We start from the raw sequence: 144,179 nt of genomic DNA on the forward strand, positions 1-144,179 counted from the left end.
AACCCCCAATGAGTATAAATCTAAAAAAATTTTCAGACCTGGGGTCCAGAAATTTTTAGGCATCAGCCCCTCTGGACTACTGCAGCTTAAACCATCTTCTAAAAAATTCCTTGGGTGTCCACCTCTTCTGTACTACATATCTACCATACTGCCCTCACCCCATTGATTTAGACACCTTTTTTCCAGGATGCTGAGCTTGCCTTTATCATAGAACTTAATCATAGATTATTTACCAACTGTCATTCCCACTAGGATCATTAATGATAGAAACTTTTTTTGGCGGGGGTACCACAGATTGAACTCAGGGACACTTAACCACTGAGCCACATCCCCAACTCTTTTTACATTTTATTTTGGGACAGGGTCTCGCTAAGTTGTATAGGGCCTTGCTAAGTTGCTGCCTCAGACTCCCAAGCTGCTGGGGTTGTAGGCATGCACCACTATGTCCAGCAGAAACAGTTCTTATTTGGGCTGTTTTCTCTAGTTGAGTGTCAGCTATATAGGGCATTTATTACAAGTATGCATAATGTAGATTTAGGTAATTTGGACCATTTGACCTTTGTCAGAAGCAAATGCAAATATTCTCCAGAGAAAAACACCTTCTAATAGGAGCTTTCACCCCAAAAATCTCTAAAATAAATAAGCAATCAGTCTCAGGGAAAAAAGTAAAAAGAAGCTAAAAATAACAGATTCTGGAATCCAAGACTACATATAAGAATGATCAGACACAGCCAGGCATGGTGGGGACACCTGCAATCTCATTGACTCAGGAGGCTGAAGCAGGAAGATTATATGTCTGAGGGCAGCCTCAGCAACTTAGTATGACACTGTCTCAAAATAAAATAAAAGGGCTGGGAGTATGGCTCAGTGGTAGAGGTCTTCTGGTTCAATCCCCACTACTGGAAAACAAAACAACTAGAATGATCAGTTAGACAAAAACTAATGATAAGCCAGGGTGGTGGTGGATGCCTATAATCCCAGGGGCTAAGAAGGTTGAGACAGGAGGATTGTAAGTCTGAGGCCAGCCTGGGCAACTTAGCAATGCCCTAAGCATCTTAGCAAGACACTGTCTCAAAAAAATATAAAGGGCTCAGTGGTTAAGCAACCCTGGGCTAAATCCCTAGAACAAAACAAACAAACAAACAAACAACAACAACAACAAAACTAATGACAAAAAAGAAAGAACAGGCAATTACAAAAACAGATCTGAAATAATAAGATTGAATCTTTAGAACTGAACAATATAATTATTAAAATTAAAATGTACTGAATTTGTTAGATAGCAAATTAGGCACCAGCTGAAGAGAGACTTAGAGAACTGAAGTAGTGTTTCTCAAATTTTAACATGCATAGAAATTACTTGGGAAAATTGCTAAAATAAAAAACGTGATTGGTAGGTTAAGGGTCCAGCTCTGCCTTTCTAAAAGATCCTGCAATGTTGATGCTATTAGCCCACAGACTGTGTAACAAAAGGACAAAAGAAAATAGACTTGAAGAAATTACCCAAGATAATCATAAAAAACAAAGGCAGAAAATACAATAGGCTAAGAAATAAGAAGCATGGAACAAGAAAGTCTAACATGTTTACTAAAGACCTACAAGTAGAGAATATTGAGAGAAGATCCACCCCTTACATTTTTAGGGCCTAGAATAAGCACAAATGGAGGCCTATATATATGTCTTAGTATTTAAAAGTTAAAAACAAAGTTAATAAACTCTTAAACTATGTTCTATCCTCCCACTTTCATAATTATACCTTTATGACAATGCAGAAAGCCAGGATCAAATTTAGACTACTTGGGCTTCTAAGAATCCTGTGCTAAATAATTCAAAAGAATAAAGCAATGCCTCTTAGGGCCTGTACCTCACCTTGTCTTGAGTTTTGTACCAATGAATGTAGACATTTCAGCCTATATATCCAAGCTATATCCATACATGACTTAGCACAGTGCTTTGACCACCCTGAGGAAATGTGGTACACATCCAAGCATATGCCTTACCTTTTAAGAAACCTGCCCACAGAAGGAACCCAGAGAGAATATGGAAGTGGGCTATGAAACAGCTGGGCAGGGAGATTCAGGAGGTCCTAAAATATGGTCTGGAAATGGGGAAGGAGGCTCTGGGAGGCATACTCAGTTGTCAGAGATAAGTGAATGGCTTGGTTCCAGGGACACCTTGTCAGATGTAGAAGAATGTTGGATGGATGAACAGAGCAGGACCTTCTATAAATGAGGTCCAGACCAGGAATCCAATTTGGGTTTAAGAGTGGCATTGGAAGAGAAAATGTTAGAGAATTTTCAGATCGGATAAAATAACTAACTTGCAAATATATGAAGTTCATCAAATATTTAGTTTAAAAAAAAATCCACAATTAGACACATCTTCATTGAAAATGCATAAAACAGAAGACCAAGAAAAGATCTTCTAAGCAGAAAAAGGAATTCACCCACAAAGTGACAAGTAGAATGACTCGTATCTTCCCAATAGCATTAATGAGCTATCTTTTAAGTGTTGAGAAAAAAACAATTCCGTTAAGTCAGAATTTTCTAAAAACAGCAACAAACAAAATTATTTGAAGAATCATCCACGGTGAAAACTAAAGGCATTTTCAGATAAACACAACTGAGAGTTTACAATCAGCAGACAATCATTCAAATAAGGAAGATCATTAAAGGAATAAAAAATGACTCCAAAAGGACAGTGTGATATGCAGGAGGAAGTAGTTAAGTGAATTGATAAATCTTTGCCCTCATCAGGTGATGATATCAAAATATTATTTTTGAAGTTAAAAAAACTAAAATACTACAGAACAAGTTAAAAGAAGGGTGACGAGAGCATACAAAGGTTTTTATACTGTTGGGAGGTAGAGTTAGGGTATTAACTTTAAATGTTTTTAAGTGGGCTGTGTATGTAGCTCAGTGGTAGAGCACTTGCCTACCATGTGTGAGGCCCTGAGTTCAATCCTCAGCACCACATTAAAATAAATAAATAAATAAAGGTATTGTGTTCATCTACAATTTTAAAACAAAAGAATTTAAAAAGTGATTTTAAGCATACAATGTAAATTCCAAAGTAGTCACAAAAATGATAGAATTATATATAGTCTGTAACTTATAAACCAGAAGACTAGGAAAAAAAATAGAATAAGGAAACAGATTATTAGAACATACATTTTTTTAAAAGGCAAGAAAGGCCAAAACAATAAGCATAGAGTTGAGCATGGAGGCTAATGTCTATCATCCAGTTAGGAGGGAGGTTGAGACAGGAAGATGCCAAGTTTTAGTCTATCCTGGGCAACTTAATAAGACTGTCTCAAAAACAAACAAACAAAAAAAAGTGGGGGTGTGTGAGTGAGTGAGTGAGTGTGTGTGTGTGTGTGTGTGTGTTATGTGTGTGCTGGAGGTGAAGCTCAGTGGTTCAGCTTATATGTGAAGGCCTTTGGTTCAATCCCTAATAATGCAAGAAGAAAAAAAATAACAGAGTTTAGAAAATGAATAACAAATACAAAGTAAAAAGTTAAATATAAGTCCAAATAAATAGTCACAATACATATAAATGGACTGAAGTTATTGGTTAAAAGTAGACAATAAAAAAAATCTGTTACTTTCTATTTATAAGACATTTTCTAAAACATAGGAAAGCTTAAAAGGTAAAATTGAAAGCTTAAAAGGTAAAATTGAAACAAACAAACAATCCCCTGGAAGTAATTACTAACCAACAGAAAACTAGGAAAATTACATTAATATCTAACAGAGGAGGCTTTTTGAGATAAAATACATTGTTGGAAACAGAAATAGTCCTTACCTAATGATAAAGGCTCAATTCACCAAAGAATCACCAAACAAGTTTAGATGCATTTAGCAAAGCAGTTCTAAATTATAAATGGGAAAATCAACAGAATGATAGGGAAAAATAATGAAGCTCATCATCATAGTTTGTCTCAATTATTGACAGTTCATGTGTATCAGCATATCAGGAATACTTCTAAAGGATGCTTAAGTGTGACCAGCTTTGGTGGCGCAAGCCTGTAATCCCAGCGATTTAGGAGGTCAGGCAGGAGGATCGCAAGTTCAAAGCCAGCCTCTGCTTCTTGGCAAAGACTTTGTCTCCCCCCACCTATATCCCGCAAAATTAAGAGGGTGGGATGTAGGTCAGTGGTCAAGTGACCTTGAGTACCAAATCCATAGTACCCCCCAAAACAAAACAAAACAAAAACCTTTAGCGTGGAAGACAACACACGAGAGAAAAAAAAATCAGAATTCTGTAGAAATCTCAATTTCTTTTTGGAAATAATATCTAAGTATTGTAATTACTAAGCACTTCGGGGAGCAGAAGGCAATACAGGAATGGACACTTACTACGTGCACGCGGGCATTCTAATTAACTGCCATTACACATCTTTTAAGCATTTAAAGAACAAATAGTTTCTTAACAGGGTTCAGATATTTCAACGTTACTTAAAACTGCTTCATATAAATCGAACTGACGGGAAAAGGTGAGCTAAAAATTTAAGACGCAGGCAATGAGGACACCTATGAGAAACCAGTGGGGTCCTAGAACAGCCAGGGAACTGCTGTGTCCTTCAGGCGGGCATATGGGCAGCTATGTCGGGTGTGGTGGGGGCCTCAAGGAAGCTACTGCGCAGGCGCGCGAATCATAAGTCTACGCAGGAGGTGGGTAGGTTCTCTCTTTTCGCTCTCAGACATGGTGAGTGTGGATGGTTCTTACGGGGCTTCTCAGAGTGGTCAGAAAAATAATATGTACTGTTGAGCAGTTAGTTGCTATAGGTTATCTGTCTAGTATTAGAGAATGGTTAGGTTAAGGCGCGGGCCTTGGGAACTTTCTGAGGGCTCAGGTTAAAGTATTACTCAGCGTTTTCTGCAAATTTCTCAGGCGCAATTGCCGCTTCTAATTTTACGTAGGCTTCATCCTTTTGGGCGGGCCTCTTTTGGGTTGAGCGGCCGCGTTTCTTGGTTCCTCTAAAAAAAGCCTCACTGATGGCTGACTTTCCCTCCGTGTTTATTAATTTCTCTGTACATACACACATTTTTCCGTGCTTGTTGTAATTAGTTTGGGGTTCGAGTAAATTTTAGAGATCATTAGCGATGAGGCCTCCCAATTTTTTGTTTCTTTTCCCTGGTCCTGGGGTTTGAATCTTGACCTTCGTGCATGCTATGCAAGCCAGTCCTTTCTAATTTTATTTTAAGACACGAGTGGAAAAAATTACCCAGACTCCCTTGTGCTTGAGATCCTTATGCTCACCCTCTTGGATAGCTGGAAATCTCCTAAATTTTAAATGGAATCCAAAGGAAATTTGCTACTCAGTTTTATTCTTGGTCATTTCCGTGGCATACTTCTGGTAACTACAGTTCAGTAGTAGATATATGAAAAGATGTAGATATATGGAAAAATTAATAACTACATTATTTGGGGATTGTTGGAAATACTCGGATTGAGCTTAACGGTGGTGAAGGAGTTAATGGGATTGCATACTTCATTATTGGAATGGTTTATTAGAGTAGAGGGTGCTTTGAAACCTGAGTTTGATTAAACGGGAGTGCAAATTATTTCCCACCCAGACGTTAAAAAAAATGTGCGTGCTTTCTGCCACGTGTTAAGTTTTCCTCATTTGATAAGCTTTTACTTAACTGAGTGAAAGACAGGAACAATAAATGCAAGTGGTAATTTTTGGGTCAATGATGAGCTGGCATGTATTCTGAATCAAAAGTTGATTATTAATACTTTAGCTCTAGAATTACTCTGAGACCTGAAAAATACCTGAATTTGACTGGTTGTTTAAAAAGTTACTTTTACAACAGATACCTGAGATTTTTTTAATTGGAAAATTTTCAGTGAGAAAATTCAGGTGTAAATTGAATATATTGCTAAGGGGCAGAGTAAACATTGATGAGATTGCTGCTTTTTTATTTTTGAAAGGGCACACCACAGAAGGATGTTATCATCAAGTCTGATGCACCTGTCACCCTTTTACTGGAGAAACATGCAGATTATATTGCATCCTATGGCTCAAAGAAAGATGACTATGTATGTATTAATTTTTATGTTCAAAAGTTTTAAAGAAGTCTGACATATCTAAGCAATATAGCAGTATTTATGTCTTGTTAAAGTGGTATCCTCCTCTGTGCAGAGGACTGAAGATTTGCCCTTACAGTTTAATATGTGTCTCTTGTATATCTGAGTTTGGTGGTTTGGCAGAATCAACCGTGATCTTACCCATAAGTAGAGACCTTGCCAGACAAAGAAGATAGAGTATAAGGTAAAAAATAGGCTTTCGTTTTTGTAAGTGAGGTATACATTCAAGGTCAATGATGTATTGGCATGTATTACCTGAATTTACTGCTGATGTGTAATACTTAGCTCTAGAATTACACTGAGACCTTGAGAAAATTTTGCCTCAATTTTTTTGTTTTTTTTTGTAACAGGGATTGGGGGGGACGTGCTTAATCGCTGAGCCACATCCCCAGTCCTTTTTTTAAAAATATCTTATTAGAGACAGGATCTCATTAATTTGCTTAGTGCCTCTAAGTTGCTGAGGCTGGCTTTGAACTTCCAATCCTCTTGCCTCAGCCTCCAAGGCCCCTGGGATTATAGGTGTGCGCCACCAGGCCCAGCATTACCTCAAGCTTTTTAACAATAATTTAAGTAGATTATCTGGCTCCGTGAGAATATTAGCAAGAAGTAGTGAACAATTTGGCTATGGTATCTGAACAGCTAGTTTTCTGCCATCTTGGGAAACAAACATCTGATATTAACTTTCACTCCTAAGTTTTAGGTTTTTAAACCCTGTAGTTTCACATTTCTTAATAGGATCATGAACTTAAGTCAGAACTTCAATTTCCCCAGTGTGACTTTAAGAGGCATGAAACTTGACTTGTTCCTTTTTAATGAATTGTCTCCTTTGAACCCTGGATTTGGTTTGGCAGCAAACTAAGATCCTCATCTGATTTACAATCTCTAAAATAATGCATTGTTGAGTGCAGCAAATTTTTGTTTGGGGCTGGGGTTATAGCCCAGTGGTAGAGTGCTTGCCTAGCACATATGAGGCATTGGGTTCTATCCTCAGCATCACATATAAATAAAATGAAGGTATTGTGTCCATTTATAACTAAAAATACTTTTTTAAAAAAATTGTTTCTGGAATCCATATTAATTTTTAAGTCTTCTTGATAGCTGGGCATCTATCTTCACATCTACTTTCTGTGTTTTTAGGTCATTTTTGTAAATTTATAGATAATAGATTTTGTGCTACATTCACATTAAAAGAATGGCTCTCTGATAAGTAGTATAGGTACTGTGAAAGATACACTGAACTTTACTGATATAAACAGATCTTTTTTTGTTGTTTTTTAAAGCTCTGGTTTGCCCTTAAGTTTTCAAAGAGGTGAATTAATGCTAGTTAACCCAGTTTATAAGCCAGCTATTAGTGTTTTTTTTTTTTTTAAAGAGAGAGTGAGAGAGGAGAGAGACAGAGAGAATTTTTAATATTTATTTTTTAGTTGGCGGACACAACATCTTTGTTGGTATGTGGTGCTGAGGATCGAACCCGGGCCGAACGCATGCCAGGCGAGCGCGCTACCGCTTGAGCCACATCCCCAGCCCAGCTATTAGTGTTAAATCTCTTTAACCTGTCATAAATTCAAACTGACACATTTAAGAAATTGTTGTTTTAGGAATACTGTATGTCTGAGTACTTGAGAATGAGTGGTATCTACTGGGGTCTAACAGTAATGGATCTCATGGGACAACTTGATCGGATGAATAGAGAAGAGATTCTGACGTTTATTAAGTCATGCCAACATGAGTGTGGTGGAATAAGTGCAAGCATTGGACATGATCCTCATCTTTTGTATACTCTTAGTGCTGTCCAGGTAAATTTTCAGATTCAATAGTCTCCATAATGTATTCTCTTTTCTCAAGAGTCAGGAATTGAAACTGTATTAGGAAGATGATTAGTATGTTAATGTTAAAAAGTCTTGTTCTGTTTAAGTGAAGTCATTCCCACAAGGTCAGTGATGTGATGGCATGTATTATCTGAATGCAAAGTGATGTGAATTCTAAAATTACACTGAGACCTTGAGGGTAAAATTTTTTCCTTCAGTATATGTAACATTGAAAATAATGAGAATTTAATATTGAAGTCTATTTATATTTAATAACAGGATAGTCTGCATGTTTTGAGAAAGGTTCATGTAGACAAAGGACATGATTGTTTAACATCTTAGAAATTACCTGCAAAAGAACATACTTGAAAGGTTACTTACCAGATTCATTTATCTTTCTTACAGATTCTTACTCTTTATGATAGTATTAATGTTATTGATGTAAATAAAGTTGTGGAATATGTTCAAAGTCTACAGAAAGAAGATGGTTCTTTTGCTGGAGACATTTGGGGTAATGTCAGATTTTGTCCATACTACCATAAATTGAATATCAATATATCTTGGTCTTGGTAGTAATCAGTTTATAAGGAGATTAAGTTTTTCATCTTTTCAGGTCCCAGTAAGCAGCTGGTCTAACTGGAGTTAATGGCCTGGAGGTTCCAGCATGCCCTGTGGTAGTTATATCAGCATACAGGAGCACTGGAACAGAGGGGCCCAATCTAAAAAGATAAGGTAGGTGACATTTTTTTCCCCCAGTATTTGGTGGTTTTGTAAAGTTTTAAAATTTTTGATGGAAAGAGAACCAAAAAAAAAATAACAAAATTTCTGAATATTTGAATGGAGGGAGGGAATAGTAGTTTATTTGATAAATGTAGATAATCTCTGCTTTAGGGCTGAACACAAGTGCAGACCAGAGAGACCAGCTGCTTCATGGGATATGAAAATCTACTTTTGTAAAATAGGGTAAGTTTATTGCATTTTAGAAATTACTAATCCTTTCAGTTCTGTGTAAGTAAATTAAGATAATTTACTCTTATTAGTTTTTGTTAGTTTCCTCAGTTTACTTCTGACTATACAACATAAAAGTTAAAGCTTAAACTTCTGGAAATTTTGAGATATTTGTCTGACATTGTTTTTAAGATAACTTAAACTGTTATGATCAGAAGCCTCTGGTAACATGTTGGTTTAATCCATTTTTGTTTTAGGAGAAAATGATACAAGATTCTCCTTTTGTGCAGTGGCAACTTTGGCTCTGTTGGTAAGATTTGACTATTGATATTGAAATGATTATAGACATTCTTGAATATTCTGGAATTTATATGGGGAAACTTGATGCTATTAATGTGGTCCCATGCTGGACAGGTAATTTATATGTGCCATTTGAAGACCATTTGTAGTAAATTGAATGCAAATGAAGTCCTCATAATGTTTTTCTGAGTGAGCAATTCCCAGAATATTTATATGTAATTACAAAATGGAGTTTAAACAGTTTGAATGATTTTTTTAATTGCTATCATGTCTTATGTCTGTAATTTTAGATCTATTGTTGCACAGGATTTTTTTAACCTTGAGCAGACACTGCTTCTTTGTCATCACATTTCAATATTGCTGTTGATTAATTATGAGCTTTACTTTGCCCCCAAAAATACAGTCCTTGGCAAAAACAAAGACCCTTCTAGAAGAAATTCTTAATGACCCTGGTATCTATTTTCAGAATTGTGTGTAATCAATCAGTCACCACTATTCCCCATCCCCCAATATAGCGCGCGTGTGATCTCGGCAGAATTGGCTCCTAGTAATAAAACTTAAATACAAAATGGAGTTTAAACAGTTTGAATGATTTTTTTTAATTACTTTTGCTATCAAGAAGTTATTATACACATGTACTTTATGTCTGTAATTTTAGATCTATTGTTGCACAGGATTTCTGGCTATTACTAGTCAGTTGCATCAAGTAAATTCTGATTTACTTGGTTGGTGGCTTTGTGAACGTCAGTTACCTTCAGGAGGACTCAATGGAAGGCCGGAGAAGGTATTGTTTCATAGCTGTGTTCTAGCATTACTAATTTTTTAACCTTGAGCAGACACTGCTTCTTTGTCATCACATTTCAATATTGCTGTTGATTAATTATGAGCTTTAACTTTGCTGCATTGTAATTTTAAATAATATCCCCCCAAAAATACAGTCCTTGGCAAAACAAAGACCCTTCTAGAAGAAATTCTTAATGACCCTGGTATCTATTTTCAGAATTGTGTGTAATCAATCAGTCACCACTATTCCCCATCCCCCCGTGTAAGTATTTATTGTCTTGAGTTTTTAGAAGGATCCCACCCCCCACACACACCCCATCTGAAGGCCTTGTATTCAGGCTTTGAAATGAAACCTTTTCTAAACCTTAGTTCTGGGACCTATACCAGGGTATCAGACATGCACTGAAGGGGTGAAAACTGATAGCCAAAGGCTTTACTGTGACACATTTTATACATAAGTCTCCATGCCCATATATTTGAAAGCACAATTGATTTTCCCAGTTTTGAGGTTTGAAAACAATAAGACATTTTTCTGGGAAAGCTCAAATTTTGACATTTTTAGAGGTAAAGTTACTGAAATTTTCCTACCGTTATGTTCTAAATCTTAAGCCTCTAAGGGCCATACTGAATGCAGGTTGAGTGAGTATCCATAATCTGAAATCCAGTATGTTCTAAAATCTGAAAGCTTCAGATCTATATGATGCTACAAAGTGTAAAATTCCACACTTAACCTATGTGACAGATTACCACCAAAACACAAGCACACTAAAATGGTGTGTAACATTACTTGTCCATATATGAAACATGTTTTTGAATGTTTTTGCAAATATTCTGAAATTTGAAACTGTTCCCAAGCATTTTGGATGTAGGATAGTCAGCCAGTGTTTTGATTTTGCTGGTATGCAGTTTTGCTTGCAGGACAACTTGTCCTATTGCAAATGCAGTCATAGAAATAAGAGTCTGGCAGTGTTCCAGTTAAAATTATTGTGGGATAACATTTGTATTTTATGATCTAAAAACTATGTACTGTTGTAAAAACTATTAGGTTATAGTCTCATGAACAAATCTAGGAACCATCTCCAGTACTAGCGTAAGACCACATTAAATGCACATAGTTTTAAGTTATTTATAGTCTCACATCTGAACTTTTGGGAGGTCTTTTCCCCATCTTTCTGAAGGTTTGCTGTGCCCCTGACCCATGAACTAGGGCATGATGGTGCATTTAATTTGATCTGATGTATTTTTAAACTTTGCTTTGTAAATATTTTTGGATAACATTAATGGCTAGGGAAATACCCACAAGTGATATGTAGATAAGGTCTGATTTTGAATCCTGGGGACCTCATTAAGAAAAATGGGTGGCTGTCAGAGCACCAAGAGCCTGCATATGAATCTGGAGCAGCCTTTAATGTACATATAAATCCTTATGGGAGTTCATTAAAAATGCAAACTGTTGTGTGTAGGATCTGCATTTCTTACACTCAGGTGACCACATTTTCAGGACTTAGGTGTGTAACCGCCTGGACCGTATTTGTTAAAAATGCTCTACCTAGGAAAGTGGAAAATGGGTTTTTGTGAGCCTTTACTACTAGACTAGGCCTGTTGGTTACGGTGCTAAGTTAGACATTGATAAAGATATATGTATGCTTATTCACTGAGAACTGAAATAGCATGGGTACGAGTGAGTTGGAGATTGGTCTTTTCCGGTGATCAATTTTTTGTGCCCTTTTCCCCTTCCAGTTACCGGATGTGTGCTATTCATGGTGGGTATTGGCTTCCCTAAAGATAATTGGAAGGCTTCATTGGATTGACAGAGAGAAACTGCGAGCCTTCATTTTGGCATGTCAAGATGAAGAAACTGGAGGGTTTGCAGATAGACCAGGAGACATGGCAAGTATATTTTGAACATTTTTGTTTGTATAACGTTTTTAAAATATTAAATGTCATGGTTCTTGGCATTTATGGTTGTAGAAATGATGGTACATCCAGTGTATGGTCCTAGTGTAGTTTTAAAAGTAGTGTGTGTTTTTAATAACTTAAAACATAGTGAATGATATGGATCCAAGTTTCTCATCACCAATTCTTTGCCTCTGTATATGACCTGCATTCTCCTTTGAGTCTGTATTCCTTGTTTTACCTCCAAAGTCAGCTTTCTTTTATAGCAGCCTATATTATTGAATGTGTAATTCTCTTTCCTGGTTTTGGAGGCTGGGGGCCTCAGTAAAATTTAGTATTATGTTATAAAGGTTAAGTAGTAAACAACAAGTTAGTCTGTTTCAGAAAAATTTTAAGCATAACTGACATTTTTAGTATTTTTAACTTTAGAGGCATTTTCATTTTGTAATGGTCTCAAATTTTTTTAATAGGTGGATCCTTTTCATACATTATTTGGCATTGCTGGATTGTCACTTTTGGGAGAAGAACAGATTAAACCTGTTAGTCCTGTTTTTTGCATGCCTGAAGAAGTGCTTCGAAGAGTCAATGTTCAGCCTGAACTAGTGAGCTAGATCACATTGTTGATGGAAAAGATCTTCCTTGAGTATTGCCATCTCAACATTTCTGGTTTTGAACCTAAAAATTACTGCTAATATTTTGTATATTGTTAAATTAATTTTAATAAATTATATAATTATACATATTATAAAATAAAGGCTTGTATTGCATTTTCTTTTAGATTCCTTTTTGAAATGCTGTTATGTTTTTTTGTGTAAATGTATCTGTTACTCTTATCCCCATATCAGGAAACTTAAGAATTTAATTTTCCTTGATTTTTTTTGAATGTGCTCCTGTATTCAAAAACCATAGTTAATGTTAATTGGTTTGTGTCAACAGAATGTTCACTGATGTAAATGGTAAACATGAATTAAAAGATGCACAAAATAATTGGCTTTTGAAATGTGGATATGGTTACTCTTAAGTTCATCCTAATTCCAAGTTTGAAAAGGTTTGCAATTTGGACCTGAGCTGATTTTTAGCATTTTATGGATCTGAATTGCCTGAGGGATAGTTTGAATTTTATCCCAGCGAGGAAAATTTTAACAGTTCAAAGCATAATAGTTTTTTCAAGACTAAAATGTTCATAACTGTTTGTCCAACCTTAACAGTTTAGGGGGGAGAATAAGAGGTGTTTTCAAGCATGTTTTTGTCATCACCAAGTAACATTGCATGTGGGTGAATTATTTTTGAGATGCTTAATGCAACTTAGTAGTGTATATTTAATAGCTTATGCATTAAGATGCTTTTCCTGGTATCCCTAGGAAAGTGATACTTTGGTTTTATCTGAAGAATATAATATCGCAAAGGTGAGCGTTTCTCCCCCTCCCCCCCCCCCCCCCCGCCAGAAAAAAAAAGCTGCTGTTTAAAGTTGTAGTCTTATGTGTGAAACTGCAATACTTCGAAATTGGTGGTGTTGGGACTGAAACAGCCCGAGATCTCACCCAGTCTTCTTTTGGGTCCCTAACATACCTATGGACACAGCCTTGTGCACGCCATAGCCTTCGTGATGATTTGAGTACAAGTCTTAATGTGTTGGACACTGGGCGCACCTAGGAACCAATGAAACCCCAGAGGTTGTGGAAAGCGGGCTTCCTGCTCTGCGCACCGTTCTCCCGCCCTTTTCGGTAGCAACTTCCGCCCTTGCCTAGCGACCAGGGGTTCACAAACGACCTTTCTGAGGCCCGGAGAGGCTTGTGAGAATGCTGAGACCTACTACTTCCGCTTCTGCGGCTTCCCCCTTACCCGGAGGGGTTCACCCGCGGTGTCCCCGAGGTCCCCGCTACGTTTTCGAACTTCTGGAGACTCCTCAGAGCCGCCCTTCCGCTCAGGGCTCGGCGTCCTCTACTCCTCCCGGCACTTCAGGAGCCGCGGGGGATCGCAGCTGCAGCAGCAGCCTCCCTCACCAGCCGCCAAGCTCTCTGCCAGCCCCAGGCAAGGAGTGCTTGATGGGGTGAAGGTGCACCCGCTGGGCTGGGCGGCCACCACAGAGGAGGGCAATGTGGTTCCTGGGGGGATGCAAAGAGGGTGTCCTGGGTATTGTATGGGTCAGGCCCATTAAAAGGCTGGATGCCTTTTCTCAGGTCTGAATAAGGCCGGAACAACACCCACTATAATGTCCTGTCTCTCCCCAGTTTGTGACAAATGACAGGTTGTGCATGAATAGTCTCCAGGTCATCAAATGGGACGAAAATAGGTTGATTTGAATATTTCATCTGATCCTAGTGAATATGTTTACTATTAAAAACCAAGTCCTTCAGGCTGAGGTTGTGGCCGCCCAATGGTAGAGTGCTTGCCTAGCATGTGTGAGGCAATGGGTTCGATTTTCAGCACCACATATAAACAAATAAATGATAAAGATCCATCAATAACTAATAAAAAAAAAAGTCCTTCAAGTTAAGTTCGACTTATTTAAAAGATAAAGATGACTCGTTAACTGTTATGAGTGAGGAAACACTTCTATACTTAAGTTTTCTATACTTAAGGTTAAGCTATCAGGTTATTGAGAAAAATACAAAAAGCAAACTAAAAAGCATCAGACTGAAATATTAATTATGATTTTGAGGTATCTATCCATCATTGGAAATTTTAAGAGATAGTCTGAAATAGAAATCTGGAACCAGATCAGATGCAAGCTGTGCATTGCAGTTGTATGTGAAAATGATGCTTTTACCACGAACTGAAAGAGGGTGACAGTATTCTGTCCATTTCCATCTCTGTGCTATTGCAGACTCTCATAATTCTATGTCTAATTTTATGACATAATTTTATGTCATATCCTTTCTTCTTCCAGGTTTACTTAGAGTACCACTAGAGTTATGTGGAAAATGCAAAATTCTTATATCCCATGCAACTTAAATCAGTGGCTCTGTATCAACAGGTACAAGGTCAAACTGTTTAAAAGACTGTCCATGGCCATTTTGGATCTGTTTCCAATCTTTATAGCTTTCTCACTGTTGTGACTAAAGGACCCAACCATCACAACTATAGAAGAGAAAGAATTTATTTGAGTGCCCACGGTTTTAGAGGTCTTAGTCCATACAAGGCCAGCTTCATTTCTAAGGGCTCAAGGTGAGGCAGGACATCATTGCAAAAGAGTGTGACAGAGAGAAGCAGTTCACATCATGGTGATCTGGAAGCAGAGAGAGAGACTGTACTCTCCATATACAAAATATATACCCCATAGCCACGCCCTAATTCCCACCTCCTCTAGCCACACCCTACCACTCTAATTACCACTCAGTTAATCCCTATCAGATGATTAAATTATTAATTGGAATAAGACTCTTACAACCCAATCATTTCTCCTCCTTCTTGCATTGTCTCAGCCTCAGCTTTTGGGGGACACCTCACATCCAAACCATAACATCTCCCATCCCTTCTTTAAAAAAAAATATATTTTTTAGTTATTGATGGACCTTTATTTTATTCATTTATTTATATGCAGTGCCGAGATTCGAACCCAGTGCCTCACACATGCCCGGCAAGCACTCTACCTGCTTCTTGATATTTACACTGCTTTAGAACAAAACATATTTATCAGTAGGAAAACCAAAGTGGGAAAAGAACTTATATAGAGTAAGTGCAACATGAATTGGTTTTAAAAGTAGGACAAAGAATACCAACTAAAAGGAAGTAGAAAAGAAACCAAAGAGCATTCTTGAGAAAGAAAAACGTGTGCAAAGGCACAGAAGCAGCAGATAAAACTGCAAATAATTTTGTGTCACTAGAACAGATGAGCTGATGTAGGTAAATTTAAAGTACTTATGGGAATTAGATCTGAGAAGCAGATTAGTTTTATTCTCCATGCCAACACCAGGTCTTCTCTGGCTTTGATAATTGAATAGATGGTCATACTCTTACCTGATATAGGAATTTTTTAGTAGAAACAACTTTTAGAGGGAAACTGATGAGTTCTGTTATGGACATTTTGAGTGTGAAGAGCCTCTGGTATGTCCATTTAGCTAGGGCTAAGAAGAGACATTTAGAAGAGATACAGATTTAAAACTTATGTATATTTGGGATCAGAGGAGAGAATATGAAGGAAATACAGCAAAACAGAGGTTAAAAAAAAAAGTTGGAGGAAAGCTGAGACAAGTGAACAAGTTTCAAGAAAGGACTCATAATCTAAAAGTAGCTTGAGAACAAGAAACAGTGGTCTCTGTCTTCAGTCTCTAGTACCTAGTTCCTTCCTTAATTCTTTTAAGCCTGGAGATGCTCATGAAGGGTATTTTGTCAGATTCTACACTTTTTATGATGATACCCCTGAATTATCCACACTGTTGTGAATATTTTCTGAGGAAGATACAGGCTTGAAATGTGCTGATAGGAGTGGACAGAGTTGGAAATTTTTCTAAGTTTAAAATAAACAAAAAGAATTACAGGACTTGGTAATTCTGATTAGCTGTTAGGATTGATAAAAGAGGAATTAAAAGTTACTACTGAGTTTATGACTTGGGTGTCAGGATCCAAGATGGCACAATTGACCATGACTGGTAATAAATATTGGGGGAAAGATAAAAAGCTCTGTTTTGGATTTAAGTTCTGGGAAAATATCTATAGGTTTATGTCCAGAAAGTAGTTAGATACAGTGATCTATACTACATCCTCTGATGGAATTTTCTGTGAGGATTAGTTCAGTGTAGTGGCACATGTCTCTGATCCCAGCAGCTAGGGAAGCTGAGGCAGGAGGATCACAAGTCCAAGGCCCACCTCAGCAAATTAGCAAGTCCCTAAGAAACTTAGTAAGACCCTGTCTCAAAATTAAAAAAAAAAAAAAAAAAAAAAGATTAAAAAAAGGTCTGGGAATTAGTGCAGTGTGGGGCCCTGGATAAACAGGACTTTAAGTCCAGATGCCCCAGGGTCCTGAACAATTATTGCAGTTTCTCAGTAACTTGGGCATTACCCAGCTCAGATAACAAGGCTGGCTCCAGGTGTAGTTATACTCACCTGTTTGTTCCTTTGTAATCCTACCCCTTCTGCCTTTTTTGAATAGAATGTTCTAAGAAACAGCAATCCCCCCCCCCAAATAAAGGCCCACTTCCAACCATTCGATGTCTCTCTCCCTCTCCCCCCCCCCCTTTCTCTCTCAACTTTGTCTTGTCCCCTTCTTGGGGAGCCTGAAGCTGAGAGACAGGGAAGCTGTCCTGAAGCTTATAAAAGGTATTTTGTGTCTGTGTGGTATTTTGCGTCACCCCAAATTCACATGAGTAACTTTAGTTCAGCTGCTTGCACTGGACAGGGGCAGCAGTACAGTAGTAAAGCACTCTTGGGTTCAATCCAAAAAAAAGAAGAAGAATTTTCTGTGAGGATAGAAATATTCCATATCTATGCTGTTCGTATGGTAACCAATTGACAAATGTCACTTTTCAGCATTTTAAATGTGGCGAGTATGACTGAGGAATTGAATTCCTAATTTTATTTAATTTTTATTTAAATAGCCACATGTGGCTAGTGGCTTCTATATTGAACAGTGCAGGTGAAGTAGTAAGAATGGTTTTTGCATTTTTTAAAAGGTTGAAAAATTTAAAAAGAATATTATTTTATGGCATGTGAAGATTTATGAAATTTAAGTTTTAGTATCTAAAATAAAGTTTTATTGAAATACATGCTTATTTACTAGTGTATTATCTATGACTGCTTTCCTACTGTGTCAGAGTTAAATAATTGTGACCATGATTATATAGTCCACAAAGCCTAAAGTATTTTCAGTCTAGTCCTTTATTAAAAAGGTGATCAAACCTTTGTTTACAGTATAGTAGAGGGATCAGACTGCATAGGAAGATTTGAGAGTTGTCAGGAAATAGAAGTTAACAGAAACAGATGAGATGCTTACAGAAAATGTATAATATTGATTTGTGAAAGAAGATTTAAAGACTAGAATTCTAAACTCCAACAGTTAAGAGGAAGACAGAAAAAAATGGATCTGGCAAAGGAAACTAAAAATAGTTTAAAGTGAATCAAGATAAAAAGTTGTCATGGAAATTAAAGGAAAGGAAATAGTAGAAAATAACTTTTTTAAACCTCCATATTTCAGGACACTATGCTAGGCTGTTTATACTTTGTTTCAGATTACACTGTAAAACAGGTAATTTGTCAATAGATAAATATCTAAAAAGGTAATTGAAGTCAAGTCTGAAACTTATAGTAACCTTTTACATGTGAAGAGAGAGTTTCAATGAGGAAGTTAACAGAGGAAAGAGGCTTAATATTTACTACAAAATTAAACATATTAAGTATATTTAAAGAAGGTAATTTATGATTTTAGCAAGAGTAGCCTCAGTGAACTTGTGGAAACAAAAGCCATATTAGCATATTTTAGTACAAGAAGACTACTTATAAAAAATGTAACTAAATGCCATAACTTGATATTTTAAAAAAACATCATTATGAAGTTTTATAGAAAGTAGACAATATGAATTATGAGGATTTACACATTGTTACATAATTCTAATCTTTAAGAATTAATACTTTTTTGTTTTTCAAATTTAGGTCCAAACTTTGGAAACAAAAGATCTTACACACCAAACCCTGTTGCAACAAATTTTGGTACAAGCTCATCTTCTTTACAGGAAACTTATCCTCGAATACTTAAAACTCCATTGTCTGCTGGAAATCCCCAGAAATCAGGTTATAAAAGTTGGACACCACAAATAGGATATTCAGGTAAAATGAGTGCAAGACTAACATTGATGACCTTCTGGCCTTTTGAAACTTTTTTTTTTTTTTTTTTTTTTTTTTTTTAGGAACCTCCTATCTCAGCTACATAAGATTCACCCAGCTTGAATCTTTTATTAGAGTTCTATAAATTATGGTGACTGAGTTTATTTGAAGTCATTTATTACTGATATGGATGATTGAAAAATAAATGTCAGTTGACCCATATTCATAATTTTTAGCTACATTACTATGGTTACACAGCTTCTGATATTGTTTGTTATCTGCATTTCTATGTAGTTTTATCCATCCTGACAAAAAATTACAAGGAAGAGAAAGCTCTGTTACTCCCATGACGTTTATTTAAATCTAAGTTAGTCCTGATAATACTATTGAATGTCTTTTAATATTCAAATTTTAATTTTTATTTAATCTACTTCTTTGGATAAATGGATGAAATAGGTTTTAATGTATAACAGTTCTATAAGGTACATACAAGAAAATTTTTGGTTATAAGATGTTGCCAAGTTGTTTTATAAAGTCTAAAATGATACATAATAATATTTCAAGACAGACTGTATGTGATGTTGTTCCTATAAGATTATGATGGAGCTAAAAATTCCCTATTGCCTAGTATTTTTACAATACCTTTCTGTGTTTAGATACACAGATACTTACCTTTATGTTATAGTATTCAATACAGTAGCATGCTATATAGATTTAGGACCAATAGTCTATACTATATACTCTAGGTGTCTAGCAGGCTATATCATCTACACTGAGTTAAGTGCACTCTTTGATTTTTGGACAGTGATGGAATTTGCTAATGATGCATTTCTCAGAATATATTCCCATTGTTAAATGGCACATGACTGTTTTCTTCCAATATACACTTTTCTTAACAATGTGAGAGAGTACTCGTCAGCATTCATATTGTTAGGTTCTAAATATTTGCCAACCTAGCAGTACAATCTATAGTCTCAACTTCCATTTTTTGATACTAATGAGGTTAATTTATTTTTTTGCATATTTTTGACCATATGTCTTTAATTTTCTTTGAAATGAATGTTCATATCCTTTGCCCATTATTCTGTAGTTTTTTTTTACCCTGAATTTTTTTTTTTAAAGATAGAGTGAGAGAGGAGAGAGAGAGAGAGAGAGAGAGAGAGAGAGAGAGAGAGAGAGAGAATTTTTTTTTAATATTTATTTTTTAGTTCTCGGCGGACACAACATCTTTGTTGGTATGTGGTGCTGAGGATCGAAATCGGGCCGCACGCATGCCAGACTGCTTGAGCCACATCCCCAGCCCTACCCTGAATTTTTTTAAAAAAAATTTTCAGTCAACAAATCATTTATAAAGGAGCAATCAATCCATAGATTGAGAAAAACATTTGCAATACACATACTTGTTTACAAAATATACAATGACTGGAAAACTCGACAATTAGCAAATAGTGCAATTAAAAATTAGCATAATAAACAGGTATTTCATTGAAGAAGATAATCAAATGGCAAATAAACTTATGAAAACATACCCAGTATTATTTGTTGTCAGAGAATTTCACATTAAAGCCATAATGGGATGACAAAGAGATTGCCTCTGCTTATGTGTGTGTGTGTGTGTGTATGTATGTATGTATAAATTTTTATTTGCAAAATAAAAAGTGTTAACGGGCTGTGGCTGTGGCTCAATGGTAGAGTGCTTGCCTTGCATGGATGAGGCACTGGGTTGGATCCTCAGCACCACATAAAAATAAATAAAGATATCGTGTCCATCTACAGTTTAATAGACAATAATATACATCTGTTGCTGTGCACCATATGATAAATGAGAGAATGAACATTTGCAATAAAAGCATTCCAACAATCTTCTCTCTGAGTCTGACAATGGGACCCATTTTATTCAACCCATTTTCCAAAATATTACATCATCAAACCTATCATTTACCCAATTTTCCACTGACCTTCATGTCAGGTGTTCTTTTTTTTCACACTATCAATAATTAATTTAAATATAAATGAACTAGATATTGTACTTGTATAAAAAAGCAAACAATAACTATATGCTCTATACATATCACAATTTAAATATCAATACACTAATAGGTTAAAAGCAAAAGAAGGGGAAAATAAGCATGAGAAATCTGAAATAGAGCTATTAATATAAAATAAGTTTCAAGAAAAAGCATTTTCAGAGATAAAGGGGAACATTTCATAACCATAATACAGTAACTTCTTCGAGAAAGTATAACAATCCTAATGTGTCTGTACCTAATAACAAAATTTCAAAATACATGAAGTAAAATTAATAAAACTAGAGAGACAAGTCACAATCATATTTGGAAATTTTTAGCCCTCTCATTTTGCTGGAAGGAGTAATGATATAGAAGGCTGAACAACATTATCAGCCAATTTGACCTATTATTTATAGAGAACTATACACAAAAATGACAAGTAGAAAATTAATAAGAATGGACTGTATTCTATCATAAAATAAGCTTTGAGAAATTTTAAAATTATGAAATCATACAAGCTGTGTTTCCTGCCTAATTTATTACATTAGAAATCAACAACCTTAAGATATATAGAATCCTACCCCCCCATCTCAACTACTTTAAATTTAAACAGCACTTATAAATATCACACAAATCAAAGAAGAAAGCACAAGAAAGGTAAATTAAAAGTGCTTTTTATCACTAAATGATAAAAATATCAGAATTTCTGGGATGAAATAGTACTCAGAGGAACAAAGTATTTATATCAGAAAGAAGCTAGATTAACAAATTATTTTCAAAATTACATAGAAGGAAGGAAAAAGTAAGAGTAGGAGCAGAAATACGTGAAATAGAAAAGAAATAATACAGCTTAAAGTTGATAAAAAATCTAACAAGTCTAATCAAGAAAAAATATCAGGAAAGGGAGCTATCAAAACACCCTTATAGATGCTAAAAATGTATTAAGGTAAAATTACAATTGTATGATTATAATTATATAGCTTACATAACTGTCTATTTTAGAGAACAGAAACCCCTTCTTGTTTATGCAGTCCATGTGAGTGATATGTTTTTTCGCATCCTTTCACCTTCAGTCTGTAAATGTCTTTGCTCATGAGGTCAGTCTCTTAGAGACAGCATATTGTTGGGTCTTGTTTTTTAATCCAATCTGCCAGTCTCTGTCTTTTGAGAAGAGTTTAGGCCATTAATGTTCAAAGTTATTATTTAGATATGATTTGTGTTCCCTTAGTAGAGTTCTTCCCTTCATTGGTTTTCACTTTTTTTTTTCATTTCATTTTTGTGGAGTATTTTCTTAAGAATATTCTAAAGTGCAGCTTCCCAATTGTGAATTCCTTTATTTTTTGTTTATCATGGAAAGTTTTTAGTTCATCTTCAAATCTGAAGGTTAATTTGGCTGGATATAGGATTCTTGGTTGGCATCCATTTTCTTTCAGAGATTGGTATGTGTTATTCCAGGACCTTCTAGCTTTGAGAGTCTGAGTTAAGAAATCAGCTGAGATCTGAATTGGTTTCCCCCATATGTAATCTTATATTTTTCTCTCACAGTGTTTAAAATTTTATTCTTATTCTGTATGCTAGGCATTTTCATTATGATGTGTCTTCACGTGGGTCTGTTGTAATTTTGCACGTTTGGGGTCCTGAAAGCTTCTTGTATTTGATTTTCCATTTCATTCTTTAGCTTTGGGAAATTTTCTGATATTATTTCATTGAAAAGATTATGCATTCCTTTGCCCAGCCAGAGATATCTCTCTTAGCAGGTCCTGGGGTGGGTTTCCAAAACCAGTTGTCCCTTGTGTAAACCTCTCTCCAGTTTTGATTTTCTTCTGGTCATTTAAGTATACTCTATATTGTTCAGCGTGTGCAGCGTGTGTTTACTGGACCTGTATTTCAGGCCCAAAGTGAGTTTGCCAGGAATTAACTTCTTCAGTTGCCGGCTTCCCCATTGCAGCTTCAAAATGGTTCCTTCCTTTGTCTTCCACAACCCGCCTGGAAAGATGGCAGTTTCATGTACAATATGTCCTTCAGGTTTGCTGGGCAATATCTTTGATCTCTAACTGCTCCATACCCAGACACACCTTGAGCTTCCCCAAAATTCAAGTTCCTTTAATTCCCTTATCCTCATGGAGGGACCTCTGGCTGGAGCTTCCAGCCCATCTGTGGCAGCTGCTGTGCCCCTGGGGATTTTTTCCTTATATTATCCAACCTGCTATGTCCCTGATCTGCTTTAAATGTTCAGTTTTAGGTTCCAGTAAACTACCACTCTGCCTTTTTTGTTGTTGTTGTTCACCCACCTTGTGGAGAAACTGCCTATTTGCTTTTTTGATTTCATGCCATGGAGCGGCCAGGAATGTGACCTCTATTCTACCATCTTGGATCTCTCCATTCTGTAGGTTTTTAAAATTTGTATCCATTCTTTATTCTGGATACTAAAACTTTTGATGATTTGTATATGTTTGTTTCAATATCTAGTTCTCTTTTAACTTGAGTAGGTCATTATGTCTATCTCTGTGCCATTATTACACCATCTTTAACTTTATAATAATTCTTGCTATCTAGTAGACTATCCTACTCACCCTTAATATTTATAAGCCACCTCCTTTTTTCCTCACATTTTTTGATGAACTATAGTTGCATATAATTCTTCTTTCTTTTTTGGTATCAGGTGTTGAACAGGGATGCTTAACCACTGAGCAACATCTTCAACCCTTTTTGTTGAGACAGGGTCTCTGTAAGTTGCTTAGGGCCTTGCTAAGTTGCTGAGGATAGCTTTGAACTTGTGATGCCTCAGCCTCCTGAGTCTTTTGGATTAGAGGCATGTACCACTGCACCTGGCTAATTCCTATTCTTTATGTAATAATAATTTTATTTTCTTTAAAAATTTTTGATGCAATAATAATTATAAATACTTATGAGTATAATATAATATTTTGATTCATGTATACATAGCACAATGATTAAATTGGATAATTACCATATCTGTCACCTTAAACATTAATCATTTCTTCATGGTGAGTATATATCAAATCCTCTCTTCTAGCTTCTTTGAAATATAGACTGCATTTTTCTTTTTTTTTTTTAATATTTTTTTTAGTTGTAGATGGACACAAGATCTTCATTTTATTTATTTATTTTTATGTGGTGCTGAGGATTGAAGCCAGTGCCTCATGCATTCCAGGCAAGCACTCAACCACTGAGCTACAACCTCAGCCCGCATTTTTCTTAACTATGTTCACCTTTGGGGCTTTGAAGTCTTATGTGAGAAAATTAGAAATGATCATTTGTAAGTTTATATATTTTCTTCATTTAAAACTTTTTTTTATAGCTACATCCTCTTCAGTTTCTGCACATGCCCCATCAGTTATTGTAGCTGTGGTAGAAGGGAGAGGACTTGCCAGAGGTGAAATAGGAATGGCAAGCATTGATTTAAAAAGCCCTCAAATTATATTATCCCAGTTTGCAGACAATACAACATATGCCAAGGTAAGTATTAATAATTCTAGAAAATGGTTGTTCTAGTAGGCAGTATGCAGATTTCCAAGTCAGTGTTTTTCTAATTAGTTTCTGTTTTGTACTTTTTGGTAGGATAAAGGTTATTCATGGTTATTCCAGTTACTGTGAATTAAAATAAAGTTGTTTTACATCTGATTTTTTAAAAAAATATTTTTTATTCTAAAAAGAAAATGTTTGGGCTGTGGCTGTGGCTCAGTGGTAGCGCACCTGCCTGGCATGTGTGAGGCACTGGGTTCAATTCTCAGTACTACACATAAATGCATAAAGGTCTATCAACAACTAAAAAAATATTAAAAAAAGAAAATGTTTTATTGTTACTTGGAATATTCCAAATTTATGTAACATTAGTGTCTAAAATTAATGTATTCAAATTAATAATACCTGGACTCATTCTAAAGGTAACATGATAATTGTATCTCTAGGAGGATTATTTCCATTGAAATAATATTTGTTTTTTTTTCCTAGAGTTAAGGGAAACTAGTATCTTAGATCATCATAATCTACTTCCTTAGCTTCTTGCCCTCACTTATTTTGCCCCTGTATTGATCACATGAATTTGGGCTACTGACCTGTGGTCATGGGAATTTGTGTGATATATCAGCTAGATGTGAACCTTTTCCTAATCCTTTCATTTAGAAAAGTTGTTGGTATTATTAATATTATTACTATTGTTAATTCCAGGAATTAAACACAAGGGTGCTTAACATCTGAACCACATCCCCAGCCCTCAGGACTTTTTATTTTGAAACAGGATCTCACTAGATTGCTTATAGTTTTGCTAAATTGCTGAGGCTGGCTTGAATATGTAATCCTCCTGCCTCAGCCTCCCCAGCTGCTGGGATTACAGGCATGTGCCACCATGTCTGGCTAAAGTTACTTGACAAAATTATAATTACTTTTAAAATATGATGTACTATGTTACTTTTAGTCTTTTATTGTTTAATCTTTTCAAGTTCCCCTTTATTGTTCCCCAGTATATATAGGCTTCATTTTCCTAATAATTTTTATTATTTTTAACAACCTAAATGATATTAATTCTGTATACTAACTTCATTCCTGGGTATTTAAAATTTTTTATATAATTTGAAAAGAATAGGGAATTTTTTTTTTTTAGAAAAACAGGAATGTTGGACATACTGATTAAGTTTGTGTCTTGAGTAGCTCCAAGAAATGCATCTTGTTAAAAAGCACAAGGCAGAAAGCAAATATTTCTCACTGCTTTTTGTACTTTTCAACTTCTGAAATGTACTGATGGGCTGTACTAATCCCATTGCCATGCTTACATGATTGGATATGTTCATGTTTTTAATGAAGATGGGTAAAATACTGAATAGAAGGATTTATTTTAAAATACCTTATTTTGGGAATATATATTTCATAAGTTCAAATTAACTTTTAAGTTATAATTATTACAAACTAATGTGAGTTAAATATAGCCTATGTTTATGATAATGTATATATGTGGATATATGTTTAATATATATCATTAGAAATTGATTTAAATGTAACTTGGGCCATTTGTAATTTTGTTATTTCTGAATTAATATTAAGTCATTATCTCAGAATATTGAATTTTTTTAAAGACTGTTATAAGATTACATTAATGAAATTATTTATACCAATAATTTTAGGTGATCACTAAGCTCAAAATTTTATCACCTTTGGAAATAATAATGTCAAATACTGCTTGTGTTGTGGGGAATTCAACGAAGTTGTTCACTCTGATCACAGAAAATTTCAAGGTAAACAATTTCATTCTCAAAAATAACATTTAAGGTTTAATTAGTTAGACTCTGTTTTGTAATATAAGGAAAAAATAATTTGAGTAACTGTATATTCAGAATCCTAAAATAGTCAATAAATGCAAACACTAATCTAAAACAAGAATAAAATAAAGAATTCACATTTGATTGGACATTCTTGATCTACTTTAAGTAAAAGAAAAAAATGTTTTAGGTAATAAGAGGTTTCTCAAGTATACAAGGGACAGCAGACTGTTAGTTAAAGCCCAGTTTTCTTTAGATGTAGCTTTCTGGAAACTAGTTACTGTTAAAATTGAAGTTCTCATCCTTCCAGGGGATAGCAACTATCAGTAAGTGCTTTTTTTTTTTCTCTAGGCAGGTTAGTCTGTGTTACAAAATTGTTTCAGCTTCCCCAAAGGGAACATGTACTGCCTTACAATTAGTCTACTAGTGTAGCCTCCGTCTGTGGGACTGTGACTTGTAAATGTTGTACAACCTATACAACAAATGCTTTGTCCCTCATATAGTTTCTCTCTTCTCTAGTAACTCTCCCTGTTTAGTGGAATTGGGACTGTGGTTCCAAGAAAGTAAGCAACATTGCAGTTGGAATAATTCCTGAGGAGTGCTAATTATTTTCAGAATATGGAATATTTTGTTATATTTTTAGACTTAGCTTTTATTTTAATACATTTGGAACCAACATGAGATTTAGGGTCTAATGAATTCTGCTCTTGTTCTTAATATATTCAGCATCTGTAGTCATATAAGTTCCCCCCCCCCCCAATTGGGGCTCTTAGAGGTACTACACAACTCAGCTGTTTTGTTTTATTTTATTGACTCATTGCCAGAAAGTCCCTATTCTAAATTTATTGTCTCTATTTTACAAGTTTCTTTCTCTCTGCTCTCTCATTCATTGGCTCATACTTCTTTTCATCATCCTTTTTACATATTTCTTTCTCACTTCTTGTTGTCCTGATTAGGCCTTTTAGGTCTTTTGGTAAGTAGCAGGAATCCAATTTAAACTAGCCAAAAATTTATTGGCTTATGTAACTGGGAAGTCAGTGGTTGGATAGATCCTATGTCAAAGATAAATCTGATCACATCTAGATAAGATGGTAAGGACAGATTTTTTTTTTTTAATTTTAGTTGTTGGTAGACCTTTATTATTTATTTATTTATTTACACGTGGTGCTGTGAATTGAACCCAGTGTCTCACACATGCCAGGCAAGTGTGCTACCCCTGAGCCACAGACCCAGCTCAAGGACAAATTTTTAATCAGAAATATATTATTGCAATAGGAAAAAGTGTCCAAATATATTATTGCAATAGGAAAAAGTGTGCCAGGCAAGTGTGCTACCCCTGAGCCACAGACCCAGCTCAAGGACAAATTTTTAATCAGAAATATATTATTGCAATAGGAAAAAGTGTCCAATGTGGAGTGAACTCAACTTTGCTCTGTTAGAGGTGACTGGGTATTTTAAAGGGAGAATGAGGAACTAGGGAGGGAAGTGAGAAAAGGGGCTCAGTAGAGTCAGGGAAGTGAGAAGGGGCTCAGTAGTTAGGGAAGTGAGAAGGGGCTCATTAGAGTCAGGGAAGTGAAAAATTACAAAAAGTAGGAAAGTGGAGTTGGTCCATGTGAAAACTATCTGGGTATTGAAGTTAGGCTCCTTCCCTCACAGAGAATGGGAGACAAGGACTCTTATCTTTAGGCATTGGCTAAAATAAATAGTAAGGATTTTTTGGCATCCTTTTGTTTTCTTAGGCAGGCACTTTAAGAGGGTTTAGAATCATCCTAGGGATGTACCCTTGAGCTTTTAGAAACCTTGTTAGTGTTTAGTTTGTCTGGATAGGTCAAAGTAGAGATCTACTGGCTAGAATTTAGTCAATGAAAGAATCTTTGCCTCTACCTTCTCCCCAGTATCATCTCTTTTCTACTGAAGATAGATTACCTCCATGAAGTTTAAGAAGATGATTGCTCATGGCTTTAGGCTGATGTAATCTCAGCATACCCAAACTAGAGAGAAAAGAATGTCTTTCTTCCAGTGTCCATATATGAATTCCAGGAAAGGATGCTGACTGGCCCTGCTTTGTTCATTTTCTCACATTAGACTAATCACTATTTCTGAAGGTAGAGGACTATGATTAATTACTCCTAGATCATGTTCTTTTTGCTGTGGGTCACAGAATACTGTAAATGACAGGCCTACTAGAATCACGTGAAATGTGGAACAGTTAGGTCCTCCAAAGGCAAAACAAAAAAAAATTCCATATGTTTGAGATGTAGTATAGCATAGTGCTTAAAAGAATAGAGAAGTCAACCAAATATATTGTTATATTGTGTGCATGTATGAATATATTGTGAGGAGCCATTCTCACACGTGACTGGGCAACTCCCGGTTTGGGTCTGAGGCGCTCTGGCTAAACTGTGTCGGAGCTTTCCCAGCCCTCTCCTCGTGCGAGAGCCTGTCTGTGTGGAGGTGTGACTGACCACTGACCCCGGGGGCCAATCACTGACCCTGACCTTGGAGTGCGGCCCCCCTCAACTTTTATTGGATGGAATTTTCCTCTGAATTTCTTGTTTCCCAATAAAAGGCTACTCCCTGGTGTGCTCCCTCTCTCTCTCTCTCCTGTTAGCCCTGAGTAATCCTTGCTGCCCTACCGGGTGGTTCCAGGTGAGAACCAGAGGGGGACCAAATCAGAGGGGGAGCCGTCTTGGACCTGGTTATAGAAAAAGGTAACTGAGTCTGTGTGTTTTATTACGATCTCACTAGCTAACTTTATGCCAAGAACCTCTTTAATGAAACCAGTGCTCTGGTCGCATGGTGGAATTTGTTGCCCACGAGGGGGGCATTCTAGATTAACTAGATTAAGTGGAAACACGCTATAAAGATAAAGATAAAGGAAGTGGTAACAATTTGGGTCACAAAAGTACCTGGAGATATTAAAAAAAAGAGACGTTAAATTAATTAAAATGAAAAATTCAACTTCTACAGATAAGAAAATGTATCTGACTATTTTAAACAGTATAATTAATAAAAAAAAAAAACAGATAAAAAAACTCAGTTTTTACAATTCTTAAAAATTGTAGACAAATATTGTCCTTGGTTTTGTGAACAAGAGTCTCCAAATTTACTTACTTGGGAGAAACTAAAAAAAAGTTACAAAAAGTTTGTCTTTCTAATAAAGTACCTAAAAACATAGATAATATTAAAAAAACTTGGACTGGCTCTAAAAGTTTGTCTTTTTAAATATATGGGCCAAAGTTCATGGCCCCCTAAAAACCTATTAAAAGATATTCAGAGAGCTATTAGGTCTATTCAAATGAAAAATCCGCCTGAGGCTAAGTTAATTCCCTTTCCCTTGAGCCGTTTAAAAACAAAGGCTCTAAGGGCCAAACCAAAGGTTAAAAATGTGACTTTAAATTTACAAGATCAGGCTAGCCCGCAGGGAGATTATAGAAAAAAAGGTCATAGAGGAAAAACCTCCGCAGTCCTAAAAGGTCCTCCGGAAGAGATAGACGATCTTCCTGGAGAGAAAAATCCATAAGAGATTCTTAGAGGGGCACAGAGTTCTTCTCCGCCACGTGGCTTAGAAGCCCACTTTCAAAATGGTGACAGCACAAAGTCTACCCACGACTCACAGTCCGAGGGAGAAAAATCAGACGTTAAAATTCAGGACTTACAGAGAAATTTTAACAGGCTGAATTTAACACCGCCTGCCCAGGCTATTCAAATTCGGCCATTACCTACTAAAAGGACAAAATTTAACAGGTACTCTAAATTAACAATGACTTTTCTTACCCCGTTCCAGAGGGGGAGCCCTCTCGGACCACCTGGTAGGATAACAAGGATTACTCAGGACTAGCAGGAGAGAGAGAGGGGGAGCACACCAGGGAGTAGCCTTTTATTGGGAAACAAGAAATTCAGGGGAAAATTCCATCCAATGAAGGTTGAGGGGGGCCGCACTCCAAGGTCAGGGTCAGTGATTGGCCCCCGGGGTCAGTGGTCAGTCACACCCCCACTCGGACAGGCTCTCAAACCAGGAGAGGAAAGCTCCAACACAGTTTAGCCAGAGCGCCTCAGACCCAAACCTGGAGTTGCCCAGTCACGTGTGAGAATGGCTCCCCACAATATATAACAATGAATTCCACAATTATGTATAATAATACACCAATTAAAAAGAAGAAAAATAAAAGAACAGAGAAGTTGGGTGTCTTAATTTCAAATCCTGACTCTAAATGAACTTCTGCAGGTTATTTAACATCTTTGAACTTCAGGTTTTTTTTTTTTTTTTTTTTGACAGAAAATTGAGGACAATATTAGTATCTACCACTAAATAATTCATATTTTATATAAAGTAATCAGAGGTGGCTTCATTCATAAGATCACATTTGGGCAAATTCATAAGATTATTCCTGGAATGGAGTGAGGGAGCAAGCCATGGGAAGAATTTGAAGAGAAAGTATTATACATAGATGGAAAAATAATAATAATTATTATCACTCTTGTTATTATTACTACACTTATCATTAAAAAAAACCTTCATTAAATCAGAATCAATATGAAGTAGAATAAATGTGGACTTCATAGTTAAAAGAAGTTTTACTTTGGACTGTGTATATCAGGAAAGTTACTTCAAAATTTTACTTAGAGGAAAATAAAACAGGGTTATTGTGATGATTAAATTGAATAACTTTTAAAACAATCCTGGCATATATATTACTTATCTGCTCATGTTTTTTTTTTTTTTCAGTCCTAACAGCTTTTTCATAGTTCATTGTTATTATACTATCTTTCTTACCCATTACTTTTATCCAGAGTAAGTAAACCTTTTACTGCACAACTACATGCCTTTTTTTCCCCTCTTCAAAAAGTCCTATTAGCTCTTTCTCTTTAATCTAAATAAATTAAATTCATTACATGTAAATAGCATTTTATAGAACAGGGAGTTGGGATTTTCATCTTTTCAACTAGCACATTATAAAGTTTACCCTTTCTCAATATGTTAGAGTATGGAAGACTGAGGTTAAAACCATGTGATGTTATAGAATTGTTATTATAGAATAAGATTAATAGAAGACAAAGACTTTCATGTTTATTTATTAATCTAAAAGTTATTTGGTACTGGGAAGTAAACCTAGGGCCTCATACATGCTAAGGAGGCACTCTACTACTGAGATACACTCCAGCTCTATTTTTTAAATTATCATATCTAATATATATTTAGTTAAATTTTATGAGAGTAATGCCTAATAAGAACTACAGACTACACTATAATTCGTTTAGCAAGATAAATAACCATTTTCTTTTTTCAATAATTAAGAAAACTTACTTTAAATGTTGAAAATATTAAAAGATAAACTTTAAGCAATATTGAAACCACCTACCCATGTACCAGGATTCACTTAAGAATAACAGTTTTGAGGTGGGTGCGTGGTGGCACATGCCTGTAATCTTAATGACTTGAGAAGCTGATGCAGAAGGCAAGTTTGAGGCTAGCCTGGGCAACGGTAGTGAGGTCCTGTCTTAAAATTAAAAAATAAAATAAAAAAGTCAGTATGTAGCTCAGTTGTAATGTTCCCCTGGGTTTAATTTCTGGTACCAAAGGAAGAAAACAAAACAAAACAAAACACTACAACAAACAAAAAACCAAGCAAGCAGTTTTTTAGTAACTGTGTGGCACTCAACAATTTTTACAGTTTTAAAATAAAAACTTTTTTTCAGAACGTTAATTTCAGTACTATCCAAAGGAAATACTTCAATGAAACAAAAGGATTAGAATACATTGAACAATTATGTATTACTGAATTCAGCACTGTCCTACTGGAGGTTCAATCCAAGTAAGTTATAATATAAAGGAAATTAATCTCTAGTATGAGTGTCACAAGGGCAAAGATTTTCTTTTGTTTTGTTATCTGTTATATCCCTACCACCTAGAAAAGTGCCTGATTTCATAATACATAGTAATTACTGAAGTAGAAAAATAATTAATGAAGTTTATATACAAGGCATATATTACTAATTTGATTTACATAGAATTTTTAAAATTAGTCATAATTTGTTGCCCTAAAGGTTGCTGCTTGCCATACTTTGGAGTTAAAAACACTCAAGTAGTTACCATATCCTAGAATTTTGAGTACCAGGAAATGAAAACAGTTAAGGTTGTGTTTCTGTTACTTCATACATTTATTCCTAAAAGGGTCAGCATGAAACAGTGATGATACTTTTAGAAAAAATATTTCTTTAAATAAGCTAAATAGATACTCTCTGAGCCAGTGGACCTCCTGTTTATTCAGTTAATCATAATGGCTGTGGGACCTCTTGACTATACCTATAAAGTCTCAACTTATTTGAATATTTAGAATGATATGTCAACAATTGATATAATATACTATTGAATGTTTTCTTCTAAGTAACTTATTGGAGTTTAATATATCCCTTAAGTAATGGGATTTTTTATGGATTAGAGGTTATTTACCTTGTTTTTAAAAATTAGGCATATTCAGTGTACCTTTTAGCTTTGAATTTAAGTGATCCTATGCAAGTACTTGTGATTTTCCTAATATTAAGGTGAAATAAATGTTTTCTTCTCTATCAATACCTTTTTTTCCCTAATTCTAAACACATAGTGCTATGTCATTGGTCACCTTACAGGTATTACTGCCTTGCAGCTGTTGCAGCTTTACTAAAATATGTTGAGTTTATTCAAAATTCAGTTTATGCACCAAAATCGCTGAAGATTTGTTTTCAGGGTAGTGAACAGACAGCCATGATAGATTCATCCTCAGCCCAAAACCTTGAATTATTAATTAATAACCAAGACTGTAGGTAAGAGCATCAGTTTTTTTCTTATAAAATATATCAGCATATTTTATGTCATATTTTATGTGAATACATGAAAGTTCTTTTAGTTTTTTGATAGAGAAATATTGAATAAACATTTTTAATCATTGTACCCTTGTTGGTGAACCACTCAGATGTTTTACAAAAGATAGGTTTTAAAACATATTTGTATGAAACAACAGAAAAACCCAGTTACTATCTGAGTAAAAGGACTTAAAAGACATTTCTTCAAAAGATATAACAAAGAACAACAAGTACATGAAAAGATAAACTAGCATTAGGGAAATGAAAATTAAAACCACATTGAGGTACTGCTTCACATATGTTATGGTGTGGGTTAAAATTATTATTGATTTTCTGTTATTCTTCTTATGTTATTATTATTATTATTTTAGTTGGACACAATACCTTTATTTTATTTATTTATTTTTATGTGGTGCTGAGGATTGAACCCAGTGCCTCACATGTGCTGGGTAAGTGTTCTACCACTGAGACACAAACCCAGCCTCATATGTTATTTTATTTTAACATAAAAAAATCAATGATCAACCCTGGTTATTGTTGTAAAGTGCAAGTGCTTTATATTCAGTTTTACCTCATGAAATTGCATACTTCATCATTGTTTATCATTGTCAAACATTGCTTGAGTTCCTGCTGTATATTAGGGATACACAAACTTAAAGGAATATCTGATCTCCAGAGTTTGTAGTATAATACAAAATGAGAAATTCAGAAGTCTTTTCACAGACTTGAATCAAAGAATCTCAGTTTAACAGATGGATATTCTACCTACTGAACTATCTGAATAGCTCCAGTGCTTATATGGACTTGTCACCTGTTACACCCATTAATTTCTGTAGCAAATGTCAGACTGTGTGTGTTGGTCACTTCCTTTGTTTCTGCAGAAATCAAGTCCTCAAAAGGTTAAAAAAAATTGTGCATGTGATGAGAGACCCCCCCATCAGTTAATCTGGATAGTTCCCTAAAAATTTGTTTAATTTGATCTGTCCAAAATCTAATAGTCTGACTACAAACTTAAGAGTCACTTTTATTTCCTCTCCTTTTAACATCCCAGATCTAATCCATTTGTAAATGCTCTGACTCAGGCTTGAGAGTCTATATAATTTTGTATCACTTCTCACCATTTGTAAGACTAACCCCTAACCCAAACCTCTGTTCTCTTAGACTGCACTAATATAATAGCCTACCAATTTATCTCTTTGCCTTTTCCTTATCCTTCTACAAGTAGTAGCCAAAGTGTGATATTTTTATTTTTATTATTTTTTTATTTTTTTAATGTATATTTTAGTTGTAGATGAACACCATACATTTATTTTATTTTCATGTGGTGCTGAGGATTGAACCCAGTGCCTCACGTGTGCTAGGCGAGTGTTCTACCACTGAGCCACAACCCCAGCCCCAGAGTGTGATATTTTTAATCTAGAAGTCAGGTTTTCTTTTTTAAAAATATTTTTAGTTGTAAATGGATCTTTTTTTTTTCCAATTTATTTATTTATTTATATGAGGTGCTGAGGATCAAATCCAGGGCCTCACACATACCAGGCAAGTACTCTACCACTGAGCACAACTCCAGCCCCTAGAAATCAGGTTTCCTGACTTTCTTGTATAAAACCCTCCAGTGGTTCCTATGACATTCAGAATAGAGTCCAGATTCTTTACCATGACCTACAGGACTTCTGTGTCCTGGTCTCTATCAACTTCTTTATTCATCTCTCTCATTCTTAGCCCACTTGTAAAGCTCAATCTTTTTTTCTGGTTCTAGAGCCAGAATTCCTGGGCTTAAGTTGGTATTCTACTACTTACTTAGAAACTTACTTGGAAACCTTGGATAAGTTAATCCTTGTGCTTCAGTTTCTTTAGTTGCAAAATGTGACTAATAATAGCATCTACCATATATCATGGTTTGTGGGAGACCATCCTTGCACATGACTGAGTCACACTTCCTGGCTGGGTGCTGAGGTGCTCAGTCACAGAAATGTGGTAGAGCTTTCCCCACCCTTCTTGGGTCCAAGGGTCCATGGGTATGACTTGCTACAGCCCCATGGGTGAAGCTATGCTCACCTGTTCCTTTGTAATATAACCCCTTGCCCTGTTTAGGATAGAATCTTCCATAGAAGTGCCTTGTGTGTGTCCTTACTGTGCCCTTGGGTGTGGTCTACCCAGATGTCAGTCAACCTGCTGACAGTGGACATCATGAAGATAGACTCAGCCCCCTGAAACCTTGTTGGGGATGCAATTCAAGTCAAGATAGCGCCTGGCAGTTTGCCAGGAGGAGCGGTTTGTGAAGCAACGCCAGCGAGCCATTAAGATGATGAAGATTCCTTATTGGCTGACTGCTGTATCTAGATAATGGTAATTGAGTCAAGCTGTGTGTAATTAGTTAGGTATATATACCTCTACTGTCCCGCAGAGAAGCGGTTCCGCTACTTTAGGAGCCTGCTACTTTGAGTTCTCACTCAGTTCCCGCTGAGTTCACTTGCAATACAGTAGTTCCCGCTTCAACCTTCAAGTTGCTTGTCACCTCCTGGTTATTTGCCCATCTGGACTGCTGCAAAACCTGACCCCTTGCCTCATTTAAATAACTTCTCCTCAATAAAAGGGGTCAGCGTGTGCTATCGCTCTCTCTCTTTCTGCTGACCCTTAAGGTCAGAGGAGCCTTCACAGCGACCCCAAAGAAAAAGGTATTTGTGTCTCTTATGTGGTTATTTTGTGCAGCCCAGTTAGCCCAGTTTATCTGGAGTGACCCCTGAGCCTTTTAGTCATGAGAACAGAAACCCGACAATGGTTGTTAGAAGTAAATGAGTCAAATACATGTAAAGTGATTAAAGCAATTACTGGTACATACCAAGTGTTCTTCGTATGTTAGCTATAATTGTTATAATTCCCATCCCATCATCCTCTTTGCATTGCTGCCTCCTTTTTTTGTCATTCAAGTCTTAAGTCAACTGTTGAATACACAGAGAAGTCTTTCTTAATCAACCTAACTAATCATCAACGTTCTAATCATTTTCTTATGCATTCTTATTTTCATTTTTTTGTTAGTAGTTTATATATGTGAAATGTTTTCCCTCTCCCCCTCCCTCTCCTCTCCCCCTTCCCCTCTCCTTCCCCTCTCCTTCCCCCTCCCTCTCCACCTTCCCCTTCTCCTCCCCTTTCCCCTTATCCTTCTTCTCTTTCTTCACCAAGGATTGAACCAGGGGTGCTTAACTATTGAGCTACATTCCCAAACTCTTTTATTTTTTATTTTGAGACAGGTTCTTGCTAAGTTGCTCAGGGCCTTGCTAAGTTGCTGAGACTGGCTTAAACTTGTGATCTTCCTGCCTCAGTCTCTCAAGCTGCTTGGTTTACAGGCATGTGCCACCATGCCCAGCTGTTTTTTTAAGATTATGTGTTTATTGTCTCTCTGTCCCCATTCAAATTGTTTTGTCTTCTGTCATGACTAATTAATGGATAAGCACTGGTTTTGATCCTCAGCACCACATAAAAATAAATAAATAAAATATAGGTATTGTGTTCACCTACAACTAAATTTTTTTTTTTAATTATTAGCCACTACACTATAAAGGCCATAGAAATTATATCTGTCTTATGTTCTTAGGACTTAGCATAGAGTTTTGAATACTGTAAGGACTCAGTAATTATTCATTAAAATTAGAATTAGGGGCTGGGGATGTGGCTCAAGCGGTAGCGCGCTCGCCTGGCATGCGTGCGGCCCAGGTTCGATCCTCAGCATCACATACAAAGATGTTGTATCCTCCGAAAACTAAAAAAATAAATTAAAAATTCTCTCTCTCTCTCTCTCTCTCTCTCTCTCTTTAAAAAACAAACAAAAAAATTAGAATTAACCAGATATTTTGCATATAATATAATTGTCTCATAAAAAGTCCAATGAAATGCATTCTTAATAATAGCTTATTTCTTTATAAGAATCACTTAGAAATTATGGAATTCTCTTTTGCTTATAATTCTGTAACTTCTTCAATTAGAACAAAATCAGTAGACTAAATACTCATTTTTAAAAAATCAATATAAATGCACCCCTTTTTAGGATATATTACTGATAATTTTGCTATTATTGATGAAATATCAGATTTAAAAACTTTATATTAGTCTGAATATTGTAATTGATCTGTGGAAAAAGTCGCTAAGGGTAAGGAGATACTATTGATCCTTGATAATCAAAATTTGGTTCATTGACTGACCCTATATTTGGGAGCTTGATAAAAATATAGATTCTCAGTCCTTTTCCAAGACATACTGAAGAATCTCCAAGTAGTTTGTATGCATACTAAAGTTTAAATATCACTGTTATAGATTATAAAATTATTTAATTACAAAGTTAAAATGGAATTTTCTTTGTATACTTAATGGAATTTTCCAACTTGTGTTTTCAAAGGAATAATCATACTCTTTTTGGTGTTTTAAATTATACTAAGACTCCTGGAGGGAGTAGAAGACTTCGTTCTAATATATTAGAACCTCTAGTTGATATTGAAACCATTAACATGAGATTAGATTGTGTTCAAGAACTACTTCAAGATGAGGAACTCTTTTTTGGACTTCAATCAGGTAAAAGAATATCATCTAATTTTGAAAATACAGTTGTTTTAGTTGAATTATTTTTTTCTAAGTTTTTGAAAGGCAGTCAGTGAAAGTGTAAATTCTTATATTCTTGTAATGAAGCTATTTTCCTGAAAATTTCCTTTAAATTTCACAGTAAATAATTTCAGAGGTATGTTTTTATTTTCTGGATGCTATTCTTTTCCTTTTTTCTATTCTTTTAATGAACACTTCGTAATTATGTTGCTCTGTGGTAATCTTCAGAGAGGGAAGATCTGTCCAAATTAGATAATTATTAACAGATGGGGTATATTAGTTTCCTAGGGTTTCTATTTAAAGAGAACCACATACTCCATGGCTTAAAAAAACTGAAAAAATTTGTCTTAAAGTTCTGGAAGCTAAATGCTGAAATCAAGGTGTTGGTAGGGCCATGCTCCCTCTAAAACTGAAGGGGAGAATCAATCCTTCTTTGTTTTTTTCAAGCTTCTGGTGGCGGCTATCCACAGAGTGCCTTGACTTTCAGCTCTATCAATCCAATCTTTGCCTCTGTTGGCATATTGTGTTCTTAATGTCTTCATGTAAAACATTAGTCATAATGGATTAGGATCTATCCTAATGACTTTATCCTAACTTGATTATATCTATTAAAAAAAAAACAACAGTTTACAAATTAAGTCATGTCACAGGTACTAGGAGTTAGGACTTTAAATTTTTTTTGGAGAATGCAGTTCAGCTCATAGCAGGGACAAGAAAATAACTCTTGAGAAATTCCTTATTTGTTCACTGGCATGATGGTGCAGTTTCCTTCTTCTTTATTTCTTTTTCTTTTTTAGCATTTTATATTTATTTATTTAATATTTCGAGTATCCTTCCTTCTTTAATGCATATAACATTTTGAATATCCTACTTTCTTTAATGCATATCTAAACTTCCATCTAGTATTATTTTTCTTCAACTAAAATAATGTCAATTTACATTATGAATAATGCTGATTTGCTAGCAACACTTTTATCTAGCTTCTATTTATCACTTTTTCTTTCGGAGAAGAAAGCATAATTGATTTTATTTCTTTTTAAATTTTAATTTGTTATATATGACTTTGCTTAGAAGAAGCTTTTTAATTTGAATCCATCCCATTTATTGATTCTTGATTTTAATTCTTGGACTATAGGAGTCTTATTAAGGAAGTAGGGGCCTAATCTGACATGATAGAGATTTGGGCCTACTTTTTCTTTTAATAGGTGCAGTGGCAGTTTCCTTCTTAAATCTATAGTTGGAAGGATAGTTTGTATACATTTCTTAGTCCAATTTCTGGTTGCTAGCAATTTGGCCAGACTTCCATATCTCTATTACCTTCACTACCCCACCTTCTGTTCTAATAGTCTAAATTGAAGTGGTACCTGAAAATGGAGAAGACATTTATAGCTTCAGTGAGTTTTTCTCAGTCTAATTCCAAATACCTTGTAATTCCTTTCAAATTTTGGTATTGGTTTGACTATTTCTGTATATTTCCAATGTTGTTGAATGTACTCCTTTCCCCCTGTATGTACCTGTGTATTTAGTGAGACAGTAGGAAAGGTAGAAAGAGGTCATTTTTAACTGGTGACCCTTATTGTTCACAGGAACATTTTGTTGACCTGTCTATACCTAGCATTTGGTGTAAAACTCAAGTGCCAGGAATATGAAAATCATTTAATCTTGTAATGTTGGTTATGCTCCCCTTTTGAATTTTTAAGCTTTCTGCTACCAAATATTGTACTCACCCACTTTGCTTTCCCCTTGTTTCAGTTAGAAGTAGTCATTCCTGTTCCTTTTATAGCTAATTCTGTCAACTATGTTCTGCATCCCATTCTTTCACTGGATTATTTCTTTTTCTGGGGCAGGGAGGGGAGATACCAGGGATTGAACTCAGGGGCACACAACATTGAGCCACATCCCCAGCCCTACTCTGTATTTTATTTAGAGACAGGGGCTTTTTCATACTATACTGGTTTTCTGTTGCTGGTGTAACAAATCACAAGAAATTTAAAACTGAATTTATTATCTGGAGGTCCCAAATCAGCTTTACTGGACTTAAAATCAATGTGTTAGCAGTACATTCTCATTCTGGAGGTTCTGGAGAAGAATCCATTTCTTTGTGTTTCCTTTTTCTAGGGGTCATCCAGTAACATAGTATCTTCTTTGTTTTTGACTTCTGCTTTTGTGCTTATATCATCTGTCTTTGACACTGATCCTTCTACCACTTGTAAGGACCCTTGTGACTTTATTGGGACAAACAGATAAAATCTAAAATAATCTGTTCATCTGTTCAAAATCCTTATCTTAATCCTATTTGGTAAATTCCTTTACCAGTTAACATAGTTATAGGTTCCAGGAGTTAGGAAGTGGACATCTTTGGGAGGTTATTTACTTTTAGAATAAAATTCAAACTCTTTTATGTATCTGTTTCTCTGTCATCTACCACACCATCTCTTTCTATTCCATACTTTCCATTTTGCTTTCTAGTCTAACGGAACTTCTTTAAGTTACTCAAACATATCTGCTCTTGTTTTCTAGCCTTGGTACACTATAAATTTTGCCTTTCTCTTTTCTGAAACCTCTTTCTCTCAAGCTGTTGTGTAGCTAGCTGCAGTACATGCTTTACCATTTTAATTTAAATGTCTCTATGACTAGAAGTCTGACTTCCTAGTCTGTGTTAAATGTCTTTTCTGCATGTTTCTATAATATAATTGTTATGTCATTTATCTTACTATTTTGTAAATGCATATTTTGTTGGGGAATGGTTCCTTTATATGAGTAGGACCTAATAGGTGTTCATATTTTTTACTTTATTTAATATTTTGGATATTTGAATATTTAATCCAATTTTTAAATTAATTTTTGAAATTTATATGTGACAGGAAAATGCATTACAATTTATATTACAAAATATAGAGCACAGTTTTTCATCCCTGGTTGTATACAAAGTATATTCACACCAGTTAGTGTCTTCATACATGTACTTTGGATAATGATGACCATCACTTTCCATCATCATTTCTAACCCCATGCCCCCTCCCTTTCCCTCTACCCCTCTGCCCTATCTAGAGTTCATCTAATCCTCCCATGCTCCCCCTACCTACCCCACTATGAATCAGCCTCCTTATATCAGAGAAAGTATTCGGCATTTGTTTTTATAGGATTGGCTAACTTCACTTAGCATTATCTCCTCCAACTCCATGCATTTACCTGCAAATGCCATGATTTTATTCTCTTTTATTGCTGAGTAATATTCCATTGTGTATGTATGCCACATTTTTTAATCCATTCATCTACTGAAGGGCATCTAGGTTGGTTCCACAGTTTAGCTATTGTGAATTGTGCTGCTGTAAACATTGATGTGGGTGTGTCCCTGTAGTATTCTGTTTTTAAGTCCTTCTTTGGGTATAGACCAAGGAGGAGAGGGACAGCTGAGTCAAATGGTGGTTCCATTCCCAATTTTCCAAGAATTCTCCATACTGCTTTCCATATTGGCTGCATCAGTTTGCAGCCCCACCAGCAGTGTATGAGTGTACCTTTCTCCCCACATCCTCGCCAACACTTATTGTTGTTTATCTTCAAAATAGCTGCCATTCTGACTGGAGTGAGATGAAATTTTAGAGTGGTTTTGATTTGCATTTCTCTAATTGCTATCGATGGTGAACATTTTGTCATGTATTTGTTGATTGATTGTATATCTTCTTCTGAGAAGTGTCTGTTCAGATCCTTGGCCCAGTTATTGATTGGGTTATTTGTTTTTTTGGTCCTTAGCTTTTTGAGTTTTTTATATACCCTAGAGATAAGTGCTGTATCTGAGGGGTAAAAATTTGCTCCAATTCTGTAGGCTCTCTGTTCACCTCACAGATTGTTCCTTCTGCTGAGAAGAAACTTTTTAGTTTGAATCCATCTCACTTATTGATTCTTGATTTTAATTCTTGCACTATAGGATTCTTACTAAGGAAGTTAGGGCCTAATTCCACATTATGGAGATTCGGGCCTACTTTTTTTTCTATTAGACACAGGGTCTCTGGTTTTATTCCTAGTCCTTGATCCATTTTGAGTTGAGTTTTGTGCATGGTGAGAGATAGGGGTTTAATTTCATTTTGTTGCAGATGGATTTCCAGTTTTCCGAGCACCATTTGTTAAAGAGGCTATCTTTTCTCCAATGTATATTTTTGGCACCTTTATCTAATATAAGATAATTGTAATTTTATGGGTTAGTCTCTGTGTCCTGTATTCTGTACCATTAGTCTATCAGTCTGTTTTGGTGCCAATACCTTGCTGTTTTTGTTAGTATTGCTCTGTAGTATAGTTAAGGTCTCGTATAGTGATGTTACCTGTTTCACTCTTCCTGCTAAGGATTGCTTTAGCTATTCTGGGTCTCTTATTTTTCCAGATGAATTTCATCACTGCTGTTTCTATTTCTGTGAGGAATGCCATTGGGATTTTGATCAGAATTGCATTAAATTTGTATAGTGCTTTTGGTAGTATGGTCATTTTGATAATATTAATTCTGCCTATCCAAGAGCAAGGTAGATCTTTCTTCTAAGGTCTTCTTTGATTTCTTTCTTTAGGATTCTATAATTTTCATTATATAGATCTTTCACCTCTTTCGTTGATTGCCAAGTATTTTATTTAATTTTTTTTGAGGCTATTGTAAATGGAGTAGTTTTCCTTTCTGAGGATTTGTTACTGATATACAGAAATGCATTTGATTTATGGTTGTTGATTTTATATCTTGCTACTTTGCTGAATTTATTTATGAGTTCTAGAAGTTTTCTGGTGAAACTTTTGGGGTCTTGTAGGTATAGAATCTGTCATCAGCAAATAGTGCCAATTTGAGTTCTTCTTTTCCTATGTGTATCCCCTTAATTTATTTTGTCTGTCTAATTGCTCTGGCCAGTGTTTCAAGAACTGTGTTAAATAGAAGTGGTGAAAGAGGGCATCCCTGTCTTATTCCAGGTTTTAGAAGGAATGCCTTCAATTTTTCTTAATTTAGAATGTTGGCTGGGGCTTAGCATAGATAGCCTTTACGATGTTGAGATATGTTCCTGTTATCCTAATTTTTCTGGTGTTTTGAACATGAAGGGGTTCTGTATTTGTCATTGTTTTTTTCTGCATCTATTGTGATGATCATATGATTCTTATCTTTTAAGTTTATTGATATGATGAATTACATTTATTGATTTCCGTGTGTTGAACCACCCTTGCATCCCTGGGATGAATCCCACTTGATCATGATGCATGATCTTTTTGTAATTGACTTGCTAGAATTTTATTGAGAATTTTTGAATCTATGTTCATTAGAGATATTGGTCTAAAGTTTTCTTTTTTTTTGATGTGTCTTTGCCTGGTTTCGGAATCAGGGTGATATTGGCCTCATAGGATGAGTTTGGAAATGCTCCCTCTTTTTCTATTTCCTGAAATAAATTGAAGAGTATTGATATTAGTTCTTCTTTAAAGGTCTTGAAGAACTTGGCTGTGTCCTGGGCTTTTCTTAGTTGATAGGCTTCTGATGACGTATTCTATTTCATGGCTTGAAATTGATTTTTTAAAACTGTGTATATCATCCTGATTCAATTGGGCAAATTATATGACTCTAGAAATTTGTCGGTGCCTTCTATATATTTTCTATTTTATTGGAGTACAAATTTTCAAAAATAATTTCTAATTATCTTCTGTATTTCTGTAGTAATTGTCGTGATATTTCTTTTTTCATCATCTATGTTAGTAATTTGAGTTTTCTCTCTCCTCTTTGTTAGCATGACTAAAGATCTGTCAATTTTATTTATTTTTTCAAAGAACCAACTTTTTGTTCTGTCAATTTTTTCAATTTTTTTTGTTTTAATTTCATTGATTTCAGCTCTGATTTTAATTATTTCCTGTCTTCTACTGCTTTTTGATGTAGATTTGTTCTTGTTTTTCTAGCACTTTGAGATGTAATGTTAAGTCATTTATTTGTTGACTTTTTCTTCTTTTAAGGAATGAACTTCATCCAATGAACTTTCCTCTTATAACTGCTTTCATAGTGTCTCAGAAATTTAATTATGTTGTATCTGTGTTCTCATTCACCTCTAAGATTTTTTAATCTCCTCCTTGATATATTCTGCAACCCATTGTTCATTCAGTAGCATATTATTTAGTCTCCAGGTGTTGGAGTAGCTTTTTTTCTTATTTTATCATTGATTTCTAATTTCATTCTATTATGATCTGATAGAATGCAGGGTAATAGCTCTATTTTTTATATTTGCTAAGAGTTCCTTTGTGGCATAGTTTATGGTCTATTTTAGAGAAGGATCCATGTACTGCTAAGAAGAAAGTGTATTCTCTCATTGAAGGATGAAATATTCTATATATGTTAGTTAAGTCTAAGTTATTGATTGCATTATTGAGTTCTATAGTTTCTTTGTTCAGCTTTTGTTTGGAAGATCTATCTAGTGATGAAAGAGGTGTGTTACAGTCAGCCAAAATTATTGTGTTGTGGTCAATTTGACTCTTGAACTTGAGAAGAGTTTTTTGATGAACATAGATGCTCCATTATTTGGGGCATATATATTTATAATTGTTAAGTCTTATTGGTATATGCTTCCCTTGAGCAGTATATAGTGTCCTTCTTTATTCATTTTGATTGACTTTTGCTTTATTTGATATGAGGATGGAAATCCCTGCTTGCTTCCGCAGTCCATGTGAGTGGTATGATTTTTGCCAACCCTTCACCTTCAGTCTGTGGATGTCTTTTCCTGTGAGATGAGTCTCTTGGAGGCAGCATATTATTGTATCTTTTTTTTTTATCCAATCTGCTAGTCTATGTCTTTTGATTGGTGAGTTTATGCCATACATTCAGTTTTATTATTGAGACATGATTTGTATTCCCAGCCATTTTTGTTTATTTTGGTAATTAATGTGACTTGGTTTCGCCTCTGATTAGATTTTTCCTTTAGTGTAATACATCTCTCTGCTGATTTTTATCCTTGTTTTTCATTTCCTCTTTGTGGATAATTTTGCTGAGGATGTTCTGTGATGCAAGATTTCTAATTATAAATTGTTTTAACTTTTGTTTATCATGGAAGGTTCTTATTTCATCATCCAACCTAAAGCTTAATTTTGCTCGATATAAGATTCTTGGTTGGCATCCATTTTCTTTCAGAGCTTGGTATATGTCGTTCTATGATCTTCTTCTGGCTTTGAGGGTCTAGGTTGAAAAACCTGCTAAGATACAAATTTGTCTCCCCCTTTATGTGATCTGATTTCTCTCTCTTGTGGCTTTTAAGATTCTATCCTTATTCTGTATGCTAGGCATTTTCATTTTAATGTACCTTGGTGTAGATCTGTTGTAATTTTGTACATTTTGTGTCCTGTAAGCCTCTTGTATTTGGTTTTCCCATTCATTCTTCACATTTGGGAAATTTTCTGATATTATATCATTGAAGAGATTGTGCATTCCTTTGGTTTGAAACTCTGTGCTTTCCTCTATCCCAATAACTCTTAGATTTGGTCTTTTGATGCTGTCCCATAATTCTTGGATGTTCTGTTCATGGTTTCTTACTATCTTCACCGTGTGATCAACTTTATTTTCTAGATTGCATACTTTGTCTTCATTATCTGACGTTCTTTCTTCCAAGTGATCTAGTCTGTTTGTTATGCTTTCTATTGAGTTTTTTATTTGATTTATTGTATCCTTTATTTCAAGGATTTCTTTTTTTTTTTCCCTGAGTCTCTATCTCCCCTATATTCTTGTAGTACCTGTGCAGATTGTCTGTACCTCACTTGATGTTGGGCTTCCAGATCCTGCTGGTGTCCCTCAATGTATGTTACTGCATTTAAAGATGGTGGCGAAAATAGTCAAGGTAACTTGAGACAATAGTTAAGATACCCCAAGATGCATGCAATATCTTACAGAGATGGGGATGAAAGGGTGGGCTTCACGCTCTCTTGGGATGCCTGCTCTGAGATGCAGCTGCTTCTAGGCACTGTCTGTTGTCAAAAAGTTAGGGGTTACTGCGTGGGGAAGGCTATGGTGATGACTGCAGTGTCCCAAGATGGAAGTGGGTTAGGCTTAGGCTCCCAAGTGGGGGGAGGGGTGAACTTTGACCTGCCTTGGACCTGGGTCCTGCGCAAGTCCTGGGGGCTGTGGGTGGATCTGGGCCAGGCCTGAGCCTGGGCCTGGGCCTGGTCAGAAGGGGCAGTGGTGTGCCAGAGGAGGCTGGGCTTCCGTGGGTACCTTCTGGTGGAGGAGTGGACCTGGGCCCACAGTGAGCCTGGGTCCTGCACAGGCCAGTGTGAGTGGATCTGATGCTATCCACATTGAAAAGATGAGAATATCTGAAGTTCAGAGAAGTTAGGTAACTTCATGGAAGGTTAATTACATGGTTAGTGGTTAAGCCATGCTGCTAAACTAAGCATTTTAAATATCAAAAAGAGAAGTAGAGATCAAAGTAGATAAAGAAAATTTTATAGGTAACATCCAAAAGACAGAGTAGCTTCAAGAAGAAAAGGGTTTTCAACGTGTCAAATTTTGAGAAAAGATGGGTGAAAAATAAAAATTAACAAAAGAACATTAGAATGTATTGTTTTATTCCTGGTAGAGAAAGAATAATATTAAAATAAGTAAGAGTTACAGGTAGAACTGTTCTGTTTTATTATTCAAGGGTTATATTTTACACGATATATATATTTTTGACTGTACCATAAAGGTTTTTGTTTTTTGTGGATTTTTTTTTGTACTAGGATTACCTAGCCCTTTTTATTCTAAGACAGGGTCTCACTAAATTACCTAGGGCCTCACTAAGAGGCTGAGGCATAAGCCACGATGCCTGGCTAGCCCTAGTTTAAATGCTCACATTTTGTCTGTTTATTTCAGTTATATCAAGATTCCTTGATACGGAGCAGCTTCTTTCTGTTTTAGTCCAAATTCCAAAACAAGACACGGTATGCTTACTTACACATCATGTTTTTATCATTATTGTTATATAACTTATCTTAATATAATGTAACAATGGTAAAATATAAAAAATGTTTGGGAAAATACTTCATTATTGATATTTAGAATATTTTAAGACCTCTTTAAAAAAATCTTTTAAAAATGTATTATCCCAGGCTCAGTGGTAAAAGCCCTTGCCTAGCACGTGTTTGGTCCTGAGTTCAATCCCCAGCAGCACCAAAAAAAAAAAAAAAAATTGTCTTTCAAATTAAAAAATGTATTATCCCATATGTTATGGCATAATAAAAAATTTCTTAGATCTTTCAGGAATTGGCATATTTAAGTTATTTAAAGATTTATATATAATTTTCAAAAAACCTTAAATTATAATAATATTTGCCTAATAAATAAAATTATATTAAATTCAAAGAGTATTTTTTATTCCTCTTTGAAAATTATTTTATTTATTATTTATTATTTTTATGTGGTGCTAAGGTTCAAACCCAGTGCCTCACACATGCTAGGCAAGTGCTGTGCCACTGATAGTCTTTAAATATGATTAACCTTTAAGAATAAAAATACTTCTTTGGATATTTTCCAAATTTAAGTAGTCTTCATAGATAAAGGAAATAATAAATTCTTCCTTTTAAGGTGAACTAAAGAATATTTACTTTAAGGAAATAAAATCTTGTACATCAGTAAAATTTGATTACTTTTAAAAATTCATTCAAACCTATTTTATATTTGGGAAATTATCCCATATTGTAGAAAAAAAACACCCTTTGAGGTTTATTTGTAATAAAAGCTCAATAGGTGGAAGAGCTTCAGCTGTTGGACAGGCACAGAACTGGAAGTTTCTTTAAGTCATTAAAATACCTTAAATTCAATATAAACAAATTGGAGATAACCTGAGATTACTGATAATTAAATGACTTTTGTAAAGTAAATTTGAAAGTATTCTTCTTACTCTTCAATTTTTCTGGTAGAGTTTATGTAGAACTGATATTATTATTTATATACATTTAGTAGAATTCACAAATGAAGTCATTAGAACCTGTACTTTTTTAGTAGGAAGGTCTCTAACTAAAAATTCAACTTTTTACATAAATATGGTTCTATTTATGTGTTTCTTCTTGAATGAGCTTTAGTAAGTTGTATCTCTCAAAGAATTTTTAATTCCACTGAAACCTTCATATTTACTGGCATAAATGCTTGTAGTATCCTCCTCATTGTCTTTACATGTCTGTAAAGTTTTCAGTGATGTGCTTTCTCATTACTGATACTGGTAACTTGAATATGATCTTCTTATCAGCCTTATTAGGGTTTGTCAATTTTGTTGCTAGTCTCAAGGAATCAGCTTGGGATTTCATCTGTTCTTTGTTTCATTGATTTTTTGTTTGTTTCTTTGTTTTACCTGTTTTATTTTTTCATTCTGCTTAATCTGTGCTTAGGTTTAACTTTTTTACCAACATTTTAAAGGTAAAAGCTGAAGTCATTGATTTGAGACCTTTTTTTCTTTTCTTATGTAAACATTTAGTATTATAAATTTTCTTATGAATATTGCTTTAGCTGTAATCCACAACTTTGTTTTCTTTTTAATTAAGAAATGTTCAAAATACTTTCTAAATTCCAAGTTTTATTTCTTCTTTGATATATGGGTTATTTAGAAGTGTTTTTTTTTGTTTGTTTGTTTCCAATGTTTGGGGACTCTCCAGATACCTTTCTGTTATTAATTTAAACTCCTAATGGGCAGAGAAAAAAGGTTGCATAATACAGATCCTTTTAACTTTATAAACACTTATTTTAGGGGTCAGAATAGGCCTATCTTGGTTAATGGTCCATGAAAAGTTGACAAAAATGTGTATTTTGCTGATGTTTCATAAATATCAGTTCAAGTTGATAGTGTTCTTCAAGTATCTTATTTTCATACTGGTTTGTCTATTTGTTCTTTTAGTTATTGAGAAAGGTGCATTGTAATCTAACTGTAACTGTGGATTGGCCTATTTTTTCCCTTGCAGTTTTATCAGTTTTTATCCAGCAGTTTGGAGCTCTGTTATTAGGTACAGAGATCTTTAAGATTGTTATGTTCTCTTGATGAGTTTTAACCTTTCTCATGAAATGATCCTCATTATCCCTACTAAAATGTTTGGCTCTGAAATCCACTGTTCTATTATTAATATAACCAGCTTGCTTTTAATTAGCATTAGAATGGGACATCATTACCCTCCTTTCACTTAAAGTGAGTTTTTTATAGGCAACATATATTTTGGGTCTTATTTTTTTGTATCTGATCAGAATGTATTGAGGTATCTTTCCCTTTACATTTACTGAAATTATTCATATGGTGGTTCCATTTAAATCTGCCATCTTGATTTTTTTCTATATTCCTCATCTATTTCCCTCTTTTTCTCTTTTATTTACCCCCTATCTTCTTTTGGATTGAGAACTTTCTATGATTCCATTTCATTTCTTTTGCTGACTTATTAGTTAGAACTCTACCACTGGGCTACATTCTTAGCTTACTTTGTTCTTAATATGTATGTTTATGGTACATTTTGCTTATTAATTTGTTAGTTGGTGAACATTTAGGTTATTTTCACTTTTGGCTATCATCAGTAATGCTGCTATGAATATTTGTGTACAAGTTGTTATACAGACATATGTTTTCATTTATTTTGATGTATACCTATGAGTGGAAATGCTAGGTCATATGATAACTTTATGTTTAATTATTTGAGGAAATACCATACTATTTTCCAAAGTGACTTTATCATTTTACATACCCACCAGTAGTGCTTGAGGGTACTGATTTCTCCACATCCTTGCTAAGACTTGTTATTATCACACTCTTTGATTGTTGCAATCCTAGTAGGTAAGAAGTATTATCTCATAGTTTTGATTGGTAGTTCCCTGATGATTAAAGTGCTTAGGCATTTTTTTTCATGTGCAATATTGGCCATTTGTGTAACTTCCTTAGAGAAATATTTATTCATATCCTTCATCACGGGGCAACCATCACCCCACCAGGGTAGTTTTCTGCTCAGGAGGTGATGAGCTGCCTGAGAAAATGAAAGTCTGAAATAATTAGTGAAGAATTAAGAGATAGAGCCAGAAATTAGTGCTAAAAAGCAGAGTGCCTAATAGCTCCTTCCTCCTGGTAGGAGCTGGAACTGAACAACTAGAAAGTGGCACTAATTGTTTATTTAAGAGAGAGTACATCAAAGGCAGGGATAAGGTTTCAACAGGTGTAGTCTTGCTTCATGGTAGCTTGCAGTCAACAGATTTGTTGGTACCTTGGCAAGTCACACCCATCTCTGAGAGGTTGTGTGGCTATGTGGCTCCAGTAGGTCACTCCATCTCCTGTTCTGTGCAGAACCTGTGACAGAGCTAAATGGGAATTCATGTGAACTGGGCAGTCTCAACAGCAGGAGTGCCTCTGTGAGTTTCCAGATACCAGACTTTCCTACCCAAAGGCTTCCATGCTAATTTTAGTTCATGCACAGTTCGTGAATGGCTCCCGGCAATCCTTTACCCATTTTAATGGGGGTTATTGTATTTTTGAATTTTAAGAGTTTATTCTGGGTACTAGTCCCTTATTGGATTTGCAAATAGTTTCTTTCATTCTGTGGGTTGTCTTTTCCCCCTTTTAAAAATTTTTTTTATTAGTTGCTCAAAACATTACAATGATCTTGACATATCATACATTTGATTCAAATGGGGTATGAATTCTTATTTTTCCACGTGTACAGATTGCAGGATCACATTTGTTATACAGCCACGTTTATACATACTGCCATACTAGTGTCTGTTGTTCTGTTGCCCTTCCTATCCCCCTCTCCCCTCCCTTCTCCTCCCATCACCTCTCTCTACCCCATCTATTGTAACACATTTCTCTCCATCCTAGCTTCCATGAGCTGAGAGGCTTTCCTCTACCATGTCCTTCTGCTGTTATGTCTCACCTCAAGTTCAAAGCAGTGGAGTCGGCCAACCATGAACTGAGACCTCTGAAACCATGAACCCAAAATAAATTTTTTCACCTCTAAGTTCTTCTTTCCAAGTAGTTTGATCAAAATAATGAACAACTAGGTGACTGACACAACTCATAAAAATGTTTCATATATGAAGAGTGATGAATTTATGTCATTTGGAAGTACACTCATTATTCTTTATCACTTTCTGGTATAATACAATGAATCAGGCTTTCCTTGTACTTTCTCTGCTCCAGCGTTTGAATCAGGTATTTCTCCAAGGAGTTCTTGTTCATTTTAGTAGAGAATTGTATCCACAAGTTAAGATTTGGAGAGGCAAGATGGCCCGCCTGCACTCACCTACTTTTCTGGAAGTTGGAATCAGAACAACTAGAGAGCAGCTTCTTATTAAAGTGATGACTATGGGAAGATGCTGGGGTTCAATACTGGACAGAGACTTGGATAAGACCAGGGACTCTAGAGAGTGGAACAGAATGAGAAAGAGTGTCCCAGTACTGAGTGTGCAACAATGTAGTGCATACAACAGTGTGACTAAGGGCAAGGGTAGCGGGGTGTGGGTGGTTATGGTGACAGGAGGGAGACCAAGTGAACACAAGTAGAACAGAAATTGGCACAGTAGAGAGAGCCAGTACTTCCAAGTGAACACAGCTGATCTGTTTGGTATCTGCATAGGAAGCTGGTGCTGGAGAGGTTCTCTGTACTTTCCAGTGTGTACTTGTGGTGCTGTACTAGAAGTAACTTGAGAAGGTTGCTGCTTCTGGGAAACAAAAGACCCTGCATTTTCCTGAACTTGGAGAACCCATAGAAAACATTACTAACTACACTGTCTCATCAGGAATCTCTCTTGAGATTTGACTTGACTCTGGAGGATCAGAGTTCCCCCTTTAAGATGGATGGCTTAGGCAACTAGCTAAAGAAGTTCAGGGAACTAATGAGATGAGCACAGGAGCTAGGAGCTAAGTCTTGGAAGGCCAGAGTCATGGGTAGTGGATTATGCAGGGTCTGCAACAGGCAACTCCCTCTCTCAGGCCCTCACAAAGTGCAAATTGTTGCCCTTCCAAGTGGATTTCGCAGAGGGTGTTGGTGAATCAGATGTACTAAAATGCAGTGGCTACACAGTCCTGGAATAACACTGAGCTAAATCTAATCTCCAGAGTAGATTTCTGCCAAGATATTGTCCTGTGCTGCCCTAGCTCACACTGATGAAAAGGCCAACTAAGTATTCTAACTGTTCCAAACTGATCCAGTCCTACTGGTCATCTGTGAAGCAACACAAGAGTAAGAAGGAAAGGGTGATAAACTCCAGTCTTTGCTCTCCCCAAGGGGTGCATAGCTAAAGAAGACAAGGGAAGAATGCTGATTTGCATAGGTAGCAAGCATTTACTCTTGCCCAGACAACTGATCACCTCAGTGGAGATGATTCTTTCATTCTGCATTAAGACTTTAAAAAATATTTACTATTTTGTCCAAATATTTATGTATGTACACACACACACAAATTCTTTTTAATTTTTCTTTACTCTTTTTTAAGATTCAAATTTTTGTCTTATTTTTTATTCTCGCTTTCAAAATTTACCATTTTTGTTCCTTTCTATTTTTAATTTTATTATGCTTTCCTTTTCCCTTTTTTACTTCCTCAATTTTATTTTCATCATTTTTAAATTATTTGGTTGATTCTGTATGATTTATGTTGTTGCCATTTCTTTGTTGTTATGAGTGTTTTGTATCTGATTTGTTTTTCTTAGAGTTACTTGTTTTCTTCTTTCTGCATGGTACTAGAGATTGAGCCTGACATTTTATGCATATTGGGTAGATCCTCTGCCACTGAGCTGTACTCCCAGCCCAGCTAAGAGATTGCACCTTACTTCACCCATGACTCAACCCTGCTTGAACCTAAGCAGATACTTCGACATAAAGAGTAGGGGAAATGAAAACTCCAAGTTAATAACATGCCCTCAAGCAGGCATAGCTGCCATCATGCTGAAGACCCACTCCTATAGCAACAACAGAGATAAATAACAACTGTTTTGGACACTGCACCTACAAGGGACCTCATTATAGGTCGCTATCATACCCTTGCAGACAGCACATTGTTGACAAGTCTGGAAGAGTGACCACAGATTATCCATATACTCTGCTGTCTATAACACACCTACCTAAACTACTAAAGGGACCCTCTCTTGCAAGATCTAAAGAGGAAGGGGGAGTCTCAGGCTCCAACACAGTATGCACTGTCAAAATTCATAATCATAGCCAGAGAAACCACAAGTAAACTTACACTACTAAGTCCATTTTGAATTAAATTCAACACTATGCAACAAACAATGGGCACATCATCATGAAAAGGCTCTTCCCAAAGAAGGCCTTCATATAAAAGTGGAATAGATACACATTCAACAAATGCACAAATCTCAAAAGAAATATAAGAAACATGGAAGAACAAGGCAACACAATTCTTCCCAAAGTTCATAACTATTTAGTAATTGATTCTAAAAAATGATTCTAAAAAGAGGATGAAATGCTGGGCAAAGAATTTAAAAGAATGATAATAAAAATAATGAATTCAAAGGGGATTCAAATAAACAGCTGAATTAATTAAGGAAGATAAAGAATAATATGAAAGAACAATTCAATAAAGGGAGATTCAAAAAGGCAAACAGAAATCTTGGAAATAGAAATCTCAATAAGTCAAATAAGAAACTCAGTTGAAAACTTTGCCAATAGACAAGATCAAGTGGAATAAATAATATCAGGGCTTGAAGAGAAGGTTGACAAATTATTACTTTCAGATAAAATAAGAATGAACAGAACATCCAATACCTTTGGGACATGATTAAAAGACCAAACCTGAAAATCGTAGGAGTAGACAATGGAGCATTGTCTACTCTTATTCAGTGGAAATAATAGCAAAAAATTTCCAAATATTGGGAATGACATGGATGTCCTATATGAGTCTGACATTTTATGCATATTGGGCATTTAGAACTGCAAGTAGAAATGACCAGAAAATAATTCTTCACATTATATTATAGTTATATTACCAAAAATTCAGAACAAAGAATATTGAAAGCTGCAAGAGAAGCAAAAGTCACTTATAAATGCAAACCCATCAGAATAACAATATGTTTCATAGAAGAACTATAAAAGTCTGGAGGGCATGGAATGATATATTTCAAGCCCTTGAAGGAAATATCTGCAAACCTAAATGACTATGTCCTGCACAATTATCTTTCAGAATCATAGAAGATCTTCTAAGATAAGCATAAACTAAAGGAATTATCACCATTAATCAACATTACAGAAGACACTTAAAGTAATCCTATTCACAGAAGAGGAAGCAAGATACACCGAGTAATGAAAGTCCAGGAAAGAATAAATGTCACTAGAAGAGTAGATATATAAATGAGAAAAAGGAATCTACATCATTGATTCAGTAAATCATCAAATCTCTAAGATGAATAAGGGAGAAAGTAATGAACAAAGATCATTCAAACAACTAGACAGAACAATCAGGCAAGAGAACAAAGTAAAAGGGATATAAATAAGAAAAGAGGAAATTGAATTGTATCTATTTACAGGTGATATAATTCTAAAAGACCCTAAAGAATCCATGTAAACACATATAACTGAAAAATTGAGCAAAGTAACAGAATACAAAATCAACACAAGCATTATTTTTTTTACAAAACAATAAGTATTTGCTGAGAAAAAAATCAGGAAAACATTTTCATTCACAATATCCTTAAAAAATAAAAGAAAATCTAGAAATAATCCTAAACGAGTAGGTGAAAATGTTTACAGTGAAAAATTTAAAATTCCTGGGGGAAGACATTGAAGAATACACTAAGAGATGGAAAAAGCCTTCCATTTTCATGGATTAGGAAAATTAATATTGTTAAAATGGCCATGCTACCCAAAATAATCTGTAGATTCAATACAATACATGTCAAAATATCAATGACGTTGCTCACAGAATTAGAAAAAAACAAAACTCATATGGAAGCACAGAGACCCTGAATAGCTATAGCAATCTTAAGCAAAAAAGTGCAACACTGTATCACAATGTCTGATTTCAAAATATTCTACAGAGCCCTACTTATAAAAAAAGCATAGCAATAGCATAAAAACAGACACTTAGACCAATGGAACAAAACAGAAGACCCAGAGTTAAACCCACATTATTTACAGCCATCTGTTTCTTGACTAAGTTGCCAAAAACATGTGCTGGAGATAAGACGGGCTCTTCAACAAGTGGTGCTATGAAAACTGGATAACCACTTGGAGAAGACTTAAACTAGGTTGCTATCACCCACCTTGTACAAAAATCAACTGAAAATACATAAAGACTTTAATGTAAGACCTGAAGCTTTGAAACTACTATAAGAAAACATATAGAAACCACTTCAAGGTATTGATATAGGCAACAATTTCTTGAATAGGACTCCAAAAGCTCAGGAAATAAAGGCAAGAGTTGACAAATGCTATTGCATCAAATTAAAAAGCCTCTGCACAGCAAGGAAAACAGACAACATTGTGAGTAAACAACCTACTCAATGGGAGAAAATTTTGTCAGCCATTCATCTGATAGAGAATTAATGTCTAAAATATGTAAAGAACTCAAAAATAAGTCAATGATAATCCAATCAATGGGCAAATGATCTGAGCAGACACTTCTCAAATAAGTATAAATGGCCAATAAATATGTGAAAAAAATGCTCAACACCTTTAGCCATCAGGTAATTGCAAATCAAAATTTCACTGCCATCTATCTCACTTTGGTCATAATGGCTATTATTCAAAAACAACAAAAAAAATAATTATGTAGGGGACAATGTGGAGAAAAGGGAAGCTTTATACATTGTTAAGCCAGCAGACAAAAGAAATTCCTGCATATCCACATTTATTGTGACACTATTCAGAATAGTCAAGTCACAGAATCCACCTGAGAGTGCATTGCCCATTGAATAGATAGGGAAGGTATGGTATATATACATAATGGAGTTTTATTCAGTAATAAAGAAAAAATCATGTAATTTGCAGGAAAATCGATAGAACTGGATATTGTCATATATGTTATACAAAATTAGCCAGACACAGAAAGATAATTGTCACATTGTCACATTTTCTCTTACGTATGGAAACTGGAAAAGAAAAAAAAAAAAAAAGACGACCTGAAATAGAAGACACACTGTTAAGGAAAGGGAAAGGGACTGGGAAGAGGAAGTAGAGAGGAGAAAATAAGAGGGAGGGTGAATAAGATCAAAGTATGCTAAGTGCATATATGGAAATATCACAGTGAAACCCACTAATATGTACAGTTAGCATGGTGGAATAATTATAATAATAGAAATAAATACATTTTCAAAAAAGATCTGAGCACATGTTGCTATTGGAGTATCACAACTCCTAACCCTCTCATGGCTAGGGAATAAATATGTATTTATATAAATAAGTATAGAAGTATATACATTTACCTCTATATATTTATTTCTATATTCATCTATACAACAGAAAATCATGAGTTCACACCAGTACCTCCAATTTCAGTTGGCCATCCCTGGGTATACTAGTTCTTTCCCTTTTCATTATTGTAACTCCCTTTTCTGCCAATGAGAAACCTGATGAGAAAGTCATTATCCTTAATACATTAAAATGTTTGGTCAATTTCTCCTATTATTCTCTCACTGCTGTCACTCCTTCCCCATGCAGGTACCATCCTCATTCTGCCTGTGTTCCAGTACCTGCTAATAAATTCTTCTGTATAGTAATTCTCTCCCTTCTCTCAAGCTGATATTCTGCATCAAGCTTGCTTCCTATGCAGAAACTTCTTCAGCCTAGTTGGGATCCAAAACTAATGCTAAACTATTCTTCTCCCTTTGCATAGATACTCTCCTGATCTTGTTCAAGCTCATATACACTGTGATGGCTGTGATGGCAGACCTCCAGTTTGGATGTCCTTATTACTATCCTGTACTGTACCATCTCTCCATCTTCCCTTACTCTGATTTTAACCCCCCTACAGCAGGAATGCTTTCTTCTTCCAGTTTCAATCCTAATAATTAATATTAAATTATAGTGATTATATTAAAATAAAAGGATTTATGATTATACAGAGAAAGTTCTTCACTTTATTTTTGAATATGTCATTGCTAACCTGGATCATTAATCTTTTTTCACTTTGCATTTAACAGTATTTTTGGAATCAGTAAATGTTTAAGGACTTTTAATTATGAATGTTAACACACAAAATATTATGATTAGCCTTTATGGCCTTTTGCAAAATGCCACTGCTTTGAATGATAATTTTAAATGAGAAATGTGTTAAAGAACAATTTTACTTATGAATTGCATGTTTTATCCAAAACCGTTAGGTTGCAAATAGTGCAGAACAAGTTAGAGTGCTACCATTGCATAGATTCTATGAGATCACACAATATTGTTAGGTCAGAGAGAAAGGACTTTAGTATCACAGCAGTAGTAATAACTAGAATATCATCATTTTCTTGCACTGGTTCCCAAAGGTCTATTTCTCACAGGATGATATGAAGAGGGCCTGGCAACACCTGCTCATTCAGTGTGTTGCAAGAGAGAATCACTGAGCTTAAGGAACTAGAATCTTTTATAAGGGACAGGAAGTATACCTTCCTGCCATTCTGAAGGGGGATAATATATTTATCTTCCAAAATTGTAGGTAAACCTCTTCTTTGCTCTAGGACACTATATCTTTTTTGGATGTTTATCCTTGGAAATATTGTCTAAAAAAAAAAAAAGGCAGGGGCTGGGGATGTGGCTCAAGCGGTAGCGCGCTCGCCTAGCATGCGTGCGGCCCGGGTTCGATCCTCAGCAGCACCACATACCAACAAAAAGATGTTGTGTCTGCCAAGAAATAAGAAAATAAATAAATGTTAAAATTCTCTCTCTCTCTCTGTCCCTCTGTCTCTAAAAAAAAAAAAAAAAAAAAAAAGGCAGGCAGTGCCACTCAAAAGATATGTGGAAATGCAAAAGACCAGTGGAGAATTGTCTCCTTATTCTTCATGGAGAGACTGTCCCTGTGGTCTCTGAAGAAGCAAACTGTGAAGAGAATCTGTGTGAGTTTTATATTGCTGTGTAATAAAGAACTGCAACATAACACCTACTTACTATTCAATAGTTTTTGTGGGTCAAGATTCTCTGCACATCTTAGCCTAGTCCTCTTCTAGGGTCTCACAAGTTGCAGTCCCAGTGTGTCTATTTTTAGTTTTTACTTTATATTTTTATCATCAAGAGTCAGTTGGAGCCCTACAATTTTTCCTGGTTCTATCAAGACTATTTTCTGTGCCAATCTTTGTTTTCAGTGTTTATGTGAACTAATGTTTGAATTGCTCTTTGCTTTTGAAACATCAATGATAATTTGTTGACCCTACTCCTGTTCATGTAAGTCAACAAGAAGCCCAATACTTACAACTACTTCTTATTTTGGACTATATAGCTCTGTCCCAAAAAGCTCAACTTCAACTTTGCTGTCTTTATTTCCACCCCTATCCATTCCATGATATTTCCATTTTCCTCTCTGGTTACTCAAGTTCAGTTATTACCAAATCTCCTTTATATTCTTTAACTTCTTCCTCAAACTGAAAATTACAGGTTGGTGACTCTTGTTTTGCAGACATCTTAGTGACAGTGGTTTTCCTTTGCATATTCCTCTTACTAGGGAGTTTAAAGCTGGTGTTCTAGTTCCTTATTGGTACTCAGATTATTATTCTCCATACTTTCTAAAATTCACTAGCTTTGACTCTCATATATTCACAGAGCCCTCAAGGCTACCCAATAGTCATTCTGTCTTTTTCTTGACTCTTCATATGAGCTCAGAAACCATTTCAGTTCATCTCTCTCCTTCCTTTAACCTTCAGCACCTCTTCAGCAGTGACTAACTACCATATGTTTAGTCAAATTTGTGGAGCAGGTGCTATTGGCATATCATCCACATCTTGACATTCACTTTTGTGCAAGGGAAGTTGCTTGCTGGAAGCAGATGTGATTACCTGAGAACTTTCCCTCACCACAGAAAAGGCCCTAGTGTATCAGGGAGTTGATGCCCCTGGCAATAGCTTTTTAACCAATACTGAATAGGAATTGGTGAACGAATACACCCTTTTCCTTATCTCTGGAGTAGATCCTGAAACTTGCCATAAAGCATCCCTCATAAATCTCCAGCAGGACTGAGCTGCATTGGTAACCTGATCATTAATGCATTCTACACTGCTATCATTCCTTTCCTTGTCTTACTCCCCCTGCATTGTCTATTCTTGCTGGAATTACTTTTCAAATAAATTATCTGCCTTCAAATTCTAGTTTCTCAAAGTTGACTGTTGGCAAACCAATCCTGGCTTAGTAGTGAATAGAAGTGCTTAATTTAAATGTCTGGATACATCAGTGTTTTTTCTTTATAGTTTATGCTTGCTGTGTCCTACTTAAGAAATATTTACCTATTCCAATATCATGATTTTACCCATTGTTATGGTTTGTATGTGAAGTGTCCCCCAAAAGCTTACATGTGACATAATGCAGAAGGGTTCAGAGGAGAAATGAAAGGGTCATGAAAGCCTTAACCCAATCAGTGAATTAATCACCTGATGGGATTATTGGAGTGGTAATTGAAGGCAGGTGAGGTGTGGCTGGAGGAGATAGGGCATTGGGGGTATGGCTTTGGAGTATATATTTGTATCTGGCAAGTGGAGTCTGCCATCTGATCATCATGTGAGCTGCATACCTCCACGATACTCTTACGCCATGATGTTTAGCCTCACCTCGAGCCCTGAGGAATGTAGCCTGCTGTCTATGGATTGAGATCTCTGAAACTGTGAGCCCTCAAGTAAACTTTTCTCCTCTACATTGTCAGTCCTTAGTCACAACAGTGAAAAAAAAGTTAACTAAAACACCCATGGATTTTTATTTATGGAGGTGACTAAATAGCAACATGGAGAAGTTAATGACACTGAAAGAGTTTTATTATTTATAATTCCCAAGAGGAGAGGGCAGGTTCACACTAGGAAGTACCAGGTCTGTTAGAGATGGGAAGAGCAAAGGAAAAGCATAGGAAAGTCCTTTATTACTATAGTACCAGGAAGTTGTTAGTTAGGTAGGAATGTTTTCTGTTTGGCAGAAAGCAAAACTCAGATGTTAAGGTTTGTGATTATAGGGTTTATAATATGATTTTTTGTACCTACAAAAGCCAGACCACAGGGAAGATGTACACAACTTTAGCTGTTAGCTTTACCAAGTGATTAATGGATGCCAAATTATCAATTACAAAGTTCTATAAAACTTAGAATACCCAAAGTCATATATATATTCTTTTGTTATAGTCCAGATGTTTTATTGTTTTACTTTTTACATTTAGATTTACAGTGCATTGGAATTAATTTTTATATTGGTGGGGTGAAGAAAGGTCCATGTTTCTTTCTTCCCATATAGATTCAGAATTGTATTATCATCATTTATGGAAAAGATTGTCTTTTTCCTATTCTTCTGCAGTTAGCCTTTACCATAAATCAAGTACCAATATATGCTTGGGTCTGTGTCTAGACTTTTTATTCTGTTTCTTTGGCCTCTCTGTTTCTTAATTTATTATAAGTTTATATTCAGTGCGTTAATCCTTCCACCTTGATCTTCTTCAGGGGAAGGTTGGCTATTTTTGGAATTATTTACATTTGGTGATAGGAAAAATAGTTGTCTTCTTTGTGGTGAATTTTATTTAGAATTAATTATCCTGTTACTTTCAGAGATTCTTCATAAGATAGTATGAACTGCTTTTTGGTCTGATGACTTCATTATGGTATCTTCTAAATTGGGCCAGATGGTCATAGAAGGGCTCAGATATTGTGCAGTGAAGATATAGGCCAAAAGGAAACAGCTCAATGTCAAGTACATTGTGTTATAACTGGGATATCCTAAAACTCTGTTTCTATCAATATTGATAAATTAGTCCATGCACAACAACATCCTCATTTTCCTAGGTCGGTACTACTACTCATTTGTAAAGACTGTAATTTCATTCACAGAAACTTTATTTACAAAATTTAGAATGTTGATATTATTGTATTTTGGAAAATTATAACTAATTTGGACCACTAGAATTATGAAAATGATTTTATTTGTCTAAACAGGAATATGTGGTGGGAATTTGTGTTGTTCTATACCTATCTGGGAGGTTCAGATTCAGTTTCAAAATACCATCTATCCACATATATTCTTGGTGCTTTTTAAAAATTAACCTTAGTCTCTTGGTGCCACTCAGGTTTAAACTATATCTACTTTTGTTATTACAATTTAAGTTTAGCTCAGGTGTTGAAATAGAAATGAAAATTAGGCACAATGAAGTAAACTCCTCCCATTGTCAATTTCCAGGAGACTAGTCTGCTTGGCTTATTATGGTATGTCAGTAACTTCTAATTATTTTCTAGACTGGCATCCTGAATAGACTGCTAAAATATTCAAGAGAAAAACCCATTCTTGCATTAAATATTTATGGTTCCACATTTAGATTTTTATCTTAACAGGTTAATGCAGCTGAATCAAAAATAACAAATTTAATATATCTAAAGCATACCTTGGAACTTGTGGAACCTTTAAAGGTAATTTATGTGTGTGTATATGTGTGTATGTGTATATATATATAATCAGTTATACATGACAGTAAAAAGCTCCTCATTTACATATGTGTATATTAATTGTATAACATGTTAGGCATTTATTTTTTCAACTTTGTGTTTAGGAAAAAATTTAAACTTAGAGAAATTACATGATTGTTTAACAAATTTGCATATCTTTTCTTAATACAAACAGCACATGCACACTCACACACATGTGTTTATTAATAACTTTCACTGAACCATTTGAAAGTAAGTTGAAGGGCTGGGGATGTGGCTCAAGCGGTAGCGCGCTCGCCTGGCATGCCTGTGGCCCGGGTTCGATCCTCAGCACCACATACCAACAAAGATGTTGTGTCCGCCGAGAACTAAAAAATAAATATAAAAAAAAAAAGAAAGTAAGTTGAAGTACCTAAATACTAGCTTGTGTATCTTCTACACAAAAGGATGTTCTCTTAAATAATGACAATATAATTATCAAACTCAGAATATTTAATGTTGATATAATACTATTATACAGTGTATACCCCATATTTACATTTTATCAAATTTTTAACCATATTTTTTATAGAATTTTTTTCTTGGTACAAGATCCAGTCTACCACCATACATTATATTTAATGTTTTAAACTAATTTAAACAGGAAAAAAGTTTTTTAGCCTTTCCATTCATGGTATGATTATTTTGGAAAAATGAGAGACCAATGAGATAGAAAACTTCTTAAATAGCTAGTATCAGTACAAATTGTACCTACTTTTTAGGAAACATTCGTAACATATATCTTTTGATCTTGCAATACTATGCCTACAAATCTGTTTGAAAAAAATTAACAAATGTTGACCAAGATTTACATCCAATGATGGTCAACATTATTTGTATTAGTGTGAAATTATACGTGGAATAATACTCAAATAATTAACTATTTGTTTCCCACAGGGTGGAATATAAATTATTAAATTTTTTGGAATGAAAAAAATCTCTAATACTTATATGTAGTATTAACTGTGGGGAGAAGGAACATACAATGGTGTATAAGTTTTGATTTCTGATAGGAAATATATTGTAATATTTAGAGTATCTTTAGAAGAGATATAATTATGAGTGATTTAATTTTCCTTTATGTTTCTATGAACTTTCTAGTTTTTATCAGTATGTATATATTATTTTTCTTTTCTGAAGCAAAAGAAAAATGTTTTTGCCATTGCCTTATATCAAACTAAAATAGATAAAGATCAGGTTAAGGAGGTATTCTCCTCATTTCTGTTTATTCAATTAGTGACCACTCATAATTTTCATTAAGCAAAACAAAATTCCTACTTTTGCCACTTAATAATAGAGAAATTGTTTTATTTACAAACATACCAAGCACTTTTCTAGTTTAATGTATTTATAATCCAAATTTTGTAATTATATGTTGAGAACTCTAAATGTACAACAGAGCTATATGACTACCTACCACTATATGTTGTTAAATCTTAACAATTAGGAGATAAGAAAAATAGAAGTCATGAAGGTGAAACAATGGATGACACTCATTAACTATGTGCTCTTTTTGGAAGGAAAAATCTGTCCTCACCTACATACCTAAAATATTTTTGGGGTGCATGAAAATGAGAAAGCAAGAAAGCACTTGGTAAACTATAAAGTATTAAACAAATATAAAATGCTGTATTTGAATAATGTCATAATTTGTTATCTTTAACTATTCTTTATTTTACTCTTTAATAGATTACTCTGAAGAACTGTAACACACCTTTATTAAGAGCTTACTATGGTTCCTTGGAAGACAAGAGGTTTTTGTCATTCAACTGTTAATAAAATATAAGATTATTCTTTTCTTCCTGATCATAACTTATTTTAAAGATTCCAATTGTAGTTGATAGAATAGTTACTTGAGTTTTGGTTAACAGAAACTTTAAACTATTCATTAAAATTCTAGCTATATATTTCATATTATGAGTATAAAAAATAGGGTAACAACACATTATTTATGCATCTGGCAGGTAGAATTGTATGAGAGATTAAAATCCATGGGTGATTTTTTTTTGGGGGGGGGAGGGGGGGGAGGAAGGAATACCAGGTATTGAACTCAGGTGCACTCTACCACTGAGCCACATCTCCAGCCCTATTTTGTATTTTATTTAGAGACAGGGTCTCACTGAGTTGCTTAGCACCTAGCTTTTGCTGTGGTTAGCTTTGAACTCACCATACTCCTGCCTCAGCCTCCTAAGCCTCTGGGATTATAGGCATGTGCCACTGTGCCTGGCCTATGGATGATTTTAATACTTCCCTTTTTAGTCATTCTCTATGGAAAGACTTAAAAATATAGAAATATATTCCTTTTCTTTATTAAATAAAAAAAGGCCTAATGCAAATAGAAATAATAGATATGAGTATGGAAAAAGATCTAAGTACAGTTTGATTTGAATATTGTTAAATTATTAGCAATAGCATTTTAATTCATGACCAAAAAAGATACTTAAAAATATTTTATTTATTCAAGTTTTATACACAGTGTGATGCCACAAACTGAAGTTAATAATAAAACCAGCTTAATTGCAAATAAAATACAGAGCAGAATAAAGGAAAATGTTAGGAAAATAGGTGTTACCAAGCTTCTCCACTCCACTAGATAACTGATAGTTATGAGGCTTCAGTTACACTGCCTCACAATATATGTTTAGTCTTCCTTATGAGGGCAGGGAACACATGTTATCTTTCTTTGAATCCTTGTACCTAGTACAGCTCTTGCTACATTGTGTAAGTATTTATTGAGTGAATGAGCATGAAGACAGAATTTTTATGACAGTTCTTTAGGAATATGTTTTGTACTCACAGGCACAGTCACTATGTATAATTTGGGAGATCTATATATTAGCAGATCTTAGAATTGTTCTTGGTGGCCTCACACTATTCTAGTTTTGACTGATGAAAAAATTTAGAATTTATTGAATCATAACTGTAACTTATGGAAAATAATTGTTGCATAACTATTTGAAAATAGCTTTCAATAAGTTTACTATTATTATGATCAAATTATACAAAAGCTGATTTATTACTTGTAATTTTTTAACCTTAACATTAGGTTTGAAATCATACTTGAAAAGATTAAAACAGTAATTAATGGTGATGCAAGATACATGAAAGGATGCTTGAATATGAGGACTCAGAAGTGCTATGCAGTGAGGTCTCACATAAATGAATTTCTTGACATAGCCAGAAGAACATATACAGAGATAGTAGATGACATAGCAGGTAATTTATTTCAGACTTTTTTTTTTAATTTTAAGGAATAAAACACACTTTTTAGGACATGCTGGAGTTTTTGCTGGTGATAACTAGTTATACATATTTTAAATTTATTTTTTATTTCAAAACAGATGATGTTAACATTTTACTGTATAAGGAACCCTTTTTAAAAAAGGACATGAAATTATTATATCTTTTTTCTGAACTTAAATATAGTTACTCTCATACAATATTGTATATAAGTTATAAGAAAAATGTAGGCTATTAATGCTAAAAATTTCAGCAGCAGAAACATCATTTTTTTTCAAGAGGAGGTGATTATTAAGTCAGTCCAGTAACCTTTTAACAAATATTTATTGATCTAATAATACCTTTGATACTGATCTGGGCACAAGGAATACATAGTGATCAAGATTAAGTCCCTGTCCTCACAGAGCTTATGTGGAGGCAGACAATAAAGTAAAAAACACACATACATAAATATGTATACATTATATATGTATATAAGTACTGGTGGATTTAAACCCTAAACATCATAACTTCACAAGACTATTAGGTGTATAAAGGAAAATGCAGCATTTGAGAGGAGTCAGAATAAATAGAGGATCTTCCCATAGATGATGGACATTTGTTGGTAGTTCGAATAGCCTAGGGAGAAATTCTAACCACTGGCAGTGGTATAAGCTGAAGCACAGAGGTTCAAGGAAATCCTCAAGGAATGAATGAGCAAAGGTGATAGGATGGAATAAGACATTCCCTCACAGTACTAGTCAAAGATAAATCCTAAATGTAGACTGGGAACCAGAATTTAGTCTTTGAGAGTTAGGAGTTTAAATGTTTTCCCCAAAGAGAATGAAGTACTGAGATGGTTTTGCCTTGTGAAATAAAATTTATTAAAAAATATATTTAGTAAAGTTGAGTAAAATGGAGTCAGGGAAACCAGTTTAAATTATTGCATGTTAATAATATTAATATTAATATTTAGGATGATAACAATGAATCTGAGTCAAGAAAAATACCGAGGTTAAAAGAAAATTTTATATAAGTTAATTATTAAGTAAATATGGCCTTGGTAAAGGGAAATGTGGCCATTAGTGCTTAATGAAATTTCTAATGTAAGAATGATGGTCCCATTGAGAAAAGCAGGAAAGTCAGGAGGAGTGATTGTTTTGAGCAATGTTCAAACAATGTTCAAGATTAATGGTCATAAAATAAAATATAAATTTAAAACTCTGTATTAGTATGAAGTTGATAGGAGGTTTAGATTTTTAGGGAATTTTGATGAATTAATTATTTCTTTAAAAAGAATATTTTGTGTTATAAAATATATTTTATAGAGGGACCTTCTTAATGATTGCAATAATTTATGTGATTGTTATCTTTTATTAAAAATTAGAATGGGGGCTGGGGCTGTATGTAGCTCAGTGGTAAAGCACTTGCTTTGCATGTGTGAGGCACTGGGTTCAATTTTCAGCACCACATATAAATAAATAAATAAATTTATTTATTCTGTCTGTCACAACAACAAAAAAGATGGCAAATGGATATCGTTAAATAAAATAATGCTAAGTGAAGTTAGGTAATCCCCAAAAAAACAAATGAGGAATGTTTTCTCTGATATAAGGGGAGTGACTCAAAGTGGGGTAGGGAGTGAGAGCATGGGAGGAAGATTATTTCAAGATAGGGAAGAGGGGTGGGAGGGAAAGGGAGGGGGAAGGGGATTAGCAAGGATGGTGGAATGTGGTGGTCATCATTATAAGAAATACATGAATGAAGATTTGAATTTGGTGTCAACATACCTTATATACAAACATAGATATGAAAAAATTGTGGTGAATATGTGTATTTAGAATTGTAATGCAAAAAAAAGAGTACATGTGTAATGACATAATTTGGCGTAAACATACTTTATATACAGTGTTATGAAAAATTGTGCTGTATATGGGTAATAATTAGTGTAATGCATCCAAAAAAAAAAAAAGAAAACATCTAGACTAAAGAACATATCCATCACTCCAAAATTACCATTTCTTTGTGGTGAGAACATTAAAAAATCTATTCTTTTAGCAATTTTGAAACACACAATGTATTATTGTGAACTATGGTCACCAGTAGAAATTATTCTTGTCTATTACTCATTTTCAACTACAATAAAATAAAACTGGAAAAAAATGTTTAAAAACTATTTATGGAAAAATATCTTGTGACTTTTTAAACAAAAAGCAACTCTCTTATTAAAATTCTTCCACTTTATTTTTGTTTTTCTTGTTTCTGGCCATTAGGAATGATAACGCAGCTTGCAGAAAAATATAGTCTGCCTTTAAGGACAAGTTTTAGCTCTGCTCGAGGATTTTTCATTCAGATGACTACGGATTGTACAGTGTTACCCACTGATCAACTTCCTTCAGAATTTATTAAGGTTCATTCAAGAGTGGTTAGGAAATTATTGTTCCTGATTTTATAGTACATTTACATATATTCCAGCACTCCTTAAGTTTACATGCCAATCTTCTGAATACTTTGTATATTGCTTCTTTTATTTTCCTCCCACTGTGTAAGAGTTATACTAGACTCAGAGTGATTTAGAAGCTTTTTTTTAGGAGAAAAATCAGTTTTGAGAGCTTGATGTGAGAAGAAAGGAAAACAAAGAGACTACCTAAAATAGAAAATGTTCCTCTATACATATTTTCCTATTTTGAAAAATCCTGAAGTAAAGAAATCTGCTTAAACTTTAAAACTTAACATCTACAAACCTTTGGACCATGGAAATCTTTTTTTTCTGCATGCTTATTAACTTTTCTTTCTCTGCTTCCAAGGAGGACCTTTTGACAAAAACAAACTCTTTAACTTTTAAATTTATTTGTATATTACCCACATACATACACATGCATGTACTCTGGGGTGTGTGTGTATAAGCAAACTGTGTTTCCAAGAAGTGAGGAAAGGATGAAGTAATAAGTGGGTTAAAGTCAGCAATGTGATTAGATTTTGAGTGAGGTTCAATTATGGGATAAGGGATAAGACAGGAGTCACACATGGCATGAATATCACTGATATCTGTCATGTGTGTCAGTTGGTAATAAAATGTAGTGTTTTAACATTTACACAGACTATTTAAAACCTGTCAAAATGGTCATGTTGGATAGAGCAGGTTAAAATAGACTGCTTTATCTTTTGAAGTTGTCTTCCTTTTATTTTTCCCAAACATTACTTAGAACTTTTTTTGTGATATCATTTCTCAAAAATTAAAGTGACTAACTTATATTTAAGTTGTATAAGTCCATTTTGTTTCATATGCATGTTCATATATCCTGTTTTTAAATTATTAACAGATTTCTAAAGTGAAAAATTCTTACAGTTTTACATCAGCAGATTTAATTAAAATGAATGAAAGATGCCAAGAGTCTTTGCGAGAAATCTATCATATGACTTATATGTAAGAGCATTTAAAGTATTTGAATTTTGAAATAAATTGGTTTAAAGAACTATGATAAATTTTATTAATTGACTTTTTGTCTGATTATAGACAATTATAAAATTATGAATGTTAGGAAAGAAAGTCTGTCATTATGGTGAGGGCCACTGAGCCTCACAGAAGCTTCAGGGCAGATCTAATTACACAAAAAATGCTATTATAACATTATAACCAATACTTCTGTATTGTACTTTCCACCATAAGTAGAGGAGGTTAGCATAGCATGGGCTTATCTTGAATTTCTTTTACTTTATTTTTTTCCTATGGTCCATAAGCCCTCAGTTTCTCATATCCTGACATTTCTATAGCAATATCGCAATGGTACCAGTTCTTTTGTTGTTCATGAAACAATAGCTACACTGTTAGAAGAAATAGAAAAGGGAAATTGCATGGAAATGGAAGGAGACCCTCATTGTTATACAAAATTACATATAAGAGGTTGTGAGGGGAATGGGATAACAAACATGGAGGGAAATGAATTACAATAGATGGGGTAGAGAGAGAAGATGGGAGGGGAGGGGAGGGGGGATAGTAGAGGATAGGAAAGGTAGCAGAATACAACAGTCACTAATATGGCAGTTTGTAAAAATGTGTACGTGTAACCGAGGTGATTCTGCAATCTGTATTTGGGGTAAAAATGGGAGTTCATAACCCACTTGATTCTAATGTATGAAATATGATATGCCAAAAGCTTTGTAATGTTGTGAACAACCAATAATAATAATAAAAAAGAAGAAATAGAAAATTTAGAATTGGTGTTCTGAGATAATAGAGTATGTTGGGATTTATAAACAGTTTCAAGACATGGACCACAGACATTATAAAATATAATAAGCTTTGGGTACATATTTATCTTGTAAGGGAAAAACTTTTATATTATATCAAAATACTGACACATAAATTCTTAAATGATTATGTTATTTGGATGTTGCATGTGTAAGAGAGAATGAAAGAAAAATATATAATAGATTTTGTGTTCAATCTAATGTGTGCAAAAACAGAATTATTAACAGATGGGATTAAAGTATTGTTAGGGCTTGATTTGACCTATATATGATGTTTTTATTAATAAAAGATTATTTTCTTAATAGAAACATCACTTTAAAAATGTAGTGTTAATACACCAAAAGATAGATTCTTTGTCATTAAGTAGATGTGACCTTAAGCAATCATTTCATTTCCTCATCTCTAAAATGAACAATAGGTTTGTGTAGTTGTGGTGTACACTTCACTATGAATATTACTCTACCTTAGGCAATAAATTTAGTAGTATTTGATAATTGTATTGTATGTGCTTTTTAAAAATAATTACGTTTCTTCCCCAACATGTACTTTCAGGATAGTGTGCAAACTGCTTAGTGAGATTTATGAATATATTCATTGCTTATATAAACTTTCTGACACTGTGTCAATGCTGGATATGCTACTCTCTTTTGCTCATGCCTGCACTCTTTCTGACTATGGTAAGTTACTTTCTTTGAAATAAGAATGTGGCATACTGAGATTTGTATTCCATTTAAATAATTGTGTTTAACATGAATAATTGTATTTAACATTACATGTTTTACATGAAATATAGATTCTTGCCTATGTCTTAGACTAGGACACAAAATAAAGTTGCCCCTAAAATTAATTTTAAAATCAAAAAAATTATTCACTCAGAAAATGGGAAATCAAAAAGAAAAAAACTGCAAGATATTTTAAAGGCTTACCAAATAAGACACTACAGAGACATTTCCTTGGTGAAAATGGCAATGATTGAAACGTATGAAGTTCAGATCTGAATACTCATTAGAAGCAGTGTGACAAATGCTAATAGAAATGAATCTCCAAAGTGAGCGTTTTTGTTCTTTAGATGTGAGCATATCATGAATACTAATGTTAAGTAATTTTCTAATGTTGAGTGAATACTTCACTCAAGATAGCCCTTTGAAATTTCTTATCCAACTTATTAGTAATAACCATACTCTAGCATGAGGATTTACAGAACCAGTATGTGATGGTTATGGTTCAATAATTGTGGACTTAGGCTGGGGTTGTGGCTCAGTGGTAGAGTGCTTGCCTAGCATGTGTGAGGCACTGGGTTTGAGTTTCAGCACTGCATGTAAATAAATAAATAAAGATTCATCAACAACTAATGAAAATATTTAAAAAAAATAATTGTGGACTTAATAACATTAAAACATTAAAATTTCTAATTAAAATCAATGCTAACATTTCAAAATTATGATGTTAAGTTGTTTTATGGGAAGAATCATAAAGTTTTTCATATTTCTCATGGAAATATTACTTTTGCTTTGGTATTTTATAGACTGAAACTTATTAATCTTTTATGTCTTTTGGGATCAAAACCTTACCTTAGGGTTTGGCCATCCTGACAATAGGGTTTTTTTTGTAACTCTTAAAGGATTTAATATTGTTCTATTTTGGTTTGAGAGGGATAATAATAATATTAATAATGAATAAATAATGAATTTTTGAAAATCCCTTAAAATTTTAAAATTAATCTCTGTTTTATAATGCATGCTTTCAAGTTTATGCATGCATTTCACCTAGAGATTATACAGCATTTTAGTTTTTACTCATACTTCCACCTTCTTCATCCTCCTTCCACCTTCAACTGGTTTCCATAGAGATCTGATCTTTATTTGTTTTTATGAAGTAACAAAACTTTTGTGTTATATTTTATTTGTGCTCTTAAATTTCTTTTTAGACAAATTTCTCCAGAGGCTAGGACAGAAAATTCTTTTTTCATTTGCTTTTATTCTATAATCATACCTTATTTCAAGTGCTAAGGATTCAAAATAATATTAAAGGTTGAAATAATGTTTAAGGTACAGTAAGTAAATATGCAATTCTGTAGTAATCACTTGTTATTTTAACAATATCACCAATGGATACCTTATTCTTTTTAATCTATACAATTTAATCTGAAAATTGAATGATCTGGAACCCAAGACAGTGACAAAGAACTAAATTGCAGAGTTCTCTGAAAGCGAATTAAAATGATTAGATATATCCATTGTAATTTAGAGGGATTTAGTTAGGGATTTGTGATAAAATAATATCAATATTAATGTCCCAAGTTGGCCCTGGTAAAATCACTAAGTTATGCACAGTAATACATATCACAAACTCTATATATAAATATACTAATCTTTAAAAACGTTATATTTTTCTCTTCAGTACGTCCAGAGTTCACTGACACTTTAGCAATCAAACAGGGATGGCATCCGATTCTTGAGAAAATATCTGTGGAGAAACCTGTTGCCAACAATACTTATATAACAGAAGGGAGTAATTTTTTAATCATAACTGGACCAAACATGAGTGGGAAATCCACATATTTAAAACAGATTGCTCTTTGTCAGATTATGGCCCAGATTGGTAAGTTATGCTTTTACTTTAGTGTTACCAATTATATTCCCTTTTGAAAATGTTTTGTGCCTAGATTTTAGCTCCACGTGCCTAATTAACTCAAGAAAAGTTTTGAGTAGATTCTCCTACCTAAAAGTATGGTAGTGAGGGTGGGGTTGTGACTCAGTTGTAGACTTCTTGCCTAGCATGTATGAGGCACTGGGTTCGATCCCTGGCACCACATACAATAAACAAATAAAATAAAGGTATTGTGTCTATAAAAAAAAGTATAGTAGTGCACCTATTATGTAGATCATAACTTTAACTCTTGGTATTCATTAAAATTCATTCGATTTGGATTGTATAGTGGAATATTCCATTTTGGAATATTACAAAATTAGAAACTTGCTTACTCCATTAATATTGTATCAATTATCATTGAATTATATAAGAATTTCAGGATCAAAAACACTTTTGTGAGAAAAAATGAAATGAGTAGGATAAGCTTTTGCCTTGAATAACCCATGTGAGTTTTTCCCAAAGTTATAATATTTCAGATAAAGAAATTTATCCTTTAATTAGAGGGTACCAATAGCAATTGGATGTTAGGCATACATATATGAACACACAACACTGTCACATATTCTTGCTGTCCAAACAAATACTATCTCTGAAAAATGAGTGTCCTTGAGGAATATATGGATCAGGGATGAAATTTTTGGCCCTAATGCAGGAATTGTCAAGCAGGCATGGTTTTGGTTCACTTTCCCCCAAGCCTACAAATTTGGTTTTGGTTCCAGATCCCTAACCCCCAAAACTAGGAATTTGGCAATGTCTGAAAATATTTTTTGATTGTTAACTGGTGGGAGTATAGAGTCCAGCAATGCTGCTAATATTCTATAATACAGGGCTCCCCTCTTTCTCCTTCCCTCCTTCACCAACACATAAGAAAAATATATTGATCCTGAGATGTTAGTAGCATGATGGGTGAGAAACCCTGGTCTAATGTAAAGGATTGCAAGGAACACAGCAATGGTAATATTGTTGATACAGAGAAAATTTACTCTTAGTTCTGGGAAAGAAAATCAGAGATTAACAAATAAAGGAAATTAAATATTTTATTTAGAGTTTTCCTGAAATTAAAAATACATCTTAACTAACTGATTTATATGTGACATAATCAACTACTTGAGTATTTATGAGGAGCTTTGTCTTTTAAAAAGGCTGTCCAATTATTGAACAGCCCTAATTGTTAAAGTATTCATTATACTAAATTCTAACTTTCTATAACTTGTATTTATTAGTCATAATTCTTTTATTTATCACAGAAAAATCTAGTCTTTCTGATATTAGTTCTTTAAATATTTAAAGATAATTATTTTCTGTTGTTGCCCATCTTAAACCTCTGAAATACCTCAAACTATATATAGTGTCTGTATAGTCTGAATAAAAGAAAGCTCTGGGACTTGAAAAGCTTGATAGTAAGAGCACAGACTTGGCAGGTAGATCCATTTATCCAGTTACTAGTTGTGTAATCTTAAGTAAATTCCTTAAATTCTCAAGTCTTAGTTTTCCTATCTGAAAATGAAGATTATAATATTAGGTACATACTTCTAAGAATCATTATTAGAACTGAACTAATATATACAAAATACTGTGAAGGGGAGGGTATGAGAAACAAAATGGACTTCCCAGACAGAGGTAAAAGCATTTTTCTAAAGCACAGTAGAAAAAAAAAATAGTATGATGTGCTCAAGGATTTACAAATAGTCCTGAGGTTTGTAGTTCTGTTGAGCAGAGTGACTGAATGGCAGGATATAACGCTGGAGAAATGGACAGGAATTAAATCATGAAGTGTCTAGATCCTTACTGGAGGAGACTGAACTTTATCCAGCTATCTTTAGGGAGCTATTTAGCAAGAGAATGGCATGATCTGATTTAACTTAGATAGATCACTCTTACTGGTTATAGACAAGAACCAGACCAGAAGCAAAATATCAGCTAGACAGCTTTTGTAATAATATAGATAAGCAATTTTAAGAATTTTGGGGGTGGAGGTTAGGAGAAAGGATAAAATACAAGCATGCCAATTAATAGCATATTCTATATTCTCTTTTTGGTACTTTTAACATTTATTTTTTCATTTAATTCTTCTGAAAACCCTATAGGAAATTTATATTTAAGAGATTAATAATTTATTCTCTCTGAGGGAAGGGCCCATGTCTGTGTTACTCACCCCAACACATAATAGCTTTTAATAATTATTTGCTAAATTTCTACATAACAAGGAAGATCAGGGCCAAAGATTTGCCCAATATCTCCCCATATCAGTTCTTTGCCTTAGTCTACCCAAATGGCCCTAATAGCTAATTCTGTTTCTCTGTACCTTCCATGTATTATCCTAATATATGTATTATTTATCTATTGCTTATAAAAATATAATGAGTATTATTATTAACTCCATGTTATAGATGAGTAAATCAAAGAATTGGGAAGTAATTTATCAAATATCACATAATTCCTATGAGGCAGATGTATATGTAGCTTGCAGATGTATTTTAACTATAGATTCAAACTCAGACAGCATGACCCTAGACTCTTAGCTCTAAATGGATAAAATGTCCCATCTTCTAGACTATTAAGAAAGAAGCAGTTAATTTCCAGTATCTTGAGAAAATAGAGGTTGTTTTTGTTTTGAGTCAGACAAATCTGATTGAAATTCTGCCTTCATCAATTCTTTATTTTCAGAAAACATTTATCATGAGATTATGATGTGTTAGAAGCTGCTCTAGGTTTATAGTAGCTGCTTTTAAGAAGATTAAAAATAGATTAATATGAAAGAGCTACATCTTACTAGCTTTGTAATTCTGAGGCTCCATGTTTTCAGTGGTGAAATGAGAAAAATTAGAACCTACTTCAGTGGATTATCTTGAGAATTGGAGAAAATAATTATAAAATGTCTAGCATGTGAAAAGTAGGTGCAATCATTATAATTGCCATCACTACTTTTAGTTTTATTATGCAATCATTATAATTGCCATCACTACTTTTAGTTTTATTAATAAAACTAAAAGTAGTGATGGCAATTATAATGATACCCCGATAATCTTGTTCTTCTGATCTAGGCTCCGTCCTTTATCCTTATCTTTGTTTTAAATGGCTATTTCTTTGCTCCCATTATTTCACTATTTTATCTATAAAGAATTTTATATGTGTAATACTTTCCCCACTCAACTATTGTATATTTATATTCTTATGATGTTAGAATGTCTTTTATATCCCATACTATGTAGAAAGATGGGCGCATCCTATCTGTAAATGAAGATTATAATATTATGTACATACTGTTAGATACATACTAATTAGATTGACTTGTTTTCAAAACATAAATGTTTTATATTAATTAGCATATTCATTTCTCAGATAAAAACAGTCTTGTGGATTAAAATTCACCTTTTTCATTTCTGATCCTGTCTGTTTCTGTATATTTATGATAATGTTTTCTAATATACCTTTCTATAGTTATTTTATCAACTTGAACTTTATAAACATTTCCTTCAAATTCTCATATTTTGAATGTGATTATCATTTAAGTATATTACTTAAAAATTACTCCATTTGAAATAATATTTGTATTATTAGAACGTCCAAATAACTTTGTACAACTATTTCCATTTTATATGTGAGGAAGATGATACTCAAGAGAGTTCAGTGCTGTTCAAGATTATGAAATAAATAATAGGACTGGGCTGTGTTTCTAACTCTATATCCATTGCTCTTTCCACCACATAATTCTAGTAAATGAGCCAAGAAGTATAAAATGTTGTTGGTACTTTGAGATGAAGTGTGAGCTCATTTATTTGTTGGTTTTTTCTTTTTTTGAGGAATGACCACCAGGCGATGAATTTTCCTCTTAAAACTGCTTTCATTGTGTCCCATAGATTCCGATATGTTGTGTCTGTATTTTCATTTATCTCTAAGAATTTTTTGATTTCTTCCTTTATGTCTTCTGTAACCCATTGATCATTCAGTAACATATTGTTCATTTTCCATGTGATGCAGGATTTTTCCTTCCTTCTTTTATCATTGATTTCCAGTTTCATTCCATTATGATCAGATAAAATGCATGGTATTATCTCCACCCCTTTATATTTACTGAGGGTTGCCCTATGGCATAATATATGGTCTATTTTTGAGAAGGATCCATGTGCTGCTGAGAAAAAAGTATATCCATTTGATGATGGTTGATATATTCTATATATGTCAGTTAAAAGGAAGAGCAAAACAACAGCAAATGTAGCAGAAGGCAAGAAATAATTAAAATCAGAGCAGAAATCAATGAAATTGAAACAAAAGAAACTATTGAAAAAATTAACAAAACTAAAAGTTGGTTCTTCGAAAAAATAAATAAGATCGACAGACCTTTAGCCATGCTAACGAAGAGAAGAAGAGAGAAAACTCAAATTACTAACATACGGGATGAAAAAGGCAATATCACAACAGATGCTACAGAAATACAGAAGACAATTAGAAATTATTTTGAAAACCTATATTCCAATAAAATAGAAGATAGTGAAGACATCGATAAATTTCTTAAGTCATATGATTTGCCCAGACTGAGTCAGGAGGATACACACAATTTGAACAGACCAATATCAATGGATGAAATTGAAGAAGCCATCAAAAGACTACCAACCAAGAAAAGCCCAGGACCAGATGGGTATACAGCGGAGTTTTACAAAACCTTTAAAGAAGAATTAATACCAATACTTTTCAAGTTATTTCAGGAAATAGAAAAAGAGGGAGCTCTTCCAAATTCATTCTATGAGGCCAACATCACCCTGATTCCGAAACCAGACAAAGACACCTCAAAGAAAGAAAACTACAGACCAATATCTCTAATGAACCTAGATGCAAAAATCCTCAATAAAATTCTGGCAAATCGAATACAAAAACACATCAAAAAAATTGTGCACCATGATCAAGTAGGATTCATCCCTGGGATGCAAGGATGGTTCAATATACGTAAATCAATAAATATTATTCACCACATCAATAGACTTAAAGATAAGAACCATATGATCGTCTCGATAGACGCAGAGAAAGCATTCGACAAAGTACAGCACCCCTTTATGTTCAAAACATTAGAAAAACTAGGGATAACAGGAACTTACCTTGACATTGTAAAAGCTATCTATGCTAAGCCTCAGGCTAGCATCATTCTGAATGGACAAAAGTTAAAGGCATTCCCTCTAAAATCTGGAACAAGACAGGGATGCCCTCTATCACCACTTCTATTCAATATAGTTCTCGAAACACTGGCCAGAGCAATTAGACAGACAAAGGAAATTAAAGGCATAACAATAGGAAAAGAAGAACTTAAATTATCACTATTTGCAGATGACATGATTCTATACCTAGAAGACCCAAAAGGATCTACAAAGAAACTATTAGAACTAATAAATGAATTCAGCAAAGTGGCAGGATATAAAATCAACACGCACAAATCAAAGGCATTTCTGTATATCAGCGACAAAACTTCTGAAACGGAAATGAGGAAAAACACTCCATTCACAATATCCTCAAAAAAAATAAAATACTTGGGAATCAACCTAACAAAAGAGGTGAAAGATTTATACAATGAAAACTACAGAACCCTAAAGAGAGAAGTAGAAGAAGACCTTAGAAGATGGAAAAATATACCCTGTTCATGGATAGGCCGAACTAACATTATCAAAATGGCGATATTACCAAAAGTTCTCTATAGGTTTAATGCAATGCCAATCAAAATCCCAAAGGCATTTCTTGAAGAAATAGATAAAGCAATCATGAAATTCATATGGAAAAATAAAAGACCCAGAATAGCAAAAGCAATTCTAAGCAGGAAGTGTGAATCAGGCGGTATAGGGATACCAGATTTCAAACTATATTACAGAGCAATAGTGACCAAAACAGCATGGTACTGGTACCAAAACAGGCGGGTGGACCAATGGTATAGAATAGAGGACACAGAGACTAATCCACAAAGTTACAACTATCTTATATTTGATAAAGGGGCTAAAAGCATGCAATGGAGGAAGGATAGCATCTTCAACAAATGGTGTTGGGAAAACTGGAAATCCATATGCAACAAAATGAAACTGAATCCCTTTCTCTCGCCATGCACAAAAGTTAACTCAAAATGGATCAAGGAGCTTGATATCAAATCAGAGACTCTTTGCCTGATAGAAGAAAAAGTTGGCTATGATTTACATATTGTGGGGTCGGGCTCCAAATTCCTTAATAGGACACCCATAGCACAAGAGTTAATAACAAGAATCAACAAATGGGACTTACTTAAACTAAAAAGTTTTTTCTCAGCAAGAGAAACAATAAGAGAGGTAAGTAGGGAGCCTACATCCTGGGAACAAATTTTTACTCCTCACACTTCAGATAGAACCCTAATATCCAGAGTATACAAAGAACTCAAAAAATTAGACATTAAGATAGCAAATAACCCAATCAACAAATGGGCCAAGGACCTGAACAGACACTTCTCAGAGGAGGATATACAATCAATCAACAAGTACATGAAAAAATGCTCACCATCTCTAGCAGTCAGAGAAATGCAAATCAAAACCACCCTAAGATACCATCTCACTCCAGTAAGATTGGCAGCCACTATGAAGTCAAACAACAACAAGTGCTGGCGAGGATGTGGAGAAAAGGGTACTCTTGTACATTGCTGGTGGGACTGCAAATTGGTGCGGCCAATTTGGAAAGCAGTTTGGAGATTCCTGGGAAAGCTGGGAATGGAACCACCATTTCACCCCGCTATTGCCCTTCTCGGGCTATTCCCTGAAGACCTTAAAAGAGCATGCTACAGGGATGCTGCCACATCGATGTTCATAGCAGCACAATTCACAATAGCTAGACTGTGGAACCAACCCAGATGCCCTTCAATAGATGAATGGATAAAAAAAATGTGGCATCTATACACAATGGAGTACTATGCAGCAATAAAAAATGACAAAATCATAGAATTTGCAGGGAAATGGATGGCACTAGAGCAGATTATGCTTAGTGAAGCTAGTCAATCCCTAAAAAACAAATACCAAATGTCTTCTTTGATATAATGAGAGCAACTATGAACAGAGCAGGGAGGAAGAGCAGGAAGAAAAGATTAACATTAAACAGAGACATGAGATGGGAGGGAAAGGGAGAGAAAAGGGAAATTGCATGGAAATGAAGGGAGACCCTCATTGCTATACAATATTACATATAAGAGGTTGTGAGGGGAATGGGAAAATTAACAAGGAGAGAAATGAATTACAATAGATGGGGTAGAGAGAGAAGATGGGAGGGGAGGGGAGGGGGGATAGTAGGGGATAGGAAAAGTAGCAGAATACAACAATTACTAATTGGGCATTATGTAAAATTGTGGATGTGTAACTGACGTGATTCTGCAATCTGCATTTGGGGTAAAATTGGGAGTTCATAACCCACTTCAATCTAATGTATGAAATATGATATGTCATGAGCTTTGTAATGTTGTGAACAACCAATAAAAAAATAATAATAAAAAAATGTTGTTGGTACTTATATAATTTTTTATAAAAAATTTTATAAAAGCATTTTAGTTTACTTTGATCTTATATTTTATAGGATCTTATGTTCCAGCAGAATATTCTTCCTTTAGAATTGCTGAACAGATTTTTACAAGGATCAGTACTGATGATGATATTGAAACAAATTCATCAACATTTATGAAGGAAATGAAAGAGGTATTCAAACAAAACATTTCTTGTGTTAAATATATTACATTTTCCCATTAATGGTCAATTATGCTAGAAAGTAATCTTGAAGTAAAACTTGCAAAGTGCTTATACTCCTTTCTGAGAGCCAGAGGGCAGTCAAAGACAGCTTCCTAATTTTTGTTTTAGGAAGAAATAGAAGTGAATATTTTATTGAAAAATATAGTTTAAAAGAAAATCTTGTTATTGAATGAAAAAATATGCTTACATGTTTTTATATGGAATGTATAAAAGACTTTTCAAAAAACAATATTTAGTATCATTCTGTATAATATCTATTATTCCTCTTAGGCTTGATTTTAAAATAAAAGGTAACTGTTAGAAGGATTTTTAAATCACCCTCACATTTGCCCTTATAGAATTTTCTTTTGCTGTATAAAATATGTAGCCTTCCCTATTTCCAAACCTATTTCAAGTAGGCTTGACAGCTAAACATAGCTCTTGAAATATCTATATTAGGTAGGAATTATTGGATCACTATAATTGGATAATTTTCTGTAAATAGATAGTGAATAAAGTTATCATTTGTCCCACAATTTATATAATTACTTAGTATATATTGAATGTCTTTGGAGGAGTATAGCAATATACCAGGTGCTTGAGGTGTTTCTTTAAATCATCCTAGCCTTAAAAAGCTTAGTCTCATTGAAAGAAATAATGTTCATAAAACTTATATTGTGTCATAATATAATATAGGTGGAATTCTATCTTCAGTGAAAGAAGATAATATTCTTTGGGGTAAGAAGCACTTCTGACAATTTAAGTCTTAAGTCTTTATTGATCAGGAATTCCATTTTTTTCTTAAACGAAGAATTAAGAATTGGGCACTTTTTTCCTAAATTTTTCTTTCCATCTTTATTGAATACAGAGTGATGGTAAAATAAATTTGTTAGATGATTTTAAGTACTTTATGACAGTGGTTAGTCATTTGTAGAGAAGAAAATGACTATCATGATGTTTTATTTGAACACTTAATTCACTGCTTTGTTTTATTTCACTATCTCTAAAGACATCAATATTTTAATTAATGATTATTTACTCTGTTGTCTCATACATATGCATATGTCTATCTCTTTATATATCAGCTATTCAATTGAAATTGTTAGTCATGAGATCTTGAGAAAGAAAAGCAATATGTTATTTTCTACTCAGCAGGATTTCTATATTAAAATACATTTCAGATGAACTAATAAAGAGATTGGGTTTCGTTCCATTTTTCTATGATAGTGACAGCTGTTTGGCTACAATGAATAATATTAAAATTATATTTTTCAGATAACATATATTCTACATAATGCTAATGACAAATCACTCATAATAATTGATGAACTTGGCAGAGGTACTAATACAGAAGAAGGTATTGGTATTTGTTATGCTGTTTGTGAATATCTGCTGAGCTTAAAGGTATACTTCTCTATTTAATGTAAATGTATTAATTTTGAGTCATTTTTGATATATTTATGATTGGATGTCACAGGCACCTCAAATAGCTTTGCAAACAACTTTGGGGTTGAAAATGTATATCATAGCATTTTATATTTTTGTTGCTTTATTTCTGATGGAAATGGGAATAATTAGTATGATAGCTGTAATATAAACAAGGAGAAAGTAAATACAAACAATGTAAAAGATGGTTGGCTTTAATCAATTTGAATAGAAAAATATGAAGACATTTTAATAATTATTTCCACATGTAATTATATTGTTTATGATGTCACAACATGAAGTAAACACTATCCATCTGAGGTCACTTGCAAAACTCTATTGACCTACTCATCTAAAATCTAATTCCTTTACAGAAAAGAGTTTGTAACAAATCAGCTATGTCAAACAGTGTCTTTTTTTTTTTAACTTCAGATACATTTTATTATAATCTTAATACAGTCTACATAAATTTCAACTTGTGGGCTGGGGATGTGGCTCAAGCGGTAGCTCGCTCGCCTGGCATGTGTGTGGCCCGGGTTCGATTCTCAGCACCACATACAAACAAAGATGTTGTGTCTGCCGATAACTAAAAAATAAATATTAAAAAATTCTCTCTCTCTCTCCCTCTCTCTCTCTCTCAAAAAAAATAAATAAATTTCAACTTGTATTTATTTGGGTTCAGTTATAACATAGCATAATGAAAATCAAAGCACTGGTTGTCTGAAATAAAGCAGGCAATCACCATTCAATAAACACACTTGATTTATTTTGTATAAAAGGGTTAAGTTTACAACTAAACTTTTATAAAAAGTTTAGCATGAAAAAGTAACATCATTACACTTTTAAACAGTGTTTTTTCTCTATTATTAGTCTAATTTTTAAAATGTCTTTTTAGATGATCATTCCAAATACTTTTTATATTTAGAATACCTTAAAATATTCCTAAGATGAACCTTAAATGAGAGTCTGTAATGATTTATTATATAAAATAAGAAAAAATTTCTTTTATACACAAAGGTATGTGATGAATTAAAAAATAATGTTCTAAGCACTCAGTGAGACCCTGTCTCTAAATAAAATACAAAATAGGGCTGGGGATGTGGCTCAGTGATAGAGTGCCCCTGAGTTCAATCCCTGGTCCCTACCCCCCGCCCCACAAAATAATAATGCTAATCGATAATTTTAGTTTCTATAATTCTAAATGTCAGTCAATTATAATTTCTCATATAAATAAGATATACTTATTACTTAAAACCAAAAGCTAATTAGTATCTATGGTGGTTGATTTTATGTGTCAACATGACTGGGCCAGGCATTTGGTCAAACATTATTCTAGGTGTGTGTATGAGGTTATTTCTAGAATGTGTTAACATTGAATTGTAGATTGAATAAAGCAGATGACCCTCCCTGATGTGAGTGGTCCCCTCCAATAGAACCTGAATAGAGCAAACAACCAGATGACTCAGAGTCTGCCTGCATTTGATTTGGAAAAGGACAGAGTTGGGAAGGAATGGAATACTGAAAGTGTGAATAGAGATGTATAGGAAGATCATAATGAAGTTGGAGATATTTAATCCTTAAATTCTGATGAATCTTTTTTGTCAGACCTCCCTACCCCTAGTGAAAGTAGCTTTCAATCTCATCTGAGGAGATTACCCAGCATTACCTAAGGAAACTATAATGACTGTCCTGAGGCAGTTTCCATGTAAGACAAAGCTGAGTATACTCCCCACTCCCCCATTCATCTTGGCTTCTTTTTCTAAAACCTATACAAATAGAAATCTAGGAAACATGGGTGGGGATGGGTATTAAGGGTATGGGATAATGATAAAAGGGAGATAAAGTGGGCTGGGGATGTGGCTCAAGCAGTAGTGCGCTGGGTTCGATCCTCAGCACCACATACAAATAAAGATGTTGTGTCCACCAAAAACTAAACAATAAATATTAAAAAATTTTCTCTCTCTCTCTTTAAAAAAAAGGGAGATAAAGTTGAATCAAGGTGATTTTATTGATATGGGCTGTAAGTAGAGTCTGTATTTAATATTGCAACTCTGTGAATTAAGAAGGGCTCTAACAGTTTGGTTGGCTGAAATATGGACCATAAGTGGCCCATCATGAGAGAGTTGGAAATACTGGGTATAATTCAAGGCAGAAGAAAAGCTTCAAAGCTAGGGAGGTTGGAATGTTAGAGTGTATTTGTCATATATGACCTATTTACCCATTCTGGGAAAGTTGAAAAGACATGCTTTTCACCATGTGTAAAGGAAATAAATTTATGAGAGAAGTCCTGGCATCCTTGAAATGGTCTGTTATCACTCTTTTCTATAGGCCAGACTTTATGGTGAGAACTGTGGTTTCTGAATTGGGAAACCTATAATAGGAATAATTGGATTTGTGGTGGCAAGGGCCAAACAGTGATACTCAATCACCAAAGTCAAAGTGGGCATAGTTACTACCATAATAAGCAGAAGAGTCAAAACAATAATCAGAATAGTTTGACTTGGGAGCTTGTGAAGATGACAGATTAAAGGAAGGGAGCACTTTCCAATTGTTATACAGCTTGAGATTCAAGCAGCACAGGAGTATTGCTTCTTAGCAAGGGGGGTACCTGAGGGAATTCACTTAAATTCAATACTGGATAGTAAAATAATCATAGAGACACAGAAATTCAGAAGCTTTGAACATAGAACAGGAAATAATATATTAGAGACATAGCAGCTTTGCTGGTGGTAGCAGCATTAGCACTGCCAGTTTACCACAGAGGGGAGGGAGAACACAGGCTGAAAGAGAAAAAGGTACTGTGAATAAATTTGGCATGAGAGAACCATAAAATGGAGAAGGAGGCTGATCTCAACTGACCCAGAGATATTGGAGAAAACTGATGATTGAAAGAACTAGAACCTCTTGGCAGTGAGAAGAGAGTTGAGACAAGAGACATTTGCAAGTGACTGGGTGGCAGCATTCAGTGGTGGAAGCTCTGGAGTTCATAAAATATATTGCCAACCTGTTCCAACAAATGCCTGGTGAGGTGTCCAGAGTGTACATGGCCCATTGCAACTGAAATAGGCATAAAGAGGGGTTGTGCACAAGGGAATCCAGGCTGAGGATACCAAGGGAAGAGAGGCTTGTGTTACCATTGTTTCTAGCAGTTCATGCACCAGCTGGGGAGAGATCCTCTTGAGAAAGAATCCTGGTACACTTTCAAATATTTATACAGTCATCTCTCAGTGTCTGTGGTACCTGGGTTCCAGGAACCCCCAAGTTTACCAAAATCTTCAGATTTTCAAGCTCTTACATAAAATGGTATCATATTTGAATGTAATATATGCATATCTCCCTGCATACTTTAAATCATCTCTAGATTCTTTATAATTCCTAATATAATATAAATGAAATGTAAGTAGTTGTTACACTATATTAAGGAACACGAAAAAAAAAAAAGATTGTCCATGCTAATACAAACCTATCTTTTCCCCATATATTTTCCATCTGTGGTTGGTTCCATCTATGGATATGGAGCCAATGGATATAGAGGGATAACTATTCAATTTATCCTCCTCCTACCCAATCCCCCAAAGGGATATATGGCCTTTCACCGGGATAATTGTGCACTGGGGAAAAGAAGCAGTCAAATTTTGTAAGGACTACTGACTGGTCCTGGCTTTGAGCTTTCTGTAATTTTAGGAGATCCAAAATGTTACTGTAGTCCTTAGTCAGAAAAGGGACTTATCAAGGTCAGGTGATCAATTAAATTTTAGTTTAAGTCTATCTCACAGTGGGCCCAGTGAGTTCCCAAACTAATTCTGTGGTAATTCCAGTACTGTAATGCCTAATTAAAATATGCTTAACAGCTGGAAAAATCCTTACATTGGTTCCCTGAATTGTGACTTGAGGGAAATTATCATTGCAAAGGCCAAGTAAAAGCCAACAGAACTGCCTGTATGCACAATATGCAGGTACCCCTAATGGTGGACAACTCTAGCACTATAATCCCTTTCTGGGACATATCTTAAACACAATTATGAAAGAAAATCCTCTCAGAAGGAAGAATTTCAAGCAGTGCACCAGGTTGCCCACTCTTCCTGGAAGGGAAAATGGCCAAATATGCAACTATATATTAATTTGTGGACTGTAGGCAGTGGTTTTGCTACATAGTCAGGAACTTGGAATATGATCAAACAATTGATGACAAGGAAATTTGGGAAGGAAAGATGTGAATAGACTTTTGAGGATAGACAAAAAAAGATATTTGTGTCCTGTTGAATGCCTACCAAAGAGTGATCTCAGCAGAGGAAGATTTTAATAATCAAGTGGATAGGAGATAGGATGACTTGTTATGTGGATACAAGTGATATGGTTTGCATATGTGGTGTCCCCCCAAAGCTTATGTGTGAGAGAATACAAAAACTTTCAGAAGTAAAAGATTAAAGAACTATAACCTAATGAGTGGATTAATCCTCTTGAATATATTAACTGAGTAGGAACTATAGGTAGATAGGATATGATTGGGGGAAGTAAGTCACTGGGGGCTTGCCTTTGGGGTTGATATTATGTCCCTGGTGAACAGAGCTCCCTCTCTTTCTTTCCTGGCTATCAAGTACTGAAATGTTTTCCTCCACTACCCTTCCAGCATTCTGTTCTGCTTTACCTCAGGCCCATAGCTATGGAGCTGGCCAACCATATACTGAATCTCTGAGAAATCATGAGCCAAAATAAACTTTCCTCCTCCAAGTTGTTCCTGTCAGATATGTTGGTCACAGCAATAAAAATCTAACTAAAACCTTCAACTAGCTTCTTTTCCCAGACATCTTTGTCATTATCACCCAAAGGGCTCATGAACAAAGTAGCAATGATAGGAGGACTGGAATTTATACATGGACTCAGCAACATGGATTTTTATTTACCAAGATCAACTCAGCTATGGCCACTATTGAGTGCTCTATCTTCCAGCAGCAGAGATCAACATGATATCCCCATTAAGGAACCATTCCCTGAGATGATCAACCAGCTCCAGGTTAATTACATTGGATAACTTCCATCATGTTCTTACTGAAATATATACTCTTGAGATGGATTTACTTTTTCTACATGTGATCCTTCTGCCAAAATTATCATCTGTGGACTTATGGAATGCCTTATCTACCATCACAATATTTCACACAGCATTGCTTCTTTTTTATTAATTATTTTATTTATATATGACAGTGGACTGAATTATAATTCTTATACATATAAAGCATAATTTTTCATATCTCTGGTTGTATACAAAGTATATTCACACTAATTCATGTCTTCATATATGTACTTTGGATAATAATGTTCATCACATTCCACCATCATTTCTAATCCCCTCCCTTCCCCTCCCACCCCTCTGCCCTATCTATAGTTCATCTATTCCTCCCCTCCCTACCCCACTATGAATCAGCCTCCTTCTATCAGAGGAAACATTTGGCATTTGGTTTTTTGGGATTGGCTAACTTCACTTAGCATTATCTTCTCTGACTCCATCCTTTTACCTGCAATTGCCATGATTTTATTCTCTTAAACCCCTATTTCTCATCATGCACAAAACTCAAAACAGATCAAGGACCTAGGAATAAAACCAGAGACCCTGTGTATAATAGAAGAAAAAGTAGGCCTGAATCTCCATCATGTGGGATTAGGCCCCAGCTTCTTTAATAAGACTCCTTTGGCACCAGAATCAAAATCAAGAATCAATAAATGGGATGGATTCAAACTAAAAACTTTCTTCTCAGCAAAAGAAACAATCTGTGAGGTGAATAGAGAGCCTACAGAATGGGAGCAAATCTTTACTCCTCACACATTTAGATTAGATAGAGCACTAATCTCTAGGGTATATAAAAAACTCAAAAAGCTAAGCACCAAAAAACAAATAACCCAGTCAATAAATGGGCCAAGGACCTGAACAGACACTTCTTAGGAGATGATATACAATCAATCAACAAATATATAAAAAAATGTTCATCATTGCTAGCAATTAAGAGAAATGCAAATCAAAACTACTCTAAGATTTCATCTCACTCCAGTCAGAATGGCAGCTATTATGAAGCCAAACAACAATAAGTGTTGGTGAGGATGTGGGGGAAAAAGTACACTCATACACTGCTGGTGGGACTGCAAATTGGTGCAGCCAATATGGGAAGCAGTATGCAGATTTCTTTCCAAAATTGGGAATGGAACCACCATTTGACCCAGCTATCCCTCTCTTCGGTCTATACCCAAAGAAGGACTTAAAAACAGAATACTACAGGGACACAGCCACATCAATGTTTATAGCAGCACAATTCACAATAGCTAAACTATGGAACCAACCTAGATGCACTTCAGTAGATAAATGGATTAAAAATGTGGCATATAAACACAATGGAATATTACAGCATTACTTCTGATCAACTCCCTTCACAATAAATGCAGTGTTGCAAATAGCTTTGGAATTGACTGTTTTTACCATGTTCTCCACCATCCAAAGTAAACACCTTCACAAAATCGTGGTATGGCCTTTTGAAGCACTCAGTTATAGCACCAGGTAGCAGGCAGTACCTTGTTATACTGGAGTAAGGTTCTCCAGAAGACTGTATATGTTCTAAGTCAGCTTTCAAAATATGATGCTATTTCTCCCATAGCCCAGATTCATGAGTCTAAGAATAAAAGAGTGGTAATGGAAAAGACATTGCTGGTAACCACCAAGCAACATTTTTGCTTCTTGTGCTTGAAAACTTGTACTCTGTTGGCATAAACATCTTAATTACAAAGGGACAATGCTTCCTCCAGGGGACACAATTACTTTGACTTGAAAGTTAAGGCTCCTCCCCAGCTACTTTAGGTTCCTTATGTCTCTAAATCAAAGAAGGGAATCACTATGCTGACAGGAGTGATTGATCTTGATTACCAAAGGGAAACAGCACTACTCCACAATGTGGGCATGAGGAGTCTGTCTGGAATACCAGAGATTCCTTAGGGTATCTGTTTATAAATTATCACATCTGTGATTAAGGTTGATGGAAAACTATAACAATTGGATATAGGAAGAACCATGGTTGACCAAGATCCTTCAGTAATGGAGATTTGAACCATGTTAGCAGGCAAAGAACCATGAGTAGCTAAGGTGCTTCCTGAAGACAAAAGGATTTTAAAATAAGTTCTAGAAGCAGCTATGACTATGTTACCAGTTACAATAATGAAGAGTACAAGTATGATTTCCCCTCCTTTTTATTATGAATATTTGTGCATAAAGACATATATTAAGTTAACATCTTTATTTTTTGCTATCAGGTGACCCAAATGTATTAACTTAATACCATAGGATTTAAATATTGCTAATTTTACATCATAGGTTTTTTTTTAAATTTTTTTTTTGTTTTATTGGTGCTAGACTCAGGGCTTTGTGCATGCTAAGAATACACTCTACTATAGAGCTACATCTATAGATAGTATCCATCATAGTTTTTAAAGTATAATACATCAAAGAGAAGAATGAACTCTCTGGAGGATTTTTACCTCCTCTTCTGGGGAATTAGTTAATGTATTCATGGTTGTTCTCAAGATAGTTGTATCATATTAGGTAAAATTATGACCTTATTGTTATCTTCACTTGGAGATGAAATATGGTATAAGGAGATATATATAGGTACCAAGTTGACAAGGAGTGGACTTGTGGATGGTTAGTTTCATATATCAACTTGATGGGGTCACAAGTTGTCATGACATTTGGTCCAACATTTTTCTGTGTGTGTCTATGCGGATATTTCTGGAGGAGATGAACATTTGAATTGTAAGCTGAATAAATCAGATGGCCCTCCCAAATGTGGCTAGGTCCCAGCTAATAAATTAAAAGCCTGAATAGAACAAAAATATTGACTCTCTCAAGAGTCCTGAGAAACTTCTGACTGCCTTCAGTCTGGAAGATGAGTTCTTGTCTGCCACCAGCCTCAAACTGAAACATCTACTTTTTCTGGATCTAAAATTTGCTTGCATTCAGACTAGAACTATAATTGGCTCTTCTGGATTATCAGCTTGCCAATCACAGTTCTTAGAACTTGTCCATCTCCATGATTATAAGTCAATTCCTATCTAAGCATGGTGTACATACCTGTAATCCCAGCTCCTTAGGAGTCTGAGGCAGGAGGATCACAAAGTCTCAGCAACAATGTGAAACCCCTGTGGTACTCTGTAGTATCTAAGAATAAAAACTTTAATGATAGGTCTGAATGTCTTTTTCTATTATAAGTAATTTAGTAAACATATAACATTGCTACTCACTTTTAAGGAGCTTAAAGTCAATTGTTATTTTTATAATTTACTATCTTCAGTTCCTAGCACAATGTTTGCAATAGAAAACATTGTGAATAATTATTTGTTAAATTGAACTAATGTGAAATACAGTTTACAAAGTTATTCTAGTATAGGTTAGACACATAATTTTTAAGAATATTGTTATTGACCATGGTCCCTAGCTTTTAAATAGTTTATTCCAGTAATCAAGGACTGCTCCCTTGTTCTTTTATATCAACTTGTTCTAAAGAACTCACTCCAGTAGACCGACATTGATTTCTTCTAGGAGCAGTGACCTAATTACCTCCACTAAGCCCTACCTCTTAAATGTTCCTTCACCTTTCAGCATTGCCAAACTGAGGAACAAGCTTTTAACAGCTCCTAAGAGGATGCACTCAATATCCAAACTATTAGCAAGTTATATACAAAACCTTTTCTTTCCTTTCTTGCTACCAGTCTTCCATGGTTGTACCATTTTGGCAACCATATCCATCCATCTATCTCTCTTTCTCTCCCTCCCTCCCTCCCCCCCTCCCCCCTTCTCTCTCTTGTTTGTGGTGTTGGGGCTAGAACCCAGAGCTTTGTGCATTCTAGGGAAGAGCTCTACCAGCTGAGCTACATCCCCAGCCCCCAGCCAAATATTTTCTTTTTAGACTATGTTAGTATTCTGTTTTCCATTGGTCATCTATTTCTTTTCTCATTGGTAAATATGTCCTAAAACATAATCAGTTATGCATACCTTTGCTTATTTTAGCAAAAGTAAAAACTTTGGTGGCTTTGCTTTTGATTTGATCCCTAGCACCACAAAACAAACAAACAAAAATCACATTTAGGGAATTTCGAATACCTAAAGGCAATCCATTGATTTCAATTACAGGAAGAGAAGCTACTTTCAAAATGGAGTTTTTAAAAGTTGAAGGAAATATTATGATTTTATCATGTGTGGGGGTTATCTCCCTACTAAGTGATTCCCTCAGTTAATAGTTTTGTTTCTGGCAAACATCTTTTTAATATCTTCAAATATATTTCTTATGATCTTAATTTTAGATTTGTTCTCTTTTCCATAAAGTACCATACACATATATATGAGGAAAAATAATAAAGATATTACTTCATTGGATGTAAAATTTCAAAATACTTTAAAATGGATTGATCATGTTAGCCTCCACATTATTGGTTTTGTTCTTACATCTCTGTCAAACTATTTGGAAAAAGAAATTAAATTTTTATGTTTAAATAGTTACAATTGAATTTTCTAATTCACTTTAAAAAGCACTAATATTCATTGTCTTTTATGTATCATAGGCATTTACACTGTTTGCTACACATTTCCTGGAACTATGCCATATAGATGTCTTGTATCCTAATGTAGAAAACATGCATTTTGAAGTTCAGCATGTAAAGAATGCCTCAAGAAATAAAGAAGCAATTTTGTATACATACAAACTTTCTAAAGGACTCACAGAAGAAAAAAATTATGGTATTGCATATATAAATTATAGATTAAAACACATTCTCTTCAGACAAACTGTTTTCTCCCCTTTTCTTGGCTATCAATCTAAGCAAACTTTCTTTGTTTAGTTTTTTTTTTTTTTTGTGTGTGTGTGTGTGTGTGTGAATGTTTATATGCCTAAGACTATATGTCAAAATCACATTATGTATCTGTTATACTGGTTAATATAAGTTCATATAAGCAGAAAATCAATATATACCATATATATGACATTTATACATTATAAGCTTATATATATATAATATACACACACATATATAACTTTTTAATTTAAAAACTTACATGAACCAGTAACTGTGTAGAAATATGTTACATGAAAGCCCTAGAAGTATGAATTTCTACTCTTACAAAAATGTAACTTAGTTTATAATTGCAAGTTAAATATTAAGTTGAAAATTGTACATTTCCTACACACTCTATTAGGAGTAAATTCCTTCTGTTTTCTTCAGTTTCAGAGTATTACTAATTAAATGAGAATTATTACCAAATCATATGATATTCCTAAACTTTATTAGATACTTTCTACATAAGTAATTATATGACATATAAAATCATCACAGATTCAGAGAATTTTCAGTTGATCCATACATATAAGGTTCCAAAAACCATTTTAGCACCTGTGAGGAAAAGTAAAGCATCCTTGTTTTACTTTTCAAAATGGTAAATCAACTAGATAACTTATTTGTATCACATGTCTAGTCTTTATAAGCCTCAATTTCATTACCTATGAAATAGGGATAATTTTTTTATAGAGAGTCATAAAGATTCAATGTTATCAAAAGTCAGCTGCCTAGCATAGTACTTGGCAATGAGTAACTTCTCAATAAATATTGTCATTGCTTCCATTGCTTCTAAAGTACAATAAACAATTGGCACACAGTAGAGTGCCTACATGGCATTGATACAATACAATTAAACTTTAAAAATACAAGAATAATAGTTTATACTTTGAATTTTCGTAGAGTGGTTACCTACTATTGTATCTTCTGAGAAATTCTAATCTCATAGTTTTGCTAGAGGAACATTCAGCTATAAGGTTGTCTCTGTGACTCAACATTCTCATCATTTGAAAAAACAAATATCCTTCCACCTTCTATTAACCAACTACTTTTTGTTGGTTTGTTGGTTTGTTTTGGTACCAGGTATTGAACCTAGATTGCTTAACTACTGAGCCATAGCCCAGACCATTTTTTATTCTATATTTTTAGACAGGGTCTCATTAAGTTGTTGAGTCTGGCTTTGAACTTTTAATACTCCTGCCTCAGCCTCCTGAGCTGCTGGAATTACAGCCAGTATTATGCTATACGCTAGGCAGCTGACTTTTGATAGTTTATTGAATTTTTATGAGTCTCTATATATGAAAAATTATCCCCATTTCATAGGCAATGAAATTGAGGCTTATAAAGATTAGACATGTGAAACAAATAAGTTATCTGGTTGATTTACCATTTCAAAAAGTAAAACAAGGATGCTTTACTTTTCCTCACAGAGGTCAGTCACATAGTTGCTGGATTGCAGGCATGAGCCACTGTGGCCAGCAACTGACTATTTTTGCAATTGTAATATTAATGTTATTATTTCCTAGTTACCTCTTTTCTTTCCTGTCTCAGAAGTATATTGAGAGGTAATTGATATTTGCCTTATTTGTCTGGGACAAGCAATTAAATCTAATAATTGGGAAGTTGTCATCTAAAACTTTGGAAAACTTAATTTTGAGAATTGAGCAGTTCAGAAATCCTTGTACAAGGGAAATTTAAATCTTTGGAAAAAATATTAACATCAGTTAAAACAAACATAAAAATATCATAAATAACTATTTTGAAGCCAGTTTTTTTATTTATAATTTTAGGTTTAAAAGCAGCAGAGGTATCATCACTTCCACAATCAATTGTCATGGATGCCAAAGAAATCACAACTCAAATTACAAGAAAAATTTTGGTAAAAACCACTTTAACAATAAGAATTAATTGTTTTTCAAATTAAAAAAAAATGGTTTTAGTGTACTTTCTTATTTTGGCTTTGACCTAAATATCTTGTAATAGTAATAGTTAAAATAATTAAATATTTAAAATATAAAGCTTAATTCTGAAGAAAATTATTTTTATTTCTCAAAACATTTTTGATTTGGCCTGTTATGGCTTTTCCCAGCACATTAGCTACTAAAAGAGAAAAATTCAGCAGTTCAGTTTCTATATTAATTATTGCCAAATGAATTTATAATGAGAAAATAAGTATTTAAAAGGCACATTAAAAATAAAAATCACTATGCATGACATTTGTATTTTTATGGTTTTATGTAGCATTGAAAAGAAGAAATGAAGTAGTTAGGTCTTTCTAATAAAATGATAAATAATAAATGTATTAGTTTTACTATCATTTTTATAGGTTTATAGAGGTTAAGTGATTTGCTACAAAGTAGTATATCCAACACTAAAAGCACATCCGTTGACTCAGAAAATCGGAAATATTTTTCATTTTTCAAATTAGGTTGCTTTGTAGTGTTTTAAAAAATTCAATGTGAAAAAAAAAAGAAAATTCAATGTGTTCAGTAAGTTGAGCTAGGCTAGGTAGTGGGAATTTTCTTCAATAATAGTTTCCTTTCACTTTTTCTTAACCTGCCTTCCATTTTTTATTGCATTCTTTCCTTCTCTGATTTTTTTAGACTGTCTCTATGAATTCACTTGTCTAATTACCCATTTAAATCTCTTCATCAGTAATTTTATCAGTGTTATCATTCTGAAATACCTCTCATTCCATAATTTTTCAGATTTAATCTTGCCAAATTCCTGTTATAAGCCACTTCTTCACTGGTCATCTAGGCTTTAACTTTCCTAGTAATGTTTGAAGAATATTCTAGATAGTCTAATTTTATCCACTATAAAATTCTTACATTCTAACTTTAGTTGAATATTTTACTGAATAATTTTTTCTTCTCCTTTTATTGATCTCTATAACTCCTTTTCTGTAACTCTTTCAAAACATTTCCACCCTTTGTGAGCCCTTGTTGCACAATTCCTGCAAAATTCTGTTCTTGGAATATTTATTTTTCACCCATCTCATATTTCTTCTATTTTAAGAAAAAAGAGTGCTTTTCAGACTTTTTAAAATTAACTTTTCTGGGGTGAGGTTGTGGCTCAGTGGTACAGCGCTTTCCTAGAATGTGTGAGACACTGGGTTCGATTCTCAGCTCCGCATATAAATTAATAAAATAAAGGTTCATTAACATTTAAAAATTTTTTTTAAATTAACTTTTTTGTTTTCTTTCCTTCTGAGTAAATTGTTTCATTTTTTTCTTTTGCTTATTCTTTTCTGCACTGATTTCCCTTTTTCTATGAATATGTTTATGTTTTTTTTTCTTCCACCAAGAAATCCTCACCCCAATTTCTTAAATTATTTTCCCATTTCTCTTTTTTTACTGAAAACTCAGGAGTATCTATACTTTCTTCTTCTGCTATCCACTTGTAATCTTAATCTTTTTTTTTTCTTTTTTTTTATTGGTTGTTCAAAACATTACAATGCTCTTGACATATCATACATTTGATTCAAGTGGGTTATGAACTCCCATTTTTACCACATATACAGCTTGCAGATTCACATTGGTTACACATCCACATTTATACATACTGCCATACTAGTGTCTGTTGTATTTTTCTGCCTTTCCTATCTACCCTTCCTATCCCCCTCCCCTCCCCTCCCCTCCCCTCCCATCTTCTCTCTCTACCCCATCTACTGTAATTCATTTCTCTCTCTCGTTTTTTTTTCCCTTTCCCCTCAGTATTTTGAAACTTTTTTCTTAAATCCCAGTTAATCAAAACATCTTGTGTTTTTTGTTTTTTTAAAATCACTTCTTATCTTCCATGATATCTCTATGGCACTTATCACTTCCCTTTCCTTAATTCTGTCTTGGTTTTGTGCAGTTTTTCTCTTATGGACATTTTTATCCTCTTATTTCTTTGATTATTACTTATTTCCTTTCTTCACCAACACTTTATCTTTTACACTTACTAAATATAAATGTTCATAATATTTTTCCCACCCCCACACTTTTTAAAAAATTTGCAGTCTTGGTGATCTCATCCTTTTTCACAGATTCTGTATCACTACTGCCCATCTCCAAATCTATATACATTTCCCCTTGACACCTTAGTCTACTTTTTAGGACAAAAATTGAATTGAGAATTACTTTTTCTGAAAACATCTCCCATATCTTTTCTTTCAAGCCTCCCAGTGACCCATAAGAATCATCTATGTATCCCTCTTCTTAATTACCTCTCATTAGGTCTATGTAGTTAAATTGTCTCTCTTTTCAATACCTCCTGCACACTTCTACCAGATTATCTTCTAATGCTTAGCTCTTATCAGATTGTTTGCTTACTCAGAAACATTCAGTTATTTCTTAACAATATAAAAGTTGAACTCCTTAGCCTAGTGTTAAAAGTCTTCTATATTATTTCTCAAAACATAGTTTTAAGAAATTAGAATCACCTGAAATGTTTGGTACATCTTAGATTTTAAGGATCTCAGGAATTTGTGGCTCAGGAATTTGCTTTTTTTTTTTTAACCAGTTATCAGAGGATTCTGAAGTTTGTTGATTTTTGTGTTAAGATCTTCTTTGTTATCTACACAAGCTTTACATTACTTCACTCAGTTTTGCATAATCCACATTTGTCACATTGAGTTAATTGTCATTTCATCACTTTGACTTGATTGTGTAGCATGCTTTCGAATGTGCTTTGGCTGTTTCTTCTATGAAGAACACTCTCCCTTCTAGGTGTTTCTACTCATCAGGATTCATTCCAAATACTCCATTTAATTTAAGCTTCTCTTCATGTGATCTAGAAGTGAACTTCCCTTTCTCAGAATCTTTTATATTACCCTTGTGGAACTTTTCATAATTGCCATAATAAATTGCTTAAAATAAGCCTTTTTACCACTAGACCACAAGCTCCTTGAGCTCTGATATTATATCAGATTCACATTTTGTATTCTCCCTAGACACATATACACAAGCTTTGGGGTCTGGAACATAGATGGTAATAGATATCTAAAATTTGTTATTTGAATAATAGAGTAATGGTAATCAACCTATGTATTAAGTAGAAACATGGGTGAATATATGATAACCTTATTCTATCTCATGGAATCTTAACTCATCTTTTCCTATAATAAAAGTAGGAAAATATTTAGAATTCCTTGCTGTATTGAGAAAGAGTTGACAGGACTGTATTTCTGGGAGACTAACCAAGACTTTTCATACATAGTTGAGATTGAAAATGTTGACTCCTCTATCTAGATCAGGCAAAGGTATGAATTAAGAATTTTTCAGCTGTATTTCCAATCATGAAGTACTATTCAAAAATGGAATATATAAAAGTCTTCCAAATTCTCATTTTAAATTTCTTGGGTATCCTCAAGTATAGTTTGTTAGGAATTAAGGCATAATTTTAAATAGCTATTTATGTTGTATATTTTTAAAATGTACTATTCCCCTCCATGAATATTTTCTCTTAGACTCCAACAATTTCTACATATGAGTTCTGTTAGGGACAAGGAATTTTCTGATGACCCATTATGTCCACCAGTTTATCTATTGAGGAATTAAAATAGGAGACAGCATAGTGGTATATTTGGATAACATTAAAATTATGATTACTGTATAGCAATGAGTAGTGCTATTTTCCCATACCATTTTAGTGAAAAAGTGTTTGTAGAACCTTTCTCTGTTGAATTTTCTATTACTTTTTTTGGTATTTTTATTGAAGAATTTGATTGATTTAACAGAAATTTTTTTTCATTGAGGATTTTTTTGAGGATTTAAGGTTCTGTCATAAAGTAGTAAATGTTCATAAGAAATTTCATTCTTCCAAATAGTATTTTTATTCTTCCAAATAGAATTTTAAAAATTTCTTCTAGTGTATTATTTTTACTAGTTGGATGGAACTGATTCTTATCTTTGAGTTCCTCCATATTTCTATAGAAGTAGAACAGTGTCAAACTATGATTTAAATAAAATTGTATTCATTTTAAATTTATATCTATGGATATTTAATAACAGCAGCACCAAAGGAGTACCCCGGAGATGGAAAGACAGAGAGCTGTGTATCATCTAGCCACAAGACTTGTTCAAACGGCTCGAAATTCTCAATTGGATCCAGACAGTTTGCGGATGTATTTAAATAATCTCAAGAAGAAATATGAAGAAGATTTATGCAAGGCTGAGCAAGTTCCAGGAAAAACTGAAGAATAATACAAGTCATATTTTCTACTAATGAAATAATATATCTTAATATCAGGAACCTTGAAGTAATTTATCTCCTAAGAGCAAAAGAAAATATTTGCTAAATATTTTAATTAAAAACCATATTATATTAACCTCAGAATTTTCATCTAAATATTCTAAAATGAACAAGAATTTGCTATTTTAATTTAACAAATGAGAACTATTTAAAGGAATGATCTTTATGTTAGAAAAAAGTATAAGGCATAACTTTTCTCTCATTTATGAAAATCACATTGCGAAGTTTATTTGCATTTATAAATTATAATTTAAAATATTACATATACCTTAACTTTAAAAAATCCTTTCTTTTTAGATTTGGAAACTTGTTTGAGTTTTTTTTAAACATTCTATTCTGAAGTAATATACCCTATAAATCAACAATTGCTGAATTGATACCCTTAGATTCCAATTATAAATGATTCTGATGTTAGAATGCTACTGAGAATTTTAACGTTCTCTTTTGGACATTCTAATTGTAGAAATAAGCATTTTGTAATGTTAAGTCCTTTTAATTTTCTAGACATCCAGTAGTTCAATTTTTTCTTACTTTCTTTTTTCTAATTTTTGTCTTGGTCATCTTTATTACATAAATAAAAGGCAGTAAAAAGGACATACAGTATTTTTTATTTACCCCATTTGTTGTTTTACAAAGGAGCTGTTTTTCAGAGGCATGTGACTTATACAACCACTTCTGAGTTTACCCAAAGGTTATTCTTATTTTATAAACGGGCAGAAGAAAACAGAAGACTACCAGTTATTAATTAATTAGAAAGAGTCTTCTCAGGCATCTTATTTCCATATTCAGTAGGTGACTTATTCACATAATCACAGTATAAAGGCCTAACATAAGTTAGTTAGTCTTTTCTTGGGCAACTGTTATTCTTTTCTGTTGCTGTGACTAAATACCTGAGAAAATAAAATAAAGGAGGAAAGGTTTATTTTGGCTTATGATTTCAGAGATTTTATTCAATGGTTAGCTGGTCTATGGGAGACAAAACATCATGGTGAAAGCTGCTAACCACATAGTGGCCAGAAGCAAAAAGTGAGTGAGGAAGGAGCCTAGAACATATTATATCTTTTAAGGACATGCTGTCAGAAACCAATTTCCTCCAACTGCTTTCTACCTTCTAAAGTTTTCACCACCTCCAGTAATGCCATCAAATTATGAATCCATCAATGGATTAATTCATTGATGGAGTTAAGAGTGCTTGTGATCCAATCACTTCCCAAGAGTCTCAACTCTAAACATTGCTGCATTGAGGTCAGTGTTGAAACACATTTTGGGAAAATTCAAATTATAACAGCAACTAAGTATATGGAAGTCAGAGTATACATTTGAACTATTTATTCAATAACTAATTTAGTATCAATAGTAATTTGGCCGGATAATTATTCACAGACTGATTAAGGCCATATTTTGTTGACATATGCATGTTACATTTTATAAGATTTAAATTTGTTGACCTTATTAAACTTGCTCTAAGTATTCTAATATTAGTAACCAGGTATTTTGAAAAAGTTATAATTTAAATGACTTACATACTTCTTTGAAAAAGTACATGTAAATTAGTGTTTTACACTTAATATGTATTAAATGTCTTGTTAGACTACTTATATTCTCTATTGTTATGTTTTAGAAAAAGAATATCGCTCTATTTGTATTTTAACCTTAGCCACATTTTAATTCACAGTCTTTGTATTGAATTATATTTTATGTGATTATTCCTAAAGACATAATTTAGGCTTGTGACAAATTTCTAAAAGGCACGGAGGAGTAAAAGGTCATGACAGACTGGGAGAGTGGGAAAGAAAATGTAAGAAGCAGTAAAAGGTAGAAGGGGAATAGGCAATAGAAGAAAAACAGACAAGCAGAAACAGGTGAAAAGTATCAAACATGCTGACTTCATTTCTTCAAATGCATTAGCTTCCTTGTAGAATTAACCCTAATGTTAGGTTCCACTAGAGTTTTAAGAAAATTTTTCAGTTAAAGTTTTGATGCAAAAACTGCAGCCAATTGATTAATCCCTCTTATTTTAGATTTGAGATATTGAAATAGAAATAGCCTTATATCTTCTTAAAATTAAATTACTTTTTCTTAAACTATTCTATGTGTAGCAGAAACATAACAGAAAGCAAATCAAAGGAAGATATAATTATGTCACAAAGAGAGGGAATACAGGGAGGACAATCCATTCTTTAATTTTCAGATCTATTCTGCTTTTCAGTTCTTTGTCTTTTTTCAAAATAAGATAACTATCTCATAATCTAGCCTTTGACATAAATACCTATTATGCCTTAGTAGTAATTCCTTTAACCCTACCTCAAAGCCATTCTATTAGTTCATTCCACCTTTCTCCTCACAGGATAAAGTCCTGTATAAGGTAGTCTTTTCAAGTCTAGAGTAAGATATGTGGAAATGGAAGAAAAAGGAAGCTTATCCTCATGCTTAGGAAGTGTTCATCTTAAAATTTACAAACAGTAAAATCAACTTTTCTGGGTACAGTTTTATGACTTTTTAACATATATTATGGTTTGAATATGAGGTGTCCCCCAAAAGCTCACATAGGAGACAATGCAAGATTTGGAGGAGAATTCCTTGGGTTATAGCCTTAACCTAATCGATGAATTAATCCCTGATGGGATTAACTGAGTGGTAGCTGGAGGCAGTGGGATGTGGCTGGAAGAAGTGGTTCATTGGGGGCATGACTATGGAGTACATATTTTGTATCTGAAGAGTAGAATCTCTTTCTCTCTTTTTATTCCTGTATCTCTTCCTCCCTCCCTCCTCCTCCCCCTCTCCTCTCCCTGTCTCCCTCTTCCTCCCCTCTCCCTCACTCCTTTCTGATTATCACGTGAGCTGCTTCCCTCTGCCATACTCTTCTACCATGATGTTCTACTTCACTCTAGCCCTGAGGAATGTAGCCTGCCTCCTATGGACTAAGACCTCTGAAACCGTGAGCCCTCAAATACACTTTTCCTCCTCTATCATTGTTCTGATTAGATCTTTTAGTCACAGCAGTGAAAAAGCTAACTAAAACATATTGTGGATTTATGTAACCACCACCAAAATAGAGATATAAAAGTTCTATCACTACAAAATATTACCCTGGCATTGTCCCTAACTTTAATCCACCAACCACAGACCTACATTCTTTCCCTATAGTTTTTTTTTTTTCTTTCCAGAATTCCTAGTGGATACCTGCATAGAGTATATAACCCTGAGATTTGCCCCTGTTGTTATGCCTTTCTATTGTTGGCTGACAAGGGTTACATTGAATGTGCTTTAGTTTAAGCATTCATTCTTGGAAGGACATTTGGCTTTCCAGCTTTTGTTAATTATAAATAAAGTTACTATACATCTTCCTGTACTGATTTTTGTGAGAGTATACATTTTCATTTACCCAAATTAAATAGGAAGAAACTCTCTGACCTATGGTAAGTTTATGTTTAACTTCATAAGGAGATACCAAATTGTTTTCCAGAATGGCTGTTATTTTTTGCATTCCCATCAGCCATATATAAGCATTCTAGTTGCTCCTCATGCTTACTAGTATATGGTATTGTTAGAGCTCTTACTCAAAATTTAGTCATTCTTATAGCTGTGTATTGAACAACACTTTGTTGGAAATTTAAAGTTATTCTGGTAATTATTTATCCAGCAGTAATGTTTTATTTCTCTTTTTTTTAATTATTTTTTAGCTTCTTTTAGCCTACTCTCTGACAGCACATTTCTAAATCTGTCCCTTCAAGCAAAAGCTTTTAGAATATGCCTTACTGTTAGAAAGCCACAAAGGAAATCTAATTCAATAAATATTTACTAAAGACCAGTCCACACATTAGATGTTGGAAATACAAAAGATATGACATCTAACTTTGAGAACCTCAGAAGTAGTAAAGAGAAAAAACACATTCATTTGGATATATGTGGTAAGTACAATAATGTAATATATTACAGTAATATAATATTGTTACAAAGAATATTATCTCTGTGGCTCAAAGGGAGTTTAAAGAATAAAATATGTCTAACATTCAGGAAGGAACAGGCATTTTATTTATTTTATTTTAACAGCAATATGTAGAACCAAGGGCATGAACCAATAAGCATTTTATAAGTGTTTTTGTTGTTGAGCAGTGGAAAAGGGGTGGTGGTGATGATAGTGGTGGGTGTACACCATGATTATATTTACATTTTAATAATATAACATGGTTGGTAGTATAAATGATTTTAAGATGAGATTGAAACAAGAGTCAGAGATCAGTTTAAGAGAATATTTCAGTAGAATTTATGAGGGTTAAAAGTAGAAACAATGTTTGTGTGAGGTAAAGATATTGGAGAGGATAGAATGACTGGTGAGGGATAAAAGACATTTACTTCAAAGAAAAAAGAAATTTAGTGACTGAACCAAATTTAGTGACTGATCTGATTTTTTAGTTAGAAGTTGTTATGTGTTGAATTTTGTCCCCCCCAAAAAAATATATGTTGATGTTCTAACCCTCAGAACCTCAACATGTGACCATATTTGGACATAGAATAACTGCAAAGGTAAATAAAGTCCTTGTATATAATGAACCTCAAAAAAACTTTCATGAAGTTAATAATTTATTAACTTCAAAGCAGCACAATGGTGAGCATCTTTAAAGGACTTAGGATAAAGATGCATATTAGCTTTCTAAATTCAGGTAGCCCTGTAGACGAACAGGAATTACGAGTGAAAATATTCCATTTGGGAGCATATTGTTGGTTAGTAGTTGAGTCCTGATGGTTATTCTGCAAAGATGTAATAGTTCACATGGATCTTTGTATCTTGTTGAAGGAATGTATTCCAACCAATTTGAAATAACTGGATGTCTTCCTAAGCTCAGTTGTGTCTGAAATAAGGAAAAAGTTTTTGTCATGTTAATCATTGGATTAGTCCAAGTTTTTAGCAGTTTTATTTTTTTTACTCAAATTCAGAAAAAAATGTTAAATTTATTTAACTCTTGTAGCCTTTTCAAACATATTTTCACCCAAGGCAGGTATTTTTTTCCCATTTTATACTAACAATGATAAAGTATAAATAGTGTTTGTAAGAATACATACCAAATTGTTTACCACTATGGCTATGTAAATTTTTAATTTTATATGATCATACTTATATTTTATTAGTTTATTGTTAATGTGGCCATATATTAGTGGGTGTAAAGATTTTCAGTGCTTAGGATCTATTTCAGAGATTGATTCTATGGGTCTAAAGCTGGACACAGACAATGTAAATCCTAGAAGTTGTTCCCTGGTGGTTCCAGCCACTGTAGAGTAAAAGTTAACACATAGAAGCTTACTAGAGGCTTCTCCAAATTAAAAAAAAAATTAAGTTTTTTTGAAGGTATCTCTTTAAAAATATAATTCTAGAGGTCAAAATGTTAATATATTGACTTGGTATTCCTGTATTACAAATGTATTTCCTAGTAAAATCTATACTCTTCAGGCTCCATGACACTTTCAATTATTTAACTATATTAGATATGTACACATTCATTATTTATTCAATCATTAGTTACTTAAAGAATATCTAATATATCCTCAGCATTGTGATAGGCATTTGGGATAATTGCTAGGGAATATAAATGAGACACAGTTTTTGTCTAAGACCCATGGTGTAGACATAGAGATATCTAAACATTTACTTACAATAAAATATATGTGCTATGATGGGGAACCTACTTGGAAGTGTTCTTTTTCAAGCAATTTAATCCTTTATCTTCTTACACAGTGCTATTTTAACTTATTCAACTGCAATTGATTGGAAATTCTTTGCCACTCAGATGGGTAATTTTGGTCAACTCACTCTATCCTAGTATTTTCTTCCTGTAGTGATACCTCAGTAATAGCATTCATGGAATTGGTTGAAAATTGATACGTTCTGGAATAATTGTGCAGAACTAACACTGAACAAGGACAAGCAAGTTGCTGAAAACGAAATCCCCAGCACCACACACACAAAAAAAAAAGTGGGTTGCCAAAATAATTTGACCTACTTGTTTTCCTTACAATTGGCGAAGGCATTGCTATTTACTGTTGAGTCACTAAGAAAAAAAAATACAGCAGAGTTATATCTCTATTAGTTTATTTCTGGAGTGGGAGAATTGTTCATTCTTTTATTTAAAGAGTGGGAGAACTGTTCATTCCTTAGTAATTTGACTGGTTTAAGTTTATAGGAATAACTTTAAAAAGGCATTTCTTTCTACTAGTGGGCATGGTACAATTTGATTCTAGAACTTGCTGTTTATTTTGAAGGGTGAAAATTTTCTATATAGATGGTCATTTTTTTTTCTCTAAACCTGGTTTATTTTGAAAACCTTAGAAGAAGATCTTTACCACTTCTGAGATATATATTATTAGAACAAATATTTTAAGCCTTTATGTCTTTATAATGATTAGAAGTGTTTGGAATTTTGAATGGAAAAAAATATATTTCTTAGTATGTGATTTTATTTGTAAAGAGAAATGCAACTTTCATTTTTAAATATCTTATTGGAAAAGAGGTCTGCAAAATGTTTCATCTACTTTGCTTTTTGTTTGTTTGTTTGTTTTGACACAGAGATTGAACCAAGGGGTGCTTAACAACTGAGCTACATCCCAGAACTTTTATTTTTTATTTTGAGATAGGGTCTCGCTAAGGTGCTTAGGGCCTCATTAAGTTGCTGAGAACTGGCTTTGAACTTGCAAACCTCCTGCCTCAGCCTTCTGAGCCTGGGACTATAGGTATGTGCCGCTATGCCTGCTCTATTTTGCTTTTAAGAGACAGAAATCTTAATAAACACAGCTGCTTATGTTAATAGTATTTAATAATATACAACTATATAGTAACACTAAATAAACTGTAAATTTAACTTTTAAAATTCTTCCATATTGAGGAAATCAAAATTATAAAGTAAAGGACTAATTTGTAGCTAATTTGGATTTTGCCTCTAATTTTTAATTAATAAGCATATGATTAATTTGTCACAGGATATAATCTGTAGGTTAAAATCAACTTTTTAATTTTACCACCACAGTTTTATCTTAAAATTCATCATCAGTAGAAAAACCCAGAGAACAATATTTTACTTACCTCTATTTCCCTGATTGAAATGGTGGGAAGCACTCTGGAACATAACACTAAACATGTTTTGGCATCTTCCTCAATGTCAATCAATTCATGATCAACCATTATTCTCACTCTTGAAGGGTACAGCAATATTGTTAAGACAATGTTGAGAGGGTTTTTTTCTCTTTCTAGGATTCCATATTGCAGGAGTATTTTTAAGATGTTAGACTGTCTTGTCTGAGCTACATAGAGTAGAGGTGTGATGCCACTTAGTGGGCTTGGACAGTATACTGGTGTGAAAGTTCTGTGAGTCAAACAAACAAAAACTTTATTGAATACAGAATTAAGAAACGTGACCGAACCCTTTGAATAGTAATAGAAAAATAATAGCATTATTTTAAATATTGTCTTAACTTTTAAAGTCTACCTTTATATATAAAGTATAATTTACATTTACATTAGTATGCCTTATGAAGAGTTTTTCATTGTGTAAGTCTAGACCAAACTGAAGGATAAAAGAAAACTCCTACCAAACATCTGAAGTTCCCTTTACACTTGAAGAAAGGTAAGCAAAAAAGATTTATAGTGTGTGGAAAGCGGTTACTTGTAGTCACAGCCATTCTGTGTTTCTCATTTGAGAAAGCCATAGTGATTAGAAACATAGTATAAAACTCGCGAAGCTGTGGAAAAAATCTAAAAAGGAAAATTATTTTTCACAATTTTACTTTTGTTAACAGAATTATGGAACCATTTGGTATCTTTTTGTTTGATTTTGTTCTTGATCATGTGTCACATATGAGCTTAAATTGAGATTGGAGATTAGGTGAAAAAGGAGTAAGTATAGCTATCTTAATTCTATTTTTTCATTTTCATAAAATTAGAATGAGCTTAAAAATGTAAATTAGGATGAGAGCTATATCAGGTTCCTTAGGGCAGAATTTTATTTTTCTTCAGAAGTAAAGTTTTGATTCCTCTAAAATCTTTTTTTCTGGAGTGCTGCATGATGGCTACACTTGAAAAATTTTCCTCTCTTCTGACAGAATGGAACTTTTTTCCTAATGTTATGCAGTGTTTGTAATTGTTTCATTTAATAGACTTTGGTGCTTACTATTGAGTTGGTTGGTGTAAATGTAGAGTAAACATGGCGGTGGTGTTTTTGATCACATGGAAATCTATATTAACAGGTCAAATTTGGCCAAGTAACATGGCTTTTAAGAACACAGAAAAGGAAATTTGTTTAATGAGCCTTTCCTTTGGGATTATCTTGGCTGACCTTATAAAATACTAATATACACTGCACAATAGCATACCAAGTATAAATATTGGTATGAGACAACTAGGCAGAGCAAGGAAAGGAAGCTTTAAGATTGTATATATTTAATTAAGATGGAAGGCAGCATGATATAGCAGTATACACTGGAGTTTCTCCTAACTGTGTGATCTTGGGTAAATCATTCTCTTTGTCTCAATTTCTTCATGCATTTATGTACTAATTTGCTTATTCTTTTGTTAACTGATTTGTTTAACACTAGTTTGGGCAGAATGTACTGAGAAGTAGCTATATAGAGATGAAAAATGCAGTCCTTATTTTGGTCTAATAAAGAACAGACAAATAATTCAACACAGTAAATATAAGGTAATAATTGCTGCAGTAGAAGTAAGCTTGAGGTAATGTAGAAGCACTGAGAAGTGGCACTTGACTTTATTTAGAACAGTCACTTCCTGTAGGTTATCCAGGAACTTAGACTGGCTTTGGGGATTGTTATACAAGACTAGCTACATAAAATAAATGTTTTGTTTTAGATATATTGTTTTCAAATTATTTTTATCTAAAGAATTCAACAAAACTCAGAAAAAGGAGTATCTCTGGTTGAAGTGGATTTGAAGGTGCTAGAGCCCTCACCACTATTAGAAAATCATTAAACTAACTAGCTTATCTCCAAAGCTTCACTGAGCTCTGAAATGTCAGAATTTTGTAATTGAAAAAAAAAATAGTATATTGCAGTGCAAAGTAGCATTTTAGAAGTCAAAAGGTGAATCTTAACTTTACCACTAGCACAGTGTGTGTGTGTGTGTGTGTGTGTGTGTGTATTTATCCTCATTCTCTACTGAAATATCTTGAGGTGAATATTTTCATGGACATATCATCTTTTTCACAGATACTTTTAATATGTAACCAAAATTGAACTCTTAAACTACTTCTTTTGTGTTATCGATCATTGGTATTCTGTTTTCCAAACTACCATTGTATTTAGCTCTTTCACATTTCTTTGCTTTGTATATGTTCTCTTATTTTTTCAGTGCTAAGTCTAGCTCATTTTAGAAGACCCTGTCCAAAAAATTCTTTCATGATGTCTTCTTTGAATACCCTGAACTTTATCTTATTCTTGACATTTTGAGCATACCTCTCTTAAGTTCTTATTATTTTGGAAAACTTACTTAAATGCCTTTAAGCTTTCATTTTTATCATCTTACAAAATAAATGGCTGAGCAAAATTATCTATAAAAAATTGAAGCTCCAAAAAGACAGAAATTTTGTGGTTTTTATCCACTATTGTATCTCTAAGTGCCTAAAATAATGCTGGGCATATATAATATAGGCACTCAAATATTTTTAATTGGAATTTGTCTTTAATATTCACAAGATTTTTGATGATATACAATCATTTAAACTTACCAAAGCCAATAAAATTTATTCATCTTGCTACTTCTTAAGAAAGCTAAGTTGCCTTAACTTTATAGTATTTTAATTCAGGAGACTTGAGGAACAAAATAAACCTTAAGTGGTCATTTTTAAGATTTGAGATACTAGTGGATTTAAATAAATTAAAATTGTGATTACCTTTAGAAATATTAAATGAATATTGCAAAATGTTGAAAACAAAACTAAAACTCAAATAAGTTTAAAATTAAATTAAAAAGTCTAATCAGTATCCAAATGATATATGATTAATCATCATATTTAAAGAGAATGGTACTATAAACCAAAAGTTGCTTAATCTGTAGTGACAGTTAATTATAACAGTATTTATATGGATAAAGTAAGGCAAGCAAAGCAAAATTCAGTTTTAAAATGTAAGGTTAATGAACTGAACCCTCTGTATCTGAAAACCTGTCATATGTGCTTATGAACTGGAGCATAATATTTCCATATAGACATGCAAAGGATGATTCTGTTTTGTAGCTATAATTATTTCTAAATTTTTCTAATCATTCTCCTTTGGGTTCTAGCTGACAAAACTTAGTAGATGCTTCTCCATATAATTTTATCTCTGTGGTATTTAACACAGAGGTTCTTGAAGCCATGTTTCCCTTTTCTTCAGACTATTGTCTCACTGTTCCCCATCTACCTCTTTGGCTATTCCTTCTCAACTCCCCTGCAGAGTCTCCTTTTCTTCTGCCTCATCATCTAAATAATATATGGCCTTTTGAGCAATTTTAATTTGATTCAGGAAATTTCATACATGACCACAATTTCAACTACTGTCTACTCATTTATTTCAACAAATATTTAATGTATACTACGTGCTAGGCATTGCTTTAGGTGCTTTGGATACATCAGTGAATAAAATAAAAACTCTGTTGTCTTGCTTATGTTACAGTAAACCATTACTGACAATACAGGATGTATACAGCAAACAAATTTTATATGTTAGGAGGTGATAAATTCTGTGGAAAATAGAAAAAGTAGCACAGAATAAGAAGTATGATATACTGGGAAGTGTATAGAGGGCATTTTCCATTTTTACATTAGATGCTAGAAGAGGTCCTTACTAAAAGATGACATCTGGACAAAGACTAGAAAGGGATAAGGTGCCCTTTAGATATTTAAGGGCCCTAAGGCAGGAGAGTGTAAGTGGAGTGATAAAGGAAGAAGGGAGCCAAGTGTGGTTGAAAGGTTGAAAAGGGCAAAGGAGGGTAGGATATGAGATTAGAGGAAATGGGATACCACACTGAAATGAACCTTACAGATTATTATAAGAACTTCACCTTTTACTCTAAATGGAATGGATAAGCCATTGGAGAGTTTGGTTAGAAGTGTAGCATGACTGGCACTTTGTTGAGAACTTGCTATAGGACAAAAGGAATAAAACAACTTAGCTTGGAACAGGGTGACAACAGTGGAGGTGGCTCTATTCCATAAATTGAAAACAGAAGCAGCAAATTTCCTAACAGAGTAGATGTGGGATTTAATAGAAAGACATCAGGGATGGCACTATAGATCTAGCCATGTACTGTACATCTCTACCTGGATATATCCCTTAGGCAATGCAAACTCCTACACCTAAAACTGAATTTTCAGATTCCTTGTAATGTCTAGAGAGGCTTGTGGTCATGTGTGGTAAGTTAAATGATGACAAAAGGAACTTTGCACATGTGATTAGGAAAAGGATCTTGAGATGGAAATTATCCAGGTAATTGCAAGGGTCCTTACAAGAAGTTTTGGAGAATGATTGCAGCAGAGTCAATGATGACCCTACCATGCTGCTGAAGTCATGCTGGCTTTGAAGATGGAGGAAGAGGCTGTGAGCCAAGAAATGTAGGTGGGCTTTTGAAGATGATAAAGGTAAGAGAACTGATCTGCTTTAGAGCCTCCAGAAGTAGCCAGACCTGCTGAAATTTTCATTTTAGTTCCATAAGACTCGTTTTGGACTTCTGCCTCCCAGAACTATAAATTCATGTTGTTTTCAGCCATTAAGTTTGTGCCTTTAAAAAACCCCAAAAACAGCAGCAACAGGAAATTAATGCAACCATCAACAAGTCTGAACTTTTAGAAATCAAAGACTAACTTTTCCCTGATTCTTCACTTCTAATAATATACTATTCTGTTTTAAAATCTCTCTTTTTCTCTGTCTGCTACTGCTTCAGTTTATTATTATGACTTAACTGGACAGTTGTGATACAGAAGTGTGGTAAAGGTTGGGGAGGAAGGTGGTAGAGCAGAATTATTTCCCCCTCTTTTCATTCTATAATTTTGACCTTCATTGCCTGGGTATCCCAATGATATCATTTAAATCCCTCTATATGGCCTATAAAGCCCTTGAAGCTTTCATTCAAGGCTTAGTCTTTAGCCACTTTTGATTCTCATCTCACTTTCTAGCTATTACTGAACCGCCTGAAGTCATTGGAGACAACATACTGAGTGTTTCCCTTAGTTTTAGTTGCCTTCCCTCTGCCTACTTTACATTTTTTTTCCAAGGAGGAAAAAGGGAAATTTTTTGTCTTTTAAAAATCAATTGAATGCACCCCTTTTTCTAGAGACTTTCTCTGATACATACTCTTTCCCAGTGGTATTAAAAATTTCCTTCTCTGCTTTATCTGTAGAAGCTTGTATTTTGGCACTTAGAGTGTAATTATATTTTTTTTCCATTTATGCCTCACTATTATGTAAGCTTTCCAAAACCAGAAAATGACTACCTTTGTCTTTATATCTCCAACAAGTTGCATGTACTTGACACTTATAAAATGCTTAATAAATGATTATTGTTACTTTAAATGAATGACATCGTTTCCCTTTAGCCACTTATAATCTGTTGCACTGTGGCATTAGAATGTTTGTTGCTGGTTTGTTGTAAAAATGAACAACCCTTTTTTCCCCATTAATTCTATCTCCTCTACCCCAGGGACTTTGTAAATGTGGTATAGAAGATTTTGAATATGGGTAATAATGAGCTGTTCATTATTATAATAGGGATATTATCAAATTAGCGTGTACACAATAGAGAGTGACCAAAGAATGATTCTGCTGTAAAAATAAACAGATAGTAGGAAATTAAAATAATTGTTTTGAGGATATAATAGCTGTGTTCAAATATTTGAGAGGTTTCCATGTAGAAGGAAGAGTATGTTGACTGTTTTTTAAAGCTAGAAAGGCATATTAGAGAAAGGGAAGCAGATTTCAGCACACTGTGAGAAAGAAGAATCAAATAAATCTGTATTAAAATTCACTTTTTCATGCAACAAAATCTTGGCTGAGCACTTGCTCAATATGTGGCATAGTTCTAGGCACTGAGGATTCAGTGATGCAGTAGTCAAAGTTCTCGTAGAGCTTACTTTTATTAAGGGTAGAATGAGAGCAAACAAATCAATGAAAGAAACACAGACAGCAAATACACAGTGATTGGTGCTGTGCAGAGAATGAAAATAAAATGCTCTAATAATGATTAACTTCTTTAGGTGATTAAGGAAATTCTCTCTGTGGAAATATTATTTATTTATACTGAGATCCAACTGTTAAGAAGAAGTTAGTTATGGGAATGTCTGAGTGAAGAGATTTTTCAGGTGAAGGGAGCAGTTATAAGGCCTCAAGGGCAGGAATGAACTTTAAGATGTTCAAGAAGGGGTTCAATGATAGTGATCAAATATAGAGAATAACATGAGACTAGATTTGGAGGAAATATTGAGGGCCATTCATGTAGGATTTTATAAAAAGGGGTATTGTTTGATACCATTTGTAGTGGGAAAACTTTGGAGGATTTTGAATATGGGTGATAATGAGCTAATTTACGTTTTAAAAAGGTCACTCAAATGTCGAAGTCTAAGAGTCTATTGCCATTATCTAGGCAGGAGAAGAGGGTAGCTTCACTTAGGTTAGAAAGAAGGAAATGAAAATAAATGGAACTGATTGGCTATGTTTTACAGATATAGGCAAAAGGACTTGCTCATTTGTTGTTAAAGGAAAGAAAATAATCAAGAATAAATCCCAGATTTCTGCCTTGAGCAATAGGGTAGAACAACAGGAGCTGTGAATCATGTGGGGGAACTCACAGAGAGGAACAGATAAGGAAAAGGACAAGTTAGATCAATATTCTGTTTTGTTTTTACTGAGTTTGACATACCAAGTGGCAAAGTTAAGTAGATAGTAGAGGGAGGGAGTCTGGAGCTGAAAAGAGGGATCAGAGCTAGAGATAAAGCTTTTGGAGACTTTGGTATATACATAATATTTAAAATTATGGGAATGGGTAAAGCTTTGTGGGAAACTGTATAGCTGGGAGACAAAAGGATTCCAGGCAAGGAACTGATATATCCCTGGAAATAGTTAACTCTCTATTATTAGAGTTGTTCAGAGACCAAGGAGCATTGGCCAGGGTTGCTATGCAAGAGGCTGCTGCCTACAGTTAGAGTTTACCAAAAAATTCTCATTCTTCATTCATATCTAAAATTATAAGATTCTGAAAAATTCAAGTGATGCTGTGGTAAATGGAATTGACCTGTAATGAGTTTTTATCTTATATATGATTCTAAGTCAAAATTTATTAATTTCAAAACTGTATTTTAAAGTAATTGATAATGGGGACTGGGATGTAAATAGCTTAGTTGTAGAGCACTAGCTTAGCATTTTACAAGGCCCTGGGTTTGATCCTCAGCACTAAAAAGAAAAGAAAATGTTGTTCATGGCCCTCTATAGTGTTCTACTGTGTGTTTCTATTTTTTTCATTTTTTTCTTTCCAATTTTCTTCTCTCCCTTCTGTATATTTATTTCTTTTTCTTTATTCACTTCTGTTTTACTCCATTTTTCTTTCCCATGGGCCTGCTAAGGGTACACATAGGCATTACTTAGTAAATTTTGTGACACACAGCTTTAGAAGTGCTGCTGTCTCCTGTAGTAACAAATATACTGGTTACTTAAGAAAACAAAAAGTGCTATTTGAGGTTTTTAAATTGATACTCCCAAACTATAGCTATCAGTCCATGTACTTGGGTAATCATTAAGAAACACAGTCCAGGAGTTTTTCAATAGCACAGTGATACACAGTCCAAAAAAAAAAAAAAAATCTCTGCTTCAGGTAGAACCTAAATTGAATTAGTCTTTAATTGATCTGTTTTTTCTTTGTACACCTGTTCCTGTCTTTGTGCCTAGCACAATGTTGCATATATATAGTACAATGATCAATACTTCATTGAATAAATGAATAAATGCACATCTATTAAGACTAATACCTAAAAGCAAAGAATAGGTTGGAGTTAATACAAATTAGATAACTTCAAAAACTATGCTACAGACTCTACAAGGAGGTCACTTTTATTTTATGAGATCCTCAGGTAGTCATTAGGTAAATTGACAAGTTCAGACTATGTAAAAATTTGGCCCTATAACAGATTGCGGTTGGAACTTGATTTTCTTTGTGCTCATGTGTGGAAAATTTGCAGTCAAGTTTATCAACATTTAGCATACAAATAGGGAACTATGATGTTTAATAAATAATACTAAATGAATATGTTTGTATATTCTGTATTGTACTTTGAAAGTCAACTAATACACAAATTATATACTATTTGATATTCTCAAAAAGATCAGAGTATCACACAAAACAATGTTTTGTCTTGTTAGAGAAACCTATAGTCTGTAACATTGCATTACATTGATCCCTAATATGTAAACTAGATAAAGCAGAACCACTAATATTTTATTAGTACATAACTATATTTCAAGTAGGTAAAAGTTTATCAACTACATAAGAAATAAAGGAGTGAACAATGAGCAGTTGAGTCAGGATTTATGACTCAGGTGTGAATAAATGCACATCTGTATATAGAAACTATACTTATTAATTGAAGAGAAAAGAATAATTATAATCTCCTAAAGGTAAAAATTTCAATGGTAAAAACATAAGATTATTACCTCCATATCAGTGCCAGGTTACAACTTCGGTCTTGAACATAGTCTTTTGTCTTCTTAAGAAGCAATTCCACAAAATCAGGATTACCTTTTCTGGCAAAAACCCAGTACAGAATTGTATTCACACATATTTCAGTAAATTCAAGGTTAAAATTTAGTTCAAAACGGTATCCTGATTTTTCCACAAATGCAATATAATCTGTGAGTAGTATGTCAAACCCATCCAAGTCGACATACCTCAGAATTTTTGCCAGTGTTCTGTAAATCCTAGGTTCATAACAGTGATATCCCCATTGACCCAAAAACTGCAAAGAGGGTCTCTTAACAATTTTGTCAATAAGATTGCAGAATATATTGCTTCTTGGAAAAGAAGTCTTACGACATAATTTAGATTTACTCATTGCTTCTTAAGGCAGCAGTATAGAAATAAAATCACAGGTAGTCATACTGTAATCCTTTAGTTACATATTTTGATAATGTGATAGGCTTTACTCCACAAACAGTGTCCTTTATACTGTAACCAGGGTAAAAATGTCAAATGAAATGTTACCATAAAGTACTGATGACATCACAATAGATGCAGATCTGTCATCAGCATAGGTAAGAAATTTGGGACTCTCTATGTAACTGATGGCATTTGAGAGACATGGACAGAAATGGCATGGGGGAAGGAGCTAAGATACAATATTTTCAACTTCCCCAAAACTCACCACAAGCTACTTTGTATGTTTCCCAAGTGCTGAAAGCAAGGTTTATATATTACATTAAACAATATTAATCAAACTCATTATTCTTTTTAGACTAACATGTAAACAAATAGAAAATAGAGTAAAAGCACATTCTTACATTATACTAAATAATATTAATAAACAGATTATTTTTAAGCTTATCATGTAAACAATAGACAATCAAGTACTATTGTCTTCATGTTCTGCATGAATACCATTTATTCTCACTTAATCCTCATAGGTTATTTTCCCTATTTTAGAGTTGAGACTGATTTGTTAGCTAAAGTAACTTGCTAACTTGTGTATATTCATTCCCAGAGAGACAAGAATGGAGTAAAATATTAAATAAAATTCAAAAATTTGTCTTGGATTTTATATTTTATAGAGATTATTCTTCTATAAACAAGGAGAATATATATACAATTTGTATATTAAAAGTTCTTCAATCTTGGTATGGCATCCTTGTCCCAATTTTTATAAAAAGGAAATATGTTATGGTTGTTTTATTATTGTTTAGAAGCTTATGTTTCAGCCACCTTTCTATGCCATTCACAGAGTTGTCAGTAATAAATGTGACAACCTTGGTTTTATGTATTCCATACATATATGTATTAGCATTTTTAAAAGGCACTTATGTGTTCTCTTTTTCCTTTTCCCACATTTTTACTTAAATCACACAATTGATGTCTTTTCAGTAAGAGGAAATGATAACTTTGGATTTACTATAATATAGTTCTACCAATATTACATTTAATTTTGTAAATTCTGAAGTCTTTTTCTCACCATGACAACCTAATAACAATTGTCATCTTTCTGAAAACCAAGGGTTTAGTTGTTTTTCTCTATTCTTTCTTTCTTCATTTTCTCAAAAATACATTTCTAAATTGAACTATTTTTATTGATTTCTTAGTAATATGCATAAAAGTTGTAAAAATTGCAACATTATAAAGCCAATGAAAATCTCTTGAGATATTTATGTTAGCAATTATGTATAGCCTTCTAAATACTTTTATGCTAATGTATGTGTATACAAAATAATATGTAGGTGTATTATTCTATATTTTGTTAATTTCATACAAATTGGATAAAATTACCATAGTTCTATGAGCTGCTTTTAATTTATATACCAATATATTATGGGCACTTTGTATGACTATGTGTAATAAAAGATAACTTTTATATATGAAGCACTGTTTATTGTACTTTAGATATTAACTCCTTTAATATTTAAAATAACTATACAGGTAAGGAAGCTGAGCTATAGTGCTTTTTGAGCAAGAATGTCTTGTCCAAGATGATGTTTAATAATTTGTAAAGCTAGGGTTTGAATGCAGGCAGGATGGGGCTAGAATCTTCACCTCTACCCTAGTGCTTCTCCAAAAAGAGAAAACTACATTTTCATTTTTATGTATAGTTTATGAATATAGGTCATGAAACAAGAGCTCTATGATTATATATAAATAAAACTGAGATAAACATATGATAGATTAATCTTGGTTTTGGAAAAAAGTGTTTGAGAATATATATTAAAGTAATAGAAAGGGCTGGGGATGTGGCTCAAGCGGTAGCGCGCTCGCCTAGCATGCGTGCGGCCCGGGTTCGATCCTCAGCACCACATACAAACAAAGATGTTGTGTCCGCCGAAAACTAAAAAATAAATATTAAAAAAAAGAAATATAAATCTCTGGATGTATAAATAAGATGATTTTCCCCTTTTTCCTCTATAATTTTCTGCATAATTTGAATGTTAGTGAGTATGTATTTTTTGTAATCAGAAAAAAACAAGTTATGTTCACTTTGAATATAAAAATTTGAACAGAGTAAGCTAAAATTGGTACTGTATTAATTCTTTAATTTTTTAAATTATAGCCATTACTAATGGTAATTATCAAAACACATTTAGTAGACAATCTACTAGTTAACATATATTGATTCCTCTTGTTCTTTGACTGTAGTAGGCAAGTGCTTTATATGCCCTTTTTCATTTAGTTCTAATAATTTTCTATTGTTACCCCCATTTTGTAGTTGAGGAACCTGACGTTTACAAGGGTTAAGCCACTTGCCAGAGGTCAATCAGCTAGTGAGTAGCAATGATTTGAACCAAGACTGTATACACAGTTTGTGCTCAGCTGCCCTTATACTTTAGAGTATCTATACTATATGTCCATAGTGTGTGGCTTATGCATCTCATGTTTATGGAAAGCCCTCAGTAAAATCGACAGAAGTTTAAAGGTACTACAAATATATTTGACAGCTTTAATAAATGTCTTTGCTTAAAAATGTTACATATAAGTTTCATACATTTTATATTAATGATTGAGAAGTTGTGAGGTTGTTTTTCTTTAAAAAAAAACTTTTAGTTGTCAATTTACCTTTATTTATTTATATGCAGTGCTGAGAATCGAACCCAGTGCCTCACACATGCTAGGCAAGTACTCTACCACTGAGCTACAACCTCAGGCCAAGAAGTAGCAAGTTTTAACAAATACCTTTTTTTTTTTTTTTTTTTTTTTAAGATACTTAAGATTGAAAACCTAGGCATGAATTTTATGTTGGTTTCTGTGTGTTGTGATTAGATTAAAACCACTTCTATCTGATACGTGGATGCTGATCCATCAGTGTGGGGAGAATGGAAGAACTTTAATTGGGTGAAGGGGAGGGGGAACGGGGGCAGGAAAGATGGTGGAATGAGGTGAACATCATTACGGTAGGTACATGTATGATTGTACATGTGGTACAACTCAACATCGTGTACAACCAGAGAAATGAAAAGTTGTGCTCCATTTGTGTACAATGAATTGAAATGCATCCTGCTATCATGTATGACTAATTAGAACAAATAAAAAAATTTAAACAACAACAACAACAACAAAAAACCCTTTGGTCAGAATCAATTACATGGATAACTACTGGTTTCCCTGCCATTAGAGCTATATCTGCATGTTGTTTAAAATTTCCTCCTAAAATATAATTTTCGAAGTAGCTGCAGAAACACAATCTGGGATTCTGAAAAATTTAGAACATGAAGCCATATCTAGATTCTTGGTTTAGAATCTGCAATGTTAATTATATCCCTATATGATTCATAATAAAGTTTCAGAAGTCTTGTGTTAAGGAATTCTCATGAGTAATTTTGATAAAAACAATTAAAAATACAAATTAAAAAAAGTTACATAGATTATAAATGCCACTTGAAATTTCTAATCAGTTTTCCTCTGGGTTAGGGCATTTCAGGCCTAGGTATTAGAAGACATATTTGAAACCATTATCACTCATTAATCCTTGAGGTAATTAATTTTTACTAGATAGTTAAATCTATAACCTGACTGACCTAGTGCAGCTACATTTTGTTAAGATGTAGAACTGGTGCAGCACAACAACACTACAAAAAGAAGAGGTCATCACCTACCTAAGGAGTAGTGTCAAGGATAAATGGACAGCTGAGTTCTACCAGAGAAGCATTTATAAGTAAACCATAGGTGAGTGATACGATTGTGTAGTATTGCTACCTAGATTTGATGTTTTTATTATTGTATAATTAGTTCTTTTTAGAGCTTTTGGATTAAATTTTGGTTTTTGCATGAAATAGTGATGTAATTTTATTTACCAAACATTGCTCTTTGTCATCCTTTGATCACTAAAATACTCCCTATATCACATACTATATATATATAATATATATATATATATATATATATATAAATTTTAAAAAAATATTTTTTAGTTGTAGAGGGACATAATACCTTTTATTTATTTATTTATTTATTTATTTATTTAGTGCTGAGGATTGAACCCAGTGCCTCATATGTGCTACGCAAGCACTCTACCACTGAGTTATAACTTAGCCCCTATATATAAATTTTTTGAATGAACATTTCTAAGTTTTTGTACTCATTAGATGTAACTATTTTGTGTCTTTTTGTGTCAGTATTCACAAGAGTTTTCTAATTTTATATCTTCTAATAATTGGCAGTTCAACTTTATCCTTTTTCTATGATTTAAAATTATTTTTATATCATAGTCATATTCTCATATTTGATTGGAACTGTACTTATTACATAGATTAATATAGGGAGAATAAGTATCTTTTTAAAGATGTTTAAATACTGAGTCTTTCCATTTAGAAACTTGAGATGCCCATTTATTTATTTAAGCCCCCTTTTTAGGTTGGTCAATAAAGTTTCATTATTTTCTCCATAGAAGACCTTAATACATTTCATAACACATTTATTCCTATGTATTTTATATTTTTTGTGTTCAGATTTTCCGTCATATTTTCTTTTCTGTTTTGGGCATTGGGAATTAAGCCTAAGAGCACTAAACTACATCGCAAGCCCTTTTTATTTTTGATTTTGAGGTAGGATCTCTTTAAGTTGCTGACTTGCTAAATTGCTGAGGCTGGCTTCAAACCTTCGATCCTCCTGCCTCAACCTCCTAGGTCACTGGATATTTTCTATCTGGCTATTAATTACAGGGATATAGAAAAACTTTTGAATTTTACATATATATTAACTAATAAAAATCTTACTAGACTCTTTTATTAGTTTTACTCTTTCCTTCCCTTGTATCTTCTGAACAGCAAGATATCTTTCTTTTTCATGGCCAGACTATTTCCTGCTGAACCAGGAAGAAGCTTAGGAATTCTTCTAGATAATGTTTCAGATAGCCTCTACAAGTCACTTGAAGATGGCAAGGATGAAGGACCTTCTTTACTATCTTTTCTTCTTGCTCAGTTTTACTATTAAGTGTGATCTTAGTTATTTTTGTTTAATGAAGTATTTTTATTAATAGCATGTACTAAATATAAGCAAATATCCTCTTTTGTTCATCTATTGATTTCATCATGATTTTTTTCTCCTTTGGCCTACTCATTATAGAATGATATTTTGTAAATCTCTTCCTTCTTGAATTCCAAAAATAAACCCCACCTGGTTAAGGTACCTTATTCTTTTAATATTCTCCTATAGTTAAGTTGATATAATTCCGTTGAGTATTTTTAGTACTATATTGATAAATGAGATCAGTTTGTTAAGTCTTTTTGTATTTGTCATATTTAGTTTATTAAAGCTAGATTATGCTAGCTTTATAAAATTGTATTTGTTCTTTGAGTTTGAAGAAAAAATATATATACATGCATATATATATTTACATATATACAAGAAAGTATTAATCCAGTATCAAGAAAACTTCCCTGAAGAAGTAATGTTTAAATAAGATCTCTATTTACATATATATATGTAAAATATTTGAAAAACTTTAAAACTGTTCCTGTTATGCTCGAATTCAGGACCCCCAAAAGACCACCAGAGACCAAGATCAATGTAAACAGCAAAGAGGTGTTTATTGCGAGTGCGCGCACACACACCAACTGGTGACGCTGAGAGGCCCCCAGCCCAGGGTTTGCAGCAGTTTTATACATTCTTTGGAGAAGGCAGGGACCCCCACATACATCATAGCATCTCTTAGCAAATCATCACACACAGCAGGGAAATCAAATAACAACTCTAAAACATGATTAGCACATTCACTGGTGGGAACAAGTTGGGTAGGGGTGATTGGTTACTACAAGAGGGGGATTCGTTTGAACTGATTGGTTTAAGCCAAAAGGGGTGTCCATGCTGAACTACATGGTTTCCCAACACGTTATCAACCACCATAAACTACTGGGAGGGTCATCTGGCATCCCAGGTATTTCCCTGTCTCATGCTGATTGGTGGCTGCTAGGGGGTTGCTATGGATCCCCACCTAGCCTGACTGAGTCAGGGACACCTGGTGCAGCAGATCTCTCCTGTTATTTGTAGATAAACAACTTAGCAGTGTGGGAATGTGCCTAGGAGTGCTCTGTGGGTCTTTCCAAGGACAAAGGTGATGTCCCTTTCTTGGACAGGCTTTACTCTGAGGTAGAGGCTGGTTTTTCATTCCAAGATTGCTGAATTATTTTTTTCTTGTGTAATTTTTTATGATTTAAATATTTCCAGGAGATTATTGATTTTGGAAGAATTTAAAATTATGTTTACAGGAGGTTACACATAAAACTTTTTGAAAAATACGTAAAATCTCCTTCTCCTTAAAACCACTGTTATTTTCCATTCTTGTTATATATTGGTTCTTTTTTTTTTTTCTGGATTCAAATTTCTAGAAATTTGTCTAATTAAATTTATTTACTCCCAAGTCTTTCATTCACATGTTCACTTATACATTCATTTAGTACAAACTAAAGCTTCTATCATATGCTGGACAGTCTTTTGGGCATTAGAGGCCTCAAGTGAACTGGTCAGATGTGCCTGCTTTATAGAACTTACAGTCTAGTGAGGGAGGCAGGCTGTAAACTAGTTAAGTGCTATAAGCACTGGGGTGTTACAGAAGTATACAAGGAAGGATTAATCCAGTTTCGAGGAAACTTCCCTGAAGAAATAATGTTTAAATAAGATCTCTAAGGAACTAGGAAGTGTTGTTTAGGTGAAAAGAGGGGGATATTTCTTCTAAGTTGAGGAAATAGTTTATGAAAATACCCCAAGGCAGAAAAAGAAAACCAAAAAAGAGCAGGAAGGCTGAATCGTGAAGTAATAATACAGTCTTCTTTTACTAATATTTGATTTTGGATTTTATTAATATTCTTCTTTTTCTACTTCCCTTGTTAATAGCTTCCTGACTGCTAATTTTCTTTTTCTTTATTCTCTTTAGTTCAGTTTAATAAAAATATTTAGTTATACATTTTCCTTTAGTATCACTTAGACTATAACCTAGTTAATAATTTTAATTTAAAATTATTAATTAGATATGTTACTTTCTAGATTGCCTCCATTTGTAGTCTTGATTTTTCTTTTGGACTAAGAAATATTTTGCAAATAATTTAAGGCAATGTCTGTGTTGTGGGAGGAAAAGGGTAATATCTTTTCCTCTCCCCCTTGCAAGGTTCATTGCTCAGACTCTTATAACAAAAGATTAACAAGAGAAAATATATATGTTTATGTGATGAGATTTAAGTAACAAGGAGGTTTCTTAAATGAAAACATAAAGAATCCACAAAATTTGTGTATTTTTGTGGATAGTTGCCACAGTCTGGCTGGGCACAAATAACCGAGCCGCCACAAAGCCTTACAACTCTTTATTTCCCAACTCTAACCGGCACTGCACACACCACCGGGAACACACTCCCTCCACCAGGCTCCATCCAATCTCCCCGAAGAACCCCGGGAGAACTCACAGGAACTCCAAAGTAGCGGGTGCCGAGGCAGCAAGAGCCGCCCTATGCCCGACAGTAAAGGCTAAATCAATCAATCCAGCATCACAGCAATTATATATACTCAAATCATCATCTCAATGGTTCGCTGGCGTCACCTTTCAACCATTGCCTCTGGCAAATGCCAGGCATCATTTTGACTGGGCTGTGGCTCTCAACAGATAGTCACAAAAACATAAGTATGATTGGAAAACAAAAAGGTATGATGTGATAGTAATAAATTGGGAGGAACTTAGCAAGGTCTATATTCAGATTCTTCATGGGTCCTTATGTGACATTCATTCCTTCTGAGTGTGCATATAGCAGGACACTTGTCATTCTTGGGTTTTCAGGAAAGAGAGAGGAAGGTCAGAGTGTCCTTCCTAGGTTTTATGGTCTTCTTCAGAAAAGAAATGTGAAAGGAAGATGGCATTTTCAGGTAAATTGATGGAGTTAGAGAATATAATGCTAAGTGAAGTAACCAATCCCCAAAAACCAAAGGCCAAATGTTTTCTTTGATTTGAGGATGCTGACTCATAATAGTGATGGGTGGAGGGGGAGCATGGTAGGAATGGAGGAACTTTAGATAAGGCAAAGGGAAGGGAGCAAAAGGGAGGAGTCAAAGGGGTAGGAATGACGGTGGAATGAGTTAGACATCATAACCCTAAGTACATGTATGAAGACACATATGGTGTGAAAATACTTTGTGTACATCTAGTGACTTGAAAAATTGTGCTTTTTACGTGTAATATGAAATAAATTGCATTCTGCCATCATGTATAACAAATTAGAATAAACATATAATTTAATAAAGGAAAAAAAGAAGATGAGAGAACATAAGGCATCATGTTTTGGTGCCATATTTTGGATTGGCATGTCCTAAACCTCATCAATGTTTTAAAAAACTTACGATGAGAGGAGAGCACGTAGTCAGAGCCCTCGTGATCCAATCACTTCCCAAGAGTCCCACCTTTTAACATAGTTATGGGTTAGATCTGTAATGTTCCCCAAAGGCTTATAGTGTTGAAAGCTGTTTCCAATGCAGCAATGTTCAGAGGTGGAGCTCATGGAAATTGATTGGATCATGAGGGCTCCAACCCCATAGATGATTAATCCACTGATGGGTTTATAATTGATGCATTATTGGGAGGTGATAGAAACTGTAGGAGACAAGGCCTAGCTGGAGAAAGTAGGTCAGTGGGGGAATGCCCTAGAGGGGTATTTCTTGTCTTTGGCCTTTTCCTCATTCTCTGTCTCTCTGCCTCCCATTTGTCAGGAAGTAAGCAGCTGTTTTACCATGCCCTCTCCATCATGATGCTCTGCCTCAGCATAGGCCCATAGTGGTGAAGCCAGCTGATCTTGGGCTAAAACCATGAGCTGAAATAAAATCTTTCCTCCTTTAAATTGTTTTTCTCAGAATTTTGTCACAGTGATGAAAAGCTGACAAGCAGTTTTACTGGCCTCACTGGGAATGTTAATTGGGTCTACATAAAGTAGGAGAGATCTTTTAAAAACATTTTTATGAGATGGTTTTACTTGTTTTCACAATTTGTACCTTTAGACTTCAAAAATTTTTCTCTTGTACCCCTTAGATAATCATTAAGTAGAAATCGTCATCATTACCAAACCAAAATAATTACTGAATTAATTTTTATCTCTATATTTTCATCATATTAATTCATATTTACACTGATATGATACCAAATTATATCAGTTATTGGATAGCTTTATAGTTTTCTTTTTTTATTTTCAAAAAAAACTATTATTGTATGTGGTAAAATTATTGGACTGTTATATATTCATGAACCATTTTTTCCAATATAAAGTAATATTAAAATTCTCCTTTTTCGGCTGTAGATGAAAAGAGATGACTTCAGTGACTTTTCTATTATAATTCAGTGTGAAGCTAGCTTTAAGCTATCTTTAAATACAACTCAATGTGATGTGCCTGCCTGAGGCAACTGACATTTCAAATTGTGATGTCTTTCACCCCAAAAGCAAGAAGGTCTGCTCTTTCCTGTAGTAAGAGCTATTTAAATGAAGTCAATTTAAGAGGTCAGAATCTAACTTGTGACTTCTCAGATTCTTCATTTGCATTACAAATCATTTAAGGGAAAAGAGAGAACTGACTAAAAGATATTGAAGAAAGACTAGAATAAAATATTATTAATCTGAACTCTTATTTTTGGATATTTGGTCATCTACAGAGGGAATTAAAGTCATTGGACAAAATAATTTGCAGTGAAAATCAGTAAGAGTTCATGAGAGAGATGAAACTGTTTGCTAAAACAACCTTTTTAATGATTATCAGTACCTAAGAATGCCAGTTACATGATGCACAAATCACATTATGAATGACAACTTCCTCCTGTTTTCTAGGCCAGAGGTAAAGAAGTGAGGCTAGTGAGTCTATCTTTTTGGTCAAGCAGTCTCACTGTTAGAATCACTGGTTGACTAGACTTGGAACCAAATATTATGTTTTATCCCTACATCAACAAAATGTAAAAGTTTTTTAGCTAAATTTTGTTACAAATTAAATTATTGTATTTTGTTAAAATAATCTCTAATGAACCAGTTCATATTTGAACTTTGTGCTTTTCTTTTCCTATCTTATAATAAAACAAAATTGGAAATTTGGAATATTTGCCTGTGGAATCTGGGAAAAAAAAAAAAAACTCGGAAAAGGAAGTTAGAAAAAATGAGCCCCAATGTGCTCCCTCTAAAAGTTTGTACAATGTTGGATTAGCAATTTAAGACCTTTAAAACTAAACTAACCCAGAAATCCCCTCCTTAACTTCTGGTCATTGGTGAATCAGAGTATTAGATGCTAATGACCAATAAGATCCCTTCTATTACTAAGATCCTATGGATTACTGTAAGTGCATGGCCCACACATGATGGAGGCAGAATATGGGAAGCAAACCTCAGATCAGCAAGCTTTTCTTTATTCTATAGTTAAATCAATTGATCAGGCATGGAAGGGCTCATTTTCTGGGTATTAGAAATGGGCCCTGGGTTACAGAATGAGTTTAGGTTTCATGGTTTATTGAGGGTGAATTAATCATTGGATTTAGTTGTGCAGATTAAAATTTTGACTCAGGAAGGCTGTTGTGAAAAGTTTGAAACTCCTTGTCATTGGGAAAAGCTCACAACTCAGTGCTCATTGCTTATCTTCCTTCCTCTGGGACCCAATGTTACCTAGATCTTCAATACTTGTTTTTCTCCTTCTAGGATTCATCTGCAATGGGAAAGGGTAAAAGTCTAGGGCCTAGCATTTCAGTATTTGCCTCCTTTCTTCAGAACTTATTGGGGTTGGTGTTATGGGGAGCCACCTCAGAAAACACTTTAAGTCTGAATTCAAACAAAAGACAGCTTTATTTATCTTGCCAGGGACTGTCACTCACTCACAGAGACTGATGCTCTGTGGGAGAACAGTAATTTCCTGGCCTGTGTCTTGGGGATTTAAGCACAAAAACCACACAACTCAGTGGCTTTTCTCAGCATGATGCAAGCAAGCAAGTTACAGAAGCTAAAAAAAAAAAAAAAAAAAAAAAGCAGTTAGCTTACAACTTAGTTAACCACATCTCAGGTCTGAGCAAGAGTTAGACAACTGTATCCTGAATTTCAGCTGAGCGGGGGCATAAATCTATTTCAAAGTCATTTAGACCCATAAATGTACTCAAACTCAGGATGTAGCTCACCATGACCACCATCATATTCTGTGGGGTCCAAAGTGCAGAAAAACAATTTTTTGAAAGAAGACAGTTTTGGGGCTGGGGTGTGGCTCAAGTGGTAGAGTGCTCACCTAGCACATGTGAGGCACTGGGTTCGATTCTCAGCACCACATTTAAATAAAATAAAGATTTTGTATCCACCTAAAACTAAAAAAATAAATATTAAAAAAAGACAATTTTCATTTCTGTTTCTCAGAAATGGGTCACACAGTTCCCTCTTCATAAGAGCAGTAACAGAAAAACTAAGATGGAGTCTAGAACAGCTAAGATGGAGTCCCTATGGTCACATGTTTTGTTCATATAGCTACAATAACTCCATTCCTGCTATCCCAGTACTAATAACTTATTTGATGTTTGCAGTTATCTTATCTACTCATAATTTTATTACTGATATCTATAAGCCTTATGTCTAAGTGAGAAGCTAATACAGTTGTTCACAACTATATTGATTTAACCTTGTCTATATCTATATTAACCTATCAGCCTATATTTATCTATAATTATATTGGCATACTGACTTATCACCTTTCACTGTTCCATATCTTTTTCCTGTGGCTTAATCCTATATCTTACAGTTACATGATTTTATTACTATTACTTAGGCTTATTCCTGATTAACTTATCTATGAATTTCTTACTGTTGCTTATCTATGTTATTTTACCTTGTTCCTATAATCTATAACCTATGTCTATGACTTACTGATTATATTGATCAGTTCATACTACAACATTTGGAAGAGATAAATGTTTGCTTTTGGTGGAGTTGCTGGGGATGAACCTGGGAAGGGATGAAAGTTTGCTTTTTCCCTTAGGGACCATTTATACTGGGAAAGGATGTACTAGAAGAGGTTTATGTTTGGCTAATTTTTCTCCCTTCTTCTAAGCCACACTGTCCCTCCGTTTTTCTTGGAGGGCTGCCTTGTAGGAATATTATTTTTCATAACCCTTCAACTACACTGAGAATAGACCCCCAATTAGAGCTTTCTTACCATCTCCCCTCCACCCTACAACTCTTGAGTTACTAGGTTCATATCAACTAGTCTTAAGGAAGTAGAAAGATTAGTAGACTGACTGATCCATCAGTTTCCCACTTTCTTCAACTTTGAACTTGCCAAGATAGTTGTTTCCTTTATCTTCATAATTCACTTACCAAGTTTAAGCAGATGATTGGTTCAATTCAATTATCCCACGTTAAAACTTTTATCTTCCAAGGCTTGCTATTTATTTTTTTAATTTAAATTTATCTTTTTGTAAATTTAAATTTATGTTTTTAACTGATACATAAAACAAAATTACACATTTTTGAGGTACACAAATGCATATGTACATATATAATATTTAAATGTAGATTATTTAAATAGAATGTTATGATGTTTATATATTATATAATCTATAAATCAGATTAAATGTATCTACTCAAACATTTATCATTTTTTTTTGTTTCCAAGCACTTTAAATACAGTGAACTTTCAGACCCAAATATATAGTCTACATGATAGATATTTATTAGACCAGAAATAATCCAGTGTTGAGAATCAGGATCCTGGTCCCCATTCCCCTGGTGTTGAAGATTGAACACCCAAGAAATGCTGAGGCAAGAGCAAAAAGTTTTATTTAAAGGATAGGAGAGAGAGAGAGAGAGAGAGAGAGAGAGAGAGAGAGAGAGAGAGAAATTTGACTCCTCTGCAGAATAGGAGGTCCAAACCTGGTGCCCAAGGAAGTAGAGTTGTCTTGCCCCTTTTATAGATTTCAGATTTAATTTGTTCTCATGCCCTCTCCTTCCATCCTGCTTATATGACCAAAAGATGGAGTGATCCAAGAGCCAGAGAGGAAATGCCAAGGAGTATAGCAGGAAGGGAGCCAGCCACCCAGGCGGCATTCATTAACAAATCCTTGCTGGGAGGAATAATTCCCTGGAGTTAGGTAACCTTGGCACCAGGTTGGAGGAGGGGGAAGTACTCTGGAGGTATTAACATTTTATTTCCTTTGAATCAGCCCCCATTTTCCTGACCCAGTCATTTATTATCTACACTGATTATCCTTTTGTTCCAGCCTCATTTATCCTTGAAAGTTCCAATATAACCATGAACTCAAATGTTTAAAACAGAACTCATTATTTTCGTTACCAGCCTTTCTTACATTTTGAGAAACACAGATAATTTGATCAGTTGTGAAGATTTTCCCCAACTATTTCATTGCTAGTGGTAAAATAACTACATTCAAGAATCAGTTACTTTTATAAAAATTAGTTAATGTATGCTCTCACTTCATAATATTGTTATGCTTTCCTGAGTAGGAAAGAAGTAGGGTTGAGTTAAACAACTGAAAATTGAACAAAACCCTGGAAATACCCATGCAAGTGTATCACATGCAAACTTCACCCATAATACTTTGTGACAGAACAAAGAAAGTAAAATATTGGTCACCCTGAGGGCTAAATATATCTGATATTCACAAGAGAAATCTGAGAGATTTAGATTTGGGATACTGATTTGGAAGAAAGTATGAGTAATAGATGAGTCTGGAAAATTTCCTACATATTCCTAATCATCCTTTGTAGTATCTGTATAAGTATTTCAAACAACCTTAACTTTCTCTAACCTCCACTCTATAATCTACTTCATCCTCTTCCACAGCCTTTCATCCTTTACTTAAGAATGGAAATAGAGGCAATGGTGATGAAATTCCCTCAACTGGAAACTCCCCCATGCTTCACCTGTATAAATCTCCTAGGGCAGACATAACAAATTACCAGTCTGGATGCTATAAACAAATAAAATTTATTCTCTTACAATTAGGGAAGTCAAAAGTTTGAAATCAAGCTGTAGCAGGCTTGTTTCCTTTGGGAGGATCTGAGGCAGACTTTAATGCTTCTGTCCTAGTTCTAGGGTGGTTGCTTACCATCCTTGGCTTTCCTGTGTTTGTAGACCATTGCTCCATTCTCTGCCTTGTATTCACACATCAACTTCTCCCTTTGTGTATGTGTATCTATGTCTCAATCTTCCTCTTCATACACAGATGTTATTGGATTAGAGCCCATTCCAGTCCAGTATAAACTCAGCTAAAGGTGATCACATCTACAAAGATCCAATTTCCAAATGAGGATGCATTCATAGATACAAAAAGTTGGGTCTTCAACATATATTTTGGAAATACACAACTCAACCCATACGAGCATCCAGCTTTATATATATATATTTAACCTCCCACTAGAAAACCTTTTTCCTGCATAAGGATATGCCTCTCAAATTTGTTCTCTTCTTTCTTTTTAGTGACTTTGTTGCAAGTATCATTTTCCTCTCTTGTGTTTTCAAACTTATCTTTTTTTCTGGCTGTTTCTCAGCATGTAAACATATTCAAGTTTCTTTCTTAAAAGTATTTAAGTCCTATGTAGTCCTATATTTCTATTATATCTTTTATCCTTCACCTTCTGTTCCTCTAAAACTATATCTTATATTCATGTTTGCACTGTGTCTTCTTTGACATGCTCCTCAATCAAATGCAATCTGGCTTCTGCTCATCAGATTGCTCTTGTTAAGGTTACTTATGCTCTTTCCATTGCTGAATCAGTAGACACTTCTTAATTCTATTATATGACATAAGGACTGATGAATTTTTTTGAACTACTATCATCATCTTCAAATCATTTCCTCCTTTGATTTCCAAGGTAATTCACATTCCAGAAGTTTTCTGTGTCTCTGAATGTTTAATCATCTTGGAAGACTTTTCTTGCTTTGTTCATTCCTTAAATGTTCCTGTCCCTCCAGGATTAATTTATCTTACTCTTCTCACTCTGAAGATGTTTTTTGATTAGTTTTGTTACCTTTCATGTCTTCAGCCCCCATTTTTTCTTCTCAACTCCAATCCTATTGAACTTATTATAACCCAAGTGGAAAACATTATGGAGTCACCCATGGCTCCTCCATTTTCCTCACCTTTGTTTTAAGTTTTCCTGTATAGTACATTTATTTCTAATATCTCCCAAATTGGCTATCTAGTCTACAACACCATCTGAAATGATTTAGTTTAGTCCTCCGTATTTTCTTCTTGCATGCTTCAATTACTGCATTTTATCCAGTACAAACCATTATCCACATTGTTGCTAATCTGATTTTCCAAAATGCAATCTCTTGATGATATTTAATTGAAAATATTTTTAAGTTTCATCATAGCTTTAAGGATAAAGGTCTAAACTTCTCTATCACTTATCAAATCTCTCACTAGTTCATCTCTAACTCTCATCCATGATGAAATATTCACATCTATTTGAATGTTCCAGATTACTTCTTCCATCCAGAAAAACTTCCTACTCTTCATCTATTAATTCTTACTTTTCTTCCATGTGTCTTTGGCAGAATGTCTCCCTTTACCTTAAACCCTTTTATCTGATTTAGATTTGATACCTTGTGATAAATCTTTCACATACTCCGATAGAATCATGCATTTACCTCTACTGCAGCAATACAGATGAGATGAAACCTTATTAACTGTCTGTGTTTTCCACTGAATGATAAGCTACTTGAAGACCTGAACTATTTTTTCTTATTCCTAGAAATTAGTGGTATTTGTGGGCTGGGTTTGTGGCTCAGAGGTAGAGCTCTTGCCTAGCATGTGTGAGGCACTGGGTTTGATCCTCAGCACCACATAAAGTAAAATAAAGACATTGTGTCCACCTATAACTAAAAAATAAATAAAAATAAAAATAATTATTTAAAAAAGAAATTAGTAGTGTTTCTCACAGAAAGTCTATTCTATAAAGATTTTTGAGTGAGTAAATCTATGGATATGGATGAGATTGACTTTAATATTTAATAATAAAAGATAGCAAGGATTAGACATAAAAGGCTACAAGGACAACATTGAAGAGATAGATTTAGGAAGAAATTTCATAATGGAAACCAAAAGGTGGTCAAAGAATAGGAGGAGAACCAAGAGCAAGTGATCATACTTGATCATAAAATTTTTCCTAGGACGGCCCTGAACTGAATAAATGTTGAAATAAAAAACACACTTCAGAAATTATGCACTTTCTGCTATCCATCACCAAACAGACTTTAGAGATGCTTGAGTCTTTGAGAATTATTTTGTAAATCATCCTAAGCTTTGCATAATGACATTGGATTTCATTTTTTTTTCAACAGTTTCTACATATTTTTGGTGCATTTGTTCAAACTCAGTTTGAAATCTTTAAAAGTATTCAATGAATACCAACCCCCTTCTTCTGGAAAATTATTGTTATAAAAACAAAAACTTCACAATGAGTAATGTAAAAGTGTATCCTTAGAGACAAGGAAAGTACTAAACAAATTAAACAAAGAGATCCTCATAGGAATTTGGTTTCTAACTTCTCTAATGCCACTTTAAAAATTCTCAGATTACAGGAACCTTTAGTTGGATAGTTACATTCTGTCTGGAATGAATAAATTTTGAAATGCTAAAGTTTTGCTGCACCTAAATTTGGCAAAATATTGAAAAGAATCAAAAGTATTTGGTGATTGTAGTAGAAAGGTACTTTAAATGATGACATAAAGATAATGCTCTGGAAATGTCTGGGCTGAAATGTCTATATCATTTTTGCGGTGGCCTTCAAATGTGCCTGGCAGCATGCCAGTCTCAGCCTAGAACCTGTCCACCCAACCTTCTTTCCTTGGTTTTCCATAGTACCTGACAAGAACAACTTAGAAAAGGAAAAGTTTATTTTGGACTCACTATTTCTGAGGTTTAGTCTATGGTCAGCTGACTCCATCACTCTGGGGTACAGTGAGGCAGAACATGATGGCAGAAGGGCAGTGTGGGAGGAAAGTTTCTCACCTCATAGTGACTAGGAAGCAGAGGGCAAGGGGAAGGTGCCATAGGGAAGATGAACTCTTGCAGGGTCCATCCCTAGGAACCTACCTCCTCCAACTACACTACCTACCTACAGTTATCATCAGGCATGGTAGTTCTTTCAAATTAATTCATCAAATGTATTGATTTACTGATTAGGTTATAGCTCTAGGAGTATGAGCTCTGGGGGGACACCTCATACCCAAATCATAACAGTGTTACACTTGCATCACAGTTTTATAACTCTCCCTTCTCAGAATATCTCCCTGCTATTTCTCACAGATATTCCTTCAATAAAATCCTTCCATATTTAAACCCTTATTGGCAATTGCTTCTCAGAGAAGTGGGATTAACACAGCATTTTATTTTATAAAATAGAATTGACAAAATTTAGTAAAATTTTCTTCTGATTGAGTTTCTCAGATACTTCAGTATCCTTAGAGTGTCATAATATTTTGGCTTATATAAAAAACTGACTGAAGTTGTCAACACTTCAATTTTTTTGACCACAAAACAAAAATGCATTATTCAAACCAGGATATAGTCAAGAGTGAAAGGTAGTTTTAAATATATATAAATTACATAAAATTTAAGGTAATTGCTGGTGGACATGGTCCTATCTAAATAAGCACTTTTCAAAAGTTATTTCTAAAAATACAGAAATTACACATGTACATAAAACAAAATTGCATTATAAAAAGGCTTTATATAATCTGATCATTAAAAATAAAAGAATAATATATTGATACATTCTTTCATAGTTTCTGAGACTTACCTGTTTGTGATATCATGTCATGGTTGTGTTTAATCATAAATTTTTGTTCAGTAACCAAGCCTCCCAGAGCCCTAAGAGTTTGTAGTTGCACTTCAATCAATACAAGGTGAGGTAGATGGCAACCAGGATTCATCTAGGACTGAATCCCTTAAGCTTAATGTGCCATACCTCACTTCATGTATTTTATGGGCTGTTATTGTACAAGCACTGTCTTCTACAAAATAAAGCTACTAAAAATATTTGAAGACTACTGATCATGTGTTCTCTTATACTTAGGGGTAAATGAATAAGTATCTAAAAATATTTTACAATTTAAACCTTGAACCCTTCTTATAAATAAAATAATGTTTCTTGGATCCTTACTCCCTCTCCTAAATCTGAATTAATTTTTATGATTGTATCTAGCTAAATGAGGTGAGTTGGGAGGGCTGTGAAATAGGTTTTGTGGGGAGGAGACTTTTCCTTTTAAGTTATTCATGTGCATTTAAAAAATTGGAGTGTAGTAATAATTAAAAGATAATATGTACCCAGGAAAATTAGTATACAAGACTAATGGTGATATTATGTTCTGGAAAATGGTAATACTTAGAAAAAAACAGACTTCTGTTTAAAAATTCTGTCAAATTCTTATTCCACATAAAGCTTAAAATAAGCAATGAATTCTATGTATAGAATATTTAATCAAAAGAGAAATATAGTCACAATTAGAATTTCATAGGATGACAAACAAATGTGAGATTAAAATTGTTTGGGTTATTACATTTGCAAAAGCATTTAGTCTACATAAATTATACCATAGTAGTAACTTAAAGCTCTATAATAAAGGCATTTATAATAGTACATTTTTAAAAAATGATATTATTTTCTAAAAAGATTATTTACAGAGTACCATTTGAATTTAAAAGCAAACTTGCCATGTGATTTTAAGAAATCAGTATATGGTACAATATATTTTTAAATGTGTATGTGTATATATTAATAGAAATAAATGGATATATATATATATATATAGGTATATATATAATATATGCTAATGCTATTTCTTTCTTTCCTCACATGATTAATAGTGACTTTACTTTTACTTTTGTTTTCTGAAAGTGTTTCAAATGTTGCCAATATACCTGTGATTCTTTTTTAATTAAGGATGCATATTAAATCAATTTTATTTTTGAAGTCAGTATTAATTTTCTGGTCATATTATGATATACAAACAGAGTTATTTGAAGTTATCAACAGTGATGTCTAGGCCAGATTTGGAAGGCAGAGAGGATAGGAAGGGTCAGAATGAAAGAAAATGGTACCAAAATTCCTCATGACTAAAGACTAGGTGAAGCAGAAGTGAATGGTATATGAGAAATTGGGAGGATAGGAAGTTATGGCCAGGGAGTGCACTCTTAAAGTCTAATATATTTGAGGTGGAAAAGTTGAAGATTAGTTATATGCTACAAGCCAAGAGTCAAGATTGTTGCAATTAAAATGCAAATGTTATGATTAAGTCATCAGATGAGTTGTGTATATTGATATTGGTATGAAGATAGACGAACTCAGGGCAAATAAAGGATATGAATAAAATTCCAAAATCTTTATTCATAAAGGCTAGAGTAAGGAGGTCTATGTATGATAGCAATGAAGAGGACTAAAGAGTACTATAGGGAAATGGCTTGAGTTTTAGATGAGTGAATTCTCTCTCCCTCACTCTCTTTAATAGATTTTATTTTCTCTCTTTAACAGAGTCACTGAATTGTCATTTTATATATTATTATACAAAATTAGTAAATATAATTTTATTAATGTGTCTCATTTACATATCAATTCATAAAATATAAAGTGTAGATAAAGATTGTTCTTGACACCAAGTCTTAATAAAAATAGGACTTAAAAAAGGCTAATCTAATCAAACAAACACATTGTGAGTACTACAAAATATCTTAGACCCTTAGAGAACAATTAACTTTACTTGACTATTTTGACTATTTATTTTTTAATTTAGGTGGACACAATATCTTATTTTATTTTTATGTGGTGCTGAGGATTGAACCCAGTGCCTCATGCATGCTAGGTGAGCATTCTACCACTGAGCCATAACCCCAGCCCTACTTGACTGTTTTTTAATCTCTGAAATTAATTCATATTTTAAATCATTTAACTAAAGGCTATAGCCAGCATATTATAAAGTAGACCTTAGTAGAAACACATCTTAACAATGCTCATCCATCATATGCTAAAGGATTTTGTTGGGTCTGAGTAACATGAGCTTTGAGGCTACTGGAGTCTTTCACCGTTATAAAGCACCAACTTTTTATCAGATTTCATCAGACTATATTCCATACATAAATCATTTATTTGTTCTAATTCTATGCTTAATTGATCAACCTTTAAACTATTAAATTCTCTTTTAAAGGAGTGAATTCTGTTACAATGCTTAGCTTGAAAGTATGAATTTGTTCTAAGATAATCGGTATATTAAGAAAAAAATTGAGCAATTGAATTGTGAATTTCCCATTTATTTATAAGTGATTTCATCCTTGAGAAACACTAGATCTTCCCTCAAGACACCTCCTGGTTATTGCATATATCCCTTTCACATGCAACACTTCTCTCCCTGAAGATACCCCCCACCCCAAGTCTTATTCTAGCATCAGCTCAAAATGATGTATTTCACCACCTACTTCAGTACAGAGGAGGCTCTTTGGCTGTAGCTTCTTGAGTACTGTTCCTTTCTCTCTGAAGACCTGTAAATTAAACAGACTACTTAACTCCCCTATGCCTCCCATCCCATACCCCACTCAACATACAATGGCAAGAAAAGCATAAGATAATCCCATATAGTTGAAAAAGGAAAAAAGAATGCACAGGGAAGTCCCTGGACCATAAAAATTCTAAAATTAAGCTGGGTATATGTTTCTATTTCCACATAGGACTCAGACCTGCTTATTAGAAGTTGTTTTCCATGAATCTTGGTACCTCATCATGGTATTTTATAGTACTCCAAGGTCCTCTTTTCTATTTCTTTTAAATATTTTTTTAGTTGTCAATGAACCTTATTTTATTTATTGATACTTTATTTATCCTTGAAGTGTTTTAATATCATCAAATCATGTCTAGATGGTAGTCTTTTTTCAATGTTATCTGGGCCTGGTAAACCTCTTAAGATCTTCAGACTTGAGTCTAAAAAAATTAGTTCCTAATTACTTCTCTTTGAATTTATTTCTAGTCTCTTAATGATGTCCTTATCATATATCTCACTTTTCTATAATTTTTAAGCATCTTCTCAAGTGTTTCCTTTATTTCATATCATTTAATATATATTACATATCTACATCTATATCCACATATCTATCTATCTATTTGTCAGACTAGTTTGAAGATTACTGTGCTTTAGGAATGAAATGAACAAAACAAGCAAGGTATTACTCTCATGGATCCTCTCTCCTGGAGGGGAGGTGCAGAAACGGAAGTGTTGGGGACCGCAAAACAAGTCAAGATGGCGCCTGGCAGTTTGCCAGGAGGAGTGGTTTGTTAGGCAACGCCACCGAGCCATTAAGATGGTGAGGATTCCTTATTGGCTGACTGCTGTATCTAGATGATGCTAATTGAGTCAAGCTGTGTGTAATCAGTTAGGTATATATACCCCTGTTGTTCCCTAATAAAGCAGTTCCCGATTCAACCTTCAAGTTGCTTGTCACCTCCCAGTTATTTTGCCCAGCCAGACTGTGGCACGGAAGAGCAAGTTCTTCCTTTATGTGCTCAAATGTGCAAAATCCTCGCATCATCAAAGCTGCCTTTTTGTATAGGGACACAAAAGTGAAATTAGCTATAATTCTTTTGCAGTCTTTTTTGCTTCTTCAATTATTTTACTTCAGGACTACAGCTGCATTTTGCTCGTTGGAAATTCTTGGGTTCCAACAGAATTTGCTCTTTTATTTTTTTCCATCTATTACTTCATAAAAAGTTGGGGCAAATCAGTTACCTCTGGTTATGTTTAAATTTTATACCTAAATTTCCTCTTTCTTCAAAATAATGAGTCTTTGATGTATTTTAGTTCTATTGCCTAGTGTTTCTGTATGACTGTTTGATTATATATATATATATATATATATATATATATATACACACACACACACACACACATATATCCACCCCACCCACCCATAACAATATAACAATGCTAAAAACAACTAGGATCTATTTTGGCATGACATCTACCTGGGATTCAAAGTCACAATATGATAGCCTATACCAAAGAACAGCTTTCTTAAAAACAGGAAATTTTGAGTGTTTGCAGATCTGTGAATACCCTTCAGGGAGTTGGATATAAAGCTGTCATTTTGTTTAGGCTTTTTGTTTTTCATGTTTCCATCTCTTCAGATCATCTTTTAGAAATACCAATATTTACTGACTATCTGTCAGAGAACATAAACTAAAATCAGTATGTTTAGACACTTTCTTAAATTTTGTTTTAAAAAAAATAATTGGTCAAAAAGCATATAGAAATGAAAGGATTATTTTGTTGTGGAATAACACTGGATTTTGTCAATTCTTGTTATTTCACTGCTTAAAAAAGAATTAATCATATGTATTTCTAACAATTTTCTTAAAAACAAATAGAAGAATAAAAGCTTTTTTTCCTTTCAAAGTAAGCAATTAAACAAACAAAACTGTAAGCCATTAACTACCAAAAAGGCTGTCCACAATTATAGACAACTCTAAATAAGATGAAAAAGAGAGCTTTATTAATTGTGGAAGGCTTTTTAATCTATGTTTGTTTGGGTAAGTCTATCATATTGTAAATAATTATTTATGTGTAATGACTATTTTTTGGTAATAAAAACAATCAAATATGAGCTGGAAAAGGAAATATAAAGATAACAATAGGCCCAAACCACAGGAATTTTAAGCCCATGGATATCATACATCTTTGTTCTCCTCCAGCATTTTGTTACATTTCTATTTTCCTGGGAAGCAGCATTCAATTTTATAATGAAGAACAAGGTAGAATCCTTTGTGGTATTTGTGGTAGTTGCTCAGTTGTGCTTTTAATGTTGGCCAAGTAGGGAAAAAGAAGACTTTTGATAATAAAGGATTGGGATGGGCTGAGCAATAGATGGGCTGATGCTAAAGATCAGGACTGGAGATGCTGCTCACCTAGAAGGAAAACTTAGTCAACCCTCACACATCCAAGGAACAAACAAACTTCACAGGTAAAAGATAACCACAAAGCAGCATTTTCTTCCTTATGTTTTATATATTTTAATTTTCTCATATTTAGGCATGATTTATACAAATACCATCTGTTTCTAGTAGTAAAATGAGATTTGTATTAGAAATGAGAAAATCTTATTTTAAACTTAACACTATGGTTAATTAAAAGTGTGATTTGGGCAGATCACTTGGAAACTCCATGGACCTTAGTTCTCTTATGCAAAGTGAATATGTTTGTTATATCACATAATTTCTAAGGTCTCAAGATCCTCTTCAAATCATGTAATATCTATTCCATACTCAAATATCCCCATGTGTCCTAAGATATTTCTTTAGAATTTTAAAAAACATGAAACACACACATTACATTTAGTTTTTTGTCCTTTTGGACTTTGGAACAGGTCTCAATTCCTTCTGTTTTGATGATGACTCCATGGTGATTATGGAATATCTGGCATTCTAATTGTTTCTTCATACTAAGTTTTAAGTTCTTTACCTTTTGTATTTTCTACAATATAATCTCATTAGATTCATCATAAACATTTTTCTTACGAAGTTTTCTCATAGGTGATATTGAAGTATCTTTTGTATCTTACTAGAAAGTGCATAATGTCAGATTGTCCAACTCTGAATGATAAAAACTTTGATTCTTGATTAAGGTAGTAACTGCCAGATCACTCCATTTTTTCCCCTTCCAGTTCTTTTTTTGGGGGGATTGAACTTGGAAGCACTTGACCACTGAGCCACATCCCCAGCCCTGTTTTGTATTTTATTTAGAGACAGGATCTCACTGAGTTGTTTAGTGCCTCTCTTTTGCTGAGGCTGACTTTGTATTCGCAATCCTCCTGCCTTAGCCTCTCAAGCCACTGGGATCTTCCAAGTTCTTACATTTTATATGTCTTTGACTTTCAATGCTATACTCTTGAATTTCCCAAATATACATTCATCATGTTGGTAGCTGCCAAACAAGTTTTCTAATCAGGTGCCTTTTGGTATCTAAAATTCTTAACCTGTTGTGATAGTCCTACAGCACTTAATATTTCATGGTTTCCCACTAAATTAATTTGATTTTTGTCTTCCAAACATGCTTTGCCATGCCTACCCTCTGCCTTCAATATCCTCTCTTTCCTCTAGAATCTCTCTTATAATTACCCTTGGCTTATGCTTACCATCTCTTTATGTTAGATCTCATACCACTACTATTATCCTATGTTTCACTTTTTCTTAGTGATCCCACAATTTATAGCATATACTTTTATAATTTTCAGTATGATGTTTCTTTCAGCTGGAAGTAATAGCCTTTCAATATAGGAATTACATTGATTCAAAGTTATAGTTATTATAAAGCTGAAATAAGTTTCAAATGTATGATAAAATTGTTTTAAAAACTTTTTTCTTTTTATATCCATGGCTGTCATCTGCTCAGGGAGCATGTATGTCAGCATAATGGTAATGAACAAGAATACTGCTCTTTATAAAGTCAAAGAAGCCACCTTGAGAGCCTAGGTGATCATTCAGCAGCCTTGTGAGTTTTCCTTCCTAATTTCAGCTTAGGTGTGATTTTTATGTGGCCTATATTTCTGGAATTGGGCAGTTTGTTCCAGATGGAGCTTTTATGGCTATGATTTGCTAGGAAATACTGCTGTGTTTGCAGATCATTCATTCACTGATAAACTGAATTGACTTTCTCATGTACTTAACTCAAGTTTTTTAGTGTGATATATATAGAGAAAATTGGATTTGGAGTCCAAAGACCTGTGTTTAAATATTGATTCTTCCACTTACCTTAAAGGTAACCTTGAGCAAATTCTTTAACCTCTTATAACTTTACCTAATCTGCAAAAACAACAACAAGAAAATTTCTGCCACAACTAGTGCTTAGTGTCATTGCAAGACACAAATTTGTAGTGTGGGAAAAATCTGTGATTTATAAAACACTATTCGATTTAAGAGATTTTTTTTCAACTTAATAAGGAAAGTAATAGTCTCATTTGGGAACATTTTTTCTATTTCAAATTGCATATTTTTCTGTTTTTTATTAAGTAGAAAAATAGACTTAATTCATTGCTTTTTTTTGTAAAACAATCAGATTAAAAATAAAGAGAAAAAATAATTCATTTTTATCTAAATTCCTTTTAAGCCACATATTTCATTTTCTTCTTTTATCTTCATGGTTTCCTTCTATATTATGGCATTTGTGGGCTTTTTATTTTTTAATCTTCAATAACATCTTGCTAATTTCTTTTATAGTGATCCATCTGGTTTTAGGGCTAACTTTACTCAGTTATATTTTTTCTTTTTCTTAACATTTTGCTGTAAATTATGTTCAATCAATCAATTACATAATATTTATGGCATATATGCTATATAAAAGTCATTCTTCTCATCAGTGTAAAATTTTGAAATGTAAAATACCTATCCTAGATTTCATTTGCTCTATGCATTGTCACATAAAAATAGTTCCTATACTCAAAATGTCCAAAATGTCTTCATATTAGATTAGGAGACAAACATAGAAAAGATCTTAATAAAATTGAAGCTATGGAGAGGAGAAATTATGCATAAAGAGATGGACTCATTTGTAAGTTACTTCAAATGAAGGGAGAAATCATTCATTGTAAGATGTAAATGCTTTCAATTATATCAATTGCTTTAGGAATAGTATTGTGACACTATTTGGGAAGGGAATTCATGATTGATTGCTCTGTAATAAATTACCCCAATATTGTGGTGAAAATCTTTGTCTTCTGCAATATTCTGTTGATTAGAAGTAAGTCACTTAGTTCAGCCTGCATACAAATGAAGGTGATTTAGACTCTACATTTTGTAAGGAAGAGCACTAAAGAATTTCTACCATATCCAAAACCATCAAAATCTACCATCTAGCTAAAAATTATTATAGGCTTCCTACATGCAGCATACACTCAGTCCTCCTCAAAAAGCCTCATCCATTTCAGCATCAGTTTAAATTCTAGGACCATACCCTCTATGCCAATTAACTAGGTATTAAAAAATAAAGGGAAGAAAACAAAGTTGCCAGTTAAGGATATTATAGTTGTAGAAGAAGTTAGCCCAATCCAATGGTTGTGAGTCTAATCTCACTGTTAAGATTTTAGTCTCATTTCAAATACAATTTCTATCTTTATTTTCTGCATAGGACACAGAAGGACACAAAAGTACATAGCCTCTTTCCTCATTATTTTTCTTGCTATCTCATGTGCTTGTGCCCATGAGGTCATAAACAGGAGTGCAGCAAGGAGAGAAAGAAGACTTCATTGGTGATTGCCTACACTTTGAAAAGGATAAAGCAAGCCTCTTTTGTCTAATATTGCTTCTCCATCAGATGCTGGTGACATGTACAATAGCACCTATCTACAGATCATTCCTCCACCAGGATGCAGCAGGAAGCAGGCTCCACATCACCTGACTGATCTTATTATAGGTGATGTGTGCACACTTTCAGCACTTCTGCTCTTACCTGCCCTTAGGGGAGGGAAACCCAGGAGAAAGATGCTCCCATGTCACTTTGCCCCCATTCAAGAGAATGTACCATGTATTCTCCTGAGTGTGTGACTATACCAAGAAGCCTAATACTGCTCCCTGGTCACCTCCAAATTCTCAGCATCAAGGGGTCTAGAAACTTCTGTTTCTCCCTTCTTGGAGCCACTAAATACTAGTCTTCATTTGTATTAGCTCTATAATTAGCCAACTCTCAGCAACTACAGGCAAGAAACAGTCCTTTGCCCTACCTTCCAGAGTGTTCCTCAAATTCTGATTTATGATTCTCCTGAACCTTCCATCTTTCTCCAGGGTAAGAAAAGGAAGCAAGTGGATTTCCCATATCTTCCTCCACCATCAGGGAAATGGTGAAATGGATAAAAGAACAAGTGTGAGACTATGACACCATCCCCAATTTTTCTTTCTGTGTCCATTTTTAGCATTCTTTATGCAGATGATAAAGTAAGTAGTGTTATCAAATGGATTCTGCGGGAAGACTACAATATAGCAAAATATGTGTTGAAAAGTCTAGAACCTGTAACTAACAAACTTTGAAAAGTGACAGAAATGTTCTTTATTCAGCAATGAGACGTTATCACAGTACTTGGCACCATCATATTGGATTAATATAAATGATTTATATGACCCACCTAAATTTCCTTGCATATCATTGAAGATGCCCATTATCTGAACACCATCTACAACTTTTGTACTCTTCTCCACCTATTCCCTGATTCAGTCATAAGAAGCCACAGTCTACTCCCAGTACATAATTTTCTTACTATGCTTTGATACTTTCCTGCTCCAAGACCACTCTTCCTTCCCCCTCGACTTCTCTTCATCACTCTTGTGTTTTTCTCCACTCTATTCTTATATACCAGGTTGAATTGACCTCTTATTTCTGATATCCTCATTAAACTCTGGACTCCACACTTAATGGAAGATGGACTGATCTTCTGGAAGTCAGAGAGCATGTTTTACTCAATATATCTAGCACAAGCACAATGCCTGACACCAAGTAACTATGTATGAGTCACAGTTCTGAAGGTTATATACTGTATCCAACCTGTTTATAGCTCTTGTAAGTATCCCTATATCTCTACTCTTCTATATTTAGTTGGAAGATTCATTTTGAGAACAGGTCATTTAAAACAACTTACATCATGTTCTCTCTGCATGCTCCAATTGCATACCTTTCACAAGAATATTTTATAGAAAGTAATTCTCTTGTCACTCTTATGATGTAGGTCAGAATCACTGTATTGATTGAATAGCTTATTTATTGAGCTGCTGTTCTCATATACCCTTTCTTTTAGAAAAAAAAATATGGCTTTAAAAGATGAAGGACCTAAAATATCTATACATAAGAAAAGAAGTAGTCAACATCTAAATTCCTGACACTGTAATAAGCCAACTTTGATAGCATTGATTTAATAACTAACCCAAGATAGATCTTAAAAATTTTCCAATCTTTAGCTTCTTTAAAACAAATAATTCAGACAACAAAGGCACATGAAATGAATGATTAAGCAAGGGTGATCAATACTGATATTCCTTCTGTGTCTTGAGTCCAAGAGAACAATGCTAGGATATTTTCATTTCAAGAGGAAGTTGAAACAATTTATGTTTTATGACTATGATGAGAAAGGCAATTGCATAGTGGTTTGTGTAACTACATGCCAGGTACCATACTCAATAAATACTCTATTTATTTGCCTCATTTAGACCATACTATCTGATTGTATTTGGCTTACCTAGGAGAATGAAACCAATTCTATCTATCTATCTATCTATCTATCTATCTATCTATCTATCTATCTATCTAACATAGAGGTTGACAAGTCCCAAGGAGTCAGGAGGCTGGAAATCCAAGATAGCCAGTGGTTTAGTTCCACTTTAAAGGTAGCAATCTTGAGACCCAAGAAAAGCCAGTTTTCATTTAAGTCCAATAGCAGGGGAAAAGCTGACCTCCCAGTTCAAAGGCAGTCAGGTAAGATGAATTCTCTTACTTGGATATCTTTCCACTTTTTTATTCTATTCACGCTTTCAGTTGATTGATATAGCCCACCCACATTAGGAAGAGCAATCTGTTTTACTCCATTTACCAATTTAAATGTTAATTTCATCTAAATACACTCTAACAGAAACATCCAGAATAATGTTTGACCAAATTTCTGGGCACCCTCTGACCCAGAAAATTTGACACATACAGGGAACCATCATCACACCTATGTTGTCAGTTCCATGACTACCCCTAATTGTTAGATGGTGAAAATAAAAAAGTTGTTGTAATTTTCTTATCATACACAACTGGTAAGTGGCATATAATCTGCTCCAACCCAGAACTTGTTTAAAAATAATATCAGGGTTTAAATTTTAAAGAGTTCTGGTATTTTTATGAGAATTAATTTTAAAAAATATATAAAAATATAAATACCACTGTCTTGGCACATAGACTACAGGTGATATTATCATTAATGGTATTGGAATTAAAGCATTATTATTATTAGTTTGTTAGTATGAACCTGTCTCTTCTTAGTATACTTGATACTTGGGATGTCAAAGTGGACTTTAAATGAAACTATATTTGACCGATATAAATTTCTATTCTTTTCCTTGGTTTTGTGGTATGAAGATTAAAAATTGTAAGTCACTAGACAATTAATTACTCCAATATATCCTTTTGCAAAGATAATATTACCTCTGGCAGAGATATACTTTATTTCTGCTGATGTGATTAGAAAATGACAAGGTCAACCAAAATGAGAAATTGACAGCATCTCTGTCTTTTCAGTTTTTAATAAGTATTGTCAAAAGAAATAATAATCAGATCTGAACTTGTTTGTCCTTGAAGTGCCTTTAAAATAAGCCTCCTAGCAAATCTAATGTAAGATCAAAAGCAGTTGTGAAAAAATAGAAATCACTTAAGTATACTTCATTCCTCTATTCTCTGTGATAAAAATAAAATGCTTATTCACTTTCAATGACTTGGGCACTGGAGTATTGCTTTATTTCCTAGCATGTTGGAAAAGGATGATAAAGGGAGTTTTAATAAATTAATAAGCCATATGTCTCCATATGTTCCAATGTATAAATAAAATAGTCTTGTAGAGAATAAATGTCCTCCCAGAGCCCTAGCCTCATATCTAAAGTAAGACTTCAAAAAAAAAACTGTGAAACTTAGTTATATATATTTTCTCCTCCCCCTCCTCCTCTTCCTCCTCCTTCTTCTTCTATCATTGGATTTTGTTACGATTTGGATGAGTATCCCACAAAGGCCCATGTGTTGAAGACCTCAACTTCTGGTGCTAATGGAGGTTGGTGGAACCCTTAGGAGATGGGGCCTAGGAGAAGGAAGTTAAGTGATTGAGGGCCTGCTTCAGAAGGGGCTATTAGGACTCTAATCTCTTTCTCTCATTTTGCATCCCAGCTTCCATGAGAGTATCTGCCTCTACCATGTGTTTTTCACCACTTGCCACAAGTCCAAAAGCAATGGGGTCAAGCAATCATAGACTGAAACCTCTGATACTGTATGTCAAAATAAACTCTTCATCTTTTTAAGTTTATTTAAATCTGATATTTGCTATGACAACAGAAAGCTGACAAACACAGGGATCCTATCTTCCATCCTTCTCAAGAACCAAAATCTTGTTTTCTTTTATTTCCACATTTTGTGTTCTTAGCAAAGGGTGTGCTAAACTTGTAGCCTTGAGATACAATGACTTATAAGAATTATTTTTTCTCTTTCTACCAACCCCCCTCATAATTTAACAAGCAGTATAGTTTAAAAAACTTTAACTTTAGCATCAATGGATTGAGGAGACATTTGCTGCAATCAGAAAGAACTTCCTAGAGTTGCTAAAAGTCACAACATATAAAAACCAGGCTTTCTCTCTCCTCTTCCCAGACATCAAAGTCAAGATTGTTCATTTCTCCTTTTCAATCTCATACAGGTTCTCAATTCCAGGCACTGATTCAGAATACAAATCATCTTCATGTTACATGTACTAGTGCTTTTTTTTTTATCCCATCTCTGGACCTTATGTCAGAACTATTATCTCCACATAGAATGCCTTCCACTCTCCTCTTGGACAATACATGCTCAGATTAATTAGCATTCTCATCCCTCTGAGGCATGTGGTTTAATTAAGGCAATGAACCATCCTCCCAAGAAACACCTATGGAAAAGTATAAAGTCATATGTACCCACAAGCATTTGTGCATGGACTGGTGAAAGATTCATCCTGCTATCCCTCAAAGAGTTTATGTTCTTTTTAGGAGCAAAAAATACATATTGACATATATTTGATATATATTCTGTCCTCCTAATAAGAATATAAATATAAATATATAATATAATATAAATATATAAGACATATACATATATTCTCTACATCATCTATAAAACCGTGAAGCGGATGATGACTCCTTGTGTCATCAGGTACCCAGGTTTCTTCCAGCTCTCTCCTGTCATCTTCAGAAGCCTCATTCTTATAGTACAATATGGATGAATATTGGAGCTCCAACACTTGCATCCATTGTTATCAGCAGGCTAGGGAAAGAGATATAGCAAGAAGGTGCAAAAGGCACATACCAACAATATTGTAAATTCCCCAAGTTTTCTAGACAGAACTGTTCATAGATCACTGGTGAGAATGTAGTTTGATTTGCCACATCTAGATACAAAGAATGATGGGAAATGTAGTCACTATCCCTTCAGCCAGGTGGCCAGTTAGAAATCAGAGTTTCCATGACACAGGAAGACAGATGGATACTGGGATAGAAAACTAGCTACCTCTGATCTATGTCCCCAGTATAAGAGCAACTTTGGTCTATAGAAAGGAATTTTGTCAAAGTAGGCAGTGTTGTAGAATGGCTTCCTTTCTGTGTTATTCTTTTGTAATGCTGAAGTTCATAAAGAGGAGATTCTCTCCCAATTCACATATTAAACAAAAGTCTAGAAGGCAATATTTCTCCATATCCATATGGATAACAAAACATTATTTCAAACCTAACATTTTCAAAGCACAGCACTTGCATCTATTGGCACACCTCCCCAAACCTTTTCCTCCTCTAGTCTTACCTCTTATGAAATGGTACCATTGCCTGCCTAAATTTTCAAATCAAAAACCTTGGAGTCATTTCTTTCTACTGTTGCCTTCACTACTCCCCCCATACCCATTATCTTCAATGCAATAGCTCTAGCTCCAAAATGTAAAAAATATAACACATCCTTGCCCACTTCCCTCCATCACTGCTGCCTCTAACCTTTGTCCTAACAATCATCATCTCTTCC

The 144,179-nt window shown here is 34.0% G+C and overlaps 3 protein-coding genes and 3 non-coding genes across 6 annotated transcripts; 5 read left to right on the forward strand and 1 right to left on the reverse strand.

Annotated features, from left to right (window-relative positions):
* The first annotated feature begins 4,657 nt into the window (after positions 1–4,657).
* On the forward strand, positions 4,658–12,815 carry Rabggtb (Rab geranylgeranyltransferase subunit beta). The gene is given in 9 exon segments (XM_077791355.1): positions 4,658–4,707; positions 5,938–6,045; positions 7,692–7,889; positions 8,307–8,412; positions 9,107–9,172; positions 9,175–9,263; positions 9,808–9,933; positions 11,673–11,822; positions 12,299–12,815. Coding segments are annotated over 9 exon segments (987 nt in total). The 5' UTR covers positions 4,658–4,704; the 3' UTR covers positions 12,440–12,815.
* On the forward strand, positions 5,692–5,770 carry LOC113197788 (small nucleolar RNA SNORD45). The gene has a single exon (XR_003302747.1). It is a non-coding gene; the product is annotated as a small nucleolar RNA SNORD45 (small nucleolar RNA).
* Positions 6,322–6,401, forward strand: LOC113197781 (small nucleolar RNA SNORD45). Its single transcript, XR_003302746.1, has one exon. It is a non-coding gene; the product is annotated as a small nucleolar RNA SNORD45 (small nucleolar RNA).
* LOC113197794 (small nucleolar RNA SNORD45) lies at positions 8,026–8,096 on the forward strand. The gene has a single exon (XR_003302748.1). It is a non-coding gene; the product is annotated as a small nucleolar RNA SNORD45 (small nucleolar RNA).
* A 5,677-nt stretch (positions 12,816–18,492) lies between the features above and the next one.
* Msh4 (mutS homolog 4) lies at positions 18,493–96,178 on the forward strand. The gene is made up of 19 exons (XM_026410022.2): positions 18,493–18,590; positions 23,919–24,076; positions 25,738–25,848; positions 31,573–31,688; positions 32,503–32,676; positions 37,109–37,281; positions 46,151–46,218; positions 60,738–60,812; positions 62,556–62,620; positions 63,913–64,082; positions 66,359–66,495; positions 67,409–67,512; positions 68,890–69,014; positions 70,738–70,938; positions 78,553–78,671; positions 79,977–80,105; positions 89,724–89,898; positions 91,781–91,869; positions 95,987–96,178. Exons 2-19 carry the CDS (start codon positions 24,005–24,007, stop codon positions 96,176–96,178), a joined length of 2,295 nt encoding a protein of 764 aa, XP_026265807.2. The 5' UTR covers positions 18,493–18,590; positions 23,919–24,004.
* A 4,695-nt stretch (positions 96,179–100,873) lies between these two features.
* Positions 100,874–112,299, reverse strand: Asb17 (ankyrin repeat and SOCS box containing 17). The gene is made up of 3 exons (XM_026410200.2): positions 111,902–112,299; positions 103,303–103,582; positions 100,874–101,080 (listed from the first exon to the last, which is right to left on the reverse strand). Exons 1-3 carry the CDS (start codon positions 112,297–112,299, stop codon positions 100,874–100,876), a joined length of 885 nt encoding a protein of 294 aa, XP_026265985.1.
* Positions 112,300–144,179: the final 31,880 nt, after the last annotated feature.

This window comes from Urocitellus parryii, chromosome 11, assembly GCF_045843805.1.
Source record: "Urocitellus parryii isolate mUroPar1 chromosome 11, mUroPar1.hap1, whole genome shotgun sequence".
NCBI lineage: Eukaryota > Metazoa > Chordata > Mammalia > Rodentia > Sciuridae > Urocitellus > Urocitellus parryii.

Excerpts from the sequence above, each read along its gene's own strand:
- Msh4 (XM_026410022.2), top strand. The coding sequence starts at position 24,005 with ATGGCAAGCATTGATTTAAAAAGCCCTCAAATTATATTATCCCAGTTT. Across the intron at positions 66,496-67,408 it reads TTCCTTCAGAATTTATTAAG|ATTTCTAAAGTGAAAAATTC; the intron begins GTTCATTCAAGA and ends AATTATTAACAG. Across the intron at positions 78,672-79,976 it reads TTATGAAGGAAATGAAAGAG|ATAACATATATTCTACATAA; the intron begins GTATTCAAACAA and ends TATATTTTTCAG.
- Asb17 (XM_026410200.2), bottom strand. The coding sequence starts at position 112,299 with ATGAGTAAATCTAAATTATGTCGTAAGACTTCTTTTCCAAGAAGCAAT. Across the intron at positions 103,583-111,901 it reads AACCTGGCACTGATATGGAG|AACTTTCACACCAGTATACT; the intron begins GTAATAATCTTA and ends TTTGACTCACAG. Across the intron at positions 101,081-103,302 it reads TTTCAATCAGGGAAATAGAG|ACACAACTGAGCTTAGGAAG; the intron begins GTAAGTAAAATA and ends TCCTTATTTCAG.